The 130,714-nt window shown below is 39.3% G+C and overlaps 2 protein-coding genes across 2 annotated transcripts; one reads left to right on the forward strand and one right to left on the reverse strand.

The window, feature by feature from the left end:
- Positions 1 to 2,714: 2,714 nt before the first annotated feature.
- NEK7 (NIMA related kinase 7) lies at positions 2,715 to 67,269 on the forward strand. The gene is made up of 10 exons (XM_032217583.1): positions 2,715 to 3,069; positions 10,316 to 10,401; positions 15,942 to 16,082; positions 30,704 to 30,766; positions 33,298 to 33,408; positions 45,032 to 45,140; positions 47,561 to 47,668; positions 51,771 to 51,865; positions 57,626 to 57,739; positions 65,799 to 67,269. Exons 2-10 carry the CDS (start codon positions 10,345 to 10,347, stop codon positions 65,907 to 65,909), a joined length of 909 nt encoding a protein of 302 aa, XP_032073474.1. The 5' UTR covers positions 2,715 to 3,069; positions 10,316 to 10,344; the 3' UTR covers positions 65,910 to 67,269.
- Positions 67,270 to 108,436: 41,167 nt separating this feature from the next.
- LOC116508889 (arylacetamide deacetylase-like 4) lies at positions 108,437 to 114,503 on the reverse strand. The gene is made up of 3 exons (XM_032217689.1): positions 114,494 to 114,503; positions 112,758 to 112,821; positions 108,437 to 109,211 (listed from the first exon to the last, which is right to left on the reverse strand). Exons 1-3 carry the CDS (start codon positions 114,501 to 114,503, stop codon positions 108,437 to 108,439), a joined length of 849 nt encoding a protein of 282 aa, XP_032073580.1.
- Positions 114,504 to 130,714: the final 16,211 nt, after the last annotated feature.

The following is a 130,714-nucleotide window of genomic DNA, read 5'->3' on the forward strand; positions in this document are numbered from 1 at the left end:
AAGTTTGACACCCCTGGAATAGAATAAAAACTTTATTGTTACTTTAAATGTACACCAATCAGCATACATTAAAATTAAATTTTGTTGCATTCAGCTGTCAAAAGATGACCATTGTGCACATACCCACACACACATACATGACACAGAGAAACATCTAGTTTGAATGTATAATATACCTGGTGGGGGGAAAAAAGAATCCTGCAAGTTTACAAGACAAATGGCGTAAGGACCAAAGCTGTTACAGAATGTAGAAATCCTGCTATACGCACTTGAGGGGAGGGGAGCAATGGAAACAGACCATAAAGTAGCTGTGTGGGGTTTCTAGCAATGCTTTGAGCTCTAAGCACATGGCACTGATAAGCAGTATCCTGAATAACAAGGCGTGAGCTTCCCATATCAAGAGCCGAGGTGGCGCAGTGGTTAGAGTGCAGTACTGCAGGCCACTTCAGCTGACTGTTATCTGCAGTTCGGCTGTTCAAATCTCACCGGCTCAAGGTTGACTCAGCCTTCCATCCTTCCGAGGTGGGTGAAATGAGGACTGTGGGGGCGATATGCTGACTCTGTAAACCGCTTAGAGAGGGCTGAAAGCCCTATGAAGCGGTATATAAGTCTAATAAATAAGTAAATAATCTTCTCAGCTGTCCTTTCCACTCTCTTTGTTCCAACAATGAGATTTTCAGCAAGGAAGCAGCCATCTTTCTGGGTGGTTCTCGACTTACAACAGTTCATTTAGTGACTATTCAAAGTTATGACACTGAAAAAGGTGACATGACCGTTTTTTACAGTTATGACTGTTGCCGCATTCCCACAGTGGTTGTTTCAACAATCCCCACGTGTGATCAAAATCCAGACCCTTGGCAACTGACTCATATTTATGACCGTTGCAGTGCCCCAGAGTCATGTGACCCCCCCTTTGGCAATTTCTTCTCACAAGCAAAGTCAATGGGGAAGCCAGATTCACTTAGTGACCCTGCTACTAATTTAACTGCAGTGATTCACTTAACAACTGTGGCAGGAAAAGTCATAAAATGGGGGCAAAATTCACTTAACAAATGACTCACTTAGCAGCAGAAATTTTGGACTCAGTTGTGGTTTAAGTCAAGGACTATCCATAAAATTTTAGTAAGGGGTTTGGGGAACTCTGCAGATTTCATTGAGAAACGTCTCAGAAACTCTTATAATGGGTTGTGACATCTAACGGAAAATGGAATTCAGGACCTAGAGAGCCTCAGATCTCTCATTTGAGAGGGGAGGGAAAAATGGATCTGGGATTTTTATTGGCTTATAGAAGTAAAATTCAACAGGCCATAAAATGTGCACATCAGGCAGGAACTTCTTTGGATCCTCTATGACAGCCCCCCTTTTTCCCCAGACCTGAATCATATGGTTTGGGTCCATTAAAACCTTCTTTCCAAGCAACTTCCATGAATCCAGTGTCTTTTTCCCCACTTGGAACTGAACCCAGAAGGGCATTTCTTCCAACACATGCTACACAAATAAGAGAAAGCATATTAATTTGACATATACGGTAGTTGGAAGGATATGGGTATCAATGGCTGCAGAATTGACAACATCCTTTGGTAAATCCCACTGCAGGAAAGATGATGCTTCAAGAAAGTATTCAAGAAAGTAAGACAGGAAGGACAACTCTATCCTGAGATGGCTCTTCAGTTAAGAACTGGCTTTCTTAGTAATCCAGTTACACTTTAAGCAATCACTATGTACAAGTACGTTAAGGACAGTTGTGGCATCTTCCTGTCCCTTACACATTATATTAAGAAAGCGGATAACATTTCTGAAGCAAAACAAATCAAGATGCAAAATTTACAGAGAACCAGTCATAAGGAAGTAGTTGTCACCATGCTTAGAAATCCTTTAAACCATTTTACCAGGCTGTAGATAAGGATTTTTGTTAGAACGTAACTTATGCAAGGATACTTGATAACATAACAGGGGCGTCGACGAGCAAAATGAAGTGTAAACAATACACAAAGGATATGTTTGCAAAGGGCTGGGGCAGAGGTGGGTTCCTACCAGTTCGCCCCTATTCGGTAGAACCGGTTCGTCAAATCTACCGAACCGGTTAGAAGAGGTCCCACCAGTGGACCCGGAAAGCAGGCCACACCTACGGAAGAGCTTCCAAAGATTTTTTGAAACCCACCACTGCCCCCCCCCCCACACAGACAGACAGACTGACACAGAGAGAGAAAGAAAGGAAGAAATAAAGAAAGAAAAAAGAAAGAAAAAGAGTGAGAGATGAAAGAAAAAAAGAAAAAAGGGACAGAGAGACAAAAGGAAGGAAGGAAGGAAGGAGAGAGAGAGAGAGAGAGAGAGAGAGAGAGAACACATGGGCGGCAAGCCACTCCCACCAGGTCACATGGCCATCAAGCCACTCCCACAAAGGAGGCCACACCCACAGAGTAGGTTCCAAAAAAATTTGAACCCCCCCCCCCTGGGCTGGGGGCTTAGCCTGTGTGTGTCCCTTGCTATCAATCGGTTCTAAAGGTGGGACTCAATGGTGGAGGGTCCGGGTTTCACTGGAGACCTTCCCCATTTCCCTCTGCATGCGATCAAACCCTGGAAGGGTCACGTTGGGTCATCCAGGCCAAGTCCCCGCTCGGGGGGAGCTTCCAAAGCAGCTAACAGCGAAAGCTCCGCCGCCTGCCCGGAGGAGGAGAAGCCTTGGCCAGAAACTCCGAGTTGCGTAACGCCTCCGACCCATCCCAGGCTCCGAAAAGGGAACCGACGCCGCCCCTTAAGAGGAAGAGGGGAAGGAGAGCGCACGGCCGGGCGGCTGCGATCCCTCGCGGAGCCAAAACCCAAAGTCCGGCTCTTCCCACCAAGAACTTCGCGGGTCCCGAAGCGCTTCTGGTGCCGCCGCAGCTGGCAAGGCGGAGAACTTCCAGCACCCCCCTCCCTCCCCTCCCCCGCTGCCCCTCCCCACACGCCCCTCCGGCCGGCCCAGCCGCGAGTGCCGGGCACCCCGCGACGCCTGCGCTCTGGCCGAGCCTCCGCGACTCCTCCCTCCGCCACTCGGCCCCGCTGGCGCCCTTGGCCGCTCCCCGGGCGGTAGGTGGTCGTTCTCCCCGCTTGCCCCGCTCTCCCGGCTCCCGTGGGGAGGGGGCGGCGGGAAGGCTCCGCGGGCTCCTTCCCCTTCTGGCTGGCAAGGGGGGCAAGGCAAGCGGCTCTCCCGGGCTCTCTCCGCGCTCCCTTCCTCCTTGCACTCGGAAAGGACTTCCTGCCTTCCGAGCGCAGCCGCTGGGACGGGAGTTTGAGCAGCGAGGAAGATGCCGCCGCGCTGGGGTTGGGGTTGGAGTTGGGGTTGGCAAGAGAACCAGGAGGGGCAGCCGGTTAATAGGGATTGCTCTTAAGTAGGAAGCAGCTGGTAACTAAAGTGGTGAGGACAGCAGTGGTGAGGACAGCAGGCGAAGGGGGATCCTCCCCAGGTTGGCTGTCTTGCTGGAAGCGGAGTCTCTTCGTGGGAACCCGTCCCAGCCCGAACTTGGTTCTTGCTCGCCATCCCGGTTTTAAGGCACAGCGTAGGCCTTCGTCTTATGCAGACCGGTTTCGTTATTGAACGCAGCCGGTTAATAGGAATTGCTCTTAACTAGGAAGCAGCTGGTAACGAAAGTGGTGAGGACAGTAGTGGTGAGGACAGCAGGCGGAGGGGGATCCTCCCCGGGTTGCCTGTCTTGCTGGAAGCGGAGTCTCTTCTTCCTGGGAACGCGTCCCAGCCCGAACTTGGTTCTTGCTCGCCATCCTGGTTTTAAGGCACAGCGTAGGCCTTCGTCTTATGCAGACCGGTTTCGTTATTGAACGCAGCCTTGTGAGGCTGAGGCTAGCAGAGAGATGGGTCGTCCCCCCCCCCCCGATGGGTAGGATGCCAGATTTTGCAAGCCTCGATTCGTTTACCCAGGAACGACCCCCGCTGAAGGGTAGGGGGATTTCATTCCTTAGCTCCACGCAGTTTTGGAAGCGTTGCACTGATCAAAAAGGCACTTTGTATCTTGTGGAGAATTGCTAACAAATCCAAAATAGGTTGTGTTTTGTCAAAAATAGGGTGTGGGGGAGACAGAAGAAGAGGAGAAAACTTCCCTTGGTTGGGGGGGGGATTCTGGGAGTTGAAGTCCACAGGACTTAAAGTCGCCAAGGTTGAGAAACACCGCTTTATTCATTTTGGATTGAGATATTATCTCTTCGTAAATGGCTGGAGGAAAGTACACTAGCATTGCTTGAAATTGCTTCTGTTTGGAGCAAGTAAGCAAAGAAACTTGTTTGCCAAAGCCAATTATTTTCCTGACTTCTGGCTCATTAACCCTGTAGAGTTTATCCAATCTCTGCCTTTCTCTTGTCTGAGCTAATTGAATTATTAGTTTAAACAAATGTTTGGGAGATGAATTACTATCCCAACAAGTCATGACAGATACAAGTCTTGTTGGAAGAAACAAATAATGGATGACATGGTTCACTGTAGTAGACTTCCCACCCCCTCCCCCCCAGGCCATGCTATGCTTGGTTGAAACCTGGAAAGATGTCAAACAGAGAATTTTAGAGGTTGTTTTACAAAAAAATAAATCATTTTTTACCTCTGTTACAATGTTTACAGAGTCCCATTTTACCACCCCCCCCCCCAGTATCTGTATCATTTATTGGTTTTATCTCACTTATATTGTCACATTCGGATGCTCTTAACTGGGTGGGGCTGATAGAAAGATACAATAGTGTACTCCCTATGAAGAGCATTGGTATCTCTGCTCAGACTTTGAAACTGAGACAGTAGTACACCTGCTTCTGAAATGCCATATCTATCATTTTTGGAGGGCAGAGTTAATCTCCCCTCTAATTACAACTATCCAGGCTGCTCTCCTTATGACAGTTGTACTTAGTAGAATTGGGAAATCTCTAGAATGAATGCTGATCATTACGTCCATTAGAAATTTCTGGACCTGATTGGTATCGCTTGTGCAGGCATGAATAGTTTTTCCTTTTTAAAGTTGGATGAATTATAATGTTTTTTTAACTTACGCTTGGTGTGTAATCACATATTTTAATAAAAGTTTCTCTGCCTCTAAAAGTTCATATTAATAATGGAATTCTTTTAGCAATAGCACTTAGACTTATATACCGCTTCACAATGCTTTACAGCCCTCTCTTAAGCGGTTTACAGAGTCGGCCTATATTCATATTTTAATCTAATAATAAAACAATCTATTCAGCAACATCAATAAATTACCAAAAAGCCCACGAGCATTTAATAATATTATTGAATATCAATAGAAGACAAGGATCCTAATTTTAGGCTGATTTCAGAGCTAGGAAGCCATCCGCTTCTGGTACCCATCCTGTATCTTTCAGAGGGAAAATACATAGCAATAGCAGTTAGACTTATATACCGCTTCATAGGGCTTTCAGCCCTCTCTAAGCGGTTTACAGAGAGTCAGCATATTGCCCCCAACAATCTGGGTCCTCATTTTACCCACCTTGGAAGGATGGAAGGCTGAGTCAACCTTGAGCCTGGTGGGATTTGAACTGCCAAATTGCAGGCAGTCAGCAGAAATAGTCTACAGTACTGCACTCTTAACCATTGCACCACCTTGGCTCATTGCGGCTCACCAGGGTGTTGACGGTGGCTGTTAGATTGTAGGACATTCTCAAATGTGTTCTAAGAGTTGCTTTTAGCACATCAAGTTCAAACAAGACACACACACCCCTTCCAGGACACACATTGGTCTAAATCAGTGAAAATGAATGTTTTTTTTTTAAAGCACTTCTATTGAACATAATGCAAGGAAGATGGATAGGGTCTTCAAAGAAAATGTTATGGCTCATAAAGAGTTCATATTTCCATCTTCTCTCCATCTCTCTCTCTCTCTCTCTCTCTCTCTCTCTCTCTCTCTCTCTCTCACACACACACACACACACACACACACACACACACACACACACACCCCACTTAAGTGTGGAGGTTGTTTTTAAGATGTGCACAGCTAGTATCAGTTACTAGCTGTGCACATCTTAAGATTAAAAGAAGAGATTAAAAGCAGAAGGAAATAACTACTGTGGAACGGTTTTCTGGTAACGTTTCAAGCACAGTGCAAAGGCTTAGGGACCATTGTGTTGAGAACCAGCTAGTTTTAAGATTTAAAAGATGAAAATAGAGATGTTGGTGAAAACATGTCTAGGAAAGATTATTGTACTGTAGTTTAACTTACATTATTTATAACACCTTAAAAAGAAGCTTTCAGTCTTAAAAGTGCAGCTATGTCAGTGATTCTGCTGTGTGATATGGTTCTGTTGGATAAGCTTGTTCAGTGTTTCTGCATTCAATATATTTGGATTTCTGGCTTGGCTTTAACAAGGAATTGTAGAAATGTGTTTCTGTTGTTACCATTCTTTGCAACATGTTTTTATATCTTATATCCTCCATAGTGTTTTACCTTTAAAGTTACTTCAGATCTTCATGATCCGAGGTAATATTGAGAAAAAAAAATCATAGCTAGTAAAATGTACTCATTTTTTTCCCCATTTTACTCAATGCTGACATTCAATCTTAGGTTCTTCTTGAACAAATGGATAATAAGGAATTATCTTTATGGTTTTTAAAATGTGCCTTTTAAAAATTGTCATTCCATGCTGCTACTGGCAGAACGTTCTTATTGTTTGAACAGAACTCTTAAATCCTTCTCCAAAAGCTTCAGATGCCCATTTGGTAACAAGACTGGCAGGATAAAAACATTGTCACTGCCTTTTTTCTTATTTGGGAAAAATATTTCCTATTACTGCTTCCAGTGGGAAGAAATATATTTGGACCAACTGTCAAGCTGATCTAAATGTTTTAATGCCTTTGGGGATTCTGGAAGTAGGAGAAACTGAAGAAATCCTGCTCCTCTGGGAACACGTCCACACGATTTAAATCTGGGCAAATCTGTATATATACTTAACCTTTTATTATTTTAGAGTCACATGTCTCAGGAAAAAATTGCATCCAAATCTACAAGCCTATGTACACTTACTTAGAAATACATCATTGGCAGTACTAACTCGGCTTTTTGGGATTTACAGATTACACTGGATTTACCTTAGAAAGTTTGTTAAGCAGAATTACATGTCTGTTTACTTTTGAGAGCATCTCATTTATTTATGAATGAGAATGAATAGACTTGAACTCTTATTTCTAGTATGTTTACAGGGCTTCTCGAACAATAAAAATGTTCTCGGGAACTTTTTCTGTCATTAATCTACATTCAGTATCCCATAATGACAGAGTAAAAACAGAATTTTAGAAACGTCTGTAAATTTATTAAAAAGAAAAACAAAAGGAAAAAATCACATTGGCATAAGTATTCAGACCCTTTTCAATAACACTTGAAATCTGGCTCAGGTGCTTCCCATTGTTCTCTTGATAGTTGCTGACAGGTGTCTACACCTTGAGTCCACCTGTGGTACATTAAATTGATTGAACATGATTTGGAAAGAGACACACCTCTCCATAGAAGGCCTTACAAGGCCTAAGAGCCGAGGTGGCGCAGTGGGTATCTATCTATCTATCTATCTATCTATCTATCTATCTATCTATCTATCTATCTATCTATCTATCTATCTATCTATCTATCTATCTATCTACCTATTGTGTCTATTATATCCAGCCATCCATCTATCTATCTATCTATCTATCTATCTATCTATCTATCTATCTATCTATCTATCTATCTATCTATCTATCTATCTATATTAAAAAGAGCCGAGGTGGCGCAGTGGTTAGGGTGCAGTACTGCAGGCCACTTCAGCTGACTGTTATCTGCAGTTCAGCGGTTCAAATCTCACCGGCTCAAGGTTGACTCAGCCTTCCATCCTTCCGAGGTGGGTGAAATGAGGACCCGGATTGTTGTTGGGGGCGATATGCTGACTCTGTAAACTGCTTAGAGAGGGCTGAAAGCCCTATGAAGCGGTATATAAGTCTAACTGCTATTGCTATTGCTATTTATATCTATATCTCTATCTCTACCTATATCTATCTATCTCTCTCTATCTCTATATATCTCTATACCTATACCTATCTCTCCCTCTATCTATCGATCTATCTATCTATCTATCTATCTATCTATCTATCTATCTATCTATCTATCTATCTATCTATCTACCTACCTACCTACCTACCTACCTACCTACCTACCTACCTACCTACCTACCTACCTACCTATCTATCTATCTCTCTCTCTCTCTCTCTATCTATCTCTCTCTATATATATCTCTCTATATATATCTCTATATCTATATTAAAAAGAGCCGAGGTGGCGCAGTGCTTAGGGTGCAGTACTGCAGGCCACTTCAGCTGACTGTTATCTGCAGTTCAGCGGTTCTAATCTCACCGGCTCAAGGTTGACTCAGCCTTCCATCCTTCCGAGGTGGGTGAAATGAGGACCCGGACTGTGGGGGCGATATGCTGACTCTGTAAACCGCTTAGAGAGGGCTGAAAGGCCTATGAAGCGGTATATAAGTCTAACTGCTATTGCTATTACAGCTGACAATGCATTGCATACTGTAGCAGAGCAAAAGCCATGAGGTTAAAGGAACTGCCTGCAGAGCTCAGAGCAGGATTACTCCAAGGCACAGATATGGGGAAGGCTACAATAAAATTTCTGCTGCCCTGAGAGCACAGTGCCCTCCATAATTCTCAAATGGAAGAAATTGGGCAAAACCAGGACTCTTCTGCAAGCGGTTACCCACTCAAACTGAGCAATAGGGGAAGAAGGGCTTTAGTAAGGGAGGTGCGCAAGAACCTGATAGTGACTCTGACTGAGTTCCAGACTTCCTGTGTGGAGGTAGGACAGAATTCCAGAAGGACAACCATCATTGTAGACTTCCATTGATCTGGGCTTCATGACAGAGTGGCTAGGCCAGTGTTTCTCAACCTTGGCAACTTGAAGATGTCCGGACTTCAACTCCCAGAATTCCCCAGCCAGCGAATTCTGGCTGGGGAATTCTGGGAGTTGAAGTCCAGACATCTTCAAGATGCCAAGGTTGAGAAACACTGGGCTAGACAGAAGCCTTTCCTCGGTGCAAAACACATGAAAGCCTGCTTGGAGTTTGCAAAAAAAGCACCTGAAGGACTCTCAGACTGTGAGGAACAAGATTCTCTGGCCTGATGTAATCAAGATTGAACTGTTTGGCCTCAATTTTAAACATTATGTCTGGAGGAAACCAGGCACTGCTCCACACCCGCCCAATATCATCCTAACAAGGATGCGTGGTGGCAGCATCATGCTGTGGAGGTATTTTTCAGCAACAGAGACTGGGAGACTGGTCAGGGTTGAGGGAAAGCTGAATGGAGCAAAGTGCCTATCCTCATTGGAAACCTGTTCTTTAGTGCTCAGAACCTCACACTGGGCCGAAGATCCACTTTCCAACATTACAAAGATCCTAAGCACTCAACCAAGACAATAGCAATAGCAGTTAGACTTATATACCGCTTCAAAGGGCTTTCAGCCCTCTCTAAGCTGTTTACAGAGTCAGCCTCTGGCCCCCAACCATCTGGATCCTCATTTCACCCACCTCGGAAGGATGGAAGGCTGAGTCAGCCTTGAGCCAGTGAGATTAGAACCGCTGAACTGCAGATAACAGTCAGCTGAAGTGGCCTGCAGTGCTGCACTCTACCTACTGCGCCACCTCGGCTCTTAACACAGGAGTGGCTTAGGAACAACTCTGTGAATGTCCTAGAGTGGCTCAGCCAGAGAAGAATGGCGGAAAATCTCCCAATCCTGATGTGCAAAGCTTGTTGCATCATACCCCAAAAGACTCAAGGCTATAATTGTTGCTTCAACAAAGTACTGAAGGAAGGGTCTGAATACTTATGCCAAGTATTGCATAACAAAGTTGACAAAAGTGAGGGGGGGTCCGAATGCATTCTGAATGCACTGTATTTATGTTAAAATAATGTATATATAGCACAGTGTTGGTTTAAGCATTGTAATGAATGCCTTGGATCCTGCAGATGTCTCTGTAGTTCCAAAAAGATTATATGGATGACATTGTAAGCCACCAACTTTCATCTGTAGAACTTGAAATGAAAAGAAAAGGGCACAGATATTTAAACAGAAGTTTGGGCTAAAGGCTACATGCAAAATATCACTTGGTGTTTCTTTGGCTGACTGAACTTGCTCTTCCTGTATGTAAACACATCGACGTCACTATTTTTTCTGTGGTTTCTTCTTTTATCAGTACTAAGATTGTAATCCTTTGCTCATGTTAACCCTGTAAAGTGTCTCATAAAAATGCAAGTCAACATCTGCTTTCATTGCATTCTGTTTTAATACAGGTTATTCAAAAGGATTGCGATTTGAAATAATGGATGAACAATCACAGGGTCTGCCATGTCCTCCTGGGTCTCAGTTTCAACCACAGGTAAGATGATCTAGAAAATCTAGTACAAGCAGATAGTTAGGAGTGCATTAATATTAAAAGAACAGTTATTGTATACACTAAAAGGTGTTTTGAATACCAATGCTATTATCTATTACAGCAGTGTTTCTCAACCTTGGTGACTTTAAGTCTTGTGGACTTCAACTCCCAGAATTCCCCAGCCAGCTATGCTGGCTGGGGGATTCTGGGAGTTGAAGTCCACAGGACTTAAAGTCACCGAGGTTGAGAAACACTGTATTACAGAATCGGATTCTGATTCCCCTTTCTGGACTCAGTGGAAACATGAATGGGGGAACATGCACAGGGTTGAAATGGGGTAATGGAGAACAAAAACAATTAATAATAATAAAAGGAAAGAAAAGAGAACTGCAAAATTGAAGCCTTATATCAAAATTGTAATTCATCCAATACAAAGATCTCTAAAACTGATCACAGTAAAAATATAGCTTTTGATATACATAAATCTCCTGAAATCACCTTAACAGAAATTACACAAATTTTACACTTTCAAGAAATATTTCCTTGCCTTAAAAATAAATCTCTGATGCTATATTCTTAATTTTTTGTTTTGGGTGAAAACTTAAGTGTGTAATTGCAATTAATTTCTTTGGATGTAGTGACTTTAGTCTATACTGCAACTCCAGCAAAAATATACATAATGTGAGATCTGAGGCTCATGAGGTGGGAATTGATGGTTTTCAGGCAAGAGAGGAGCATTCTGTAAATATATCACAGTTGTCCAAGGCCATTAATGGAGGTGACAAACACATTGTTGTTGTGGGCTGCGCAGATTTCTAAGATGGGTGGCCACACAAATCTTTTAAATTAACGTTAAGTTTATTTGGAAGGACAGTAGGAAAAAGTCAGTTGAGAAAATACACAAGTCCCTAATACCTTTATATTACAATGGGCTTTCTATGTGTTGGTGAGAATTCATTCTTGTCTGCAGTGAAGATTCTCATCTAGCTGAGCATTGTGAGTGTTCTACCAAATTAAACTGAGAAATTGTGGTAAGATTACACAGCTGGAGATTGATGATTGTCAGATCAATCTGTAAAGCTAACTGTTTATCCCTGGAAGAACCAGGTTATGGAGAAAAGGGATCTTTGCCACAATGGTGTTTCCAAGGAAAAACCTTAAAAAAGCCTTAAATCACAATTTATATAACCCAATTTTATTATTTGTCTATCCTCTCTACTTCAGATTTTTTTTAAAGGAAAAAATCCTTCAACATATTCCCATAGCTGAACCTATTGTCTATTGCCTATCTACTAAAAGTGGACAGGAATAGATTTTGTTATGTGTATTTTTTCCAAAAATATTTTGGTTTCTAGTGATATGTTCCCATGTTAGTATTCAGCCAGGCCCCAGAATTGCTTCAAATCTTTGGGATTATTGTTGTGTTTTGAGAAGAATAGAAATGTGCAAATGGGTTGAAGTTACTCAACATAATGTAAAAAAAAAATATATTTTTACCTTCAGGTTCTGCTTGCAAGTGAGTATTTCTGCACGCACCCCACCCTTTCTATCTCTCATATTGAAAGTGACATAGAAATTTTGTTTTTCAACAATGTAAGCTTCAAGAATATATCTTCTGTTTTGAACAGGACAATTTTTTAAAGTGCTTCATGACTGGTGAAGATAAATGCAATGGTAGAAAAAAAACTAGCTTAATATCCGGTTGCAATCGTAATCTCTGGAGGGGGAGAGGGTGATTAAACATCTGCAAGGGATGATGTGGCCTTGTGGCTTTTGCTGCAGAGCAGAACGTTAAATCATAAATTTGAAGACTGTCCTTGCTCTCTGATCTGTGACAGGTTTTGCGTCAGACCGATGTTGGTACCTTAGCTGACTGAAAAAAAGACCTGTATCGTGGTTGAATAATACCAGAGATAAAAAAAAATAAAGACTCTGTAATATAAAGAATCAGAGCAGCAAAAATAGTGTAATGAGGAGAAAGGCAGCGTGCAAGGTGATTTTTAGATAATGTGCCAATATAGCTGGTATCCCTTCAGCGTTTTTTCATAGTCCCAAGGGAAACTCTTTTCTATTGTCCTGGAAGAGAATATTGTACTGTGTTAGGTCCACAGAATTTTAACTCAGTACAAAATAGTGCGGCTATAAATACTTGAAAGTAATAGTTAACAAAGCAAAGTGGCCTCTTGGATTTTGGAAATCATTAGCAAGAATGTGCTGCTTTTTTGCAAGCATCATTTTCAAGGATTCATAAAAGTGTTTGGCCCTGCTATTATTGGAAGAATGGACCTCCATTGTAGCAGAGTGCAACCATTTAATTAAAATGTTGAAACCTGGTCTATAGCTGCAGTGTTTTAGTAAGGGGGCTGTTGACAGGCACCAAATTCAACAAAGTAGTAGGATTTGGACTGAAAACACATTTTACACAGTGGTTATGTTTCCCTCCCTATAAGCATAGTGTGAAAATATGTGCTGCTTGTTATGCGGTGGGTGCTTGTTTGATTACACTTCGGATGGCATTTTGCAAATGTTTGTCTCTTTTGTGGACTTCGTATGTGGACTTTATTCTGACAAAGGAAAGGAGGGAAGAATTGACGTCAAAAGAGGCACGGAGAATGAGAGTCTGTTCTTGTAACTCTCATCTCACAAACTATGGATTTATTCTGAACACAGGAATGAGTTAAAATGGGTCATTTTAGTTCAGTGTATAAATTTATGTTTTATTTGGAAAACAAATATATCAAAATCCCCTTATTATTAGATATTATAGAGGATACTGCCATTTAGGAAAAAAAATACGCCTGGTTGCAATGCAGTCTGATGATTGCTAGATAATATGTTCTCTGACCATCTGATGGCCCTATTATTATCCACGAGTTTATTCCTTTTCCAAATTCCTTTATGTCTGGGAGGGAGTCCCGCTGTATAGTTGGGAGATGTGCAGCTATGTTGCCTCTCATGTCAGGTCTCTGTGTCTGAATTGTATGACAGGACAAGGGAGCAGATGAGACAAGCTGTCAGTCAGCCCCGCTGCCCTTTGAAGGGAGACCACTGGGGCTGGGTGGGCAGAGAAGATGCTGCAAATGGGCTGTGAAGTTTACATACAGTGCCCACCGTTAAACAGATTACCTCTAATGAAGTGTCTAATGCTCAGGCTATCTCAGCCTAATTCTCAGTGGCAGTTCATCTCTCAACTGCCAAAAAAACCTACCACCCTCTGGCCCTCTCGCGCCACTCTGGCCGCCAAACACAGAGAGGTGCCCGCTCTTAATAAAGCCAGACAGTGTGTGATCTGACATGCAAATGTAGGTCATTGCATATGTAAATGTGTGATTACAAACCTGCATGCCAAAACACATTAGGGAGACTTTGCTCTCAGCATGCGGCTGTCACACTGCCTGAGCAGTTCATGCTAATGTTTGTCAAGTTGCTGTGCAGGCGGAGGACGCAATTCGCTATTCCAATTTTGAAATATACGCCGGTTAAACAGCCACAGAAACGCTCCAAACTTAATGAAGCTGCGTCCCGTTTCTCTGTCGCCTGAGCATCTGAGCAATGAGAGAGAGAGCTTCCCAACTCTGAATGGTTTTCTCTAACTGCTGAGGCTCCACTCATTAAACCTGCAGAGGCACTTGAAATATATATATATATATTTTCCTGAATTAGGACACTGCTATCCCTATCAAAGCAGCTCCATGTTTGGCCTCTGCCTCATCTGAATGTTTTTGATTGTGGGGCTGAGTAACCGATGAGTCAAAAGTCTAAGTTGAAAGAGGGTGTATGGTGGGTCAAGGTGGTATACAAATGGGTTTGTATTTTGGGGGGTATTGTCTATAAAAGCGAGGGCTGTGTTTATTATTCAATGTTATATGCCCCGGTTATGCACAGTATACATGTGATTGTATGGAATGAAATGGAAATGGAAATAAACGTATTTTCAAACGAAAAAAAAAAGTCTAAGTTGATTTTTAGTAGCCATTGAGATTTTAAAGTGAGTATTTTTGTTCCCAAATCATTTTGAATTGGTACATTTTGTGTGTGTGTTTGTGTGTGTGGGGAAGGAATCAATATGAACTCTAGAAATGAGAAAGTTGTTGTTCTCCTCCTCCAGATCTTTGTTGTTGTTCTTCTTTCAATTTGGCCTACTGTATTTAATGGAGAAATCTGTAAAACTTAAATGTGCAAACATTATACATTATAACAGGAGAGAGTACAGTCTGGACTATTACCTTACTGATTGTCCTGCCTTGTAGATATAAAAGGTCGGCTGTGTATTAATCAAGTGTGTATCTGTTTAAATAGTAAATTGCAAAATAACATCAAGAATGGAAATGGAGGAAAACTGTAGATTCTAATATTGTGCTTATGTTCTTGATTTTGTTTAAAGCAGAAAGGACTACTACATTGATCTATTCTGTAATGTTTTCACACAGGTTTTGATTTTGGTTCAGTACATAATCCTTCCATATATTTATATCAGTAATGAGTTAAAATTTTACTTTTTCTCTCGAGTAATGAAAGACTATGCTGAGTTTTATGTCTTCTTCGTATTTTCTTATTCATTGGCTGTAGCCCAAAGGAAACTTGTCCTCTGAATGTAACACCTATATGAATATTAAACTGACCAATAGTCGACCATAAAAGACATATATGTGTTACTCTCAATTTGCACATGTGTGTTCGTGTATGTATGTATGTATGTATGTGTAAATATCCTCAGATATTTAGGAGTTCAGTTTTCACTAACATGGTAAATAGCAAAGAATGGTAATTGAAAAGATAAAAGAAGCCCCTTTACCTTCCGTGTTGTCCTTAATGTGTAGCAAGATATATTTTCATCAAATCATATAGTTGGAAAGGACTTCAGAGGCATCTAATGAAACCCCTTGCTTACTGCAGGAACCACTAGTTTTAAAAACATAATGGCGTAGCTTTCATTTAAAGACCCCCCAATTAATGAGAACTTACTACTTCATATGGCACCTTATTGTATTGGCTAACATTTTTACCCAAAGGGCTGAAAAAGACTGACTTGAGGTTATCCAGTGAACTCCATGATTGATTTGGAACTTGCGCTCCCTTTCCCCGATTCCCTGTTCAGAACCTTAATCCTGGACTTCGAAGACAAAAGCTAGTTTCTTAAATTGAACCGGGAAATCTGTTGTAACTATCAAACCTTCCCTTGTTAACACAGACGTCTTTGTCAGTTTTAAGAATATAGCAGATATTGTAGATCTTTAAGTGGAAAATTACTGACACTTAGAATTCATTTTTAAAATCAGATATATTATCTCAAGTTTGTATAATATTCCCATTTCTCAAGTGAGCATTTCAAACAAACACTGCTTGGTGTTTTTCAAGCACCCACTTCAGTATAGCTGCCAATAAAGAGTATTTCCTTGTTCCTGCCACTGCATGCAACTTTATTTTTTCATGAATATCTCCTTTCACATTTATTTTTCTGGAGTTAATATTCAGAACAGCTGGCTCCACTGGAGATAAAAGAAAGTTTACTTAATCGTTTGTTTTTGTTTCTTGGACTGCAGAAAGCCTTACGACCTGACATGGGCTACAATACTTTAGCCAATTTTCGGATAGAAAAGAAGATTGGCCGTGGACAGTTCAGTGAAGTCTACAGAGCTACATGCTTGTTGGATGGTGTGCCAGTAGCTTTAAAAAAAGTGCAGGTAAGCATCTTTAGGAAGTGAAAAACACCTGTGTCAATTCTGATATAGTTGCTTTCATGTATAAATTTAATTATTCTTTCCAAACGTTATCACTTAGACTCTGTTCTGACTGAGGAACTTCAAATGCTTCATAACAGTAAAATAAATAAATACATTTTAGGTTGCTGAAACAGTGGTGTGATAGAATCATAAAATGATACCAGCAAAGGCCTTCCATTTTTAAGAAGCAGTTAGGTTCCCAGCATTAAATATGTCCCCATCTAACACTCATCACATTTCATAATGGAAGTAACTAAAATCGCACTGAACTATGGAACTTTTCCAGGCTCATCCTGCCACAAAATAAATAGATACAGCTGCTTTAAAAGCCATGTCTGGGCTCCTGCTTGTTCAAAGCAAGAATCTGAAGCGTTAGAGATGCCTAGAAATTATATCTCAGCTCAACATTATGTACAACCGTTGTGAGACGTTCTACCTGCAATGAGAACATTTTATTACTCCTCTGTTCATTGTGGGGCTGGAGCTGCCTAGAAAACTTGCTTTAATTCTCACTAACATTGCTTAGAAAATGAGATCTAATTAATGCTGGTAGCTGATAATGACTGGCAATGAATAGTATTACTAGCTATTGCTGTGAAATGAATAGAAAAAAGGCATAAGAGTTCTAGAATCTTCTTACCCTAAAGCCAGGCTATGGACTCAAATAAGTTTCAGTTTCAGTTTAATAAAATTTGTATGCCGCCCACTCCCATTGGGACTCTGGGCGGCTCACAAGCAAGATAAAAAGCATTTAAAAAAATTTAAGAGAAGATACAAGAAATTGTACCCTTCCACACTGTTGTCTGAGTTTCTGCTGATAACCATGGTGTTTTGTGGTGCTAAGGCATTGGCGTCAATAAAACTTTTTCCAACATATTTACAGTTGCAGGTTAAAGTGAATGAGGCAAGATTTGTAGAGAATCAAGTCTAAGATTGTTAGAACAGGTTCTTCCACTACCAAATAGGTAGATAAAGGTGTCCGGAATTAAACCTTTTCTCCTAGATAAGAATACTTGGAAATGTAGGTTAAGAGGGAGAACAAAAGCACAATGATTCCCAGTCCCTTTTCCAACTTTTAGGTTGCTTTTTCCACCCTTTCTACTTAATATTTACAAAGTATTGTCAGTGTTTCCTTTCTTTGTACTAATTTTTTTCTAAGCCCCCTGTGCTGTCATGTGGTATATCACATGAGGTGGTGCAGTGGTTAGAGTGCAGCACTGCAGGCTACTTCAGCTGTTCAAATCTCACCGGCTCAAGGTCGACTCAGCCTTCCATCCTTCCGAGGTGGGTGAAATGAGGACTCAGATTGTTGTTGGGGGCGATATGCTGACTCTGTAAACCGCTTAGAGAGGGCTCAAAGCCCTATGAAGCGGTATATAAGTCTAACTGCTATTGCTATGACAGATCATGATAGAATTTGGACAGGATGGTTATATAGCTTAATCTCACTGTTTTTCTAGGCCAGTTTATTTCACAAAGGCTATTCACTTCTTAAATGGAATTGTTAGCCCAATGTTCATCAGGAAGTCTGAAGATCAATAGTGTTCTTAAAGCTTAATTCTTAATCATTTGGGGGTAGGTCATATTTCAAAGTCTCTTTCTCCCCTCCCTTCCTTTTTTAAAGTTGCCTGACCAAGTTAAATAAACCCTTTTACTGAGTTGTAACAGAAAATGGCGAAGAGGAGAAAGCAGGGGTACAATAGTGTTAAATCATCCCATAAATGAGTCAAAAACAGAACTGCCAAAGTCAACTCAGTGTTGTATGTTTACTAAACTATTTTTAAGTTTAGGAGCTTAGCAGGATTGTGAATTGCCCAGTAATAACAGCAGCAGCAAAACAATTTTTTTTTTAAAAAAAGATGTGTTGCTCTCTGTCTACTGCGGCAATTTTTAGTATGCTTGGTTCTACCCCCGAACTTTGCCAGCAACTGCCTTGTAGTTTATATCCTAGGGAATTTAGTGTTTTCTTCCATTTAATTCCACGTTTTTCTCAGAAGGTGCAAACTAAGGGTTGCTTTTATCCTGGAGCAAGATTAATTATTTATTTTATGTTGTCAGAGAATTGCCTTTTGAGGATTGCATTGATCTTAAGAAAGGTAATCATAATTTCATAAAGTTAATGCCCCACCGTTTTATTTTAATGTACGGCAACTATGTTATGGTTTATGCATTTCTAGCAGTTCCAAGGGAGTTTGCTACACCATTTTACATTCCTATTAGGTTGTGCCACCTTCCTTAAAAAACCTAATTAATATTGTTTAATTTTAAGATTCTAATACTTACATTGTTAAAGATTGGATTGTAACCTGTACATTCTAACAAAAAGGCCATTGCTCTTTGAAATTAAATACCTGTAACTTTACAGGAGTATAATTGCTTCTATGTAAGGTCTTTCCAAACCATGTATCTATAGATTAATTGGTGTACATTCTATGTCTTCAATAGTTTGAGATTTAAATGAGCTCGTTGGATTAAGAGAAATAAATTCTGGATTTGAAAATCAAGTTGACTGTGCATTTTAGCCTTTTTAGAACTACGTCTAACTACAGCACAATGTGTTGCTTCTTTGTCTAACTAATCTACTGTATACCTACTATGTAAATAGCAAGGAGTTACCTTTTCATTCCCTGAAATACTGCCATGTTACTTTGCAATATGAAGCTTCTAGATATCTTCTTTGGCTATTGACCTCATATGCTCACTCTCACTTTTCTTTTCATAGAGAGGTTGCCATTTAACTTCTCTTATGCTCTTCCCTCAGTGCATTAAGACTGTTTGGAGGTCTATGCAGAGGTTTATGCAGATGCTAAAATCTGGAAATATCTACCTAACGTTATTATGAATATGGGTTGGTGAAATGGCTCATTTGCTTCTAACTTGGTTGATTTAATTGTTTTCATTTTAAAAAATATGAAGGTATATAATAATCAGTAGCTCAGTGTTTCTCAACCTTGGCCACTTGAAGATGTCCGGACTTCAACTCCCAGAATGCTGGCTGGGGAATTCTGGGAGTTGAAGTCCGGACATCTTCAAGTGGCCAAGGTTGAGAAACACTGCGTCTAGCAGCATTTTCTCTGGAGTTTGGCTTTTAAGAGCCTTGCACGGTAAAATATACACAAAAATTACCTCAAACAGGAAAATATCTGTATAGTTTTATTATTACATAGAATCAGGGGTGGGTTTCAGGCGGTTCGCGGTGGTCCCCGCGAACCGGTTGGTCGGCGAACCCGGAAGTAAGTAACTTCCGGGAACGCCGAAGGATCCGCCCGCCCGCCCGCGTTTCTTACCCGGTTTTGACGAGTTCTGCGCTTCCACGCATGCGCAGAACGCATACAGCGCCTGCACGATCCTCCAGGAGCAGCTGGAGCATCGCACAGGCGCTAGTACGCATGCGTGCACTGCCTGTGTGCACGAGGACGCCGCCGGCCCCGTTCCAACCAAACCGGTTGGAACGTGGTGAGAAACCCCACCCCTGCATAGAATGCAGTATTGCAGGCTAATTCTGTTGACTGCCAGCAGTGATTCTCACCAATTCAATTGACTCAGCCTTCTATCCTTCTGAGGTCGGTAAAATGAGGAACCAGGTTGCTGGGGAAAATATTCTGGCACTGTAAACTCCTTAGAGACACTTAGAGTACATGAGTAAGCCATTCCTCATGATAAATTTCCCCTTTTTTTCTTTGTTTCCTCTGGTTCATTAGCTATTTTTTTTCCATACAAACCTATACTAAAATAGTTTTCCTCTCTGAATCACTTCAGGAATGTAAAAAGAATTAACTTTCTGTTTTTCACAAATCCCCATAGTCACATTACTCAAGATTCTTATCATTAATGTTTTATGGGCCTAGGAAATGTTATTCCACACTGGAGAGATAATGAAACAAATATTCAATCATCAGATTATATTCTTACATGAAATTGTGTTGATTTTTACAAGCTCTCCGTCTTTTGCCCCCTTTATGATTTTTAGATAGTTTTAAGTTTGGCTTTTAAACTGATGCAGAAAATTATAGCAAAGGATGATACTTATTTTAAAGTTGTCAAGATTAACTTCAAAGTATTTGAAACTCCTTTTTAGCTGATGAAGAGGCAAGAAAAGTGAATGCATTTGGCTGGTCAATAGGTTGGGATAATTAGAATCTCTGGTGAAACTAGGAATGTAGTCTTACTAATAATGTTTAACGGGATCTTCTACAGTAAATCAACCAACTTCTCTTAAAATAGTAATCTGACCTTTGGAATTATCCCAAGGCAATCAATTTAATCGGTCCAAGATGCTGTGTGTTGCTTGGACAAACCTAAAAAAAAAAAATCTGCTCAAAATTCTTTTAATTTCCACATGTCCAATATGATTATTTTAGTTTTATTATTCAGTCCATTACTGCTAACACGTACCTATTTCTTACTTCTATCACATAGCTCCCTCCTTTAAACCTGATGAGTCAAAAATACTGAAAATAGCATGAGAGAGGCAACAATGGAATATGGCTTCAGTTTTTGAAAAATAACATTTTTAAAAAAATATTCTTGGTTTTTGAAAAGTAATATTCTTCTGCTTCCCAGTTTTTATGAGCATCTCTTAATGCATAAGACACAGTTTATTGGGATTAGTGCTCACTGGCTTACATTCTTCAAACAGGCTGTTCACGTTGATCAAAATCCTAATATCCCAGCAACTGAACAAATCATAAGTTCTTCATCAGAAATAGGAGTGTCCTCTCTGTGAGGCTAAACAAATTGCATTTAAGCGCATGAAAGTAATTTATCTATGTTTCACCATCACAAATAAAGCCACGGCGGCTTGGAGATTAATTGTAATTAAAAATGATTTGTGGTTTTGCCAAAAACAATACCTCTCCTTCCCCCAGCTGCTTGTAGTATAACAGTATAAGCATTCATTTGTGCTTTTAATTGCTTTTAAATAGCTTCTACCCATGCTTGGTTTGCGGCTGATTCGTATTAGGACTCCTAAAGGATGGGGAAGTTTTTCCAACTTTGTGTGAACAAACTCAGCCGCAGAAGTAAGATCTCTCAGGTTCACAAAGCTGGAATCTGGGAAGATGTTGAAGCTGCTGGAAAAGTCGGAAGTGACCTGGAAGCGATGAAGGGGGCAAGTCCAGAGGCCAGAGCGAGAGCCTAAAGTCATAATTGAAGTGACAGGCTGAATAGAGTCATTCTGCAACCTCCAGAGGAGGCTCTGGGAAACAGATCCCCAGGAGAAGTTTCAAACCTTTCCTGCACCCCAGGCTGAGGCATAAAACTCCCCTGCGTGTAGCAAAGTCGAGGTCACACCATTATTTTCTGACAATTCTGTTGTTACGAGGCAGATGAAAGTGCTGAGGAGACAAGATTTAAAGCAGTGTTTCTCAACCTTGGCGACTTTAAGTCCTGTGGACTTCAACTCCCAGAATTCCCCAGCCAGCACAGCTGGCTGGGGGATTCTGGGAGTTGAAGTCCATAGGACTTAAAGTCGCCAAGGTTGAGAAACACTGATTTAAAGCCCCACAAAGTGTTTCTTGCTCTGCTGATGAGGTTTCACTCGGGCGGTCAGTGAGTCTCAGCTTTTAATATTAAATCATTACAAATCATATGGGCCCTTCCGGGGTCCCATTAAGATACAAATAAAACATTTTAAGGAGAAGGAAATGTATATTTAGACAGGAATGTTGTTTTTTTTCATTTGTTAGTCATGGTAAGGTTTGAGAAGAGAAATGCAATACAGGTACTCCTTGACTTACAGCCGCAACTGAGCCCAAAATTTATGTTGCTACGTGAGAAATTGGTTAAGTGAGTTTTCCTTTTTCTTTTGTGTACGACTTTTATGGCCGTATTTGTTAAATGAATCACTGCAGTTGTTAAATTAGAAACACTGTGGTTAAGTGAACCTGGCTTTTCCCTTGGCTTCTCAGAAGGTCTCAGAAGGGCTTCTCAGAAGGTCACAAAAAGAGAGCACAACTGTCACATAAATGTGAACCAATGGTCATAAGTGGTCATAAGTGTGAAAAATGGCCATAGGTCACTTTTTTCAGTGCCGTTGTAACTTCAAATGCTCACTGTTGTGGCCTAGCAGGAGCCGTTGGAGCTGCCACCAGAATCCAACAGCGAGGGGCCCTATGAGTCGGCTCTGGAGGATGTGGAGGACCCTGGACAGGGTTCCGACTCCGAGCAGGGCACAGAGAGGCTGGTTGGCCACCAGGTGGCGCCTGAGCCTTGGACCAGTGGGGAGGAGACAAGGGAGAGTGAGCCGGATGTCAGCAGTGAGTTGTTCCTGGATACCCGGCACCGGAGACCTAATAGGCGTAAGGAACAATTATGCAGTTACAGGAGGTGATTGCACTCAGCTGGTGGTCATTAGGCTCCTCTCCAGACTATAAAAGGACTGCTTGTGCACATGCCCCTCTTGCAGAAGTCAACGCAGGAACTAATGTCGGAGAACATTATTGTGAGCTTGGCAGGCTGGATTGCTGCCAAGCCTTATCTGTGCTGGTTTGCTGCCAAGGACCTGTCTGTCTGTTAATTAAATGCCGTAACTTATCTTTGGCTCGGAGTGTGCTTTGGTGTGGGACGAGGGTGGTCAGAACAGGTCACTAAACAAACCGTTGTAAATCAAGGACTACTTATAATACTCAGATTGGGTCCTCTAACATTCTCCTGGGACACGTATATTTGCCTTCATTCATACAACAACACTGTTCTCAATGCAGTTGTATTTGTAGAATGATGGGTGAACGATACAGTAATAGCTTTGTCTATAGGAACAGTCTTCTATAATAGCAATAGCACTTAAGACTTATATACCGCTTCATAGTTCTTTTACAGCCCTCTCTAAATGGTTTACAGAGTCAGCTGTTGCCCCCAACAACTGGGTCCTCATTTTACCCAACCTTGGGAAGCTGGAAGACCGAGTCAACCTTGAATCACTCACGTTCAAACTGCTGGCAGTCAGCAGAATTAGCCTGCAATTCTGCATTCTAACCATTGCACCACCAAGCTTCCTACACCCCCCCCCCCAAATGATTCAAATAATCAGAGAAGGGAAACCTGTTTAGAAAGCAACTTGAGTTTAGTTCTTAAGCCCAAATCTTTCCAGTTGTTGATCCTAGGAAAGGCTGAGTACCTTTGCCTTAGTAATCAGTTGCATGAAAAATGACATTTGAATTTCATGTTTTCCACTTTTCGGTGCCGCCTAAGGACTAGAAAAAGAGAAGAGCAAGAAGAGGGGGACAAGCACCCTCTTTTTGTGCTTATTTTCTAATGACATTTTTATTTAATTTTTATTCTGCCTCGGTTTGGTCAATGAGATCACATTCAATACTTCCTTTTCCTATTTTTCTCACAACAACCCTGTGATATAGCTTGTGTTCAGAGAGAATAATTGGCTCAAATAGCAATAGCAATAGCAGTTAGACTTATATACCGCTTCATAGGGCTTTCAGCCCTCTCAAAGCGGTTTACAGAGTCAGCATATCGCCCCCCACAGTCTGGGTCCTCATTTCACCCACCTCGGAAGGATGGAAGGCTGAGTCGACCTTGAGCCGGTGAGATTTGAACCGCCAAACTGCAGATAACAGTCAGCTGAAGTGGCCTGCAGTACTGCACCCTAACCACTGCGCCACCTCGGCTCAAAATCAATCAGCTGTGCCTAGAAAAAGGACTAGAACTTCTCTCTAATAAAGAGATTCTAGTATCCTTCATATCAAATGTATGTAATCAATATATTGATAAAACCTCATCTTGACTTTGTAATTTTATAGAGTGGGGAGAGAACCAAGCGCAGAATGATAATAATACCGCCAATGATTAGGCTTGTCCATTCAGATAGCAGCAGAACCATAAAATAGTGCTCCTAACTCCCAGTACCATCACGTGGGTCTAGAATGTCATGGCCAAAATATTTGAAAAACCCTATGACAGCAAGACAAGGATGGGCATTCTCTTCCCACCCAGATTCCTTCATCCAAATCTCAAGTTGTCCATGAAAACAACCAGTGCCATTTCTATCACCCTAAACCCGTGCCTGAATCCGAGTGTCCCCTTGCAATTGTATAACTTTTATCCTCAAAAACCTTCCCACAAAGGGAAGGTTGAAGACAGGATGGTAGCTCACAAGTCAAAATGGATTTAGGCAGGTCTCTTGAACAGCAGTTGGACTAGCAAATGCCTCCTTCAAAGCTGCTGAAACTGTCTCCTCCCTCAAAGTCATGTTGCCTATCACCTGGCTTCAGCTACCTGTGTCTATATTTATCATCTTAACAGGAGTTTAATCTACCTGTGGCAAAGCCCACTCACAAAGAGGCCTGTCCGTCTCCTCAAATTCAAAGTCTCCCCCTCCCCCACAAACACTGGAAGATGCCTCTGTCACCTTATCAAGTTCTATCTACCTGGCTTTTTACTATTTTTTCCCATGAAGTAGTCAAGTTACACAAATCAGGTCTTTCCACCCAACATTTCCTTAAGGGTTTAACAAGAATGGATTGATGAATAATTTCACAAAGAAGAGATTAAACTCAGACAGAACGGATAGATGATTCTATAACCACCCCTCTAATGAGATCAAGCAGTTGGAAGGAAAAGGTGTTGTATGTATGGGGGATACACAATAGCAGCAACCCTAACCCTAATCAGTCCCCGATTCAATCTCGGAAGTATGGCCTCAACGTTCAACAACTTGCAGAATAGTAGTCCCCCTCCCAACTCTTGGACTCACAGCTTGCAATTTCTACTCCTGTCTTAGGGTCGTGATTTTTAAGCAACCAACCCCCAAGGTCATGACTTTTGAAAGTACCACTTAAAACCTAGCCCAGCAGAGCTCACTGAATACTGCTGCCTCATTAGCTTGCCAGATTTTGGTGAACACACCGAGGCTGCCCTCTTGTGTTCAACTTCATTGCAGATGAAACTAGACTTACTACAAAGAGGCTGGGCGATCAGAAGCATCGATATAAGCCTAGAGCACTCAGTATTTTGGATATCTGATTCAAAACAAACCAAGACAGTGTAGGTGACCTGAAGTATAGAACGATGCCAACTTTCTAACCTCTCCTACCTGGGACTGGCTCATCCCTATCTTCTACTATACTCTTCCTTTCCCATTGTTTCCATCATCCTCAATCCCTGTCTCCCTAGCCTCCTTCATAATCCAACAGTGCCAGATACAACACCCAACTAGGGTTCAGCTGCAACTAAAAAACCCCAAATCTGACTACCTCACCTGCTACCACTAACCTTCCCAAATCCATCCTTTATCTCTTCCCTCATTGAGCTGACTCTCAGCCATTTAGGTGGGTGGGGTGTGAGGGCCCCCCTGTCTATTCTTACCCTCCAATTTGCTGACTCTCATCCCAAGAGCAAGCAAGGCTGTCTCTGCTCTTTTTGGCTTCCCTCTTCATTTAGTATCACTGCCTCTGTTGCTTATCCCAATAGATTATAGGCACTAAAAGCCAAGGTGTTTATGCAGGAACTATTCCAGTTGATAGGAACCTTAGTACGCCTAGTACATAAATAGCAAATTTGTATGCAGCAGAGCACATGTCTTGCTGTGGAAAGAGAGTTGCATGCATGGAAGCAATTCACAGACTTTTCCAGTTAGAGGGTCCTTAGCACCTCCCTTTCCCACCACTATGGAAAACTCGGATAATCAAAGAATTATTGTAAGATAAACATTAAAAGGGGCCCATTTTTTTTCTGCCTAACATTTATGTACAATCATTAGAACAAAAGAATTGTAGTGGGCTAATAAGAACCCAATTTCCCCTCAGTCTGGATGGAAGCATCATTTAGTAATGATAATTCAGATACCGATAGGATCTAATATTCATGCTATCTAAATGGGGGAAAATCACTGAAAAAATTCACTCTTTTTAAACTAAACCTAAATTTGATTAATTCAAGCTCGAAAGATCTATCAAAAGTACTAAACCTTGGACAACCTGGTTTTTATGTCTCCCTATAAGGAATGGGATGATGTCTTATTTTGGAAAAATATCCAAGGTACCGAATCGAAACACACAAACATACTTTGCAAAATCTTTCTATGTCCATTGTTTTCTATACTCTTATTTCAACTGTACATTGTTCTCCATTCTTTATTTTATTATTATACTCTATAATTCTGTGCTATATATACAATTTCTATTATACTGTTACTATTAACCAGTATATAACAGTGTTTTAACTTTTGCAAACCCTGGTTTGTCTTAATTTCCCTAATGTCTTCTGTTTTTCTTTTTTACTGATGGGCAGTAGATGAAGCAGTGGCTCCTTCCCAATGTTGGGTTTGGCTTGGCTACACCTCTTTATCTTCCTCTAGACCAGTGTTTCTCAACCTTGGCAACTTGAAGATGTCTGGACTTCAACTCCCAGAATTCCCCAGCCAGCGAATGCGGGCTGGGGAATTCTGGGAGTTGAAGTCCAGACATCTTCAAGTTGCCAAGGTTGAGAAACACTGCTCTAAACCTTTCAGTCGCCTGTATGTGAGTTGGGCGGCCATATAGATAAGAAATAAATAAAATAAACTCCTTTTACCTGCTTTCTCTGAGTGTCGGTGCAACATCTCCTCCAACATCTGCTTCAAGGCTGTAGCTTTTATAAGCCATTCTGACATGCTGAGGAGAAGGTTCAGATAAGAGGGATGGGTAGCACAGATGCCTGCAGTTTTCGTAGCATCATATGGGGATTTATTGTGGGCATTCTGCAAGATGCTTTTTGCCTTTTTAGTAATTTACCTTTTATGAACTGATGGTGCATCACTATCGCTTTCAAGTTGGGAAGATGAAATTAAGATTGTTGTACTTTGCAAAGAAAAGTTCCTTTTTCAGGGTATCCCCCCCATACTCTATTTGTAAAATCCATGTTGTATAATTTATACAACATAAGATTTAGATGTTAAACCAAATAAAATAATTTGTTCAGTTTATATTGCATCACGGTTTTGAAAGGGAGAAAGTTTCTGGAGTAAATGCAAGACCCCTTAGAAATCATATATGTATTAATAGATGATAATCAAATATTCATTGATCTCCTGTTTTACTTTAATGCTTGATATAATTAAGCACTAACCCGTTAAACATTATTTAATATTGCAAAGCAGATTACTGTTTCTTTCTAACTTTTTTTCACTCTTCGGACATTATGATTATGAATTGAGTTCTTGGGTGTCCTTCCTTTAAAAGGATGTCCTGTGCCTAATTGATTTTTTATTTTAGGTAAAGCGATTATGTGATCCATTATGTTATGGATACTAGTTCAAAATGAATTAGGATTTGCCACTTCTGTTTTCCTAACCAAAAGAAGAATGAGAGTGACTGTTCAAGAATATGGGCTGGAAGAGAGTAGTTTTATATATCATCAGTGGCATTTTCCTACCAGAAGCTACTGAGAGTTCTCAGGAACTTCAGACCTTTTATTACTTAGTTGGGGTTGTTCAGAAGTTGCCTCACGGAGAAAATAAAATTTCAACTTCAGAAAGCTGTTGGAAGCTTCTCTTAGATCCTTCCACCCATTCAGTATTCATTGACTTTATTTGAACAAATCTAACTTCCCATGTTTTTTAAAGAGTTGGATCAAGAAGCTAGAGAGAAAATTTGAAAAAGCGAGGATCAGATGCGAAATGCTCAGTAGAGGTTTCTTCTTGGCAAACGATAGTGATGTGTGCCCATTAGGTCTTGTCAGAGGCAGTCAGAACTTTGAAATCTGGGCATATGTGCCCAATCTTGGAATTTTGGTGCCGAAGTGTTGTAAGGCAAAATATTTTGCATTCTTTTGTAGTCTAAAGCCTACAGTAACTACAGGTCCTGTATGTGCTCCCTTGTAAACCTGGAATTTACATCTATACTTCTACGTTTTTCATCTACATTAACCTCCTTTACAGTATGCATTAAAAAAAACAACACCCTGAATATACACCCTCTTTCCATTTGTCAAGTTTTCATCTTCACATTCCATTTGGCTGACATATCCTACTATTGTACTGCAATATTACTCAGTCTCCTTTCTGAGTCATAACTTCCAAATTAGAGGTTTCTACCATAATAGACTTTGTAATGTATGAAGGTGATAAATAAAATTCATTTTTTTTAAACAATTAGAATGGCTTATATGTATTTATAATACTTTCTGTTAGATGCACCAAGTTATTCAAGGGAAAAATAAGTAGGACAGTTGAATATTGAAGTGATGGCTAACCTTTTTCTCATTGTGTCCCAAAAGTGGGGGGAGCGCAGAGGAGTTATGCGAGTGTCCCACACCCATAATGCTATGAGCGCAGCCCCTGAGCGCATGTGCACGTGACCCCCACCCCCGGCTTTTGGCACACGATGGACCCAATTTTCACCCTCCCCAGACTCCAAAGGCTTTCTAGGAGCCCGAGGAGGGCGAAAACAGACTCCAACGTCCCCCTGGAGGCCCTCTGGAGCGCAAAAAAATGGGCCTATGGGCAAACTGGAAGTCACCACTAGGGAGGAATGTGTGATTGAATATTATCTGGATCCCTAGAAGGGAGAGGAGGGTCTACTCCAGAGGAAGAAGAGGGAATTCTTTGGATAGGTTTGTGTGACAGAAAGAGGGTGAAGATAACCAGTTCCAAGAATATGCTTCCTGGAGATAATAGTCTGCTTTCCTTTGGCAAGAATCTATTTGTAGGTGTGGAACAATAAACAAATCTTCTTGGAAGTGTTTCTCTGTGTCTTTCTTGATTGTTGATGGAACCTGACAAGAATCTTTGGCAATGAAAAATTACGATGTAAGGAGAACACTAAATGTGTCAGTGCTATTTTTAAAAAGAACTTAAGGATCCTTAAATGTTATGAGCATTTTTATAATTTATTCATACACTAAAATAGTAAAATGAATTAGATGGTCCTGTGCAGAAACTAATTATGAAGACGCTTGGATTTCTAGGCTCTTCATTAAAGCAATAGGGAGAGGAAAGGAAATATTTGGATTTTTTAAATAAAAGCTACAGGGTGTTTTTTGTTTGTTCTATCAAATTAAAAAAATATATGAATATTTCCTCATTTTTAAAAGTACCATATCAGGTCATTAAGATGAGAAGGAAGTTGGTCTATATTTGGAATTTTCACACTAAATCAAATTAACAAGTGAAAGGTTAGAAAGGTTCTTCTTAATATTGTACAGTTATATTTTCCGAAAGAAGTAAAAAATAGTAGAATCAGAAATGAAAATTGATTATGAAGTGCTTCATGTGGTAAAATGAGTATTTTAAGCTTTGGTTTAACCCACCTCTGTCAATTAGTGCTCCCTATATTTCTTAAAAACATGTTTGTTTTAATGTGGTGTTGTTTACTGATGTTTTAATGTTACAATTTTTGTCTGCTTGCTTTTCCTAAAGTAGGAAAAAATGAAACAATATCATTTTTAAATAAATTCATTTATAACAAAAAATTAAAAATACTCAAAGTAAATTCAGACAGGTTTATAATTATTATCTTAGGAAAGAGTGATTTTTAATGTTTAAAGTGAACATGCTTTTTATGAACAAACCAATGTAGTTAATAAATGAAGTTACAATAATGCTGAAAACGAGTTGCATATTTTGCATTTCCTCCCACATTTCTAGGTTTTTTACATTTATATTAAAACAATACATTTCTAATCATTACCATAAAAGTTAGTTTTAGACCAGGAATGGGTAAATTACCCTCAGAGCTGCATAATATCATAATTGGCAGCATAATTTCTGTGATTTTGGATAAAAACACATAAAAAAGCAGTATTAGCACTGGGTGCTCTTAATGTAGTTTAAACACAAACCCAAGAAGTAGAAAAAATATGACTCCATACAGATGTACGAGAATTGAATTTTTCCAAGTGTTTAGTCTCTCTTGTTTTGCCCAAAGTCGGTAGATGCCACCGCTGCCTTTGACCCTTATTTACAGGGGGCTTGGAGTCAATCTTAAAAGAATTCCTTACATGAAATAAGATCATTGAAAACCAGCTGCAGAATGATGTCACTATTTTATAACCCCAAATGCTTTTACAACACGAATGTCACATTTCATACTTCGTTGCCTGACAGTGTTTCTGAAATGTCAGGCAACTGAGATACGCTCATTTTCCCAATTAAAATTCAAGGCACTTCCCTTAATGATTTTGGAAAGTTTACACTGGCGGTATATAGAGCTTCTTGCGACAGAACGCAATGTGAGCTTCTGAACATCCCTCATGAATGGGAAGAGATGATAGAGCCCTGACGCCAGGATTTTCCTCCTAAGAACGTGTGTTTTTTGCTGCATCACTGTGGTTGAATGATCCATTCATTCAGAAATGCTGGGCAGAATAATTCACCCCTCCTGCTGGGAAGGAGGCAGAGCTGGAACAGCAATTCATGCTGAGGTGCTGCAGAGATTTCTGCTGTCTCACGAATTTGTATCTTGGGCTTTCATGGGGCTTTAATTTAATTTATGTAATGTATATCTCATGGCTCACTACTTGAGAATTTGTTCTTATTGGAACGGGTTGCTCTTATCTTGCATGTTTTCAGTTTAAGAGAAAGCATTGAACGCATTATTTCTTGTAAATGTATTATCACTTAGTAATTTTTTCCCCTTTATTTTCTTTAAAAGATATTTGATTTAATGGATGCAAAGGCACGTGCGGACTGTATTAAGGAAATTGATCTTCTTAAGGTAATTTTTCTTTTCTTTTCTGGAATGAATATACTCCGGCATTACAATTTTGATAATAAGGATGTAGGTAATTTTGTGCATGTTATCACATATGAGTAGCAAGCTATCTTAGCTTAGAGCTTCACTGAATAGTCAGTTTGAATTACAATTTAATGTCAGATTCACATTCATCTGTGGAATTTGGCGCAGACTAAATCTGGCCTTTTCATTCTCCTTTTCTGGGGAAAGGAGAATGAATCATGGAAAAGCACCAAAGAGCTTCCAGCTACTTTAAACTGTGACTAAACAGGTCTTTCCTACCCATCTTACAGTACACCTGATATACTTGATGAAGTGAGTCATAGTTTAAAGACTTCATTCAATAATAAATTGATCCAACCTTTAATTCAAAGATCTTATATGAATTTTTGTTGTTTTTCTCTATAGACTAATTTGGCTCTCCATCTAGAAATTAATTTAAATATGTACATTTTATAAATTAAGGGGGTCTCAACTCCACATAGATTATAAGCTATATTTTAAGTTAAAATATAACTTAAGTTTTATTTTAAGTTACCTATAATTTTAAATAGGATCAGTTGTTCACCCATGGGTTATAGAGTTCTTTTTTTTTTTTAACATGCTACCTTTCTCTACCGCCTTCCTTTACTTTGAAATGTATTTGTTATATGGATAGTGATAAAGGCATAAAGTCATTTTCCAAGGAATGTAAACATATTCACAGAAAGGAAAATACATAGCAGAGAATATTTGTATATATTGTATTGCTCTTGAATCAATTACTCTATTTTTTGTTGTCAAACCTTGTAAAGTAATAGGTTCCCATTTTGCTTTATTTTTAAAATGTTTCTAAAATCTGCCTAATAGCAGATAGTGTTTGCCATATTTCGCTTGTTTTAAAAATCTTTATTATAACATATGATTTTAAATATTAGGTATGTAACCTATGTTTTAGTTATTATATTTGCAACTTTTATTCACGCAGATATTTATTTACAGACCATGCAAGTTATGGCACACTTCCCCCAGGCTACACATGGTTCATTGAAATTTTGGTGGCTAGGTCACTTCCCCATGGTCACATGATCACATTTTGGATGCTCAGCAATTGACCATATTCATGACTATTTGCAGCGTTTGAGGGTCATGTGTTCACAATTCACAATCCCCCTCCTTTTTTTGGCCCAAAACTGGCATTTACTTTAATTTTTAACAAAAAAATTACCAATTTTCAGACAATGGATATGTTTAACAACCCACCACAAAAAAGATTGTAAAATTGGGTATAGTTCTGTGGTAACTGACTTAACAATCAGCATGACTTATATCCATAATTCTGGGATCAATTGCAGTCATGAGTCTGTCTGTACAAGTGTATATTAACCTGTTCATAATTTTACCTTTTCAAAAGTTTATTCTGCAGCGTGCTTGAGATGATGCATCAAACCTTTGCATTGGAAAAGCGAACATCTTTAGGTTTTAAATTATTTTATGTATTGTTTTACTTACAATGCTAACATTGAAAACAACAGCATTTGCTAGAATTCGTATTGGAATTGGCCATTTTTTTTAAAAAAAAATGCTAACATTCGGCATTGGCAAAGGGTAGATCATTGTATAGAGCAGGTTTCAGCATAGAGAAACCTATTTCCTAATTGTCGCTAAAAAGTTATTTGTATTCTATTGTGACTACATGAATACAGTCCCTGCGGGTTTCTTAAAGGCTTTCAAAAGTGCTTTGCCATTTGCCTTCTTCCTAGATCTGAGAGAAAATGAATGGGCCAAACTCATGAAGGGGCTTCGTGCCTAAAGCAGGACTAAAAGTCCTGGTTTCCAGCCCAGTACCTTTAACCACTATGCTAAGCTGGCTCTATAAATAAAACCTAACATTTAATTGTATTATTTTTTTTAAACAAAATGCAGTTTATATATTATAATAAACATTATACATATAATTACCAGTTAGCAATAGCAGTTAGACTTATATACCGCTTCATAGGGCTTTCAGCCCTCTCTAAGCGGTTTACAGAGTCAGCATATCGCCCCCAACAACAATCCGGGTCCTCATTTCACCCACCTCGGAAGGATGGAAGGCTGAATCAACCTTGAGCCGGTGAGATTTGAACAGCTGAACTGCAGAACTGCAGTCAGCTGAAGTAGCCTGCAGTGCTGCATTTAACCACTGCGCCACCTCGGCTCTCTTAATTAAAATTTAAACAGAAAATATGTTTAATTTTATAATAAAAGAGGAGAAGATCCTGAAAACTTGAGTTTGGTTTACTTTGGCTCCCTTAACAAGGATTGCACTGACTTGTAAGTTGGGGTTCTTCAAGTGTTTTGTTCTTTTTAAATCTGGTGAGTATGGAAAGAATGAATATGAGAGTAATGTTTTAATTATAAAATAGGAAAAGTTCTTTTCCGACTAAGGGAGATTTAAATGGCAGAGCATATATGTTATCATTTTTACTACTGGCTTATTGTATTTGTGAATAGTAGACTTTCTGTAGACTGAAATCTATTTGTCTTCTTAGCAACTGAACCACCCCAATGTTATCAAATATTATGCATCATTTATTGAAGATAATGAACTAAACATTGTGCTGGAATTAGCCGATGCTGGAGACCTTTCTAGGATGATAAAGGTATGAGTTTTTCTTGTTAGGAGGAGTTACACATAGTGATAAGGAGTAAATTTCATTCAGTCTAAAAAATAAAAATAATAGCTAATGTTGTATTCCATATAACAGGTATATGTACATCTTATCTAGTGAATTTAGACTTTTAGAATATAACCAACTGCCAAACATTATATCTTAATGTCAAATAAATTATGCAAGAAAATATAAATAAAAGAAAAACATAAATTATTCCCCAAATCGGACACATGAATAGTATAATTGGATTCCTGTTCCCTTCAGTTTTTACCCAGAATTCAATTATAAAAGCTAATTAGAACATGAACATGTGATAAATAAGAATGGGTCCACCAGATATATTTGTATTTGGGAAGAGTTGTGTCCTAGGAATAACACATGTTGCCTCCCAAAAGACGTGTCGATACTTTCCAGCAGTCAATCTCCAGTTTATTATTTGGAAGGTGTTGCTTACAAAAATTCTATAAGATTCTCTTCCTATTGTTTGGAAGTGGGGAAAAGATGAATTGGGAATCAGTATGGCAATTGATGAAAGGTTTTTAAAGCTATTTTTGGATTCTCTAAAGCAGAACTGGAATCGATACTTAGGCAAGCAGCCCATCATGACCTCTTCTTTCTCCACCTTTCTTATCCCCTCAATGTCCCTGGAGATTCTTAGTCATCCAGGCCATGGTTGCACCATAGAGGCATCTGGACGTTTCGCTTCTCATCCAAGAAGAATGGACGAGTCTTCAAAGAAATCAGAACTGAAGAAGCTTTTGGATGAGAAGTGAAACGGCATCAAAGAAAAACCAGAAAGCCAAGATTGCCTCTTGCTTTTTAAAAAAATAAAGTCTAAAATTCATTTTTCCAATTTGTATATTTAAGTAAATAACTATAAGAAGAGTGTATATATTATATATTTCACAGCTATACAATTTCTTTATTTCATTTCATCCTAATGTTTCTTCTACCTCAATAGCATTGATCTTCAGAGTACATTAGTGAACAATTAAATACAGTGTCTCATGTTTCTTGAAGTCCAATTTTATTTCGCTACTATACTTTGGAAATAGAAATTTATTTTGTATGTTCTTGGAAGAGAATACAATACATTTATTTATTTTTACTCTGAATAATGTTTCTTGCCAAAATGATAGTTTTAAGTTAAGCTAATTAATAATAGGATGCATAGATGGATAATGCTTTGGTAAATTAACCAAACTGAATGCATTTGCTTAAGTTATACTGTATGTTTTTCTCCTTTAAATGTGCTATGCATATTAATATAATCTGTCTACTTGTTTTTAATTTTGGCCTTTTTATTTGGCAGAAACAAGATATTAAATAGTTGCCTTGCTTTTAATTACTTTGCTTTAATATATATTCTTTTATTTGGATTCCGGTCATATAGTTAATAGTTTCCTTTGTAAAATGATAAACTAAAAATAATTTTATATAGTTTTACAGAATTACATATTACAGGAATTTTCCATAATATTCCACAATAGAGATGTTAGACTTCCTTTCCAATTTTTAGACAGAATCAGAATTGGAATGCTGATTTACTTTTAGTACGGTTACCTCTTAGATAGTTCTTCAGTGAAGAGAGTTTTGAATGTAATTATGTCCTTGTGTAAATCACAAGTTTGAATCTATGGTTAGTAAATTTACCAGTTAATGTTACAGTACTCAATTCTAATAATCCCCCTCCCCCCATGCTATTTTAATTCAGGTTTTATTCATGGTCAGATTTGACTCCCATCACCTCCCCCCAATTCTGTTCCATGGTATTTTCAGTTGCCTCGTAACATACACATCATGTTTTATGTAGTGAATTCAGATTTCCATTTGAAGTTAATGACAGCTTATCTGGCTATGTTTAAATATGCATAAGGTGTCATGGTATAGTAACATTTCCCTAGTTCTTGTGCTATGAATTTATGTTAGAAATATAAGAGGGAGGGAGGGAGGGAGGGAAGTGCAGTAAATGCATTTCCAGCTATTTTTAGTTGACAATTTGAGGAGAAAGGATATATAACACAATGGGAAAACAAGAATGCCTCTAAATGTACGTTGCTTATTATGTGAATAGAGAGAATCAATAATTAAACTCAAGATGCAGTAATTAAACTCAAGGTATTAATGGGCTTCTGTCCCTACTTTCATTAGATTCTTTTGGTGTATATTTAGCATGGAATTGTTGCTATCCATAGCACTGCACATTCTTTGAAAACAGTTGGAGGCCCTGCTGACTGCAGGCATCACACCTCTTGGCTATTCATTAAAGAGTCCAATCTCTGTTAGGCTGCTGGGAGGATCTGGAAAAAAAAAAAAGGTACTGTTTTAAGACTTGCCTGAACCGTAATGAGTGGATTTCGTAAATCAGTGGCATCCTTTTTCAAGCTTTCATTTTTTTTAAAATGATCAGCTGGAAAGTGCTATGCTTCCTTAGGATCAGAAAGTCCCTTTAAAAATAGACATAGGAACAAAGTGCTTTAAAAACATGGTAATAAATATTTATTATGTAATGCATTATGTCTATTTTACTAACATCAATAAGCTTATATAATTTGCACTATAGTTTCCAAGAAAGTCTTCTAATTTATAACTGTATGGCTTTAAAAAATATATGAAACTTTGCACTTGGCTACCTAAGGGAGAATAAGCAAACAGAATATTTTTTTTTTTGGGGGGGGAATCCATTAAGCAAACAAAACTCAGAAACAGTCTATATTAGAGGAAAAGGAGAAAAAGTGTAGAAATCAGGATATTCAGGTATGTCTTTCTATTGGTTTTTAAATATTCACAGCCCTCATATACCAAGCATCTTATCTTAATGAGCAAAACAGAATATGCTTGTGACTGTGTGCTATTATTATGCTGTTGAATAGGGATATGAAAAATGTACAAAAGAGATGCCTTGCAAGGCGCATTATATGAATGAAGCATTTTTTTTGAAGTATTAAAACAAAGCATATGGCTGTTTTGGCTGTTGTACCCTGGTTTTCTTTGTATGTGTACGCGCATGCATAATACCAGGAAAAATGTTGGTGGCACACACCAGTATACAAATACAGCATTCAGACAAAAGCTTTTGTGAAAGGGATGGAGTAATAACTTAAGATATATTTTTTTCTGGTGCATCTCTGGATTTTTATGTTTGTCACTTAATTAACCAGTACAATATAGTAACACAGGGTATCAATGGTGCAAAGGATTTGGATCTAGTCTCATGTTCTAGTTATAAAATATTAATGAAATGTGGACTTACTATGGCAGCTCTCCTTCTTAAGAGCATAATGGCCTAAAAAGATGAATCCAGTGGGGGGATTCAGCCAATTCGCACCTATTCGGGAGAATAGGTTGTTAGCTTTCTAAGCAGTTTGGAGAACCGGTGGTTGGAAGAAATCTTCTTTTGTTTTTTCCCACTTTACGGGGCTAATCCTGTAAGGAAGGCAGGAAGGAAACATTCTGGTGTTGTTTCTAGCCTCATCTTTATTGCCCTTCTTACAGAAACTACCTCTCCGGTTAACCCTCATTGCATTGTAATAGCTAAGTCAAAGCGCCTATCGACATGAGTGATGTTGAATTGGCCACGCCCACCCAGTCACATGACCACCTAGCCATGCCTACCCAACTGGTCATTAGGGCAGAGAACGGTTGTTAAATTATTTGAATTCCACCACTCGATGAATCCCTGATGGATCCTGAGTATGAGAAAACTTGACTTTCCCAACAGAGTTTTGATTTAATTATGGAATTCAGAAATGACACGGAGTAATATATAGGATCAGTTTGATGCAATTACTGTCACTAAATAGAATTCATTTGGCTTTTTTACGTAGCAAGAGGTTTGGGTGTGTGGTGATGTAATATAAAGTACTACCATTTGTTCAGCAACATTTGCCTTTACAATGACACTGGAAAAAGTGACTTATGACCGGTCCTTGCCTTATGACCATTGCAACATTCCTCCCAGTTACATGATCAAAATTTGGGTGCTTGGCAACTGCCATGCATTTACAACTGTTGCAGTATCCTGGGGTCATGTGATCACTATTTGTGGTCTTCCATCCAGTTTTTGATAAGCAAAGTTAATGGGGAAAACTGAATTCGCTTAATGACCGCATGTTTTACTTAACAATTTTAGTGATTTGCTTAACCACCATGGCAAAAAGGTGGCAACATCGGACTTGACCTATTGAACAACAGAAATTCTGTTGTTCTGCCGAGGTGGCGCAATGGTTAAATGCAGCTCTGCAGGCTACTTCAGCTGACTGCAATTCTGCAGTTCGGCTGTTCAAATCTCACCGGCTCAAGGTTGACTCAGCCTTCCATCCTTCCGAGGTGGGTGAAATGAGGACCCAAACTGTGGGGGCAATAATGCTGACTCTGTAAACCGCTTAGAGAGGGCTGAAAGCCATATGAAGCGGTATATAAGTCTAACTGCTATTGCTACTGCTATAAATTCTGTCCCCAGTTGTGGTCATAAGCCGAGGAATACCTTTAGTAAGATAATACTCAGAATACAGATGTGTGAAAACTCCAGCCAAGTGTGGGGAAACATAGCTTAAGAGCTTAGCTCACTTCTGTGTCAATACAAAGAAGAAATATTTTTCCAGTCCTATTGCATTGGCACATCACAGTCCAGTAAACTGTCTTGAGTGCTTAAGGGGTTCCTTTAATTTGATCCCACGGGTTATTTTAGAGAACCTCAAATGCCCACCGTGAATATTTGCAAAGCACATTCAGAGTAGAATTACTCATACCCATCACAATAATAGGATAAAAAAAGGTAATTCTTTTCTTTCTTTACAGTGAAGTCTAGGTAAACTTTAATCCTTGAAAAGCCTGAGTAGATTTGAGGCTGTAAGACAGTGTTTCTCAACCTTGGCAACTAGAAGATGTCTGGACTTCAACTCCCAGAATTCCCCAGCCAGCGGATGCTGGCTGGGGAATTCTGGGAGTTGAAGTCCAGACATTTTCAAGTTGCCAAGGTTGAGGAACACTGCTGTAAGAGAAACCAGAAAGAGTAGGCATATATTTGAATTACCGTTTTGTGTAAATCCATCTTGATATCTGAATGATCTTACTGATGTGAGAGTTTGAAAAATGCTGCTGCTATAGCTATATTGAGGCTCCACTGTCAAACTAAACCCAGCTCCCTTTCCTTCCTCTTCTAATACATATTGCTTTTGGCAGCATTTCCAGATAATTGTATACAAAAAGAAGAAGAAGAAAAAAAAACCTTATTAGAATCTGTAACCTTACTGCACAAATAAAATAATTTATTTAATACAATACAATAGCAGAATTGGAAGGGGCCTTGGAGGTCTTCTAGTCCAACTCCCTGCCTAGGCAGGAAACCCTATACCGTTTCAGACAAATGGTATCCAACATCTTCTTAAAGACTTCCAGTGTTGGGGCATTCACAACTTCTGGAGGCAACTTCTGTTCCACTGGTTAATTGTTCTCACTGTCAGGAAATTTCTCCTCAGTTCTAAGCTGCTTCTCTCCTTGATTAGCTTCCACCCTTTGCTTCTTGTCCTGCCCTCAGGTGCCTTGGAAAATAGTTTGACTCCCTCTTCAAACTATTCAAACAATTCAACTTGGAAAGCAGCTTTATCTGGCACCAAACTAAAGTAAGGCATATTTCACTTTGAAGTGATTGCCATAAATCTTAGAGTTTGGAAACACCTGGAGGAGAATTTCTAAAGGCAGCCTCCACACCTGACCTGCTTGATATTTCATTGGAGATTCTTCCAGTACACGGGAAATTTATAAAGGGAGTTTCTGGACAGGTGAAGGTTGTACCTGTTGTATTTTGTACCTTGCATACCAATTTCTGATGCACTAAGAAGAAATTGCATCATCATCTGGTTTTAATGCCTTAAAGACAGTGTAGAGAAAAATGTTTCAGTTTGGTGGTAAGTTATGACAGATATCACAATAGCTCAAAATACACCACTAGATCTTCTGGGAATCTGGCAAAATAGGAGGAAGACAGAGGGGCTGAAAGTGGGAATTTGTCTCAAATATGTAACCCCTTCCCTATTTGTGGCACCATATGTGGCTTCCTCTGCCTACCCTGATTCCTGCTCTTCCAACTCTCAATCCCTGCCTCAATGTTGTCTACTAGGGTTACAGAAGGAAACGACATTCCTTTCAATTCCTATACAGGTAGTCCTTGACTTAGCGCAGTTCATTTCATCATCATTCAAAATTACAACATTGAACAAAGTGATTATGACCGGGTTTTTTTACACTTATGACCATTGTACGTGGTCACGTGAAAGAAATTCAGATGCTTGTCAACTGACTCATATTTATGATCGTTGCAGTGTCCCTGAGGTCATGTATGACCTTTGTCACCTTCTGAGAAGCAAAGTCAATGGGGAACCCAGATTCACTTAACAACCACGTCACTAACTTAACAACTGCAGTCTTTTACCTAACAACTATGGCAAGAAAGGTCGTAAAATGGGGGAAAAGAAATCACGTGTAACAACTGTCTTGCTTAGCAACATAAATTTTGAGCTCAATTGTGGGTGCAAGCTGAAAACTACTGTAAACTCACACATCCTTAACTTTGCATTCTCCTCTGCATCTGGAAGCAATTCCACAATTCTCCTCAAATCACAATTCATACAAGCCCCACACCCCTCCAGATTCACTCTCCCATCTTCTTTTTAAAATAATATTTCTTGTACTGCATGAAGTAGCTATAAAACTAGATCACAAGACCTCAAGATGGTGATTTTCCTAAGGAAGATAAAAAATAACTCCTTGAATTGTTTACTTGTGTATTTGTTGGCATTTTTGATGTAAATTAACTGGGTTTTCTTGAGTTGGAACTCAACAACCTGTGTAGGGAAGACAAGGGGGTCATAATGAGAGAAGTACTGATTCATGAGCCCCTCCTTTTTTGTGTATTCTTTGAAACACTGTGCAAATGCCACCAAAATGGGTGCAATTGGCAATCGCAGCACTGCTGTCGTCATTCTGAACAAAACAGGAAGATTGTTGTATTAAGAGCAGGCAAACAGGTTGGCAAATATTCCTTTTAGCACAGTGTTTCTCAACCTTGGTCACTTGAAGATGTCCGGACTTCAACTCCCAGAATTCCCCAGCCAGCATTCGCTGGCTGGGGAATTCTGGGAGTTGAAGTCCGGACATCTTCAAGTGGCCAAGGTTGAGAAACACTGTTTTAGCATGTAAGTTAAGAACTGGCATTCAAGTAAACAGAAATGGTGTATTGTCAGATGTGCCCACAAATCTCTTTGAAAGAAGGGCTATTTAAAACAAAACAAAACCCCAAAAGCTGGCCTAATAAAGACACAAAAATCAAACAAACAATAATTAGAGATGTTTATTTGTTTTTATTGGATGCAGTCGATTTTATCTTTAAAACAAACGAAGATGGTTAGTTTGTTGTAAATGGCATAGCCATTTAAATTTTGCATTGCCGCAGTCAGTGAAGCCAATTTTTTGTTGTTGTCTCTGCTGAGTCAGTTTTGAATTCCTCTTAGCTGTGTTGCTAGTAACCACTCAGGTACAAAGATGGAAGGATGAATAGTTTGAAGTATGAACAAGAATAATTGGAACTGCAAACTCGGTTGCTGAGCAACACAGGTGTAAAGCGAGAAAGAACACTGTGACAATTTATGACGTCACTTCCGGCAGTTCCTATCATTAAGCAAATTTCATGTAGTCATTAAGCAAAATGTACTTAAAATGCAAGTCGTATGTGGCTTTATGAATAGTCGTGTGAAATTGCAAGTCATAGTCATGTGAGTATGAATTGCAATTTCCTGCCATCTTCCCCACTGATTTTGCCTATCAGAAGCTGACAGTGAATGTTGCAAATGGTAATCACATGACATGGGGATACTGTGACTTCATAAATGTATACTGGTTGCCAAGCTCCCAAATTGTGACCAGGTAACTGGGGGGGACGGGGGACAGGCACAACTTCTAGGACTGGCTATAAATCTCTTAGTTCAGCACCATCATCACTTCAAACATTTACTGAACAAATGATAGCTAAGTGAGAGCTATCTACAAATGCTACGTTTGTGTGTACTAATGTCAGTGGTGGGTTTCAAATTTTTTTCGAACCTACTCTGTGGGTGTGGCCTCTGTGGGAGTGGCTTGCCGGCCATGTGACCTGGTGGGAGTGGCTTGCCGCCCATGTGTTTTCTTTCTCTCTCTCTCTCTCTCTCTCTCTCTCTCTCTCTCTTTCCTTCCTTCCTTTTGTCTCTCTGTCCTGTTTTCCTTTTTTTCTTTCATCTCTCACTTTTTCTTTTTTCTTTTTTTCTTTCTTCCTTCCTTTCTTCCTTTCTTTCTCTTTCTCGCTCTGTGTGAGTTTGTCTGTGAGTGTGTGTCTGTCAGTGGTGGATTTCCAAATTTTTTGGAACCTCTTCTGTAGGTGTGGCCTGCTTTCTGGTGGAACCTCTTCTAACCAGTTCGGTAGATTTGACGAATCGGTTCTACCGAACTGGTGCGAACTGGTAGGAACCCACCTCTGACTAACGTCCAAGTTAGTTTGTGTCACTAAGCTGCCCAAATTCTAGCCTCTCATTCAGGTTAGGAAACGAACCCTTCCTCTTCATCATGCTTTCAAGGCAGATGCAATTGCCTCCTTCGGCTTAAATTTAAGTTTGTCTCCTGATCCAACAGCTCTTCTTTGCAGGTTAAAGAAGTAGCCGTGAACTTAAATATTTCCCATTCAGGTCAGGCAAATAAAGATTTAGAAGTTTGGTTAACAAATTTATATTTGATGTTGTGTGTTCTAGGTGACTAAATTTACCACAATGGGGATTTACCATAGACAATTTTGAGTGGCTGTGATAGTGATTGTGTTCCATGTATCTCAACACAAACACAAAGCAGAATACAAATGCAGAAGTGCATATTATACTATTAAAGGTGTAAGCAAGGGATGGGGTATCCAGATAGGTAAGCATTTTGTAAGGGGTTGTTATTTTTAGGGATGTTTGTTTAGATGTACATGTTAAAATCTTCAGGGATAATTTTAAAAACAAAGAAGTATGCTTTATATTCGTATTCTGGAAGCTGTGTATTCACTTGTATATAAAAAGAATTCTGGTCTCTGTCTTCTTGTCAACATCAAACAATTCTCTGATATGCAAATTTCAGCTATAGGGACAACAGTTCACAGGATTTGTTTGGATTCAATCCAGGTCTCGGCAATGGCTCCATTCAGGGAACTGGCATTTAATTGCCTCATTTGAGCTTTTGAAATTGTGAAAGGAAATGATATTAAAATAAATATAAAATACTTTTAAATATTTATGCTGCTGCTTGTCTTAAGGAAAGTGCAGCCATAATATCACTCTCTTGCTCTCTCAAATGGCAATAGAGGGTAAAAAAACAAGTTACAGGATTAAACCTTCCGCCTTCCTGTTTTCTATTGCATGAAACTTTCTCCCTACTATTCTTTCTTTTTCCCACTAATGTTGCATCTGCCACAAGCCAGGCTAACGAGATTCCCTTCAATAGCTAATTTTAATCAAACCATCAGTGATACCTGTATTTAGATCCGGATTATGATCAAAGCCTGGTGTATTTAATTGGTTAAGAAAAAAAATTGATGGCCCTGAGTGAAAATTCCTTGGGGGTGTATTTTTTAAGATTTTATTTTATTTTTTGCTTTGTTATTTTTATAAATAAAGTGGCAAACATACACAATACTCCTTTCTCCTACTTTCCTTAGGTAATTTGAGTGAGAGAGAATGACTGGCTCAAACTCACCCAGCTGGCTTTCCTACCTAAGGCGGGATCTGAACTCACAGTATCCTGGTTTCTAGTCTTGTGCCCCAACCACTAAACCAAACTGAGAATTGAAGCAAGCGAGGGCAAAATGCCATCCTTAGATGGCTTCTTTATCATGCTCTGGTCTGTACCAAGTGCAGGGAAAGGGAAACTACAATGAATCAAAACAATTCAAGGTTGTTTATTGCTCTGATAGTAAATATTGAAGTCATAGAAAGCAGAGTAAAATGACTTAAATCGGGGGTGTCGAACTTTCGGCCCGTGGCAACTCACATGCTGGCTCCGCCCCCGCCCAGTTTAGTGAAGGGGGGAAAGTCCCAATATGTCACGTGATGACGCTAGGATGGCGCAAGATTGACACCCCTGGTTTAAATGATGGATTGAGAGTAATGAAAAGGCCCATGCCTTTTCATCCAGCAGTTCCAAGCCATCCAGTATCCTCATGATTCTTACAGATTCCTACAAATGTTTTTGGAATAAATCACTCAATACTGGAATAATCTTTGCTAAAATGCTGTTACTGAAGATCCTTAGTAAAGCTAAGTTATGATCAGACAGTCTCAACTCCCATCCTTCCACTTTCAGATTTTTCTCTGTTGGCACTTTCATAATGTAAAATTTGAGGAAAATATTTTTCAGATACTGTTCTGTGTCCTTCTGAATTGCAAAACCTCTTTAGTTTCAGTTTCAGATGGTCTTCCCAAATAGTCCAACTTCAGCTTAACTTTTTTGAGTTAAGTTGATGTTTCACCATTTAGTGTCTCTCATTCACTTCCTTAACAGCCCTCAAGAACTGGCTAGCCCGTCAGGCCTGGGGATAAGTTTACTTTCGCCCCTCCCGAATGCTGAGTGAATGTTGAGTTTTACTGTTTAATTTACTTTTGCTCACATTTCTTTTTGTATTGTCCTACACTCCCTTTCCTTTTTGATTGTAAGCCGCCCTGAGTCCCCTCAGGGAAAAGGGCGGCCTATAAATGTCCAATAAAACAAAACAAAACAAAACATATTTGTACATATGTATACATATCCTGTACATATATAAATGGACATACATGTGGCCAAAGTAGGTGCACTTTCAATATTATCTAATAAGAATCATTTTGGTATTTGTATATGGACAGACTCAACTGCATTTTTCTTTCAGTCTAAACTCTTTCTCCAGGGATGTTGAGAGCAAAATACTGGAGCAAACCCATGTATATTTCTTGGAGGAAGGGCAATATATATTTTAAATATATATAAAACAAAAAAGAATTGGGACAATAACGTCTAGACTTAAATCACAGTGTAGATTAAATCATGATTTATGATGCTATGTATTTTCAACCAATGATTATTAAGATTAACTGCAATTTAAGTTTCAGAAACAATGTTAAATTATGACTAGTTAAACAATTGACACTGCAACTTATTTTTTACATGATGTTGTTCTGAAGAATGCAGGAGAAGACCATGTGAGCCTACGTGATTCATATTATTCTACGCCATGATCTGATATCTAATTATATTCATTAGAATTGGGGATAAGATAGGCATAACCAAATTAGGGCTTATCACCTGTGAAAGTCAGGGTTCAGTTTAAGTTACCCATAAGTTCCCAGTCTCATCTTGACCTGTCAGACTTGTCCAAGCTGTTTTCTTGAATATTCGTTCTTTTCATCCAGAGCACATCCCTGAGGAACCATCTCTATCTTTGTATAAACATGGTCCTCCTTCCTCAGTTGTGCTTAATGCTTTCTCGATTGAAAAGCTGAAGGCTTGTTCATTTTAATAATCCTCTGCATCATTACTGAATGTCAAATCTAGATTTCATTGTTATTTTATTATTTCAAAGCATTTCAAGAAGCAGAAGAGACTCATCCCGGAAAGGACAGTTTGGAAATACTTTGTTCAGCTGTGCAGTGCCTTGGAACATATGCATTCCCGGCGTGTCATGCATCGAGGTAATAAATTGCATTTCATCCCAACTACGGAATGTTGTACAAATGTAGAGGCTGCAGTATATATTACATGAGCTACAAAGACAAGTGAGGGCCCCTTCCAGTTGTCCTTATTTGTTAAAATAGACAACTAAAAGGCATTTTTATGTATGCAATTGTTTAAAAAACCATTAACATATTTTCTATTCTCTAGTTATATTTTGTTTATTTTTTAATGAGATTTATCGGCTGCCCCAATCAGTTACAAACATGTATGTCTATGTGTATATAGTATCATTTAATTTAAAATAAGTAATCTACATTCATATGCACGCTGTTTTGTGAATGGTAGATTCTTATTTTTATGTATCTTGAAGATTTGTACCCTGCCTCTTGATTACATGAGGCGGCCTATACAAAACAGGTAATACTTCCAAAACTGAAACATTTCGGTCATTTCTGTGCAAATGCCTACAAATTCCAAAACTATCTGTGGCTAGTGGATGGAGGCCAGATTATATCTCTTAAACCAACAGCCGGCATTTAGATCAAACGTTTCTTTTTTGCAGGAAGAAGGGAAGCATACTTCCTGTAATTGCTCCATCACTGGTCACAGATGCCGCAAAGATTGCCTTTTCCTTCTCATTGGTGGCCTGGATGGCGGCAGAACATTCATTATTGTTATTTATCTTATTATTTCCTATGGATTGCTATTGTATAAAAATTCATCTAAATCAGCATGGCTGTGAGCAGTTTTATCCGTTGGTAGTCAAGAGAATCAAGTCATAATAACTTATTAACATATCTGGAAAGTGTGATATAATCAAATGATTGAATAAGTAAGATTTCCTCTTCATCCTAGAATAGGGCTTCAAATGGACTCTAGTTTATTTTGTAGAATTTGTTTGAAAATTTTCACCATTTTTAAATTTTAAGTTCTTTCTGTTTCTTGGATAACTAGAAGGATATGAAGTCCAGCAATGAAATAAGAGTGTCTTGTAATGAATATGTATTAAATATGCATATTTCACCCTTTGCCATTAAGGTTTATTTATAAAATTGTATACACATAACAGAAAATAATTTCTGACAACACTGTGAGGTGGATCCAGAGTAGGTTAGTTAAATGCATTTGCCTCTGACATTCATAAGACGACCTCATTATGATTTAAGATTGTATAGAAACTAAATTAAACCAACTTAGTCTAAATCCTGTTTGATAACTAAGGTAGCTTTCAGACAGGTGACTCAAGAGAAGACTTCCATATTTGGACATAAACTACTGTTCAGAACATGACAGAAAGGTCAAAGGTAATTTGGACAGTTAAATAATAGAGAAGACCACACAGTTTCATAATCCGGTCTCAAAATGAGTTAAGCTGTTATATCAGCCCTTGCATAAACTTTTTATTTGAACATTTAGAAGCATAGCTTTCATTAATAATTAAATATTTGTCCAAATAGCAATAGCAGTTAGACTTATATACTGCTTCATAGGGCTTTCAGCCCTCTCTAAGCGGTTTACAGAGTCAGCATATCGCCCCCACAGTCTGGGTCCTCATTTTACCCACCTCGGAAGGATGGAAGGCTGAGTCAACCTTGAGCCAGTGAGATTTGAACAGCCGAACTGCAGATAGCAGTCAGCTGAAGTGGCCTGCAGTACTGCACCCTAACCACTGCGCCACCTCGGCTCTCTATTTCCAAATAAATTTGGAAATGTCCCAAAACATTCAGGAAATGAATTATGTTACTAGGTGTATTATCATGACTATTCTCATAATAATTATGAAGCTGATACGTGGTTAGTAAAGTCATTGTTGCCACCCATAGAGCATCATTTTTTTCACTATCTATAAAACTAAACAGAACTATTGAATTCAACTATTTCTTTACAGAAGCAAGTCGTCTTGAATTCATAGCATTTATTCCCTACAAAGTGGATAAAGAATTTCAGCCTAAAATTAGTGCAGGGATAAACACATTTATTTTAATTAGTAACTTGCACGTTAAATTCAACTGTACTTAAAGTTTAAATATTACTTGTCACAGATATAATTTAAATATATAAATGCTCATACTTTTTAGATGCTTTTATCCCATCTTTATGGTTTTTATAAATAACCCAAGGCAATGAACATATCCTTCCTCCTCCTATTTTTTCCACAACAACAGTCCTGTGTAATGGTCTGGGTTGAGAGAGAGTGACTGGTTCAAATTTACCCACCTGACTTTTTATGCCTAAAGTGGGACTAGAATTTACACTCCTGGTTTCTAGCTTGGTGTCTTGACCACCAGATGAAACAAATAATTTAAAATATTTTTGTTGTATTTTTTTAAAAGGAAACAAGCATTGATCAAACAATAATACTTCATATAATATTTAATAATGGGCTTCTTTTCTATTAAAGGTATAGCATAATACAGTACTTTACTTTTTCTTATAGACATCAAGCCAGCAAACGTATTCATTACTGCTACAGGAGTAGTAAAACTTGGAGATCTTGGATTGGGAAGATTTTTCAGCTCTAAAACCACAGCTGCACATTCTCTAGGTGAGAAAAAATTTATTTGTGTAATTAAAAGTGGAAGTTAATATTATACATCTAGAGTACTGTATAGGCAGCAAACTTTTAATTTGATGTATTTTAAAGTAAAAGAATTTCAGCTGTCTGTTGATATAGATTAAAGTATGTTTAATTGTTAAATAAATTTCATTTCTATGGATTGAAAAATGCTCATTCAAAATTAAGCTGCTTTTGTTATGTCTGATTTTGATGACACTAGTTGAATGGGATTTTAATAGATTACTTTACAAAAAAAAATATAGTTTTTGAAGTGTGTCAGTCTTTGTTTTTGGTTTGAATGCTTGATTAATGCAGCCTATGGTAGAAACTTATTATTTCTATAAGAAATGTATTTATTGGTGCAGTGAGATTCAGAGCAAGAGAATACCTTCTTTTGTCAAGATTTCCTGCTATTACCTTATATACAGGTAATCCCTGAGTTATGACAGTTCACTTAACAACTGTTTGAAGTTGCGACATAATCCCCCCAAGTACTTACGGCACAGTCCCGAGTTACAAATGTCACAGCACCACAGCAGTCATCCTTACAAGCAGCCAGAGGCAAAATTCACCCTGCCTATTCTCCCCCACCAGGTGGGGAACCGACTCACTTAACTTGCGAGCTGTCTCCCCTCCAGGCTCTCTGACGGGGTTTCTCTGCCTGTTTCTGGTGCTCCAAAAGTGGAGCATTGAGAGCAGAGGGAAAGCAGGAGGAGCGTCTCTGACTCGCTGGAGCACTAGGCAGCTTCGGTGAGTCTCCTCCGAAGGCTTCCAGTCTCAGAGCAAAAAAGTCTTTGGGTGCTGGCGGAAGGCTTTGGGGCAGTGAAATCGCGTTGCTTCAAGCCTCCCGTTGGCATGCAAACACGTTTCACACAGAGGCTGGAAGCATCCCGGATGTCCTGATCTCACAGGACTTCAGGCACCCATTCTCGGCAAAAGCGGATGGGTGCCTGAAGTCGCATAAGATCATGGCTCCTAGAAGCTTCCAAGCGAAAAATGTTTGAGCGCTGGTAGGATACTTTGAGGCTGCTCCATTTCGCCTCCTTAAAGCGCCCCATCGGCATGCAAATGAAGCTTCCAGTCTTCGGGCAAAAAGTGAGCGCCGATGGAGCGCTTTGAGTTAAACTCTGCAAAATCTTCTTTGTGTATTATCAATATCTTCACTCCTTTAATGTAATAATACGTTTTGGAGAATGATTGGCTAAAAGGTATTTGATAAAATGCGACCCTTTAAACCTCATTATTAGGCTGAGTTTTTTTCTCAGCCCTTCTCTTAAACTGAAATCAGAATTACTTATTTTTTCTTATGAAATATGCATGATTTAGAGTATAATCAGAACACAACAGCGTAGTTGGACAATTCATCAGTAGAGATGTGTTAGGTTTCAAAATGCTGAATCCTAAATTCCAGCAGATTGTTTAAATTTCTGAGCTCCTTTGTTGGAGAATTTTTGCCGCAGCATCAAAAATATGAAAGGATTTGAAATAGCCAGGAGGCCAATACCTCTTTGATCTGCTGAATGTGGCAGGTTCTTTAGTGAATCAGTTTTAAGTCAGAGCCCTGATTTTAGCATTGATGAACATAAGCATGATGACCCCTGTTTGAGTACCTCTATGTATCAGACCTTGCTCAGGAGAAAAAAGATATTGTCTGCTTAGTTAGAATTTTGTACTATGTTGGTGAACCAGAAAAGACATGCAGACACACCTGATTTACACAAACAGTGTTAGGGATAAGTATACGTATCCTGCCCACCAATCAGTATTCCCGCGAAGAGAGGGTTCTCCTTTCTGAGCACCTGACATGTTGTCACTCTGCCCACAGCTTGAAGTTGGCTTGATGGTTAATTCATCTTCCTTAGATGAATCTGTTCTGCCTGCGCTACCTGAGCCTGACCATTGAAGTCCAGTTGAGGGCCACACTCTTACCTTGTCCTCCAAATCTTTGGCAGCCACCTCCCCTCCATCTAGAGTTGCAAATACTAGCAAGCGTGGACAAATCACAAACAATCCTTGCCCTTCCTGAGTGATTCAGGCATAATTTCTACTTCACAACATTTGAGTGATATCCACCGGGACACTAGGAGTCTCAGTCAAGGAATCAGGCTAGGTTTTCAGTCACAAAACATTTCAGGAACTGCTCCCTATGTGCCTTATCCATCTCTCTGTGGTCCCTTCTTCTAAAAATGCATGTCCCTTCATTAACCACCAGCAGCCATTGATTCACCCGGATCAAGCAGAGCGTATTGGACCTGAGACTGCTCTGAGACTAGTCTTACTACACAGATAATATTAAATTGGATTTTTTTCTGGATAGCAGCTTCCTGTCCAGGCATAATGGAATTACTTTAGTTGCAACTTCTTGCCTACCTGAAATCCACATAAATAACCATTAGGTAAATGCAAAAGTTTATATTTATAGTATCATGCTTCACAGAGTGCTGCTTATGTTGAAAGTGCAGATAATAAGTTTTTAATGCAAATAATAGACTAATTGATTTGGTGTGTTTTCAATTTATATTTTTGTATTTTGTTTTTAAAATGCATTTAAATTAAAGGTTCTTCTATGTTGGTGTGGTTGGCTTATTGATCCTTCAACTGTATTTGATGAGGTATTGTATAATTAAGAGGGTATTTAAGAATGCAGAGGCAAAAATGTTGACTTCATTTGTTTGGTTTTGGTGAGGCAAGTTTTTTTTTCTTAATTTGTGTTTTTACTTTGTGTGAGGTTGTTGCTTTTCAAAAAGGTCCTAAAACTGCAATTTGTATTGTTTGCTATGAGGATTTGCTATAAGGTTGTGACATGAAAAGCAAGGTAAAAAAGTTTATTCTAAAGTCACCATTGTTTTTTACAACTACAATATTCAACATATGTCAAGTTACTGTACATTCCAAGCAGAAGTGGGTTCTTACTGGTTCGGCCCAGTTTGGCCGAATCGGTAGTGGTGTCCTGGCCTGGATCGCAGAACCGGCAGTGACCCAGGCTGGCCACGCCCTTGAACTGGTTCCCCGGTCACCACCATCACCATCTTTTTTTGGAGTTCCGCGCATACGCAGAACAATTTCCATTGAATTGTGCATTTGCATGCAGTGTGCATCCGAAGCGCACCCACAAGCGAACTGGTAGTAACGCCAGCTCGAACCCACTCCTGATCTCAACAGGTTCAAGGCTGACTTAGCCTTCCATCGTTCCTAGGTCAGTAAAATGAGGACCCAGATTATTGAGGGCAGTATGTTGACTCTGTAAACTGCTTGGAGAGTGCTGTAAAGACTGTGAAGTGGTATATAAATGCTATTACTATACAGATATATACAACATTATTTCTGAAACTGCGATAATGAATGAATATGCCAAGAGGTATTATAAAATAAGAGACCTTATTCAGGTTGCTATTCCATATGAAATATCTCTTAGAATAGGATAACATATGCCTTACTAAATTTTTCTGATCTTTTTTATGTTTTTCCCATTTCTGTTTCTATTAACTACAGTTAATTATTGTTTTAGATAAATTTTTTGATATACACATATACACAAACCCTCACTATTAGGAAAAAGTCTTTACAATTTTTTTGCCTTAATAACATGAGGATGCTATTTCCTTTTAAAAGATGTATTGATTATCTTTAAACAACATTGTTGGATTGGATGTTGGCTATACTTTTAAGACAGGATATAGACATACCAAAATCATATCTAATGAGTTTCATTCAGTGAAGGTAATAAAAATAAATGGGAAACCTTTTAGTTATAAAACCAATATATATTTTTATTTCATAAATGCTGCATAAATTCATATAGATTTCTATCAATTTATGATTGAAACTTTAGTTATAATATTAAATTATTGAATTGCTAAAATTTTGGTTTATTGATAATTATGGGGGACTGCTACTTTTTAAATAGGTTATCATGAAATTAATTTCATAAAGCAAAGCTTAAATTATTTGGAATAATTTTTCACTTACTGAAGTTTACTCTTTTGTGTTTAAATATTGAATAGTAATTCTTCAAGACAAACGTTGGAATATACATTGCTTGAAGTTGATTTATTTATTTTTGTTAATTATGTATTTATATTTTTTGTAGTGGGAACACCTTATTACATGTCTCCAGAAAGAATCCATGAAAATGGATATAACTTCAAATCAGATATCTGGTCTCTAGGATGTCTGTTATATGAGGTAATACTGACAAATTTTAATGAGCATAGTTTGTTGATACGTTTTGTTGATCAAAGTGTTTTTCTACTTGTGTTATGATTCTGTTGAATATTAATTCCATAAATTAGTACTAGCTGAAAGCAAAGAATTCTGGCATTTTACAGGTAATATGTGGTGAAATTTGCACATTTGCTTTAGCTCAAAATATAAAGAGAATGTAATACAAATGTTTGTAAAATTTGGGGCATATATTTCTCAAAATAATCTCTTTCAGGGTCTTCATCTTTCAGTATCAAGGTTAACAATATCAAGGTGGCAATTTGAAATTGAAAACATTATCTTCACATGAAATGGACCTATTAAGGGCATATGCCAGTCAACACTTGTAGTATCAGCTATTATTCCTTTAATTATTAAACTTTTGTTTTCTGAATCTTAAACATTATCTTTAAACTTTGCTAAATCAGATTATCACTTAGGAAACTAATATTCTCTCCTTTTTATATGGTATATCAGAGGCTGTCTATTTGTATATAACTGATTAAACACAAGACCATTAATTAACTTTAATACGGAGGTAAAGGATCTATGGAAAAATAATATCAGGAAAATATATTCCTTCATTTGGTTTGTTTATACTAGTCGTAATTCTAGCTTGTAAAATGTTAATTATAATGAGATCAGCAAGATAACTAAATTTGACCAAAACCTTCTGGATGTTTATTAACAAGCTCTAAAAAAATTATCCATTGGGCTTGCAGTCTTTCACTCTCTACAATGCTCTCTACAAAACTTTCTGTCGTACTGATGCAAGGTGGAAATGGCAAACCACTTTCATTGAAGTTCTGCAGAATTCACCAAGGCTCTCTATCAAGGGAAAAATACCCTACAATATTAGGATTTTCTGAGTACTATAACAAGGTTTTCTTAAAACAAAACAAAACAAAACAATTCAGTGCTAAAATAATTTTCTCCCAGACTCATGTATACAGACAGCACTATTTAATCTAGATTAGTGCTATATATAATTGCTTACTTCAACTACCACTTGATGACTAAATTATAAAAGAAATAAACATTTAATGAGAGCATTCTTTTGGAGATTTATTAGTAATTATATCTTAAACTGGGATTTTTTTAAAAAACTTTTTCTGATGCTGCTATTTGTATAATTGTGCTATTTGTGAAATTAATAACTAGGATCTGTATTTACATTATTCCTTTCTTTTTCACAATTGCCATGTTACCTAATTTTTTGACAGATAATTGTCGTTATATAGTATGATTATGTTTTAAAGAATTAAATTTTTCTATCTTCCTTAAAATTTAGCAAACAAATTAAGGATTGGGACACACTAATGGCATATTGTACAGCAAAATAATAAAGAAATGTTATGTTACACTATAAGTGGCCATAATTTTATTTCACTCCCTCAGTTTTCACTCACTCAAAATCCATTCAGCAATTGTTTCTGTAAAAAACAGGAATTTGTGGACCATTAGTTTTGTAATAAAAATAATTGTAGGGCAGTTTACAGAACAGAGGATTTTATTCAATATAGTTCCAATAATAGGATTGAAATGCATGAATTTTGTAACTTAATTATGGTACAAATTTAATATTTAAATTTATTCTTGACTTGCTCAATATATTCAACATAAAATGCATTTAAGGATTTCTTATATTAGTTCCATTGGTTTATATAATTTTTTTAATCAGCAATAAGAAAAATGTTTGAATGTGCATGAGATTTTCCTATATTATATAGCTTCCCAGTAAATAATTCTTCAGCTAACATTTTATGTGAATGCTAATATTAATAGCTGACAGTTTGGTTGGGCTTTAGCTGAATCTGAAATTAAGTGTGCTTTCTATTCACTGCTGTTCTGTGGGATATCATTTCCTCAACCTGCTGCCTTCCAGATGTGCTCAGTATGCAACACCCAGAGTTGCTGCTTGGGAATTCTAGAAGTTGAAGCTACAACATATCTGGAAGCCGCCAGGCTGGAGAAGGCTGGTTTTACAGTTTGTTAAAAATTGCCCTCTTTCCTTAACTGTTTACCTTTGTTGTTGTTGTTGAAGGTTAATTTTACAGTCAGAAAATTAGACTTTTAAATATTCTGGGAATGCTTAAATAAAAACAATTTAAAATACTCTAATCACCCTGTGTTAATTGATATGCAACAAGGTAGACTTTACTAATTAAAATCAACATGCCATGCTTCCACTACATGGACCTTTACATGAAAAAGTAGATATTACACATTTCCTTTATTGTTCAGCACAGTAATTGCATCCTTACAGGGTCGTAGGGTGGTGGCTTACAGATCCCCCCCCTCAAAAGAAGAGAATGAGCGAGCGAGGTGGTGGGGGAGAGCATTGCCACCAGCCCTGAAGACAGACAGGGGGGCTTTCGTCCCACAGACACCCCCAGAATACTAATCAGGGAAGTCAGACCCTGGAGGTCAGGGAGCAAGTCAATCATTCTGGCGATCGTCTCAGTGTGGAGGATCAAATTAGCCTGAAAAATTCAGCTGCTGGGAGGAGAGGGCGAGCAGCTGTCAGGGGCAGAAGCAAGATGCACTAATGAACCAGATGAATAGTGCAAAAGCTTGAAAATAAAAACAGGACAGTTGACATTTTTCATCTGTCAAAGCAGGAGATGCATGAAAATATAGTAGTCCTGTTTTAACTCCTTAGGGGACATTCAGCTTTCTCTCTCCCCCCCTCCCTTCATTCTCTCTCTCTCTTTTAACGCATTGAAACAGAGCTACTTTTTAATGAATGTGTTTTGTACCATGCTGAGCATCTCTGTGTTTATTTTGCAATTGTGCATGCATGCTGATTGGGTGGTGAATCTTTGTGATTTTGTATTTAAATTGCACTGAAATGAAAATACACGGCACGAATTAGGTGGTTTCAAGATTTAATATTGTGGTAGTAATACAATTGGAAAAAAAAATGTTTTCCTTGGTAGCCTCAAACCTTTAGTTTTCAACAGTTAATGATGTCCAGTTAATGCATGCAATTTTGATCTTCTTGTTAATAATTCAATTAGTTCTTTTTTCTTTGTTTTTTTTTCCTTTATTCCTGCATGCGCCACTATCAAAATGAGAACCCCCTTTTTTGGCCATGAAGGAGTTAACGCTCTGTCTCAAAGACCACAAGACAGATGAGAGCCATTTTCAGCTTCTCCTGTCCCTGCTGAAGCTCACTGCCAGCATGGACTAGCGTGTTTCACACACGCATTGCCTGTCTGGGGAATGTACACATTGTCCTTCCAAAATCAAACTTATTAGCACATATAGAAAAGGGTGACTGACTTTGGGGCAGCCCTGCACTCTGAGCAATGCGCATGCTGCTGTGGTTCAGAGATTTAGAGGCTTTCAGAGGCAACGTGAACATTTCTGTACAAGCCTCTTGAAGCTTAACAATATGTTGCACTTTTTGTTTGCTTTTGAAAAGACAAGCAATAACATTTAAAATAAGCAGTGGAGACACTAATGATGATAGTTCCAACATTTTAAAAATAATTATACCAAAATACATGGAGTTTGGGGGTAAAATGAGCTGCTCCAATGGATTAAATAGTTTGTAAGAAAAATACTAGAAATATAATTTAAACAAACCTTACAGTGCATATGTTTAATTTCAGAGGGATGTAAAACAAACTCTTTCTTTGCAGGGGCATTCCTTGTATTCTGTGGGCAGCAAAGTGCTTTCTAAATAGAAAATTTCCTTCTGCCTTAAAGTTAGATGTTATCTTTTCCCAATAACATAAAAAAAAACATGGTAAGGTGTCCAAAAAGAGGACTTAATAGATAATTTATTTATCAGATTCAAGGTACTTTCAGCTTCTTCTTGCTACTTGCAGAAAATTAAGTCTTAAATTAATGAATGACTACATACATTTTTAATATATCTGAGTACATATTAGTTTATGGCTTTTACTGCCTTACCAGTTAAAAGGTGATCAAGACTATAGATAAAAAATAGTCAAACAGAAGCAAGTTGAGCATGTAGAAATATTTATATTTATCCCCACTTTCATTTTAAATAATATCATTTTCATTCATTTTATTGTTTATTATTGGTTATATCTTGGATTATATTTATTCATAGTTCCCATAACTTTTAAAGAAGGACGTTCAAATGAAATTTAGAACAAATACAAGCACAATGCAGAAAACATCTTTTGGTTTTGAACATAATTCTATCTCCCGATTGAAAATTTATAATGTAGAATAATCATAGTTTTCTGGCTACAAGGGGTGTCACAGGGAGCATAAAATTTATCAGAAAAAAACAAAATCGGAGCCTTTGGGAGCTGGGTGAATTCTACTAAAGCTCCTCTGATTCCCAATTAAAACTTCATGGTATAGGTGTTTGTAAATGGCTTTTGGTTTTTATATAGAGAAAATATTATATTAATCAAAATTTAGGAATAGTGATCTGGATACATAATACATTTTATTTAATTTATGCAACAGGAATGTTAGCTGAGGAATGTTCTATAATGATATAGAAACGATCTAATCCAATATGCTGAAGGTCAGATGTGAGAACTAAGGGACTCAAACCAATAGTGTAGAGAGAAAATAAGTATTTGCCTCCAATTAAAACTAGGATTTAAAAAAAAATAACCCCCAAACTTCTGTATTTGAGTCTTCTCTGCCACATCAGTTAAAACACTGGTTCTCAACCTGTGGGTCGCGACCCGTTTGGGGGTCGAACAACCTTTTCACAGGGGTCGCCTAAGACCATCGGAACTCTTAAATCTTTAGACACTAAAGCATGCTGTGTCGCACTCTCTCACGCGCGCGCACACACGTGCATGCACACACCCACAAATACACACGGAAGCGCACATGCAGGAAAAGTAGGAGAAGAAACGCAAATGTAGAAAAAATAGGGAGTCTCTTTGTGGTGGTGATGGGGAGAAATCTCAGTTGCACTTCTGGCCCTTTTAAAAAGTTTGTGTAAATTGGAATGAGGTCAGATTTGGAGCTTCTCATTGCACACGGTTATTGGGTTCCAAGCCAATCAGAGCCGAGGGGCGTGGTTTTGGCATGACAGAGCATTGGATACAGCCTATGATTGGCTTAGAAAAGAGCTGAGGAAGGATAAAGCCGCGCGAGGTGGAATTGAGCGCTGCTCTAAGCTGCAGCAAGAGAAAGTGTGTGTAATGGGGTGGGGGAAGAAGCCAAGTCTATAGTCCTGGTTTGTACTTGTCTCTTTCCTTTTGGGGGGGGCTGTGCATCTACAGGCGAGCAAGATGGGACTCTATACATCGACTGCACCAGCCACTGTTTCTCCTGTTGGGAAGACACCAGGTTATTAATGCTACCCAGTTGCACAAGCGGGGCTTTTTACTCCCAGCTAACTCCCTGGCAACCGCTGAACAATCATAGAAAAAAACTCTTGATCCCTCTAATTACGAGTTCTTTGGATGAAGATATATTTTTAATTATTATTACTGGTTTTGCTTGGCGACGTGGGCATTTTCACTTTTTAGTGGGTTATAATTACATACTGTTTTTGTGATTTAATCACTACGCTTTAATTATGTTCAATTTATAACAATAAAAATACATCCTGCATATCAGATATTTACATTACGATTCATAACAGTAGCAAAATTACATTATTGAGTAGCAGCGAAAATAATTTTGTGGTTGGGGGTCATCACAACTTGAGGAACTGTATTAAAGGCTCGCGGCATTAGGAAGGCTGAGAACCGCTGAGTTAAAACTATATCTTTTTTTTATTACTCCACACAGATGGCTGCATTGCAAAGCCCCTTCTATGGTGATAAAATGAACCTGTATTCTTTATGTAAAAAGATAGAACAATGTGATTATCCACCCCTTCCATCAGACCACTACTCAGAAGAAGTAAGTAACTTCCTTTTTGGTGGGCTGTTAGAACTTGCTTTACTTTTTAAAAGCATCCTATTTCTCCTGGGATCTGGTATGTGGTTTTCCACAGCTCAGTTGTTCTTACACGGCTCTCATTAATTTTAGTGCGAGAGGACTTGGTTTCTTCCTGGAAGCCGAACTTTCTTTTAAAAAACATTGTCTGCTGCTTAAATATGGCTGCAAATGTGAGCCTTAAACGGGCCATGCTTTGAAAGACCCTTGTAATGTTCTACATAGTCCTTTTTACATCTTCTACTTGTGCTTTCTTTATAGTTGCAACTCTTTGCAAGGCATTAAAATTCAAGCTATAAGGGGGAAATCGCTTAAACTGAGCGCAGTTAACCCTGAAATCCTCTTTGCTTAGATTGGTTATACCACAGTGAACAACATGAATTTCTGATTTTCAGCGATATAGAATATCATCTGAATGCTATATCCCGCGGTGTTCTTATTTACCCTTTTGAAAACGTTGTGAAAGAATGAAACTCTTCCCTCCGTTTACTGTGATCTAAGGGCCTACATGGAGGTGATGAAAAAGTAGTTATGCTCAGGAGTAATGACTAGAACTGTGCATAGTGTTTGAGAGGGGTGCGTTATGAGCACCATTAAGCGCATTGTTGCAAGCAAAAATGCCTTGAAGCATTAAAGCAACTGTGTCACCTGAAAAGCTCAGCATGGCTGTTTCAAAAACTTACCGTGGTTGCCTCAGTGGGACAATGAACAAAGCAATATGGCTGTGCACGCAGAGGCATGGGAAGACAATTGAAGATACTGACTGTTTTGAAATACCCTGGCTGTTTAAAGGCTCTGCAAACCAACCTTTTGAAATGCCTTGTGTAACCCTAATAACAATTTTGCAATATGTGTGTTCTGTACTGTGTGCGCGCTTTTTGTAACCCACGAAAAGCACACAGACGAAAAAAACCTTGGAGACATTTTTATATCACAAAATGTATTCCAAATGCCAGGTGAATTTCCAATATGATATACTTCTTCATGGACTTATGTATACAGGAACCACCATAAGCCCGTTTACTATTCTGTTTTTTTTTGTGGGGGGGGGGCGGGTGTGCATTCAGAGATGTACATAGAAGTATCACAACATGCTGCAACGAAATGGGCACCAATGTATACTTTCCATTCTTTCTCAAGCAATTTTGGTTGTTTGGCCAAAGGTGGCACTGAATGGAAATGCTTTCAGTTTCTGTGATAATTAATGCAATACATATTTGTATATCCATACGTAACTGCAGAGGAGAGGAAAATATGCTTACATTATTTACAGATACTGTAATATGCTTATCCATCAGGATGCAGTGCCCTGGCTAGGAACAGTTATGCCCCCAAAGGCATAGGATAAAAACTTAAAGATACTTTACACCCAGCAAAGAAAACTTAATATTTCTGCTAAGAATGGATATGTCTATAGTAACTAATACGAAGATGACTTGTCTTTGTGTGACTCCTTTACCATGTATGGATGTATTTTTAAAAAAAATTTAGGACACCTAAAGTAGCAGGAAAGATAAATTACACTGTGTAGAAAAGCATATAAAATCCTCATATTTTGTAAACAGTAAAAATTCTGGGGAATAATATAATTCCAAACTCCCAAATCTTATTACTTTTAAAGATTTTATTTACTAATTAAAACTGTGGTTCATGTAGTATGGGTCTCGTTAAAAAAAACCATTGTATAATATTTTGCACTTTCATTACATGGAGAATTTGACTATGACATTTTCTGCGCCTGCTTTTAAAGATGACTAGGAAGATGGTGAAGTGGATCGGATGGTCTTTGCTGGCGTCTGCGGCATTGACTTAATGTAGCTTTTCCAATTAACTGTTTTTTTTTTCTCCCAGTGGCCATTTTTAATTATGACAATTGTGCAGACTATAAATATGGCAATTTCACCTAGGCAATTTCAGAACCGGAGGCCTAGAAATACAGTAGGGTGTGAACAATAATGCAGAATGATAGCAAGAATGTCAGGGCCCGTCCTTTGTTGTGTCATTCATGCTGTCTTCCCTTTTCCATGAAGCGCATGAATATTTCACGTAGCTGCACCCTCATCCTCTATTCTTCTTGACTAATTTTCAGACTGTCTGAATTTGCATTTCACATGGTAGCTGATTAGGAGATGCCGCGTGCAGCAGTGAAGCCTCAGCAGGCGGTTGCCATGGTGACCTTCGGCAGGATTTTAATGATGATACCACTAGCGGTTCGTTGAAGTCGGCCTGCCTGGAGGGCTACTTCACCGCGGCTAAGTGTGAAGTTGGATATATAGATTCCCAGCCAAGGGGCAGATATCAAAGCCCAGGCCTGATGGGAGCCTTGGTATTCAGAGATGGAAATAATAATAACAACAATTATTATTATTATGTAGATAGGAGAGGGGGGGGTTTAAAAATAACATGCTATACTACCCCCTCATTCAAAAACAAGGACTTTATTTTTGCAGCCTTTGTTTTAAAAACCTTTTTCTATACAATAACATTTGAAAGAAGGAAAGCCCGATCTATTACAGATATGGAAATAATTTCCTGACAAAGTGGAAGATTCAGTAATAGAAGATGTACTGTTACTGTGAATAAGTTCATTGTTCCAAAATTGTACTTAGAACAAAACTGGGTGTTTTTTTTTTAAAGAGTATGGTTATGATCCCAGTTAACTGTACATTTTAATGTCCTATGTTTTGCACAGACTCTGTGCTACAGAAGAAGACAAAAGCTGTAATGTATGAAGCACAGCCTCCGAAAGACTTCTAAAAAAATGTAGGCTAAGCTTTCCTGTAGATTGAAAGGTTGAACCCAGTTGAACAGAAGAATTAAGGGATCACAGAACAAAGAAATATACACAAAGATGTCTTTTTGCATTAACCTCTGCTTATTTTTTGACACAAGGCTTTTAGATAAAGGCAATAATTTTTAAATCAAAATTTATTTGAGTGTACCTCCATTTTTGATGGGTAGTTACAGTGCAGATTTATTCCGTTTGACAGTTTTCAGCATTTGAACCACTGTATAAGTTCGTTCCCAGCATTTAAATCAATTTAAACTTCCTAATTGAGGATCTACTGGATACAACTCCATTTTTGTTTCTTAGTCTCATGTAACACTCCTCATTTCACATGCCAAGACAATATGATGTGATAATGTTACTTCTTTCCTTATCCGAAATCCATTCTGTGAAAAGTTCCATCGCTTCCTTAGACCAGTGGTTCCCAAACTTGGCAACTTTAAGACTTGTGGACTTCAACTCCCAGAATTCTCCAGCCAGCAGAGCTCTGCTGGCTGGAGAATTCTGGGAGTTGAAGTCCACAAGTCTTAAAGTTGCCAAGTTTGGGAACCACTGCATTAGACCCTTAGGCTGACAACTGCATTTAATTTCCATTTTTCTTTTAATGTCTGAACCGTTAGAGTGCTTCTAATTGATGAAAAGGGAAGTCTCAGTATTCTGAAACTACCTAATTACTGTATTGGTTTCAAAGACTGCAATGTTGTTTTTCATTTTTTTGCTGTTAAAAATATTGGATTGGAGGAGGAAGGAAGGAAATTGACAAACCAATGTTTTACAAATGTGTGTCCTGGGCAGTAATTTTATATATTCAATTTCTCTCTCTCTAATTCTAGTAAACTCACTAACTCTATCTAAGGCTGGCTTTGACTGCAAATGAATAGATACCATCTTAAAACTAGTATAGGGATATGTGCTAGATTTCAAGGTCAGCTCATTAATGAGAATTTGACTAGCAGAAAAATCTGACAGCCTTGTCTTTTGGAACCTTTTACATTAATGATGATATAGAAATAAAAAGATAATAGTAAGTATTTTTCCTTTATGCTTCTTAGGCTGTTACCACAAAGGCTCCTTATTCTGGTCTTCTTGTAGCATGTGTTTGCAACCTAGGTTATCTCCGTCCTTTTTCTGGGCATGCAGAAGTTAAAGCATGAATTCTAACTGCCCATTATTTTTTACTTTCTATCCATGTATATAGGTCATAGGTTAGACTTGGGATTAATTAAATATCCAACAAGTTGGGGACAGATCAAGTTGTAGAGATGTGTGTGGTCTTGAGATAGGGGGATCCTTTTGGGAAATGGCCCGCAAGATACATCTTCAGGGAGAGGAAGGGAAGTTCATAGACAGGAAACATTTCTGTTTCTTTCAACTGTATTTACATTTATTTCACCTTCTTGCAAATGTGTAGTTGCCCATAAATGAAAAATCTTGGTCTGTGTTTTCATTGTTCAAGATTTCCCTCAATTAATAGCAATAGCAGATTTTTATCTACCGCTTCATAGGGCTTTCAGCCCTCTCTAAGCGGTTTACAGAGTCAGCATATTGCCCCCAACAACAATCTGGGTCCTCATTTTACCCACCTCGGAAGGATGGAAGGCTGAGTCAACCTTGAGCCGGTGAGATTTGAACAGCCGAACTGCAGAACTGCAGTCAGCTGAAGTAGCCTGCAGTGCTGCATTTAACCACTGCGCCACCTTGGCTCCTACATTAAGATCCATTGGTCAAGAATTATGGTATTATGATAGGTGAATAATTTGCTTTCTCTCTACAAAAATATCAATAAAATAAAATCTGGAGCATTGCTTTTTTGTGATATCATTTCCAACTCCAAAATGTCTGAACATATCTCAGTCAAAACTACATATATTTTTATACCTCTTCCAGTTTTAAGTGGAATTAAGTACTATCAATTTTATTTTCAATCCCTTTTATTTTTAGTTCCTTTTTTAGTATATAGTGTCCCCCTTCAGCCTTGGCTGAATGAACGAGAGTGTTCAATTTTCAAAACAAAATATTATACGCTATGAAATATGAGTCAAATTGGAATATACTTAATGTGAATCTATATAAATATATAAAATAAGTTTCTCCAAGATATTTAATGCTTACTACAATTCCATCTTTTTATTAACTAAAATATTTAGATAATGAATCTTGTAATATTATGCAACTAAAGTATTAATAGTTAAATTAAAATAGTTAAGAGCTGAGGTGGCGCAGTGGTTAGGGTGCAGTACTGCAGGCCACTACAGCTGACTGCTATCTGCAGTTCAGTGGTTCATATCTCACCTGCGCCACCTCGGCTCTTAAGGTTAAGGGAAATAAGTAGCCACCCTGACTTCTCTAACTCAGCTCAATGCAAATTACCGTTTTTGAAGTCAGCCAGATACAAATGATGCCATTAGCTCCATGTTAATAGAAGTAGCTTCTTGGCGGTGTAGGTTTGTTCATCGTGCTACTGGACAAGTACTTTCCAGGACTTGTAACTGCCCAGTCCTTGTTACTTGCTACTGTAAACAAGTCACAGTCTTTCAATATGTCTTCTTATCAAGGCCATAGTGAGTTCAAAGAGTGCAGTGCAAATGCTCATATTCTGACAAGGTTTTCAGAGATATTACTTAGAAAGATTTAAATCAAATCTACTGGCACTTCTTCCCAATCACGGCTATTAAAATACCTGATAATCTGCCTCATTCTAATCCAATTTTAAAGAAACCGATCAGCCTTTTATTTTCAAATCCAGGATCAAAATTCAGAACAGAAACAAAATTGGATTATATCATTTCTCTTCTCTCCCTTCTGTTCCAGTTAATCAGCACAGATAATATTTTGATCAGAATACAGTATTAAGAATATGTGTCTGCATACAGGTTCCTTCCCTTCAATTTTAGCTGAAAGCTTGACTACAGTACAGGAGATATGACATATAGAGTACAAGCATCTTCATTAGTGAAGATTTAATAACATTTACTTTAATTATACATTTTCTCTCTTGCATGCATTCACATTCTTCTTAGATGTGGCTGCTTGAGGAGGTCCACAGAATATATCCTGTTTCTTTGAACAAAGTCCTATGGAAATGCAGAAAGCATAACTGGATTTCTGGAGCTAGCTGAACTAATTAAGGGACTCGCATTATTCTGTAACAGCCTAAGCAATACGTTGCTCCCTTTGCTTGCTTGACTTTGAGAAGTAAATGAAAAGCAGACATTTATGTTAGACTTTCAGAACTATATCCTATCTTTGCAGTGCTTGAAGAGTTACTGCTAAGAACTTTGTGGACCCGTTTAATAGGAATGGTGTTGTGCTATGCATATTTGTTCTCAATGCACTGGCCACAGTTGTTCATGCCCTTTGTCGCTTTTCATGCTTGGGACTACTGTAATTTAATCTACATAGGGTTGTAATCGAAAGCCACTCAAAAGCTGCAGCTGCACAGTGCAGCTGTCTTTGTGTTAACGGGTTAAAAGCCTTTAACTCTGCATAATATCTTGATGCTGGAAATACATTGGTTGCAATTTGTTTTCCAGGTACAAGTCAAAGGAATTGGGCAGCATTTGAAACGATGACATTGGTTATTGTTTGTAAACTGTACAAGTCTTGGATCCTAGGTAAATGAGCTGCAGTGGTGCAGTGGTTAGAATGCAGTACTGCAGTGTACTACTTCTGCATCACTGGCTGCCAGCAGGTTGGCAGTTCGGGTCTCACCATCCTCAAGGTTGACGCAGCCTTCCATCCTTTTGAGGTATAAACTGGCTGGGCTGGGATGCTGATAGAGCCGAGGTGGCGCAGTGGTTAAATGCAGCACTGCAGGCTACTTCAGCTGACTGCAGTTCTGCAGTTCGGCTGTTCAAATCTCACCGGCTCAAGGTTGACTCAGCCTTCCATCCTTCCGAGGTGGGTGAAATGAGGACCTGGATTGTTGTTGGGGGCAATATGCTGACTCTGTAAACCGCTTAGAGAGGGCTGAAAGCCCTATGAAGCGGTATATAAGTCGAACTGCTATTGCTATTGCTATTTTCCCTCTGAAAGATACAGGGTGCGTACCAGAAGCGGATGGCTTCCTAGCTCCGAAATCAGCCTTATGTCTTCTATCGATATTCAATAATATTATTAAATGCTCCTGGGCTATTTGGTAATTTATTGATGTTGCTGAATAGATTGTTTTATTATTAGATTAGAATATGAGTATTTTACTAACGTCATTATATTGTACCCTCCTATGGTCTAGGACAGTGTTTCTCAACCTTGGCAACTTGAAGATGTCCGGACTTCAACTCCTAGAATTCCCCAGCCAGCGAATTCTGGGAGTTGAAGTCCGGACATCTTCAAGTTGCCAAGGTTGAGAAACACTGGTCTAGGATTACAGCAGCCTGTAGATCCTAGCAGATGAACAATTGGAAGAATGAATGCTCCTAATTCTACATAAATTGTTTTAACAGTGCTCTCTCTTAAAGTTATTTTTAATTTACCGAATATGTTTTCTAATTACAAATTGCATATTTTCATTGCTGCTTTATTATACTGAAAACAGAAAAGGTGGGAATTTATTTGTGGAAATATTTTGTACTAATTTTGCATATCTAAAATAAAACTTAAGAGTAGATATTATCATCACATATTAGACCAAAGAGCTAACAGTGTTGTGTTGATTTCTGTGGTTTGGGGTAAATAGATTTGTAACCTAAAGACTCATGGTGTTCATCTAAATCATATGTGTTATGCTTTTTGCTTAGCAAGTCTCAGAAACCATGACAATTTTTCCATTCCATGTAGCCATTCCTCAGTGCTCTGCAGTGTCATTGAAAAGAGAACTCAGTTTATGTTTCCATGATAGTTTTGAGCAATTTTAGGATTAGTGAAGAATCCATCATGGAAACATCGTTAAGCACCTGCTATTCATTACGGCCCTTGTACGAATCTTGTACTCAGATATTTAATACTATTAAATACAGGCTGGAGTCCTGCAGAACTATTGTTGATACTACTGTGACTATGTAGAGAATTCTATAAAAGAAAATGCAGTGATTAAAACAATACTGTTTTATAAGGAAGCATATTTTTAAAAATTATTCCCTTCTTTTTCTTTTTTCTTTTGCTTTTCCAGAATTTATAACTTGCATTGAACTTGTAGTAGAAAGGGATTCTCATAATTTTGCCTGCAGGAGTATTTTTTCTTTTCTTTTTAATTCTTTGTTCTTTATATGCTCTTTTTTTCTTTTTTTTCCCTAGCTCCGGCAATTAGTTAACATCTGCATCAACCCAGATCCAGAGAAACGACCAGATGTAACCTATGTTTATGATGTAGCAAAACGCATGCACGCCCGCACAGCTACCAGCTAAGAGATTTGCCCCACAGGAGGAACACAAACAAGTTGTGAACATTTAAGCACTGATATGCTTTCTGCCCAATTTTTTTTAAATTGTCTATTGCTTTAAATTTACTCATGTGTCAAAGTTATATTAACACCTTTGTTACATAATTTATAAGTAAAGGCTACCTTGTATTTTTTAAATTTTAAGTATAAGATTTTAAACATAGGTAAATTGTTGTTACAACTTAGAGTAATTGCACTTCAATCATATAATATACAATTATTGAATAAAGGGGAAACATTTTTATATAGTTTTAACTTTTGTCTACCATGTCTGAGTTGCAAGTTTTCTTAGGAAGATAACTGTTTAATTCCTATAAGCAAAGTGGATATGATGAATATGATGAAAGCATAACTACTGAATTTATTATCCATTAGTAAATTTATTGCTGGTTTTCTTTCTACCCCTCTCCCAGGATTTTTAAAAAAATATTTTTTAAAAAATAATGTATAGTTTTGCTTGTCAAAAAATGTCTATTTATTTGACATTGAGCTTTAAGGCAGTTTTTGAATGTGAAAATGTGGCTTTTTCAACTGGGTTGGGTTTTTTTTTGGGGGGGGGGCATATTTTTCCATACTGGGAAACAAAGAAGAAGAAATCTGGTCAAATTGTTTGTTATCTAGTCTTATACTATATTATAACCCCAATCCCTAATTTTGATTTCAAGAACTGAGAGAATTTGTACAATGTCTAGGAGTTAGAATTAATTAGAAGGGATTATCAGGGTAGAAGGGATGTTGAGGATTATCTGGTCCAGTTCCCTGCTTCATTTGTACCACAGGTTGTCTCTGCTATCACACTTAATGGCTTAAATCAGGGGTGTCAAACTGGCAGCCCAGAGGCTGGATGTGTCATGCACAGGCCACACCCACCCTGGCTCCTCAAAGGCAAAAAAGGTTGTGATGTGTCACATGACACAATTGAGTTTGACACCCGTAGCTTAAATAGAAAGCAACATTTAACCACTCCAAAATCAGCTTGTTCCATTGGCTTAAGGTTCAAGCTTGTAGCTATAGTGTAATCATTCTCCAAATCTGTGGCTACTAAGGGTAAGCTCCAGTTATAAATTAGTTTTCATGTCAGTATTATATTGCTAAACACATAAAAATTAGTGGACTAGTAGAGTAATTAACTTTGGGCTGGATGGTTATGTGTGTTTAATTGCATTGGCAGAGATGACTCCAAGAACCTAAGAGATTGTGGTTTAAAAGAAAATTGCTTTGAAGAACAGTATTTTCTACAACATGTACCCATTGGATCTTGGATGAACCAAGGACACGTCCGGAGCTGTGCAATGTAGTTTCTTCATAGCAACATCCAGCCACTGCTGAAATAATATAAAGCTGTCCTCATTACTATGACTTTGGCACTTTGATGCTTGGATGACAATAGAAAATATTGCAGAAGTTACAGAAGTAGCTATGTGTAGGAAAATAGTCCCAAGATATTTGAAATATGAGGGACACTTAAAATAAATGACTGTCATTTGGAAATTCCTTCAAATTGTTTACATAGAGTAATGTCTCCGTATGCTGCGATTCATAATATGTTTCCCCGAAAATAAGACAGGGTCTTATTTTCTTTTGAACCCCGAAATAAGCACTTGGGGAGGTCTTATTATTTTTGAAGTGCAGGAGGTGGTGAGCATGATCACCTCATGGAGGCTGCTGTGTTGCAATATTTTCGGGAAGGGCTTATTTTCAGGGGGGGTTATTTTAGTGCATGTGCTCAAAAGTCCAATTGGGCTTATTATCCGGGGAGGTCTTAGTTCGGGGAAACAGCGTAATGCTGAATGGAGGCCATTGTGTATGTTTATGTAATTAACCTACATATGAGTAGAGCCTACTAATTATGGTTAAATTATGACTGTCTTAACTACAGTCATAGGGGTACAGTCAGAGGTAACCCACTGCTGGGCAGGGTTTGATATGAATTATCTATTACAGTGAAGGTATCTGCTTTGAAAATCCTTTATTTAAAAGACAATAATGGCTGGAATTTAAAAAAAAATGTTTTAAATTGGTGAAGTTTTTATTAGCCTTTAGAATGACCTGAAATGAAATAGATCAATAAAGCAATAAATATTATGCTATCATGAAAGAATATTAATTTATAACTGCAAGAAATTATGTAGATAAAGGTCTGATTGTTTAACATGTTGAAGTTCGTAAACAAGGCTTCCCTAAGACAGTCTCCCCCAGTTGTTATACTGCAGATCTCAAAATCTGCAGCTAACACATTGCAGACATTTTGAAATTAAAGGAATATATAAAGTTGAAATCCATAATATCCTAAGAAAGTTAATGAAAAAAAGGAAACTTTTCAATCCTTCTTTGTGAATATTAATCTTAACAGATTAGTACCAATTTATCATTTATTTCAGTCACATACATGACTATAAAATTATGTGTCATTTCATGATTACAGCCAGCCCTGGTCTGTCCCTCTTTGCAATGAACTAGGTAAAACATAAAACACATGCCCAGCTGTCTCTTAAATGTGTAGCAGCACTGTCCATTTCCTGTTGTTCTGTTCCAGCTAGATAACTGATTTTTAAGAAACAGGATTTTTTTGTACAAGATTAGTGGGAATAATGAGGTCTAATGGCCACTAATTGGACAGGTATGAAACACATGCCTTTTGTTGCATCAGCTTCTGTTAATGTGATTTTAAATTCTATGTCCAGTAATATTTGGCGTATATTTAAAACTTTAGTACAACATCTATTCATAGAACCCATGAGGGAGAAACTTGAAATTTTTGCCTTTTCCCTTAGCACATGTTTGACTTCGTAGGAAAATTCATAGATAATGAAAAATGCTAATGCCTGTAAAATTCTTTCCTCTTTTTTTTGCTAGGGATAAAACTAAGATAATATTTGTTAAAACATTGAATAAAATAATATCCTAGTCCCTTGTTCCCACCACAACATTCATGCTTTCCTATGCAATAATACTTCCGAGTTCTGTATTTTTCTTTTCTCCACTGAAGAGAAGTAGCTGCAGCATTTAAAATACCATAATCTTCATGTGGCCTTCTGGCATGCATATTTGAAAAAGAGATTTACTGAATTCACTCCAAGTATGTATCACTATGTGCGTATGTATGTGTGCATGACTATCTTACACAAAATACTTTGGGCAGTTGTTTCTATCAATAAATGTTGGGAATAATGATGACATTAATTCCAATGTAAACCAAAGACATATTTGTAAAACTATCTGATATTGATAAAAATATGTGGACTAAGTATGTAAATTAATTTCATAAGTGTTGTGACTCAGCAGACGTCTTCTGTGAGTCTTTTCAGGATGCGAGATTAACTATGCAGCTGGGGCTCGTTAGGGGCATATTCTGGGGATAAAAGGATGGATGGTGCCACACCCTAGTTGCAGGAGTCAACGTTCCTTGGTTCTTTCAACGTTGATTGATCATCGGTCGTGGTTTATGTAAGATACACTTGGAGAAGTGCTTTATTTCCTGTAACCCTGATTCAAGGCTACACTTGGAGAAGTGCATTGCTTGTAAGAGTTTTTGTTTGGTATTTTGTTATCTAGTCAGAGACTTTATTTATGTTATTTTTTGGGCTCGCAGCCAGTCGGAGCCGAGAACTGATAAAGAGAGTTCCTTTTAAGTTGCTTGCCTGTCGTCTGTTATCGAGCGGAGAAGGGGGGACAGAACACATAAGTATGAAAAAGTTACATATACTGATATACTGTATCTGCTGTTAGCATCAGACATAGTGGATTTTAAGCTTTGTTAAAAAGAACAAGCTTGCTCAAATCTCACTACATACCAGCAAAACCAAGACCAGGATAATCCTTAAATTATCCTTACATCATGATCAGGATAATTCTTTCCCCTCCCCAGTACTATCCCTTTCTCAAGAATCAGGTCACTGTGTGTTGACACAGACATCTCATTCATGCATTGCAATAAATAGTGAAGTTCCTTCCAGAACATTGATATTCAGAACTGAGTTCTCCAAATGTGGGACTACAACTCCCATTGTCCATAGTTAGCATACTTACCGTATTTTTCAGAGTATAAGACGAACCTTTTTTTCCTCAAAAAAGGCTGAAAATCTGGTTGCATCTTATACATCAAATACAGCATTTTTTGCCTCATGAACCCCCGCCCCTTCATCATAGCCTTCTGGAGGCTTTCAGAGAGCTCCCGGGGGCTGGGGAGGACAGAAATGAACAAAAAATGGGGCGTTTTTTGCCCCCCAGCCCGCAAGCAGCGCTCTATAAGTCTCCATAAGGTTATGCATGCAATTTGTTTGACAAAAAACAGGCCCGTATTTGCGAAAAATGGGCTGTTTTTGCTCTTTTTTGCCCCACCCCGAGCACTCTACAACCCCCCCCTATTCATGCCTTGGGAGGTTTGCAGAGTGAAAAAACTCCCCCCCCCCGCTTTCGGAAAGCTCTTTAGTTAGAGTGATTGATGAGAATGACATTGCTCAAGCGCTGTGCCAGCAGAAACAAAGTCTTAGGAGCTGCAGGTTGTCAGCGATTTCCTTCTCCAGCACATGGAATATAAAATACATTTCTTAATATCTTGATTTGACTAGCAGGGTGTGTGTTGGGTGTGCATGTATGCCAACCACCTGTTTGATCTCACCCAAATAATGGAAAGTGGTAATGTGCATAAGAGTCCAAAAAAAACCCCTCAGGTTCCTGACAGTATAAGGTAGGAGGATGGCAGCTGAGCAATTTCTGCCTCTGAACATTCATTTTAGGCAGATCGAGTGCTAGTTCAAGGCTAACAGGGCTCTCTATCAAGACCCAGGAAAACAACTGACTGAAGTTCTGTTCATCATTGCGTTACTGCATCTGGATTGCATATATCTGGAAATTACCAGGTGGCAGCGAAGAGTGTGTTTCTGCATTGTTCAGCTATTGTCTGTGGATTTTTACAGCGGAAATCAGGTAATCCAACTCTGTCCACACTAAACTGTTTTACATACTTAGCAATTGCTAGGTAACAAATGCCTTAATTTTTCTTCTGCACTATAAGAAAATACATATATTTTTAGATTCCATGTATGGGTACTGTTAATACGTTTGCTGTATTTATTTTAACCAAGCTGTTTGCTTCTTGGAAATAAAACTATTCTATATACTAAACAAAACTGAACGTAATATGCATAGTTTTATATTCAGTAATATTGTAATATTTCTGGCTTTATGAATATTTGTGTTGTGTTTGATTTCTAAATATACTCTTGCACAATGATCGTACTCAGTGTTCAGAATTTTATGTTGTACAATATCTTATATAAAGAATACATACATAAAATAAATGGTAAAATAAACTCACCTAAATTTATTTTCTGTTGAATCTGCCCCTTCCTTCCAACATTCTAGGATCTAGAAGGCGTTCAGTGAATAGGTCCTTGGTTGCAAATTTCAGTGGATTTGGCTAAGAAAAATGTAGGTATTGATTTAAAAAAATTAACTCCCCGTGGCCTTATCAGCAAAACTTCAGAAGAATAGCGCGGCTCCAGAAAGGACTTTCCTAACAATTTGCCAAACTCCACATATTGCTCCAATACAATAACTCTCATCTTTATTTTTAAGTGAAGGTTGCTGTATCACACTAGTATTTTTTAAAATGGGTATAGTTCTACATGCACTTTTTTCTAGAATCCTATTTAACTTTGCATGTGATGGTGTTTAATTATTTCTCCCCAATAACTTTGTATAAAATATTTGCTAGCTAAGGGTATGTTTTTTAAACCCAAATAATTTTAATTTACTGTTGGGTCAGAGGGAAGAGTTGAGTCCTTTGCTTCTCTCTTTTGGGTTATCCTGATCTCGCTTACTATTCGCTTACAACTTTTTTTTTACTGGAAAAGGCACGTAGGGCAAAATAATTTAGAATCTTCTAGTTTATGAGCGGCTGGGAAGCTAATTAGGTAAATTATAAAAAAGACATTCAAATGAGGTCAAGTTAAGTTTAGAGTTATGTAACAAGAACCAGTAAGACCAGAGCAAAAATATAAGGCTGGTAGTAATTAAAAGTTTTAAGTAGGGACATTTTTACACAGAACAGATTATTTCCAGATTATGTTTTGGATTTACATTTTATAATTAATTCCTTTGTTTTAGTTTGGAAACCTTCTTTAATGGGCCTTCCAAAGCCCAGTCAGGCCTTATGGAGAGGTTTCATCACATCTATTAAGAAACAGAAACATCATACTAGTTTCTAATATATAGCTCATTTACATTCATTTCCCAACTCTTCACCATTTGTAAATAAACATACCATTTGGCTTTCGTGTGTGTGTGTGTGTGTGTGTGTGTGTGTGTGTGTGTGTTATGTGTATTCAAAGAGGCACTCTGGGAGGGCTACAATATTACTTTAATCAGTGAGAATTCCATCAAATAGTTTTTAAAAAGTAAGCAGCAATAGAGATATAAAAAAAAATATTTTATATTTTTAACACGTAATATGAGCAATGGTTAAAGCACAGTATTGCAGGCAAACTGCCCACAGTGTGGAGTTCGATCTTGACAGGCTCGAGGTTGACTCAGCCTTCCGTCCTTCCGAGGTGGGTAAAATGAGGACCCAGATTGTTGGGGTATCCCCTGTATTCAGAAATACCTTGCAGTGCTAATTAAACTTGCTGTCTTTTAATTATCACTATTTCTACAGAATAAACAAAAGTTCTAGAAAACAACTGTCACTCATAAACACACATACACACACAGACACACACAGAGACAGTCTGCCACCTTCCAACTTCTACAACAAAATAAGACTTCAACTGAGTGTAAATGAGCTGTATTATATGAGTCATAAAATCAACAGATTATAAAATTACTGCCTATGGAAAGCAAAATAAGCAGCTATATCAACTCTTGTCTTGCATTTTAGTTTGATGTCCTTCACATGACCTGAGAGTTTCTCCCTGCTGCAGGTTTGATGCCCGATTGTCTTATGCACATCATGCGATTTTTTCATAAATCTCCTTGCTAGGGTGAAAAAAAATGAAGCAATTATTTGGATTCAACGGTTGTTTCTATTGGAATTGGTGTTAACTTACAGCTGTTAACAGACTTATGACCCAGTCTAAGCTTCATTAAGTAGAGTCCTGCTGATAGAGGCTATTGATCCCATAGCTAGCACAGGTGTACTATGCTATAATATGTTTTTCTTCCACTATGCTTTATTTTCCTCTCGGGGTAACCAATCGGAGGAATTGACCTGCTTGCCCAGAATGCGGAGAAACTAATGTGCAGTTTGATTTCAATTGTCAGTCTGATTGCTAGCCTTGTAAATCAAATCTCAATTCTACAAGGATTGCCACTTCTGCAGTTCTTTGTTACATGTAACTAATAGGAAAGGCGGCCTAATTAGCAACTGCAGTATCGCTAACACTAAATATGTCAAACATTCATCTGCAAATATCCTGTCTCTGCCCCGTCTACTGTAGGGATAAGAAATGCTCCATGTGATTTCCAAAACATTGTGATTTAGAATGACCGTGAAAAATACAGATTACAGATTAACAGAGTTGGGAGGGACCTTATAGGTCATCTAGTCCTACCCCCTGCCCAGGCAGGAGACCCTACATCATTTCTGACAAATGGCAGTTCAATCTCTTCTTGAAAGCCTTCAGTGATGAAGCTCCCACAACATCCGAAGGCAACTTCTGTTCCATGGGTTGATTGTTCTCACTGTCAGGAAATTCCTCCTTATTTCTAGGTTGAATCTCTCCTTGGTCAGTTCCCATTCATTATTCCTTGTCTGGCCTTCAGGTGCCTTGGAAAATGCATGGTTTTTCAATTAAATTTTTCTCAAAATTAAATCATTTAAAAAAAAAACATATTCCAAAACAAGCATTTATTGTGATGCGTGTCTGATTCCGTAGAGCAGGAAGGACCTAAATGAAATATATTTCTATACAGAAGTCTGTTCTAGTAATGCCAGTAAAACACAACACCAAGAATGGGAAAGTACACTTAAGCTGCATCATCAAGGTTTTGCTTTTCAGTTCCTTGAAGCCTATTGAGACAAAAAGACATGTGGAGATGAGGCTAATAAAGCCCCATATACTGTATATCCACCTGCTTTTCACATTCGAGATCTATATAGTGGTCTGCTAATGGCTTTGAGAGGGACTCAGCTATTTTCTTACGTGGCCTCTCCTTTATAAATGCACCGAAGCCCTTCTAACATAGGTGGAGGCAAAATGTTGCATGTGGAATATCTCTTCTGAGCGTAACTCCCTTTTAGGTACACATTAAAAAACAGTGGGCTGAACTGAAAATGTGGGAAAGGACCTGGACATGCCTATAAGGTTTTCTAGCTTCAAAATGATTGGAAAAGGAGTTTTAGATCATAAGCATCTCTGTGTTATTCACTATCAGATTTCTGTACGAGCAGCTTCCTTAAAGCAACAGTATGTTTTCAGGCAGAAATAAAGAAACTGCTTTAATTAGTAGAAGTGCTGAAGCACTTTTTCCACATTATGTTTGAAGCAAGAACAGCTTCGGTATCTATAATGATCATAGTACGTGCCCATAACCTTTGACTTGTGGCAGGAGACTAATGGGGAAAGGTTCCTCAATGTAATGAATCTGGCTTATGGAATTGCATTCCCCAATGCCATCTGTTTAATGCATATTGTGTAGTTTTCAAATTCAGTTACTGTGTGGCACGAGTGAAGAGGGATTGGTCTGAAAGACAGCAAGATTCCTTACAATTATCCAAGAATTCTACATACAGATTTATTTCAAACTCACATCCTAAAATCAAATTAGACAATTCATTTCCAGTACTTCTGCATATTTCTGAGTATGCAATGTGTATACTCATATGTTTACTTGTAATACTGTATACAGTTCTTTCAGTAGAACATTAGACTTTGTGAGGGGGCAGTACAATTGCACTTTTCAGAAATCACAATTATTCCCTTTTTATATTCAGTATAAATTCATACATTGGCAAAGTCAAAATACAGTCTTTGGTTCTCAACATTTAATCTATTAAAGAGTCCTTGGAGATGCATTTAAAATTATGTCTATGATAGGATGACTATTGTTAGGTAAGCTCCCCGTTGGGAGAGCGAGTACGTTCAGCGAAGCATTGTGAGAGTTGTGTTGGAGAACACACAAACCAGCATACAGAGACACTGCAGTTTAAATAGGCTTTTACTTTCGTGAAAATAGAGGTATCAGAGTCCATCAAACAGTCCAAGTCATACACGGACAATGCAGTCAGTCATCAATGTCTTTCAGTTAAGGGATAATCCAAATAACATAGTCCAGTATCGTATAATCAGTTCAGAACTCAAAGTTTGCTAGCAGTTGCAAAACTTACAATAGCTCACGGCACTCAGATCAGATCAGCCCAGCATCTAATGAAACAGAGAGAGAGCTAACAGTCATTCTGGCTCCCTCTTATGGCTGATTGAGGGAAAACAGCAACCAATCACATTTTACAGTATGATTTAAAGAAACAGATACAGCATTGTTACATGATTTATATATTGCCAACCCAACTGTTAGATTATATTCCTAACATTCTCCCCTTTGGAAAACATCTTGGCATTATTTTTACTCTGTAACAGGACATTTTTTTTTAAAAAAAAACTCTCTTCATTGTGTCCTATTCTAAAACATTTCCAAGTAACTGTTAAATAGAGTGGCACAATACATCTACAAATATATCCTAGAGGTAGGATTTAAATTGCCTGGGACATTGTGCACAGTTTATATGCCAGCTCAAATACTTCATATTATTTGAAGTTATGCCGAATAGTGGTGAGTTTCAATCCAACATCATAATTTTTGGCATACATCTCATGTGGTTCTTTGATTCTGAAAGCAACTACTTGGTAGCATCCAGTTCTGTCTTCAGTCCCAGGTCTCAAGGTCTTCAAGTGGAGCCTAATATTGTTCTTCAATTCTTATCATGATTTATTCTACCTACTTCATATACTTATTAATCAAGCTAAACAACAATTTAATAGGGATGACTTACCTATTGATGTACATTTTAAAGGACTGGACTAGATGACTGACGGGCAAGACAATATCCCCCTCTCGTTATTGGATGTGTTCTTTGGGAATGGTGCCCTCCTTCTTCACCCTTGAGATATAGGAATGTCTGAATGAAAGCTACCATATGTGTGAATGCAGAACCATCTTCAATAATTTTCTTCTTTATTCCCCATAAAAATAGGATGTCAGAAGGGGAAAAAATGTTTCAAATGTCTGTACCCAATGAATTTTTTTCAGATCATTCTTACAGACACAAGAGTCTTGCCAAGTGGATTTTTGCTATTTCGGTAACAGCTGCCTCCATGGTTTTCTTGAGAATTCTCCAGTCAGTTGATCAACTGGCCTTATTATTACAGATGGAAATAGCCTTTTCTGCTTTAGGGACTTATGTGATTCTCATTTTAATTTCCTTTAATTTCAAAAGCCTTTCGCAAGAGATCAGTTCAGATCGCTGGTTAACATGATACCTTGTAGCATGGAGCTTTACTTGGGTGTGTCTGAAGGAGAGAGGGGTGCGGGGGGGGGGGAAGAAGGCATAGGTCGTATAGTACTTAGGCTGCAAAATCAGTACATCCATTAAATGGCAGCAAAGCAATGCAGACAATTCAGATATTTTTTTGTAGGCCTAAGAAAATGTCAATAAGAAAGAGGAAGGAAGGAAAGGCGGTAGAAAGAAAAAAGAAAAGAAAAGAAAGAAAGAAAGAAAGAAAGAAAGAAAGAAAGAAAGAAAGAAGGAGGGAGGGAGGGAAGCAAAACTAGTATTAGAGAAATCAATACTTTGTCAATATAATACTTTCTTAATTATTTAAAAACAATCATCCAATAAATGGATGCATGTGTGGAAATTTAAAATATCACAATAATTCTTAGGATTATATTTTAATTCCCCAGTTTAGGGTTTTGAATGCAGGATGTCAATAAATTTACAGTAATAAAAAGTGGAACTATATTTTGGCACTGGACTCTCCACATGTGAGGATGGTGACAGCTACCCCTCTAAAAATTCGCTCAGTTTTCATCTTTTTTCTGATTCTGCCCAACCTACTCCTTGTTTAAGGCTTAACCATCTTCTGATTAGTTGTGATGGGGCCAGGCCTTCAACAGTAAATAGGCTACCCTTTCCTGGTGTAAACTTCTGAAATCATTCAAACAATCCATGTTTTCAAGTTGATGAAATAGTATTTGTCCAGCCACAAGTATCAGCTGCCATACAGGTCCTTCTGAGGAATATATTTACTTGCAACTGACTTACATTGATTTTATTCCAATTATAAGTGTGTAGATCTCCTTAACAAACTCCAAGAATGCTAATCTCATCGTAAATCTTTCTGACAGATCCTTATTCACATTTACAGTCTACAGCTACAAAAAATTCCCTGCCTTGATTTTCATCTCTAAATATCATATTTTTTCACTCCATAAGACACACTTTCCCCCCTCCCAAAGTGGGTGGAAATGACGGTGCGTCTTATGGAACGAATATAGTGAAAGCAGTTGGCCTGCAGTGACAGGGTCCTTTTACAGTGCTGAACCCCGTCTCCTCTTTCTCTTTCCCGCAGTGCAGGAGCCAATAGGCGGAGCTGGCACCTATCCATGGTCCTCTCAGGCTCCGCCTCCTGCCCCCACTATCCTGCTGCTCCGTATTTAGCACCCCATATTCACAGTGAGATGGCCCTCTTGTTGCGTCCTCTTGACACAGCCGTCATCCTCGTCGCCAAGTTTTAAGTATGAGGAGGCACTGAGGTAAATTAACTGGAACTTTATTAACAATAGTAAAGGGAACAGCAAGTTCAGAACACGCGCGCTGGACAACGCCGCCTGACAGCTATTTATACGGATAGCTGTCAGGCGGGCGTCCAATGGGGAGACCGCAATTCTCCCGCCGGCCGGCAGCCGCGCCAGGACCAATCAGCTTCCTGCAAGGCATGGCTTGGCTGCCGGCTGCGTCAAGAGAACGCAACTCCTCTATTTACATATTGTTTTCCCTTCTTTTCCTCCTCGAAACCTAGGTGCGTCTTATGATCAGGTGCATCTTATTGAGCGGAAAATACGGTACTCTATCTCCAAGATGTATTTATTCTTTGATTTCCACTACATTGTACCTAGAGGTCTGAAGTTGCTCTGTTAAAATTTGACATTGTATCTTTTAAACGTTCATCTCATGTTTAACCTGGTTGTTGTTACACAATGTTATTATGCTGAGACATAAACCTTGCTTTCAAAAAACAAAATAAATGACTCAAAGCAAAACACTCTCTCCAGAATCAAGAGCCACATGCTAACATTTCTACTTTGATATTAGTACAGTCACTTTGGGCCTATCACTCCCTGTATGAAAGTTGGTTCAACTCCATATTATTATGTTTACCACCTTGAACCGATCCATACAGATTCTTCCATCCCCTACGATTGGCTGTTACAAATTCAACCATTTATTTGGCCTTAAAGGCCCATTTGCCTCTAATTATATCTATCCTAAATAATTATGTCAGTTGCAAATTGTTCGCCCTCTGTTTCCACATCATTAATGAGTATATTGAGCAACACCATCTGTTCAGATTGTTCTTTTCCTAATTATAACTTTAAGCAAAGGATTAAGAAATCCCTTGTACAGGCAATCCTAGTAAAGATTCCCCTAGTAAACATTTAGTTCTTGCAGCAGTCAGCTAAGGGTTTGTTTAAGTGCCTGGACCAGATTGGAGTGAAGTTTTATTTTACAGGTTTGTTTGTCTTTACTGTCAGTAGCAGTAAAACTAAATGGTTTACAGAGCTAATTTAGACATTAGTAGTCCTGAGTTCCACATCCAGTTTTAAGACGTGAACATTATTTGCGTAAGTACATTATGAGCGACCAAAAACCCAACTTTGATATAATGACTCTGCTTCCTTAAACCATGAAATGTAACAGCTATCATCTCTGGTTTGCAAAAATCTGTGCAATGCCTAGATCCGTGATGGAGAATCTATGGCATGCATGCCCGAAGTGGCACACAGAGCCATGTTGCCCAGCACATGCAGCATTGCCCAGTCCTCTTCTGGGTTTCGTGCATGCAGCAGCGCTGGAAACTAGAAGAACTTGTCTTCCATTTTCCAGCACGTGCATGCGTGCCGGTCAGCTAATCGTTGTGTGCGCATGAGTGCCAGTAACCGGAAGATTAACTGGGTGGTGTGCATGCACGCACTGGAAACCAGAAGTTCATTTTCCAGCGTGTGCATGCCCCCTGGGCAGCTTCTCTTCTGGGTTTGTGGCCCTGAGGACACGTGTAGAGTGCTCAGGCTGCCATAGGCACCCCCAAAATGAATGACATCAAGCTGGCCATGCCCATCCCTGCCCCCCCAAGGATGAACACAACCATGATGCGGCCCTCAATGAAATCAAGTTTGACATCCATGGTCTAAGGCTTCCATCACAGAATAACATAAGACTGAAAAAAAAAACAAGAAAAACAAAGATGGAAAATGATGGAAAACCTTGAAAAGATTACCCTATTATTCAACATCCATCATTTTGAATTTAGCCTAAGGCAGGTGTGTCAAACTGGCAGCTCGCGGGCCGGGTGCATCAAATGCAGGCCAAATCCCCCCCAGTTCAGCGACATTGTGAAATGTCATGTGACAGCAACATGACACGGTGAGTTTGATACCTGTGGCCTAAGACAGTGTTTCTCAACCTTGGCCACTTGAAGATGTCTGGACTTCAACTCCCAGAATTCCCCAGCCAGCATTCGCTGGCTGGGGAATTCTGGGAGTTGAAGTCCAGGCATCTTCAAGTGGCCAAGGTTGAGAAACACTGGCCTAAGAGGCCAAAGAAACAAATGTCACTTGTAGCTTGGACCAAAAATCACAGGAGATGTAAGAGATGTCTTTAATTCTGCAAGGTGGTTTTTTTTGTGCTTTCCCATTTACAGCTAATACGACTCTGGTCTTTAATTGCTCAGGATGTGCAGAAAACATCAGTAACCAATAAAGAATAGGGGATAGTGAAGACTTGCTCAATGTTTACATGGCAATTCTTTTTGTCATGAGCCCATTGGATCCTTCCTCACCACCTTCAGACTCTGTAGAACAGTAGTTCTCAACCGGTGGGTCGGGACCCCTTTGGGGGTCGAATGACCCTTTCACAGGGGTCGCCTAAGACCATCGGAAAACACATATTTCCGATGGTCTTAGGAACCGAGACACCAATTTGATGGTTGGGGGTCACCACAACATGAAGAACTGTATTAAAGGGTCGCGGTATTGGGAAGGTTGAGAACCACTGCTGTAGAGGATATTTCATGGGTTACGACATTCTCCATCGCAGTCACTTTGTGAAAGTTTCAAGACGTATTCTTAAAATTCCAAATGTCCCTCCTGGCCCTTGTACTAATATAAATTCAGGTGCCATGTGCAAATTAGAACGTTGTGTATGACTCACAGCTCTTCTCCATACTGTAGAGAATTCTGAAATAATTCCTGCATCCCTGATCAATATTTCCCACCTTTATTTTGCAGAAGGTAAAGCTGTAGAACAGGTTAACAGGTTCAAGTAACTATTCCAACATCTGGAATAGATGTAGCCTTCCTGTTTGAATAGCTGCTTTTCCTTCTTCTGCACATCTCTCCCAAACCCATTCTATTCCCAAATCAATGCTATCAGTCCCATATTGATAGAAGCATACATACACCCCTCTGTTCTTTCTCAATTTGTATAAAGGGGACTCTGTTTTATATTTATTTATTTATTATTTAATTTGTGTGCTGCCTGATTCCCAATGACTCTGGGCAGCTAGGCAGGGAATCCGTCAATTATCCAAAATGTGCTAATGAAGGAAACATCCCAAATATCACTGGGGGGAGAACCACTCTCTTGTCCAACATTTAGTGATGGATTTCAAGAATTTGGAATGAAGGCTCAAGTAACTAGTTTGGACACATTTAGACATTATCAGACAAACTGGTCCTGATCATTGTTATTATAGTTCTGCTGTTTTCTTCTGACATTCTTTCTATCTCTTACCGTGGTTTGGCTCTAAAATCTTTTGAGCAATGAGAGATCGCTTCCATCTAAGTCTTGCTAATCACCTGTGACAAGATTTTAAGAAGATATTATTATATTGCATTCATCAGAAACTTTTCTGCAGAAGCAAATTTGTCAATCCAGAAAGTCAACCAGCTTAGAAAACTGCATGTGATAGCGGCCAGTTTCTGCATCAGGGAAGTATTAGAGCTCCCCCCCTCCTCTTTTCCCCTCCCTTCCCCCTCTTGAAATTGATTGCATTAGATATTTCTGGCCAACACGTATGCTCCATTTTTCATCTGTATCCCAGAAGGATTATTTTAGAGATTCACCTTAGATTCCACACAGAATAAGTCTTTGATACCGTAATAGCTTTCAAAAAAGGGGAAAGTATAGTAAAAGGGGAAAAAGTACTCTTTTGATGTCTGGAGCTGTGTGGAAATCTTTCTTTTGATTAAGAAACACTTACACAGATGAAAAAACTCCTATCAATGGATAACAAGAGAGGAAAATGATTGTCAGCAGAGCTTTGCTTGACAAGATTGGCAGAAGAGAGACCAGAGATGCTTGTGTCTGTGTTGCCTCCATCGGCTTCTGCATGGCAATGTTCTGGACCTGTTTCTATTATATTGATGAGGATAGTGATGATGATGATGATGATGATGATGATGATGATGATGATGATGATGATGATGATGATGATGCTGCTGCATTTAATTCTTCCCAATGGAAGCAATATTGCCAAAATTTTACAATCTGAACTACAACTATTGGCAGTTCTTTCCTGTTGAAGCTAACAAGGGCTTTGATGGGGTGATTTCCATGTGGACCAAGATCCCAATGCTAACCTCTTTTCCACTGCCAGATTTATTTATTTTTGGGGGGGAGGGGGAAAATGAACCAAAAAGAACATTACTCAAAGCAAAGAGGGATTGAGGAAGTAAAACAGTGGGTGGACCATACTCCTTTCATTTGTTCCTATAGTAATATAATATTATACAACACCTAGAAGCAAACAAAGTAATAACCAAAAGCCAACATGAGTTTGTCAAAAACAGATCATGCCAGACTAATCTTATTGCATTCTTTGGCAAAGTGACAAAATTAGTGGTCCAGAGGAATATTGTCAATATAATTTACTTGGACTTCAGTAAGGGATTTGATATAGTAGACCATAACCTACTACTGGTTAATGTAGAAAAATGTGGGTTAGACAGCACCACCACCAGATGGATTCGTAACTGGTTGACCAACCACACTCAATGTGTAGTCCTCAATGGAACTGCATCTACATGGAGGGAAGTAGGCATTGGAATACCCCAAGGCTCTGTTTTAGGCCCAGAACTCTTCAACATCTTCATCAATTATTTGGATGAGGGAATAAATGGGGAACTCATCAAATTTGCAGATGACACCAAGCTGGCAGGAATAGCCAACACTCCAGAAGTTTAAGGTACAGAAGGATCTTGACAAACGTGAACATTGGGCACTATCTAATAAAATGAAATTCAATGGTGAAAAGAGTCAGGTTCTACATTTAGGCAAGAAAAATGAAATGCACAGGTACAGTGTAGGTGGCAACTTGCTCAATAGTGGTAACTGTGAGAGGGATCTTGGAGTCCTAGTGGACAATCACTTAAATAGGAGCCAGCCGTGGGCAGCAGCTGCCAAAAAAGCCAACCTACCTAAACAGAGGGATAGAATCAAGATCACGTGAAGGGTTAATACCACTTTATAATGCCTTGGGAAGGCCACACTTGGAATACTGCATTCAGTTTTGGTCGCCACGTTGTGGAAAAGATGTGGAGACTCTAGAAAGAGTTCAGAGAAGAGCAACAAAGATGATTAGGGGACTGGAGACTAAAACATATGAAGAACAGTTGCAGGAACTGGGTATGTCTAGTTGAATGAAAAGAAGCACCAGGGGAGACATGATAGCAGTGTTCCAATATCTCAGGGGTTGCCACAAAGAAGAGGGAGTCAAGCTATTCTCCAAGGCACCTGAGGGTAGAACAAGAAGCAATGGGTGGAAACTAATCAAGGAGAGAAGCAACTTAGAACTGAGGAGAAATTTCCTGACAGTTAGAACAATTAATCAGTGGAACAACTTGCCTCCAGAGGTTGTGAATGCTCCAACACTGGAAGTTTTTAAGAGATGTTGGATAGCCATTTGTCTGAAATGGTATAGGGTTTCCTGCCTAGGCAGGGGGTTGGATTAGAAGACCTCCAAGGTCCCTTCCAACTTTGTTATTCTATAATATCATGTGAAAGCTCAGGATAGTACTTTTCACCTTTTCCTGTGGTGATACACAAGTATGTGCATGTATGTGTACATACATGGAAAAACCATTTGAAAGCCCTCATAGTCTGAGCTCGTGAAGCCTAGAGTGGGCTTCTTCATCTTATTCTCCAGGAAGAAGGAAGAGGAATAGAAGGGTTGGAGAAAGCCACCAGAGGTTTTTCTCTGGCAGTTGATACACCGGTTTATGCCAGATATTCCAATCTTACACCAACTGCACAAAGGCAAGACTCGGCCCTCGTCTTGTCTTTCCTGGGTGCCTTAAATAGATTGCCCATGGTTTGATTTTGATTTAATAGTTGTTTCTACTCTTCTACTCTCATTGGAAGTAGGGGATGTCCCTGCATTTCCTTTTAAAGTGGAATAAAGCTCTGGGGAGTGAGTAGGAGGAAGACTGGCTAATGTTTCCATAAGTGTGGTCTGATTGGGGTTTGCCTCAAGCACATTTTTCTTTGACACATGCAACTTGCAGAACTGGGGGGTGGTGTGAAGGACTTTTAAAATGTGCATCTTTTTGAGTGACATGCTAGCAAAGATGCATTCACTTACTTTCTTTTTCTTGATGAGCAACTTTTTGGGGACAACTTTTCTTTTCCCCCCTCTACTCTGGAATTCTAGCAGATGTTGTGAGTTACATGATTTTGCCAATGGTATTATAGTGCTGTAATGATATGCCAAATGTTTGTTCAATTGAATAGGAAGGAAGATTTGTAAGAAAGTAAAAAAAGCTTGCTTGCTTGCTTGCTTGCTTGCTTGCTTGCTTGCTTGCTTGCTTGCTTGCTTGCTTCCTTCCTTCCTTCCTTCCTTCCTTCCTTCCTTCCTTCCTTCCTTCCTTCCTTCAATTTCTATAGCCGCCCATCTCAGTAAATGACTGGGCAGTTTACAATTCAGAATACATATTACACTTATAAATTAAAAAACATTTTAAAACAATAAAAACAATAGAACCAGTAGGAAATATTAAAGCATCCAATTCAAGATACACAAGATATTTGATCCATTAGCAATATGGCCAGAAAATGGGGCCCTTGGTGCATTCAGTGCCACAGGTTCAGGAGCATGTCCAGGATTTAGCCTTATAAAAGGCTAACGTAAAAATAAAATAAGTGATAAATAAATAAAGTATTAGGGGACAGCAGATCAAAAAGTACCAATCACGAAGAAGTGCAAATAATAGATACGTATTCTCTTTTCTTTTCCCAACCAATTTAATTGCCTTATTTTAATATAGAAGATCGACAACAACAGCATAGCCCATCCTCATAGTTCCCATAATAATGCTAATCATTAGTACTGTTTGTTCTCTGCTCCGACAAGCTCTGGTTAGGATGGAAAGAGTATTTAGTCCATGGCATAACATATCCAAATTATCTGATTGCAATGAATTTGAGTGTGTTGATATATTTAATACTCTGGCCGTTTGCAATTAGGCAATTAAAACGTTCTATTATTCAGACATTTGCAGCCAAGGAATATTGGAGGCTTTGCTCTATATTATTTTCTCGGTGGGGTCTTTTAAGAGTGGATATAAAACGATGGGAGAAGAAGCGGGTGGGGAGGAAATATTTTCTTCTCTTCAAATGTCTCCTATATTGATAATCAGTCGACCGAATTCCTGAGGGCCAAATCAGAAAAAAAAGAGAGAGCAGTAAACTCTATTTGGGTTCATAGGGGGTTGGTGCTAATAAAAGCTGAAGCAAGAGAACGAAAGTTCCCTTGGAAGCTTGCTGAATAAAAATTAGAGGGTTTTTTTATGTTAAGTTATGCAGGGATTTTTTGGGAGAAGAATAATTGATAGCAAAGTAAAAATAACGATGACAGCACCCGGCCCATTAGTAGTTAATGCTTTTTGCTCCCCTTTCTCATTATTGCACCCTGACACCAACGTCCCTGCGTTATTTCTGGTTCTTCTGTGAGCATCCTAGAAGTCTTTTTGTTCCATTTTTCTACCCCTGCGCTGACGCAGCTCTCCTCCATTCCCCTTCCCTCTTTCCCTCTGTTGTTTAAGCATGCTGTAAACTTATTCATTCCCCGAAGGCGAGAACAGCTATCTGAGCAACACTTTGTCAGCATAATACATTTACAGAATGCATATTTATGAACCTTTGAGCCTTTATTGTTCCAAAGGGCAAATAAAAAACATGAAAAGTAGCAATATAGCATTTCAAAGGTCCCTCAAGGAAAGTAGCTGGAAATAAATCCATTTTTTGGGGGGTGGGGAAGGGGTTGGATTGTTTAAAAAAGACCTGTGAATTAAAACATGCAAAATACTCATTTCCCCCTCCTTCTTAGAAGTCATAAATCCAAATATTAAAGAAGCTTTAATGTTGTTAATGATTCTAAATTCTGAGGAATGTTAGGCTTGAGCCGTAATGAGAGAATAAAGAATCCCTTTCATTAGGATTCTTATTCATCCTCCTTGGGCAGCTGGACCTGAGGGAAGAGGGAAGATATTTTCCCCTCATGGAAGAGGACACTTCATTTTAATGGTTTCTGGTTTAGCCTTGGGAGGTGTGGAAGTGGTGAGGAGGAGGAAATGTTCACCTCTTTTTTCTTTGTTGAGGTTTGGGGTGATTTATCCATTATCGGCTTAATTTGCCAGAAAGAGGGCAATGATTATGCCATGACAAATAGCTATTTTGGCGTCAGATTTTACCTGTAGACATCCTTACTGCCACCAAACTTGGTTGGAACGATATACAGTATGTGACTCACAGATGATGCTCAGGAGATCCGATGTTCTCCATTGTTTCTGCACAGAAAACATTTTTTTGCCTCACTGGATAAGAAGTATTATGCCTTTTCTTTAAAAATAATAATCCCAAAATGAATATTAAGGATAAAGCCAATTAAAACAGGTTGTCTTATGCTATGGTTGAAATAGGAATGCTTGAAATACTAAATCGTATTTAAACTGATTGGACTGCAATGTAAAATGACTGGAAGGCAACGGTTAGATTATACCCTAAGCAAAATCAAGGAGATTTTGGCTTCAAATCTCAATTCACCAATATTCATGAGTGACGTTTTTGTTTAGGAAAGGATTATTGTGAAGATTGTGACAAAAAAAATGGGAGAGGAGCTGTTTGTGTGCTGTTCTTGAAACACAAATATAACACAGGCAGTTCTCCACTTATGACCACCACAATTGGCCCCCAAAATTTCTGTTGCTAAGTGAAACATTTGTTCAGTGAATTTTGCCCCATTTTACAACCTTTCAAGCGACAGACGTTACGTGAGTCACTGCAGTTGTTAAATTAGTATCCCACTTGTGAAGTGAAAGTGGCTTCCCCATTGATTTTGCGGAGAGGATCGCAAAAAGGGATCCTGGGACCAAAGCAAAGGTAAGATACGAACCAGTTGCCAAACATCTGGATTTTTGTCACATGACCAGGGATGCTGCAAAGGTTTAAATTGTGAAAAATGGTCATCAGTCACTTTTTCCGCTGCCGTTGTAACTTTGAACGCTCCCTAAATGTACTGTTGTAAGTAGTGGAGAAATCTGTAAGTGGTAATAATTTAAAAGCAAAACAGGACCCCCCATTCCATGCTCCTCCTGGCATACCAGTGTTGAAATTGGGTTCCTGAGACTGAGTTGGGGCAGGGTGAACTGAGCTGTGTGTGTTTTAAGGTATTTAGTAGGTGTTTATCCTGCTAGAGAAACTTCTGTCTAAAAACCTGGAGATTTGAAGCCAAGACAGAGGCTGGGCTGCTGCAAGTTCACACGGGTTTGGGTGACCCTCTAGCTAAGGATCTACCCAGTTTGCCGAACCCGCAAATCCCACCCCTCACTGGCCCCTCCCACCCTAGGAGCCGAGGTGGTGCAGTGGTTAAATGCAGCACTGCAGGCTACTTCAGCTGACTGCAGTTCAGCAGTTCGGCTGTTCAAATCCCACCAGGCTCAAGGTTGACTCAGCCTTCCATCCTTCCGAGGTGGGTAAAATGAGGACCCGGATTGTTGTTGGGGGCGATATGCTGACTATGTAAACCGCTTAGAGAGGGCTGAAAGCCCTATGAAGCGGTATATAAGTCTAACTATTGCTATTGCTATTGCACCCCTCCCACCCTGCCCCGCCGCTCCCAGGAGCCTCCACGCGGCCCGTTTTAAATGCCAGGCAAGCGCAGGGCCGGCATGATTGTCGGAAAATTTCTCCTTGTTCAGTTTCCATCCATTCTTCCTTGTCTGGCCTTCAGGTGCTTTGGAAAATAGCTTGACCCCCTTCCTCCTCTCTGTGGCAGCCCCTCAAACATTGGAACATTGCTATCATGTCTCCCTATGAACTACAGTAATAATGTCTCGAAACCAAGAGAGTGAAGTAGAATTCCTGTTTACAAAATAAAATCCATGCAATATAAATGATTTGATAGTGACTACCGATCAAAGTACACGAATACCACCAAATTTTGGGATAAAGAGGAGCTCCCTTTCTTCCCCAAATTGGAACCCCGGGAAACATTGCGGCTGCCTCTGGCTTGACCGGCCCAGGAGCCGTTTCCTCCCCGTGCAGGATTTCCCCCAGTCTTATTAATGCTTCAATGTGGCATTGAGCCTCATTCATTATTCATAATAATCCAGTCAGAGGGCACCCCGAGACCAGATAAATTCTCACCTAGATGACAACGGCTGACAGGGCCGAGGGTTTTATGGCCCTTTCCCTGCCACAGCAAGGTGCTGTGGGCAAAGGTCCAGAATGATCCTCCACTAATGACCGACGTGATATATGAGCAGCTGCTGATTTCTTGACACCGACTCCGCTCAGCCGAGCACCCAGCCTGGTCTCTCAGCAAGGAACCGGGAGAGAGTTTGACGGGCGACGCACCTTCTCTCTGTAAGAGGGAGCGAATGAGTTAATTCCAGGCTGGATAATTAAAATCCCAGGAAAGGGAAGGGAAGAGAGAAGGCTGCGTGGAGAGGGATCTGTAAATCCTGGCCACCCTGATGGCAAACAAACATGTGATGCTCACCTCCAAAAATCAACTTTCTTTTTTTAATCACCTAGAGCGGTGCATAATTATGACCCCAGAAGCCCCGTTGACGGCTTGATAAAAATAAGTCTACAGAAACTGAACCATATTTAGAATGTCTTTTTAAATGCTACGGTAAATAAACAAAAGGACATGTTTTTCTGCATAATCGCCTTGATCTTTGTTTCCCACAAAGAAAGTGTGTGTCTGTGTGTGTGTGTGTGTCTGTGTGTGTCCCATATGTTTTGTTTCTAACAGATATATAAGCCGAAACCTAGAGAAAACAAAAAGACAAAAAATATTGAGAGAAGAAAGTTGGTGTTTTTAAATTGTTGTAGGGATATTGGAGTCTACTAACTTAATTTATTTACTCAATGTATATAGTCACTCAACTCACATATGTGATGCTGGGTGGCTCAGAGAACACACACACACACACAGCCAAAATGTTAACAAAAGATGTTAAAACATTAACACAATAAAAACTAGTAAAACCATTAAAATCCTAGAATGTGTGGGAGAATCACAATCCATTTTATCAGGAGAACAGTGGTTCATGTGGTTAGGATGCTGGCCTGACAATCAGCAGGCTCAAGATCAGCTTGCTACCCCAGGATGGGGTGAGCACCCACCACTTGCTTCAGCTCCTGCTGATTCGGGAGTTTGAAAATGGGCAACCATGAGTACATAGATGAGTACCACTTTGGTGGGCAGCTTAATGAGGACATGAAAAGTGTGGTCATTCCCAGAGTGGTCATTCCCAGAGCAATGGTGGTGTCACTGGCTAATCCATTCAACCCAGAAGCACTTCGGCACCCCTGACACAGTTGCTGTAGTAGCAGAATCCATTGCACTACAGCCATTTTGCCAGCTCCATATCACCAATACCAGCAAGGACAGGATAGTGGGGAAGGGAAGGATTTATATTCCTTGCAGACAGCTGTTAATCTGCATCCTTTTAGAGGGTCATTGAAGCACTTGGAGGTTTATCTGTGTCTTCAGGGTCACCTTTGCTGACAGAAGCAGGACAAAGATGCAACTTCTCTCCCAAAACTGAGAAAATAACATTTCAATCATCTGCAAATGCTTTTTTTAAAAAATAAAATCCAATGTGTGTATATAACTAAAAAGCTCCTTTTTAGTACTATTGATTAGGCCAGCTAAGCTGCACAGATGTATCTTCAAAGAAAAGTTGCAGCCTTTTTTAAAGTCATGCTTGTTTTTCTGATGTTGTGTTTCCCATTTTTGTTCTTTTTCACTCAGAATATTGAAGTTGTTGTACCGACATAGTTGTATCAACCCTTTATGGGACTGGCCTCTTAATCTCTAATTCTTTCTTTCTATATACCCATACAAAGGCAGGCAAACTGATCAGAGCCATGTTTACTGAGAAGCTGGTCTTCCTGAATTCAGAGGAAATGGGCTTGATTAAGCTAATTAAGCTAATTCACAAGATGTCTCCAACGATTTTTGGGGGTTGTCATAGAAAATTTGGATCCCATCAAGGAGCTAAGAATGGATTTGCGAAATGAAATGAAATGGGTGACTTAAAGCTATTGACTTGTTCAGTCTGTAAATGGGGGTTTGGACTCAGTGACTGAATTTTTCAAGCTGAACATATGTACTAATCATTGTAGAAAGTTAGCACCCATCCCCTCTCCTAGAAGAATGAAATATTTTGAGAAATATTAAAAAGACAAAATATTATCTTTCCTTGGGTGAGAAATGGAGAAACATGGTCTTGGAAAGCAGCCCCTCACCTTTCTTAATAGATATTTTGTACCCATTAAGAAAGACTGGGCCAGCCCATCTACAAAACAAAAGATTTTCAGCTCCTGGATGAAGGGATTAAGACGTGACCCTTCAGGCCATAATAGGATTAACCCACTAAGACACAGAGCTCCCTACATTGCACGATCTCCTAAGGCAGAGGTCTCCTAACTTGGTAACTTTAAGACTTGTGGATTTCAACTCCTATAATTCCTTGGCCACCATGGCTGGCTGGGGAATTCTGGGAGTTGAAGTCCACAAGACTTAAAGTTGCTGAGTTTGGAGACTCTTGTCCTAAGGACATTGTATCATCCCCAGCAAACTTCAACCAAACGTAGCTCAGACAAACTCTTAAGATTTGCACATGGCCCCATGGGAGTCTGACAACAGTCAACAGAATACATGTCCTTGCACAGGAACAGGAGGTTCAAGTGCGAAGCCAAGAAAAGGTATAAATACCCCCCACTCTCAATACCCCCCACTCTGGGTCAGCTGCCCAGAACCCAGGTGGTTCTGCTTCATCATTAAACCATCTTTCCAATCAGCCTCCTTGTTTCCAGTGTCTTTCTCTTGGCTTGGAACATAACCAGACAGATATTTCTTACAACAATATTGAATGAAAATTCCATTCAGTAACTGAATGAATGGAAATACGATTAACTGGGTATTATGGAAAGCCAAGAAGGAAATAAATGTTCAGCACTGATAATGCCCCCTTTCAGTAACTTCTTGCAGTTTCTTAGATATGCCCATGAAGTCTAGCAACTTACCTGGCAACGCTAAATGAAGCCAGCTCACATAATTGTCTCAAGCTGCAGTAAATACATTGTTTCTCTGCATACCTCTCAAAAACCCTTCTTGGAGTGATAAGTTTCACACCTTGGCACAATTAAATTATTATATGATTAGGTGGAGCCTCTCCAGAAGAAAAAAATATGATTGACCACCAGTATATCAGGTTTTGACCAACTTTCCTCACGGCTATTCAGAAAATTGGATTAGATTCTTGCAAGACATTCATCTTATTTCTTGTTACCTTTGCCACAATGGGAAGAAAGTTTTGAGTCAAGTTTCAAGTCCTTTTCTTATTTGTCCTGCAATTGGCCTTAAAAATAGAGATCTCACAAAAATAGGACAATTTGTTAAGTGTTGTGTGATGTGTAGGAATTATTTTTGCAATATGATGAAGGAAAGGCACCATTTGTCAAGGTTCCAAGTAATACACCTATTTCTTTGCTTGCTCTTGCTGATCATAATATCCCTTAAGAATTGCTGTAACCGTTGGAAATGGATCTGGAGAATACTTTGTACAACGGATATAATGATGGTGTTTTTCTCCTTTCTTTCTCTGCTTCGTTTTGTTCTATCACTTCTCCCTATCTAGGTTCAGGTTGGATATTGCCTCTGTAACCTCAAGATAACAAGTTGTTTTTAAAGTTATCTTTAACAACAAGGCACTACAACCCATTCTTGGTTTGCTTCTCCTCATCAGTGTGCTCTTAGTCACACCGTAAAGCGTCCCCAGTCTTTGCTTTAAACTAAGAGTTTGCAGACTCTAATCTCAGACTCTAAAATCAGTTTCTCAAACTTGGTAGCTTAAAGATACGTCCAGAACAGAGGTGGGTTCCTACCAGTTTGCACCTATTCGGTAGAACTGGTTCGTCAAATCTACGATTTGAAGAGGTTCCACCAGTGAACCCGGAAAGCAGGCCACACCTACAGAAGAGGTTCCAAAGTTTTTTGAAACCCACCACTGGTCCAGAACACCTCTTCAACTTCCAGAATAACCTCTCCTCCTTGCATGTTGGCTGGGGGATTTAGGAGTTGAAGTCCACAAAACTTCGAGGTACCAAAGCTGAGTGTGATGACTACTCGGGACAATTCCCCAGATACCTCTCCAGATGTCAGCTTGGAGGAGGATGAACCCGTTCCAGGCATGGGCAAGGAGTTGGTCAATGGCTCCAAGCAGCCATCGGAGAGGGATTTGGATGAAACACAGCTGCAGCAGCCCTGGGGCTTCAGGTGAAGAAAGCATGCAGCTACAGGTGTCCAGTGATAAGGAAGAGGAACTGCCGTCTACACCTGGTCCAAGAACAGGTAGGGCAGAAAAAGGGCAGGAGCAGCTAAGGTCAGCCTGATTATTCATGAGGAAGCAGCCTCGCTCCTCTTAATGGGCTGCACCAGAAGCTGGCAGTTTAACACAGAGACTGATGGAAATGATGCTAGGAACAGCATGTTGGTTTCCTTGCTGTGTGTTCTTCGGATTGTGTTTCTTCAGCTTTCCTTTGCTTTGCCATTGCTTTGGGGATTTGCTTTTGACTAGAGGGTTGTCTTGCCTTTGCCTTGAGGACTAGTGCTAGGCTTCATTCAAGTAGCCTGTGGAACTCATTGGGGTTGATGCTGCCACAGAGAATCACTGGGGAATACCAATTCAGGCTTGGGAGCTTTAATAAAGACTACTTACACCTGTTGTGTGTGCATGAGAGGGACAGCACACTGAGAAACACTATTCTAAACCAACAAATACAAATGGAGAAAGAAATCCTCATAAATAACAGCTGGAAATACTTGCCCTTAGTTCCTGAGTCTTGGTGGGCTATGCCAGTGGTTCCCAAACTTTGCTACTTTAAGACTTGTGGACTTCAACTCCCAGAATTCTCCAGCCAGCAGAGCAGAGCAGAGCACAAGTCTTAAAGTTGCCAAGTTTGGGAACCACTGGGCTATGCTGATTTATTAAGCAACTATTAAAGTGGGTTTGCAGTCAGCTATGCATTGACGTCACAAGCATGATTCAGGATGTGCTCTTCAAAGGAACCCGGTTTACTGAAAGGTTTAGCACTGATGCTGGTTGGTAGAGAAATAGAGAGAGAGAAATACAGTAGATAGGGAGAGAGAGAGAAGTTAGGTAGGTAGGTAGGTAGGTAGGTAGATAAAGAGAGAGAGGGAGGGAGAAATAGAGAGATAGAGAAATGCAGTAGGTAGGGAGGGAGAGTGAGTGAGTGTGTAGGTAGGTAGGTAGAGGGATAGGGAGAGAGAAATAGAGATAGAGAGAAATACAGTAGATAGGTAGGTGTTTCTGCTGGCACAGCACTTGATCTATGTAGTTCTCACCAATTAGTTAAAGAGCTTTCCAAAAGGGGAAAAAAGTTTTTGCACTTTGCAAACCTCTCCAAAATGGCTGGCAAAAACGGGCCTGTCTCTTTTTTTTCCAAAAAAGGTATGAATAGCCTTGGGGGAGCTTGCAGAATGCTCCTAGGGGGTGGGGCAAAATGAGCAAAAAAGGCCGTTTTTCTGTGAAAACGGGCCCGTTTTTTGTCAAAAAAAAAAAAGCATGCATAGCCTTATGGAGGCTTGTAGAGTGCTGCTGGGGGCTGTGGGGGGGGGAAGCAGCCCGTTTTATGCTCATTTCTGCCCTTCCCAGCCACCAGGAGCTCTCTGAAAGCCTTCATAACAGTATGCACGGCAATTTGGGTGGAGGGGCAAGGATTTGGGAGGCAAAAAATGTTGTATTCGGTGTATAAGATGCACCCAGATTTTCAGCCTCTTTTCTGAGGAAAAAAGGTGCATCTTATACTCTGAAAAATACAGTATGTATGTATGTCTGTATGTATGTATGTATCAGAGGTGGGTTCCTACTGGTTCAGACTAGTAGGTAGTAACTCAGCCAGGCATGTGGCCGAACTGGTTTTATGGCGCCACCATCTTTTTTTCTTCTTCCATCATTTTTTTACTTCTGCACATACATGCATAGCAAAGCTCCCCCCACCCCGAAGTGCATCCCTGAGCGAACAGGCAGTATTGTTTGTTTGTTTGTTTGTTTGTTTGTTCGTTCGTTCATTCATTCATTCATTCATTCATTCATTCATTCATTCATTCATTCATTCATTCATTCATTGTGACTCATCTCCCCTACAAGGTGATTCTGGGTGGCTGGGGCAAAAACTTAAGATGCTGAATGTAGTAACATGATAAAAAAAATTTGCTTGTTAAGAAGCCACAGAATTCTTTGTTACTTGTTCTGTGTCACTCTAGCACTGATCATTCTCTAGAACTTCCATATGTGTGATGCTTCTATCTGATCCGACATAATATTTGCTGTAGACAATGATAAATATTAGACACAAATATTGACTATTACTTGCCAATTATGAAACTTTCAGTTAGTTGGGAAAAATACAAATGCATTATTGAACTGTCATCACAACAGGATTTAGTGCTCGATAACAGGCACCTGACAGTATTAGTACATCACTGATGTGTGATATAAAATATAAGCATATTAGTAATTGACACAGAGAGTTAACAACTTTTCATGTTGGATGAGTGCCAAACTCTAAAAGCAAGGACAATGGATCGGAAGCTCCTTGAATTTCAAGATAAAATGTTCCATTCAAGATTGAGTATCCAAATGTGGGATGTCAATTACTTGTAAAAATTTCAGTTGCCCAGGTACCATCTCAAAGGATTTCAATTCTTAGGCCTCTGGTTTTATTTTGTTCCTGTGAGGGTTGGCTGACTGATTATTTCATATCTGACACCTGAGAAGTGCTAACCTTGGGTGAACCATGTACAGGTGAAAGGCAGGGTTGTGTGCCGGAGAATTAGGTGAAAAAACATTCACACAAGGATTCTCACAACCTCTCCCCAAGCCAAAACATCGGCTACTGGGTGTTTCGCTTTCAATTGCAAACATTCCAGCTCCCCTCCTGCCCATAAACTCTCACATTGTATTTGGAACACACATTTCAATACATTTCCCCAATGTTTTGTTTCTTTTTTCCAAATTTGGAGAGACGGACCACTCATCATGTCCCCCTTTTATAGCTATTCAGCCAGTAGTAACAAGCTCCCAAAGTCATTTGCAATACACAATTGGTGACAACAAAGAAGGTTGTGTTGCAGTGAACTGAAAATGACCTGCAAATCTAACCAGTGGCCATGTGGCAGGGATCACAAAACTTGTGGTTTCTGTTAATCATTTGAGCCTGAAACCTTGGTCTTTATGTCCCAGCAGCTTTTGCTGTAGCCGTTGTCTCTTCTTGGAAGGTAGAGAAAATGAAAAATTAGAAATTGGGAGCAAATTGTTAGGCTTGGTAAGTTTCAGGAGATTCTTGCCTCATATTCTAAGGCAGTGTTTCTCAACCTTGGCATTCGCTGGCTGGGGAATTCTGGGAGTTGAAGTCCAGACATCTTCAAGTTGCCAAGGTGGAGAAACACTGTTCTAAGGCATTGTAAATTTGGGTGTCAAACTCGTGATGTCACATCATCAGGTGACGTATCACAACTCTCCCCCCTTGGCTAAACTGGGGGGTGAGCGTGGCCAGCACATGGGCCACGAGTTTAACACCCCTGATGTAGTGCCTAACTAGAAAAAACTATAGGAAAAGGGAAATTACTGTTGAAATTTTACAGGACCACTGCTTCATGGATAAATAAGACTCAACAGATCTTAAAATCCTGGGATGTTCTTGTTTGTCAACTCCCATGCACCTGAAAAACACTTCCTTATACACTCAATTAAAGCAAATGTTGTTTGTTAACCACATCTCCAGGCAACTGTTGGAACACGCTAAGGTTTGTGTACAATAAGGTGCGCAGAGCAGCCATGAAGGTATTGGAAAATATATTCAAATACTGTGATGTGTCTATTCCTACTAAAATCAGAATTGCATAAGCAACAGCGTTCCCTGTGATACCCTGGAAGTGAAATTTGGTCTTTTCTTGTTTGAAAAAACTCCTGAAGATGTAAAAATGGCCGTCCACCAAAAGGCTAATGGATCATCAGACAAATCAACCAGGAGTTTTCACTTGAGGCACAGATCACCAGGCTCAAGTTATCCAGCTGTGGGCAGGATTATGTGAAGATTCATATCTCAAGAAAATGCTCTGATATTGGGAAACATGGAGGGAAAGAGAAGAGGTGAATGAACTCAGTTACTCTGGCAATGAGTGCAACTTTGGGAGGCTTGAAAGAACAGGTTAAGGCTCGATTATCATGGAGAGAATCTGTGTAGTCACTATGAGATGAAAATGATGTGATGGCACATAATTTTTAAAAAAGAAGTAAGTTAGCTTTATTAATCAGCTCCTGCCAGTGTATATCCTGGCCTATTTAACAACAAAACAACATCAGCTTTTTCCTTGTTCCTCCTTCTCCTTCTTCCCACACTATTCATCCACTCAACCTGTTGGAGTTTCATGCTGTAGCTACCACGTTTGGGCTGTAAAGTCCAGAGATTGAGGGAACAATGTGAATAGACAGTAATTCATCAGCTGGAAACTGTACCCGATGACCATTGCTGGACTCATATTCTGGCTACAGTATAATGCTGTCTGCAAAGCAAGACTGAAATGCTCTATTGGGTACAGAGGAAATGCAGCTGAAAAGCAAAGACTCCATCTTGGTGAGGATTTTGCCAGTCATATCTGTGCATTTTAGTGCACATTTAAGTTTTAATAAGGAAGCCAAGCCCTCATCCCCATTCTCTCTGTTTTCATTCATACACATCTATACAAAGATATCCATCTTCCTTCAGCAGTAGGTCCTTTTGCCAGAACCCAGTAAGACTCTCTAGGAGAACTTAAAAAAAAACAAGCTTGCTAGATTTTGGCCATCCTCTTTCTCCTTTTTTTCCTGCCTGCAACCAGCTGTGCTAATCAGCTCTTAAGCTTTTCTACTGCTGCATTATGCTCCTGCCTCTCCTCACTTGACTCTGCATGAGGGATTGAGCAGTTTTGCTCCCTTGAGAAAGGAGGGGGGGAATAGAAGGCGCTCTTCAAATGTTTCCAGTCTGAGGCGGCAGAAGCATTGCGGAAAAACAAGCTCTGGAATGATGATCACTTGAAGTACTTTGCAGAATGGCTGGGTGCTGGTGTGGCTGAGTTGTTGGAAGAGCAAAATGAAGACTCTATAGAGCTAAGCCTTGCCTAAAGTAGGGGAAAATTACGTAATTAGATAGACATTAGGGATCTTGAAGGCTTATATTTTTGAATCCCACAGTCATTGAACGAGGTCTTGGTGCTTTTGGCAGTGTGGGCAGCTGGAAAATGAAGTCAGCATCCCCATAAAGCTCGTCTGCGGAAGGAAGCATGAAGTGCTCCAAAATCTCCTGGTAGACGGCTGCGTTGACCCTGGCCTTAATGAAGCACAGTGGTCCAAAGTCCTGTAGCTCCTTGGTCCAAAGTCCTCTTTTCTGATGAGAGCAACTTTTGCATCTCATTTGGAGACCAAGGACCCAGAGTATGGAGTATGGAGGAAGAATGGAGAGGCCAATCAAGCACAGTAATCCCACAGTCATTTAGTGCTTTTGGCAAGAGTTGCTCTCATCAGAAAAGAGGACTTCTTTGGACCACTGAACAACAGGACTTTGGACCACTGTGCTTCATTAAAACCAGGGTCAACGCAGCCGTCTACCAGGAGATTTGGGAGCACTTCATGCTTCCTTCCGCCGACGAGCTTTATGGGGATGCTGACTTCATTTTCCAGCTGCCCACACTGCCAAAAGCACCAAAACCTGGTTCAATGACCGTGGGATTACTGTGCTTGATTGGCCAGCCTGACCTGAACTCCATAGAGAATCTATGGGGCATTGCCAAGAGAAAGATGAGAGACATGAGACCGAACAATGCAGAAGAGCTGAAGGCCGCTATTGAAGCATTGCCACAGGCTGATAGCTTCCATGCTATACGCCGCATTGAGGCAGGAATTGCTGCAAAAGGGGCCCAAACCAAGTACTGAGTACATATGCATGCTTATACTTTTCAGAGGTCCCATATTGTTCTATGTACAATCCTTGTTTTATTGATTGCATGTAATACTCTAATTTTCTGAGATTGTGGATTTGGGGTTTTCATGAGCTGTAAGCCATAATCATCACAATTATGACAAATCACGGCTTGAACTATCTTGCTTTGCATGTAATGAGTCTTATCTCATATATTAGTTTCACCTTTTAAGTTGCATTACTGAAATAAATGAATTTTTGCATGATATTCTAATTTTTCGAGCTTCACCTGTATTTAAGTGAACATTATTAGGTCTTGCCCAAATTCACCAAGATATAGGGAATGAGGAATGAAAAGAGGAAGCTAAAAAAAAATCACATTTAGATAGTCAAAGGCCAAAGTGTGGCACGTCAAATTGCTAAGAGGCTAAGAAAAAAACACTACTTTCAGCCTAATTAGAATTCGAGTGAACGCCATGCAGATGCTTCAAGTATTTAAGCAGAGCTAATCCGATGTACTCCATCTTTAGTTCTCTCCTACCTCAACCCCCAGACTTCGACTAGGATGTTTTGTGTTTTGCTGTGTATTTTCCGGTCTTGCCAGAGGCCTTGGGAAACCCAAGATAATGAAAATCTCTATTCAATGCTGCCTGCTGGGCATTTAACAAGGGCTCTTGTAAAAGGGCCTGGTACAAGTGCGTACATGAATGGGGAGTGCAGGGGCCAATGCGGCATCACAGGCTGCCAAGTAGCCAACTGAAAGTAGCCTGTGACAAACAAGAAGAAGAAGACAATGACTTCTAGCGCCCGAAGGCATCGCTTCAAAAGGTGTCAACACCAATTAAATTGTAAAGGCGCTGTCAGCTTCTGAAAACTTACCCCGACAGGGACAAGACAGAACAGAATCAAAGCATGGTTTTGTGTATCTCACAGTACAGAAATGTTTTGTGATCCAGATGAGATCTGCTAAAAACCGGAGCTGCCTTTCAGTGTCGAGGAGGAAACTTAGGCTAAAATCATGAAAACAAAAAAAACAAAAAGGCAGATTTTTCTAAATGAAAACTTGGTCGAACTTTTCCTCACAATTGGAAACTTAATTGTACACTGGTCAATAGCCACATGCAGATGCTAACTTACCTAGGCTAAATAGTATTTTACTCAGGAAAATACTGACCAGTATTTAAAGCAATCAGCATTCTTGTTACGTTTTTTTTAAAGAACAAAACTTTTCAAGCAGCCACAAAATTCCTCTGGGATAGTCTTTAATGAATGAATGCCACTGTTCTCCACCTGTTGAACGCTTACTCTTGCTGATATTTTCTTAGGCATAAAAAGAACTATTTTCCTTTGCTTCATCGTAACTTCAGTTACAGGTTTTATTTGAGGGCTCCTTCCAGTTTCCTTGCCAATTACAGATCTCTTGTCCTCCGTTAATATATCTTCTGCTCTGCCAAAGCTCTGCACTCTTTGTAAACTCTGAATATGATGGATAGCCATCTTGTTTCATGCTAAGGTTGGCAGACTCCTGAGTTACCTTTTTCCTATGTGCCTGCAAAGAAAATTCATTTATTTATTTAGTTTTAGGTCCTGCCCAACTCTTAAACACCTCTGGACCATTCTTATTAACAAAGCAAAATAATCTTCTCTGAAAACTATTTTATGTAGACAGCCACATTATACGCCTCCCATTCCCTTTCTGGATTTTGCAGAATAAGCTCCAGAATGAGAACTGAAAATCGATCACCTAAACGTGTAACCTAAGTTGATTATTTTTGGTTTTTATTGAGTCAGGTTGGTTTCAATTTGATTTCAACTATTGTTACCAATAGTTTTATTTCATTTATGGTATAAGAGAAAATTAATGCATCAGATGAGTTTTATATGCTTTGGAAATTCATCCAATAGGAATAAAAAAAAACCTTATAACCATTTGTGGATCCCAAATATAGCATGGGAAGTAAATTTTGGATTTTTAATCTTACTTCAGATTACACTCTAAATCACATTATCAGGTTCTGAAATGGCCTGAATCAAAAGAGATTTCCCCCCATATTTTTTTCTGAAGCCTAACATGTAAACAATTCAAGTTTAAATAAATTCAGTTCCAGACATTTAATGCATATAGTATATTGCAACAATTTTTCATAACCTGGTTTTCTTTAGATGTTTGGGATTGTAATTTCCTCAATTTTAATAATTGGCCTGTTATATGAAGAGTGGAGTATAACAGAACAGAACAGAATACTTCATTTGGTCAAGTGTGCAGAAGCTCTCAGCAGACATGCATAACAACAGAGTAATACTCATCATAATAATGATACCAATAAGAGGGGATAGTAGACAAGATGAGGATATTATTGTTATTGTTGTTATTATATAAATAACAATAAAACTCACTTCACTGAGTTTCATGCTTAATGAATGAAATAAATAATAATAATAATAATAATACAGCCATACCAAATGGGTAAATATACTTAAAACATAAGACATGTGGGAATTAGATTTTCAGCGGAGGGATGGCACGAAGGAAAAAACTGCCTTCATGTCTAGTTGTTTTGTCATGCAATGTCCTATAGCAGCATCAGTTTATGACCAGAATGTGAGGAGTCTGTAGATATTTCCTCAGCCCCCTTTCTCACCCATGCAGCATACAGGTCCTCTATGGAAGGCAGACTCTTGAAGTCGTTTTTTTCTGCAGTCCTAATTACTGGTATCTGTTGAACTCTGTACCTGTTTGGTTGCTGTAGAAAACCAGATAGTTATCAAACTACAAATGACATACTCAATAATTTCTCTGTAGAACTGTATCAACAGTTCCTGGAGCAATCTGAACTTTCTGAGTTGATGCAGGAAAAGCATTCTTTGTTGTGCCTTTTTAATGATTGTTCTAATGTTATGAGTCCGTTTCAAATCCTGGGAGATTATAGAACCCAAAAATCTGAAGGACCTGTTGCTGTTACTGTGCTGTCTAACAAGAGTTGGAATAGGAGGGCTCCTCCTAAAACAGTGTTTCTCAACCTTGGCTGCTTGAAGATGTCCGGACTTCAACTCCCAGAATTCCCCAGCCAGCGAATGCGAATGCTGGCTGGGGAATTCTGGGAGTTGAAGTCCGGACATCTTCAAGCGGCCAAGGTTGAGAAACACAGTCCTAAAATCTACTCTGTATGAATTGATAAACCAATGCAATCAAATAATTTCAATTGAAGAAAAGTATTTTGAAAATATTTGAAGAGCAACATTTTCTCAGAAACATTTACAAAACACCTCCAAGAGAGATCAGCGTTATAAAACTTCAAAAAAAGAGCCAATAATTCTACTTTTCTCCAAATTTACATTTTTGGAGAATCTCAATTACTTAATCAAAGCTGTAGTTCTTACTCTGTTTAGAAACTTAGTATGATTATTAAGGCATATCATAATATGCATTATTAATATATGCTTTCATCATGGCATCAGAAGTTTTACTCTTTCAGAAAGATTTGTTCCATACGGTATGTACCTTTTATTCCATTTAATAGATCTTTTTAAACAGCTGCATTTAAAAGTACTTTCCCTCCCTGTTAGAACTGAGATAATATAACAAAAATTAAATCCTTCTTTTCATTTATCCACAAATGGAGATCTTCTAGAATATACTTACTCCTTCCCATCCCTAACAATCTCATCCTGATCAACAGAAAGCATGCTATTTAATCCTGTGTTTAATATCACATTCAGTTTCTCCCTAGATGTCTAAAGAAAATGAATTTGAGATATAAACCAAACTTGTGAGCTAATGTGTGAAATGAAATAGAACTTGTGAAGTAAAGCTCATGAAGTAAACCAAACTTGTGAAGGAGCATAGCTTTTTGGAATGAAGTAGCATAGAGTCCTGAGGGGTTGAAGAGTTCAAGTGTGAACGTCTGCAGGAGAAGGCTACTCACACTAATGCTTGCATACTATGGAGTTGGTACTTTGATTTAGGCCCTATGTGGAAGCCTGGGCCTTAACAAGCAAGTCTGCTTTAATTAAAGTTAAAATAAGAGGATGGAGAAGGCAGAATGGAAGTTTCTTTATAGAATCTAGATGGATTTGAGAGTGAGGGGATCTCTGTAAAGTTTGACAAAGGTATCATATCATATAAAGCAAAACCATAGTAATTACTGATATAGACATATTGGACATCTAAAGGTGGCAACACATGATTCAGAATGTTCCAGCTAGCCTGAGAAGGACCAATCAGGAATCAGGGATATTGGCTGGAAATAGAGTTGCGTTACCACCAGTTCGACCCGGATCGGGTAGTAGTGGAGGTGGGAGACTCCGCCCACCTGCCCGGACGCTTCTGCGCATCACACGCACACGGGAGCGCACCTGAACTGGGAGTAAAAAAATTAGCAACCCACCTCTGGTTGGAAAGCAGCCTGGACTGAGGATGTGAAAGATCTGGATGTTTTGAACCAGATTTTCACAGGGTCTCTGGTAACTGCTTGATGGCTTGCTGTGCTCATTTGCATTTTTGTGTTATTCAACAAGACACTTAATTGAGCTGATTATTCAATTAAGCATCTGCAATTTGTTAAACATCTTATTTTTATATAAATATTTTTTAAATTCTATGTAACAGTTATACTGTCGTATCTTAAACATTGTAGCTGCTAATTTATAGTGAAAATGGAGTAAAGTATAATTTCTCTTTGTTCTGATGTTTCCTTGGTCATGAAAGCATTTAGGGAAATTAAAGGTGGGAGAACTTATTGATAGCCTTTTTGGAGAAGTTAGTCTTAAGTTAACATTTGAAAGCAAATCTTCACAGTTTTCTCCCCCCCCCTAAAAAAAAACTAGTCATCATAAAAAGCTGGTTTGAGGTAAAAACTGTGATTTGATTCATAATGAATGGATTTGGGTCTCAAACATCTGGAATTTGGGATGTCCATACTTGGGGTGGAGGAACATTTTATAAAGATACAAAAAAGTGGTTTCTAAAGTTCTATAGAACAATTATAAGTGCAAATATAAATTACCTTTTACACTATGGTTACAACACAACCCTCTTCCTTCCTACAGTCTTATCTTGCCTAAACATCAAAACCATGGATCGTAAGTTCATTTTTTATTTTGTTTTTCACATTAAGTCCATAAGGGATTTCATAAAAAAAATATTGAAAATGCTCAAATAAGTCAATTTAGTCATCTCAACAATTTCCACCATCTTCACCAATTATTACTTGATTTGGGCAGTATTCAATTTCTCCATCCTTGGTCATAACAAACATTTTGCTGCAGTTGTCATATGCATCAACAAAGTTATCACATTCCATGACTTTTTCCTTATCTTGCTCTGTTCTCTGGGCCACTGTGGGCAGTATCTGTGATTGAATCCAGACAAGAAATTGTTTCTTCTGTGCTAATTCACTCTTGATACCTGTGCATTTACGTACTGGATCTGCAAACTGGAGCCAAGCTGCATTGATTCCCTCTTCAGAGATTTATATATAGATGTGACCTGTTTGTGAACAGTCGCAGCTGCAACACTAGGAGTAATGGTCTAAATGGGATTGTTAGCGCTTCTATTACTTGGCAGTCCAGCAATCGCTGACTATCAAGGGGCATTTCCAGGCAGAATCTGTCTTTTTAGGAATAATACGGTCCAACTTTGGCTGATCAAGAAGAACTTTAATGGATTTAATTTCTTTCATCCAGCGATAATGAAAGAATACTCATTACTGACTTGGTGTAATGGAATGTGTGAATGGCCTTGGGGAATAAAGGGAAAAGATGCTTCCTATGAAACAATCAGTCCAAAGAGGCAGGAGCCCCCGGTGGCATCATGATCAAAGGAAGAAAATTAGGAAGAACCTGCCTTAATGAGTCCAGCAGTTAAAAGTGACGGTGGGAAGTTTCTACTTTTAGACTTGCGAGATTCTGTTAATGTGCCCTTATAATAAAGCAGAATCAGTTCATCTAGTGGTGTTTCATGTCTGGTTTACTTCGAAGGACCAACATTTACTGTACATGACAAGAAGTAGAAGAGTTTCTAGTGGTTCATCTAGTGCAATGTTTCTCAACCTTGGCAACTTGAAGATGTCTGGACTGCAACTCCCAGAATTCCCCAGCCAGCGAACGCTGGCTGGGGGATTCTGGGAGTTGAGGTCCAGACATCTTCAAGGTGCCAAGGTTGAGAAACACTGATCTAGTGGCATGATGGCAAACCTATGGCACGCGTGAAGCCATGTCGTCCAGCAGATGTGGCCTTGCCTGTTTGTCTTCTGAGTTTTGATCAGCTGTCCTTCATGTGTGTGGCAGTGCCAAAAACCACGGTGGGCATGCACGCCAGCCAGCTGCTTGTTGGGTGCATATGCGTGCCAGTATCAGCTTTTCTTGAGCGCGATCCCTTCGCTTGTGGCAGTGCTGAAAAATGGCCTGTGCATATGCACTGGTCAGCTGATCATTGGGCACACGTGTGTGCTAGAACCTGGAAGTTTGGCTTGTCTGGAGCACGTGTGCGATGTTTCCACGCAACCTTTTCGGCACCGAGTGCCAAAAAGGTTCTCTATCATTGATCTAGTGGTGCCAAGCAGGGCAGTAAAGGAAAACCTGCTGGACCCCATAGAGCAGATATTGAGATGTCCTTTGGTTTACATCCAGGTCTATTTTTGGCACATGAAATTCACTGCAAATCGATGCTGCTAAAGCTCAGATCCATCAGGGAATCCTCTACAACCGTTGATTGTATTCAAACCTGCCAAAAACGACGAGGTCAAAGCATCACAATACACATTTTTTGCAAGCACAGCAACCAGCTTTGTTGCCTTCTTGCATTTTCTCAGATTTGACTCTCTCTAATTTCTACTCCAAGTATTATGACAGAATAGTGGTTACATCATTTATCTACTCCCAGAATGTTAATTGGCAGAAATTATTATTTTTCCTTCCCAGACTTGCCCACTTTTTGCTGCTCTTTTTTTAAAAATTGTCCTTTGGTGCTCTTTCATCGTTTTTGTTACCATTTGCGATATAAAATTTTCATCCTGACTTCACAATAGGCTTACTAGCCTTTGTAAAGATTACCAGGACCCTCCTGGGTAATTGGGGCTTGGAGGTTCAGGGCTGTGCAGTAGAATCTGCTGTGTATCTGGTGGATTAAATCATTCAGTTTTATTTTCAGTAGGCAACCAAGAGCGGATTTACCCAATTATCTAGGACTAGTTTGATCCTGTCTGATCCAAGAAAATTGCCACAGTGTTGAGACTGGAACTATGTTCATGCCCTTCCTGACTGATAAAGGCTGCCTGGGAATTGACATGTGGATGAATCCTATTGATGGCTAATTTATTCTTGAGGGAAGGGGTCTCCCAAGCACCATTTAATATGAAACAGGTTCATCTTTGCTGGAGCCCACTATTCTGGGTAGCTTTTGGCTACTCCCCTTTTTATGTTGAGAAAGTGATGGCACTGCCACAGCCACTGCAAAGGATTGTGGATGTAACAGGTTATCTCAACCCCTTTTAGTCAGGTTTCAGGTCTTGATATGGGACAAAAATACCATTTCTATTGCACTTTTGAATGAGCGAGATGAGGGTGATTTATCCATCTTGACTCTTCTTGATCTCTCATCAGCCTTTGATACCATAAATCATGGTATCCTTCTTGGTGAGCTCTGAGAGTTGCGGGCGAGGAGAAATGGTTTGTGCTGATTCGCCTCCTTCTTCCAAGATTGGTGCCAATAGGCTTTGATAGGGAGCAACAAAATCAATCCGTGCCCCCTGATTTGTGGGGTCTGGCAGGGCTCTGTGTTCCCTCTAACTTTTTAAAAGATCTACATGAACTTGTTGAATAAGGATGAGGTATCAACAGTAGGCACGTGATAGTAGGCCTATGAAGCGGTATATAAGTCTACTGCTATTGTTATTGTTATTGATACCCAACCATACACCTCCATACTGGGTGAATGAAGTGATGCTGTGGGCGTTTTTTCCCAGTGGTGAGATAGAGTGACTGTGGATGGTGGCTTTTTTGTATCTGGGGGCTTACCATCTTTGGTCTTGCTTGGCGTTGCGTTGCTCTTTCTCGTGGACTCAGGACTCCTGCTCAAGAAACAGGTGACAGGTCTACTTTGTGTTGTGCACCAACTGCACCCTTTCCTGGACTGGAAAGCCCTTCCAGCAATTGCTCGTACCTTGGCCAACTCTTGTATGGACTATTGCAATGCACACTACCTAACCTTTGGAAAATACCCAGAACCACAGCATATGAGAATGTGGCATCCCAAGCAATCTTGGGCACCATTGGGGCAGTTGATGTAGCACCTCTGCTGGGTGAATTATATTGGGTGGCCCTTTGTCTCTGGGTCCAATTCAAGATGTTGGTTCAAGGACCTTTAAAGCCCTTGATGGCAAAGTCTGGGGTTAAGTGAGGAATTGCCCCATTCCCATTGTATAGGCTCATCTCATTCAATCAGGCAGGAAGAAGTACAAGTTATGGACCTTGTTGGCCAACGTATTCAGTCAGGCAGGGTCTAGAAGAAAAACCTCCTCTGTTGCTTTCCCTGCCCTATCAACATCTTGCCCCCAGATGTGAGAGTGACCCCCCCACTCTCCTTGCCTTCCAGAAAAGCTTTAAGATCTGCTCTGTCAACTAGCATGGAGATCCAGTAGTCGGGCACAACCCTGCAGGTGGTTGGTGGCTGGAGGACACTCTCTGCCTTTTAAACTTTGATTATCTTTGTAAGTAACTTTGTGGTTTTTTACTTGCAAACCTCTCAAGTCACTTAGATGAATCAAGTGTATACATTTGATCAATAAATAAATTTTGTTGCTTTATGTTTATAAACAGCAATGTATCTGTAACAAAAAAAAACCACCAATAATAAAGCCAGGGAAGTTATTTGTGAATGAGGTATCCAGTTCAGCAGCCGCAGATAAAATAGCAATAGCAGTAGCAGTTAGACTTCTATACCGCTTCATAGGCCTTTCAGCCCTCTCTAAGCGGTTTACAGAGTCAGCATATCGCCCCCAACAATCCGGGTCCTCATTTTACCCACCTCGGAAGGATGGAAGGCTGAGTCAACCCTGAGCCGGTGAGATTTGAACAGCCGAGCTGCAGAACTAGCAGTCAGCTGAAGTGGCCTGCAGTACTGCACCCTACCCACTGCGCCACCTCGGCTCAAATGGCTGTGGAAGGAGGCAATCAGGGAGTCAATCAAAGTACCCGAGTTTGTGTAAAAAGGCAGTAAAATGCAGCAGGCAATGTGGTCAGCACAAGCCTTCACAAAAGGTTCTTCTTTTTTCCTTTCCTTTTCTTTTTTTCTCCTCTCCTTCGCTCCCGCCTCCTTTATCCTTCTTTCCCCTTTCCTTTCCTTTCGTGTTATAATATCTTTTATTAAAGTTGAAAGATACAAATGTAAAAGATTAATATAAGCTAAAAAGGGGAAGAAGAAGTGCAGAGGACAAAAGGAAAAACATAAATAATAAAGCAAAAAGAAAAGTGATATGTAAAGAAATGAAGTTGCCTTGTTTGATCAAGGTTAAAATCTGTTGCTTCTTTCGGGCAACATTGGATTTTTTTGTCACTAAGATCTGAATGATGAGGCTTTAAACAAGAGTTTAAACAAGAGTTGAGATATGGGAAGGAGAGATATTCTATTTGAAGAGAAAGTAATGTTAGAAGTAAAGGAGTATAGAGTGGGTTTATTGGATTGATATACAACATATGTTATTATTTCTGGTATCTTTTATGGACTTTTGCTGACTAGCAAAATGAGGCTCAATGATGAGGCTTTAAGAATTTGTTTATGCGAGATATGGAAAGAAGAAATCTTTTGCAGTATTATCAGAGAAGGTGATAAGTTATGGAAGTTGTACTTGTCATGATGAAGTTGGAGAGGTGCTTTCATAGTGAGCTTCTGTTGGGTTAACAGAATTATTATCTGTTGCTGTTATCTATACTCACAATTGGAAATACTTTTCTGATGGAAATCCTGCATTCAGCTGAGTTTTAATGTCTTATCAACATAGACACATCTGAAGACTGTGATGCTGAACACATTTACTAGGAGATAAATCCCATTGAACCCTGTTAGTATTTTCATCAGCGTATATATTTATAGGATTGTATTGTTAACATTTAATGACCTGCTGTGGACAAATTTGCAATGGTCAAGTAGTTTAAATGCAGGTTCTGGAGATGCTACGTGTTTCAGCTGCTTCTTCTTTTTATTTATTTTATTTATTTCTGTAGGCTATTTTGAGTATACTCGAGCAACAGAAGACACCTCGAAATAACAATAGCAATTTGAAGACAATGACTGACATCCTTGCTGCTGTCAGTGGTGTAGTATTGGATCAACATTTCCCTCAGCATGATAAATAATCTATGAAGGGAGAGAGAAATACCAAACCACTCCAAACCAAAATAACCAGGCCAATTCTTGCTGTAGGAAATAAGGCAGTGGTTCCCAAACTTGGCAACTTTAAGACTTGTGGACTTCAACTCCCAGAATTCTCCAGCCAGCAGAGCTCTGGGAGTTGAAGTCCACAAGTCTTAAAGTTGCCAAGTTTGGGAACCACTGAAATAAGGCAATGACACTTCTTTGGATTCAATGCACAGGAAATGTATTTTATAAAGGATTTTACAGCGAATCGTGAAGTTGTCATAGAAATGAAAGATTTAAGGAATATGTTTTAATTATTCCTTATGTAAGTACAAATGGGTGACTTCGCGAGACTTTCCTGCCCCCATTTTCAGAGCCCCTTAATAAAGGAAACCATGTTTTCAACTGCTGGTTTTGTAAATGTAAATTCAAAAACTCTACTGTTGATAAATGTTATAAATCCATGGAATCCCTCTTGTAGATGATTCCAAGTCACAGGGACCCCATTGTCCTCTAGTCGCTTTTTGTAGAGAAATCCTTCGTCCCGAAGTAGGTCATATTCACAGGTCAAAAGGTATGTCTCAGGAAATTGCTTTATAATGTCATCCTCTCTGATAATTAGTGACCGCATTGTCAGTTCTTTCATATTAGTTGCTTCATACAGTTCTTTTGAAAATGGGCATGGGATTGGGGGATTATAACCTCGGGCTTTAAACTCGCTGGGGAGAAGATCTGCACTAATCAATTTCTTGAATTTCTGCCTCAGGTCCTCAGGAACATGGCCATTCCTTCCCAGTTTTTCTTTGTCTACACCTTTCTGGTTAAGAAATTTTAAAGGAATGCTTAAATACCGCTTTCTGGTAAGAAGAGGACCATGTTGGTTTTGAAAATGGGATGGTAGCATGTAGTCTATTCTCTGCAGGAAAGGATATATCAAGATCTGTGCTCGGATCTTTGGCTGGTTCCCCATTTTTACAAATTCTTGACAAAGGGCAGCAACCAGGGCTCCACCACTGCTATCTCCAGCAAGAAGAATGTGATTTGGATTGACTCCATAGTCTTTGGCGTGTTTCATAAAATGCAGGGTTGTAGCTATGGCATCTGTTAACTGGGCAGGATATTGGTGCTCAGGACCTAAACGATAACTGCAAGAACAATAAGACTTCGTTGAAATTTTCTCGGAAGGAATTAGCTTTTCTGAGAGAGTCCCTGAAGACAACACATTGCTGGGTTCCAATAAAAGGATGCACTGTATCAACTATTTAACTTTAGTATATTTTTACTATTCTCACAAGGAGTTGGCTGTTGAATATCTTGCACTTTTATGCTTTTATGATAGGAACAGCAATCCCCTTCTCTTTGGATGTATTTCTCTGCTACTTCTCCCAGTGCATAGTTGCTCTTCCACTTCTTTGTTCCAGAACAAAAGAAGGACCAGAAGGGCTACAGAGCCACACACAGAAAACAAGGAGGAAGTATTAGTCTCCTTATTGACTACAATAAGTCCTCACTCCTTATTATGGCAATTTCATTTCAAAATGAAACATCACGTAGCTGTGCCAACTCCTACCACAGTGGGATCTGCTGTGGTTTGTTTATTTATCTGTTTATAAAGTTTATTGGTTTCCCATCTTATCATCGTGTAACTCTGGGCAGTTTATAGTGACATAAAAGCTAAAACATTAAAACATTAAAAACGAACATTAGAGAAGAAAGGAGGGAAGGAAGGAGGGAAGGAAGGAGAGAAGGAGAGAAGAAAGGAGGGAAGGAAGGAGGGAATGTAGAAGAGAAGGAAGGGGGGAAGGAAGGAGGAAAGGAAGGGGGAAAGGAAGGAGAGAAGGAGAAAAGAAAGGAGGGAAGGAAGGAGGGAAGGAGAGAAGGCGGGAAGGGGAAGGAGGGAGAGAAGGAAGGGGAGTAGGAGAGAAGAAACGAGGGAAAGAAAGAGGGAGGGAGAGAAGAAGAAGTAGGACCGTTGTAAGATAAGATGGATCTATGGGATGTTAAGAAAGCAATCTTCAAGTATATTGTCAACAGTAGGGAAAAATTGTTATAAATACATATTATTAATAACAGTTATGAGATCATATAATTGTGAACGCATATATGAAATTGATTAAAAATAATAATAATAATAATAAAAACGAACATGAAAACCAAAGACACAGAGGGAGGGCACAGGGGACTGTGGGCCCAGGTGGGGACTGTTATTCCCAATCAACCACCTCCATTGCACTCTTCTCCCACTGGGGCCCCAAGCCGACTGGCACGGCCACGTCTTTAGGCCCTTACACAAAAAATAGGTGGATCGGGGCCCACCTCACCTCAGGGGCCAAGATGTTCCAGAGGGCAGAAGCAACAGCAGAGAAAGCTCTCCTCCTGGGCCCCGTCAGCCAGAACAATTGGGCTGACGAGACCCACAGAACGACGCCTCTGCTGGCATGAGTGGTATGGGCCAATCCCAGGGTTATGAGATCTGGACCCAGGCCAAGGCTGCTAAGTAAATCACACACGGTCGAGCGAGCTTCTTCACTGCTTTTGTTTGTCATAAGCTGGCTGTGAAAGTAGCAAATGGGGATCACGTAACTGCCTGAATGTTTGGAGAAATTTGGAGCCTTGTCATAACTTTGAATGCTTGCGAAACAAATGCTCTGTAAGCAACGGTGGGTTTCTATTATTTTCACTACCAGTTTGCTCACGCAAAATGCTTCTGCGCATGTGGGCAGAGCCTCCCACTGCCACCACTACCAGTTTGCCCATTATGGTCCGAACCAGCATCAACCCACCTCTGTCTGTCAGTGAGGACTCCCTGAATGCATTATGATATTATCAGGTCAAAATGAGCAGGAAAACCAAAGAGAAAAGACTGTCGCGATGACAGAGTGTTTACAGTTGTTTGAAATCAGTTTCTGTTGCTAAATACAGGTAGTCCTTGATTTACAACAGTTCATTTATTGACGGTTCAAAGTTACCATGGCCCTGAAAAAAGTAACTTATGACTGCTTTTAGTTTAGTTTAGTTTAATAAAATTTGTATGCCGCCCACTCCCATTGGGACTCTGCGCAGTTCACAAGCAAGATAAAGGCATTAAAAAATTAAGAAGAGATACAATTGTTAAAATTAATACAACATCCATTCAGTCTAAGTGGGGCTGGATATTAATCAACAGCCCCAGGCCTGCCAGAACAGCCAGGTCTTAGTGGCTTTACGGAAGGCCGGGAGAGTGGGAAGGGTCCGGATCTCTACGAGTAGATCGTTCCACAGGGCCAGTGCAGCTACAGACAAGGCCCTCCCTCGGGGGGCCACCAGCTGGCATTGTCCGGCCGACGGCACCCGGAGGAGGCCAAATCTGTGCGATCTTGTTGGTCGTTGGGAGGTAAGTGGCAGGAGGTAGCCAGGTAGCCAGGTCCTAAACCATGAAGGGCTTTAAAAGTAACGACTAGCACCTTGAAGTGAGTCCAGAGACCAATAGGGAGCCAGTGCAGCTCGCAGAGGATGGGTGTAACATGGGTGTATCTAGGCACACCCATTATCGCTCGCGCGGTTGCATTCTGGACTAGCTGTAGTCTTCGGACACTCTTCAGGGGCAGCCCCACGTAGAGCGCATTTTCACACTGACTACCACTGCAGTCTCCCCATGGTCACGTGATCAAAATCCAACTGACTCCTATTTATGGGGGTCGCAGTGTCTTAAGGTCACGTGATTCCCCTTTGCAACCTTCTAGCAAGCAAAGTCAATGGGTAAACCAGATTCCCTTAACAGCCGTGTCACTAACTTGCCAAAAGGCAAGAGAAGTCACCAAATGTTGCAAAACTCACTTAACAAATGTTTCACTTAGCAACAGGAACGTTGGGCTTAATTGTGGTCGTAAGTTGAGACTCCCTATACATCCTTAATTTCTTCTCAAGGGTTATGTATCTCTGCCACCAGGAGGCAGAAGAAAGGAAATTCCCGATTTCCTAAACTAATTTAGGCCGTTCTTTCAAAACAGATCTGGGAGTTCTGAGATAAAATAAATTTGGATTTGTGAACCTGATTTACACAAGACAAAAGGGATGAAATCACAGGGCAGTTTTTGGCAAAGTTGCACAATGTGCAGTATTTTCTCTGCAGATCCTTAAAGTACTTTTGCATAATTTACTTTGCTTTTCTTTTGACGGAGAAAGTCCAAAGAAGGGAACTGATCCTCCTTTTTCTGACTCGGGAAAGAGGAGAAATTAGCCATTTCCCTCTCCTCTTCCTCTTTACTTTTATGATTGGAGGAGTGGGAAAGAAAGGAATGATGCCTCCAGGACAGAAAGTCTTCCCTGGGAATTTTTGGAGAATAACAAAACTGTGTCCTGTGCCAATCCAAATGTTCCTTTGATATGCTCCAATTTTATTACTTTGCTTTTCCTGATTTTGAAACACCTTTGATGGGAGCAAAATGTCACTAATGGTTGTGTGATAGCTGTGGGGAGAGAGACTGAATGTCTCTTTGAGGCTGCAAATATATTTTCTGGGTGCCTGGGAAAATCTTTCAGGGAGACAGAATTGCAGCCAAACTTATTAATTATTATCTTTATCATTTTTACCCCTTTCGCCCCATCAAGCAGTGGCCAAGCCTAACAACTGTAAATACAAAATAGCATGCAAAAATATTGAAAGATACATAAAAATAAAGTGGGCAAAGTATACAAATGAAATCACTTACTCTACAAATACTACCACTGAATCACTTTCTCGAGAAAGATAGCAGCATAGTCCATTATAAATATCTATGGGGAAAAAAATAAGTATTAATGTTCAGGCACTTCCACATTGCAAACATGTTATTGATATTGTTTTGACTTATAGCCAAAGAATTCCTTTCAATCACAGTGACCCTATCCTCAGGTCTAAAGAGGAGTTAGAATCAGAAGGAGGTATTTGCCATTGGTTTACATATTTGCAATTGCAAGAAAGATTTAATAGCAATAGCTCTGAGACTTACATACCACTTCACAGCCCTCTCTAAGTGGTTTACAGAGTCAGCCTATTGCCCTCAATAATCTAAGCTTTCATTTTACCCACTTTGGAAGGATGGAAGGCTGAGTCCACTTTGAGCCTGCCAAATTGCTGGCAGCCGGTGATCAGCAGAAATAGCCTGCAATACTGCACTCTAACCACTGCGCCACTGCTTATTATCTAAACTAGATAAAAAGAGTTTGATTTTGCGAAAAATGAATTGGATATCATACTGTGTGGCATTGATGAACATCCTATTGCTAAAGTTTATAAATTGTTATTGAATTTGAATTTGGAGAAGGAGGATGTAAAGCATTGTATGATTCAGTGGGCAAAGAATTTTGTATATAGTATAGTGCTTGAACTACGGGAGAATATGTGGACAAAAGACTAAAATTTACATTGAAATATAATGCAAAAGAAAATTTTTATAAGATGGAGTGTCATTGGTATCTAACAGCAGATAAGTTGTCAAGTATATATAAAGGAATTTCAAAAGCGTGTTGGAAATGTAAATGTAAAGAAGGAACTTTCTATCATTTATGGTCATGATAAAGCAAATAAATATTGCAGTAAGATTCACATCATAATATAGAAGATTCTTAAAATGAATATAAAGATAAAACCAGAGACTTTTCTTTTAGAACTTTAATTTTTTTTTTTTGAACTTTGATGTTGTATATGTCGATGGCAGCAAGATTACTTTATGGACAAAAATGGAAGGAAGCTGTGATTTCCACAATGGAGAAATGGCTGCAAAAGTTAGAGTTAGAAGAGGTGGCTAAATGGACAGCTTTGATTAAAGAAAAGAACACAATTAATTTTGTTTCTACATGGAAACTGCTTTTGGACTTTGTGCTTGAGGTGGCAAAATGATATTTTGATTTTGGGTTTTGTTGATTAATAGGTTTGATGTTATAGAAGTTGCTAGCTAGTATATATATTATTATATAGAAGTAAAAGGTTGAGATTTCATGTTATTTCATTATTCTACTGCACTAAAATGAGTCAATGCTTTCCCCCACTTTCCTGCCCTCTATCCTACATTTTTCTCTATTTCCACCTTTCTCCCCTATTTTAGCTTTATTTTCATTTTTCCTTACATCTTTGTATGAATAAAATGTTGAAATTAGATATTGTTTTGTTTTCATAAAGCAAACATTTTACTCTGTTCTTTTCTCCCTTTTTCTTCTTTTTAAAGCCTAATGGTGGGTAAAGTTTGGTGGACAATCAGTTTGAAATTAATGAGCAATAATGCCCACTATTATGAATTCAGGCAGCCTTGATTATGCAGCACGAGGGTTTTTTTATGCATGACCTTTTCTTATTTTGGGGATCTAGTTCAGAAGATACTGAAGAAAGGCCTTCATATAGCCCACATTGCATGAAAGGGTTTAAAAATAGTCAACCTCAACCTTGGGAATAACTGAGAATATATCTTACTTGTATCCATTTTGATGTTTTTTTCTTTGCAAATGTTTCTTTTGCTTGTACTCAGAATACAATGCTCTTTCCTATGGCTGTACTGACATATTATTGGTTGCGTTAATTCTTGTGATGTAACTGGACAGATGACTATTTCTAACCCAATCAAGTTCTTTCCTTGTGCCATAGAAGTAAATGTAATGGATTTCTCGAGATTCCCCTTTTTCATGGATTGCTTTTCAACTTGGTTGCTTATTGAAAAAGATAAGCCACGGTAGAACCGAGGGCCAGATTTGGCATCATTACCAAACTAGGCAGGGCTAAATGAATCAAAAGTTGGAATTAAGATTGACGGGGCAGATATGAACAACCTCAGATATGCAGATGATTCCACTCATCAAAGAGCCTCTTGATGTGGGTGAAGGAGGAGAGGCCAAAAGTTGGCTTGAAGCTCAATATTAAGAAAACTGAGATCATGGCAACCGGCCCTCTCAATTCCTGGAAAGTAGATGGGGAAGAAATGGAAGTAGTGACTGATTTTATTTTCCTGGGCTCCAAGATCACGACAGATGGGGACTGCAGCCATGAAATCAAAAGACACTTGCTCCTGGGGAAGAAAGTTATGGCAAATCTAGACAGCATACTAAAAAGCAGAGACATCACCCTGCCAACAAAAGTGTGTCTAGTCAAGGCTGTGGATTTCCCAGTTACAATGTATGGCTGTGAAGGTTGGACCATAAGGAAGGCTGAGGGCCAAAGAATTGAGGCCTTTGAACTATGGTGCTGGAGAAGAAGACTCCTTCATTGAGTCCCTTGGACTGCAAAACTATCAAACTGGTCAGTCCTAGAGGAGATCAACCCTGACTGCTCTTTAGAAAGCCAGATCCTGAAGAAGAAAGGGACGACAGAGAATGAGGTGGCTGGATGGAGTCACTGAAGCCGTAGGTGTGAGCTTAAATGGACTCCAGAGGATGGTGGAAAGCAGGAAGGCCTGGAGGAATGTTGTCCATGGAGTCGCGATGGGTTGGACATGACTTCGCAACTAACAACAACAATCAGATTAGGTACCATTGGAAATTGGAACAGCAACATCATATAGATAGAAGAGAGCATTTGTATCTCAGGATTATACTGTGAGGTACTTGGTGTTCTCTGAGTTTAGTGGTTTTCTTGCAAATGTTTCATTACCAAGCTAGATAATATCTCTTTTATTGATGCAATGTTGCTGTCCCAATTTCTAATGTCCCAATTTCTTCTCTGCATTGCCTTTTCTGTTTTGAACAGGGCGCTTCACTGAAAGGATACTTGGGCAAGAGTATTTTGGGTGTTAAATTAAAAAAAGGCAATGCAAGAACTACTTAATACATTTTTGATTGCAAGCCATATCAAAAATACACATACAAATGGATACTTTAATTATACTCTAAAAACTGTTCCTTTTGGAAGCAGGTTGATGCAAACCTATGCAAAATTGTGCATTAAATCTTTGCATTAGGAAGAAGCCATTAGCCAGGGAAATTATTTTCTTCCTTTCTATGATAGTGTTTGAAGCATCAATGAGTCAACAAGACACATGCATTTCTAAGCTCTAAAGAAAGAAGCTAGTTCTAGTCCTACCTGGGTTAGGATCTACCTGTCTGAGATGGTACCTGACTGATTAAGAATCTAATAGGCAGCTTCTGATCTTGAGCAATCCCAAGCAATGAAGATCTTCTGGAAGAGATTTTGGCTTGTGAAAGACAACTTTCGAAACAGATGGAAAAGGATCTTTTGCTGGGCATTAACTTTAGATTGGCATGGCTGTGTGTTTCTATAATTGTTCCTCAGCTGAGACTTTGTGTGTACATTCCAATTTCAGTTAAGCTTTTCTACTCATCTTATTCGGACACCCAGCAGAAATGGAGGCAGCGTGATGGTTTAAGTGCATAGCCAGGCACTCTGGGAAAGCCATCATTTGTCCTTCTTCCTCCCTCGCCCTTTCCACAATACTGACTGATCGCAGATATGTTTCACCCATGAAGATTTTAAAAAGAAAAGTTAATATTATACGGAATATCTTACTTTTGCCTCCAAACATGTAACATCCTCCATGTAGGAAGACCAGCCCTTTTCGTAGGCCAGGATTTGTTCTTTTGGGCTGGTAAATCGTTACTGGTACATTCTCAAATGTTGTATCTGTAAGGTAGATGTTTGGATCCTTTCCTGCTGGCGTTAAACTCAATACAAATCTTACAAACTTCATTTGACCACAGAGGCCCAGTTTCTCGCAAATGTTCCCCTGTTTTACATTAAGAAAAGATTGGTAGATTAGAAGTTATGAATTAAAAATAATTACAACAAATTCTAAAATAAATGATAATCTTAATTAATGAAAATTATTGATTTGTTGCACAACTTTGATGAGCATAAAGTGCTAGTGGTAATTATACTCAAACTGATTCAACGAAAGGTTTTTTTTCCCCTTCTCAGCAGCAATATTTACAATAATTAAACCTTTTCTATCAACAGCTTCAGAACATAAGAGAACATTAAAAAAAAAAAAACCTTCATAAGTTTCAGAATTTTCCAAACTCTGGGCGGACTGGTGTTGGGTGAACAAATCTGAGATAAAACAGACTCATTGCTCTGCATGGATGTGCCACAGGGGATGAACCATTTTTTTTTTAATGCCATCAAACTGGTTTGGCAAGTTTCATCTGAGTTTGGCTCACTCCATTTCTTTCCTGGAGCAGCCTCTCATATCATTCCTCAACTCACATTAAACGCATTAACCAATTATTCTCCATGAGAGCTTTCTATTCTTCTGGAACTTCATTTTTGGTGCTTGTCTTGATGAGAGATCTTAAAGCTCCAATAACTTTGCCTTTTGAACTGAACAGATGGATAGTTTCTAACCAAAACAGATTCAGAGAGACAGGATAAAAGTATTCCTCTAGAAAGAGATTTATTGATCATGTATAATGACCCCAGATCATATAGAAGGAAGAAGGGAAGGAAGGAAAAAAGGAAGGAAGGATCTTCTTACCAAATTAAATGTCCAGATCACCAACAGATGAAGCAGCCAGATTTTGAGAGGCTCTTTGTCACCCAGATGAAGATCTATTTTCCTGGTTGTAAAATAAGGAATCAAAAAATATTTCAGGAACCAGCTCTGAAGAAGTGAAAAACCAGTGGACAACAGCATGTTCAGTGATTTATGGAGGTCTGAACTAAATTACAGCCACTGCTCCTGTGGCAAGAGCTACTTGAGAAGGATTGTAGCAATGACCATTGCTTAAGCCAGCTTTCACCTAAAGCCAATGAAGAACAAGCAAGATTTTGGAATGGAAGCATTTATAGAGACAGGAGGTGGAATATATACATCAGATGATCATCCTTTATTAATGAGTAGGAGCATCATCACAACTAGGAGAGAATTGCAATAGAACAAGCTAAAAGAATCACTGAGCTGGTAGGTTTCAAATTTTTTTGGCACCTACTCTGTGGGTGTAGCTTCCTTTGTGGGACTGGCTTGCTGGCCATGTGACCTGATGGGTGTGGCTTGCCGGCCATGTGTTCTCCCTCCCTCCCTCTCTCTCCTTCCTTTTGTCTCTCTGTCCCTTTTTTCTTTTTTTCTTTAATTTCTCTCTCACATTCTTTTTCTTTCTTTTTTCTTTATTTATTTCTTCCTTTCTTTCTCTTTCTCTCTCTCTCTCTGTGTCAGTCTGTCTGTCTGTCTGTCTCTCTATCTCTCTCTCTCTCTCTCTGTGTATGTGTGTGTGTGTTTGTGTGGCAGTGGTGGGTTTCAAAAAATTTTGGAAGCTCTTCTGTAGGTGTGGCCTGCTTTCCGGGTCCACTGGTGGAACCTCTTCTAACCGGTTCGGTAGATTTGACGAACCGGTTCTACCGAATAGGTGCGCACTGGTAGGAACCCACCTCTGCCCTGGTCTCTGTGGTCATGTGGCCAGCATGACTAAATGCCGAAGGCGCACGTAACACTGTTACTTTCCCATCAAAGATGGTCCCTATTTTTCTACTTGCATTTTTACGTGCTTTTGAGCTGCTAGGTTGGCAGAAGCTGGGACAAGTACTGGGAGCTCACTCCGTTATGTGGTGCTAGGGATTTGAACCCCTGAACTGCTGACTTTCTGATTTTAGCCACTTAGCCACTGAGCCATTTTAATAGATCTTTATTAATTATCGTATCTTCCTTGGGGTTCACTTTTTGGGGAATCTGACCCACAACAGTCATAGCCAACAATAGTCATTCACAAGAAAATATGCAGGCATGCAACTGCATTAAAGGATATGTGATAGGAAGTATTTTTATATATGGATATTCCTTGTTTAGCAACTACAATTGGGATCAGCAACTAGATTGTTAAGCAAAGGAGACCTGAAAAAAGTAATAAATGCAAGGATTGGTCACAAAGTTACTTTTTTAAAAAAAATCACCATTGTTATTGTTAAACAATAAATATTTTGTGATGGATAGTATTCACATATTTTCTTATCAATTTATTCTAAATTTTATTGTACCTATTCTAGATTTTGCATTTTTATTGCTAGGTGCAATAATAGAGAATTTTTGGAGGGAATGATTAAAAATATAATAAATAATGTAAAGTGAATGAATACTTTTTAATGTAAATATAGATAAAATCTGTTCATCTATTGGTGCACTAATGAGGATTCCCCCCCCCCTCCCAATGCATGTAGTATTTCCAGAAGAAGATCTTTCGGGGAAGAAAATATTTAATATTCTCTGTTTCCTACTGTTCAGGTAATTATCAACCTACCCTTCTCAGCTGCTACTGTTTACTTTTTCAATGTATGTATGTTAAATTCATAATAAACAAAGGGGCATATATAACCTTATCCCCTTTGCCTCTGAATGCAAATCTGTCACTGTCATTGAATTAAATATGAAAGGAAAGTACATCGCCTCCATTTACTTGCAAGTGGTGCTAATTTTTGTGATGGTACATAACTTTATTTGGTATTTTGTCAACATCTACTTTTATTATTATTGTTTACTGGCCTTTCTTGATGTCATCTTGCAACATGTACGTACCTGCTCAGAAAATGGCATGTGTTCTGCATAAATAGCACTAAGTATATATTATACACAATAAAGCCATAAATATTACAGATACTTTTTAAAAAAATATCAGAGCTAGTATAATTCGCCCCTTCCAGGATTCAGCTGGACTCAGTGCCCATTGTGTTCATGGATCTCCTTTTTTTTAAATCCCTCAATCGGTGTTCTGTGGTTGTTATGGAAACATATCTCTGGCATAATGTATGTCTTTCTTCTGTGAGGTCTTTTTCCTTGGCACACTTCTTTCTTCTTGTGTGAGGATTTGGACCTCATTTTGCCATACCTCTCAGTTAGAGAGCACCTTCTGCTGTTAGTTGTAACCACGTCTGCTAGCAAATAGATGGTTACGGGCACTTAAAAATATGTAAATCTGACAAACAACTCCAACTTGCCAGCAAAGCAGCTGATGAAACTTACCCTACCATTCATTCCCCCCTGCCTTATTTCTAATGTAATCTTGGGTGCTGGGGTACACAATCTTACAATTGTTGCTACATCTCTTTATCCAGGCCATGGAAACAAAGGGATCCCAAGCAGATTAGTTTGTATATTTTTATTTCTATGCTGACATTAATAAGGCTACATTCCGTCCCCTTTGAGCCGAGGTGGCGCAGTGGTTAAATGCAGCACTGCAGGCGACTTCAGCTGACTGCAGTTCTGCAGTTCGGCTGTTCAAATCTCACCGGCTCAAGGTTGACTCAGCCTTCCATCCTTCCGAGGTGGATAAAATGAGGACCCGGATTGTTGTTGGGGGCGATATGCTGACTCTGTAAACCGCTTAGAGAGGGCTGAAAGCCCTATGAAGCGGGATATAAGTCTAACTGCTATTGCTATTTGCAGGTGAGTGGAAGTAGAATAATGGAATAGCTGGAGATCGACCAATCAGTGATGGTTGTGCTCCTCTATTTCTATTTCTATTTATTAAATTTATAGGCCGCCCAATCCCGAAGGACTCCAGGTGGCTTACAGAAATAAAATTTTCTGTAAAGGTTAAAAAGACAAACAGAAGAGAGCAGATTAAAAGAAACACATCATGCACACAGTTTAAGCGGGGCTGGACCTCAGTCAAGAGGTCAACAGCCCCAGGCCTGCCGGAAAAGCCAGGTTTTGATAGCTTTTCAGAAGGCCATGAGAGTGGGTAGGGCCCGGATCTCTGGGGGGCAGCTCATTCCATAGGGCCGGAGCAGCAACAGAGAAGGCCCTACTCCTCTGCACTTTTTCTAGTTTCAACATCTTTTTTAGAGTGTGGTGACCAAAACTGGATGCAGGACTCTAGGTGTGGTTAAACAAGATTTTACAATGTAGTCTGTTCATTTGAGCCCTATGATGTACAGTAATCAGGGAAGAGACCAGGTTAACAAGTCGATATGGAGTTCAGCATGTATATTATGGTTGGGTACATATTTCATAAGTAAGAAAAACAATGCTAGATATATGCAGTGGAATTTGCAGGACATTCTGAGGAATGGGCAGAATGGGGATTTTCCTTTTATCTCAAAGCTCTGTGCATTAGAGCTTTTATTCAGCATGCTATTTATAATTACTTTTTTTTAAAAAAAGGTGGCTCCAACTATCCGTTCAGATTGGGATTTCATTCCGGATCTGAGTGGAAGATTGGTTAGACAATCTTCATCGGAGTTGAGCAAGATTATCCGGGAATATGGTGTGAGAACCATGTGGTAGATAAACCACAATTTTTGGTGGGGGCTTAATCATGAATGGAAAGGAGTCCCTCATTTACTGGCACTCAGTGGAGGAAAAATAATAAAGGACATGGTACTCTTTAGTGCTGGATGGATAAGAATTTTTCTTTGTATGTTTGTTTTCACTCCTGCGCCTTCTGGCCTTAACAGCATTAGCTGTGTTTTTAAAAATAGTTGAACATAGTGTTTGTAATACTATGGATTTAATTTGTAAGTCCCCTGATGATGAAGAATTAAACACCTTCACCACAATTTCCCAGACTCTTAAGTCTAAATATATTGGCTGTTCAACCTTCTATCAAGGACTTCTGCATGATTCTGTGGCAGTCAGAGGTCCAAAAAAAAGGAGATTTTAAACTTTTTTTTAAAGTGCAGTTTTCAGCTGCGAAGTAATTGCTTGTTTCTGCTCCGGTCACAGCAACCCAAACCAGATGCAACAATTAATTTATACAGGGCAATCATACATGGGGGATGACTTGAACATTTCTAATTGTACTGTGCATATGCACTTACCAAGTTTCCAAACAGTATTGATCTCTGCATACCAGGTTGCTATCCAGTGGTGGGTTTCCAATTTTTTTACTACTGGTTCGGGCGCGTTCCTGTGTGACGCTTCTGTGCATACACAAAAGTCCAGGCGGGTGTGCAGAGCCTTCGGCCTCTGCTACTACTGGTTCTCCCGATCCGGACTGAACTGGAAGCAACCCACCTCTGTTGCTATCTAACCTCACAACTTGGCCACTAATAAAATTATTCAGTTAGTTTTTTTAAATGAAAAGAGTGTTAAGTGTTTTCCCCTCCACACGCTCCCAATATATGGCAGTGCTTTTAGTTAATCAACTCCCTCTTAAGAGAATCCTGAAAACCAATTTTCAGTTTCCTCCCGACCCCTCACTGCCTGCTGTGTCTCACAGTTGGTAACAATTGGGACTCTGGGTGATGACCACCAACACCCCTGGTCTTCCTAAAATCAGAATAGCAATAAAACACTTTTTAAAAATGCATTTCACAGTTTATTCTTTGTGAGAATTGCTTCATTCGCCATGAGCTTGCTTCTCCCGGGGAAAGTAGATCAAGGGCAGTTTACCCAAAAGATTTTTCTCTGTTGGCATAAAAATGGTCTCATAATAGGAGAAGTCCAGCCTGTTCTGTGAACTCTACCAAGAGTGAAAATAGAGTCCTAATAAGGATGCCTGGCCTCTGACCTCTTCCTGAATAAAAGCACAAATACACTATATTTATTCCTGTTCCAAATCATCTCACTGCAAGAATCTGATGACATGTTATACACATCACTTTCTTTAAGACACCTGGTAAGATTTTACTTGTTTCCTTAGGGCATCAAATGGCAGCATATCACAGAATTATGGAGTAGTTGAGTCCGGTGGAGCCTGACATATATGAAGAAAAAAAAAATCTTACGTTCTTTTCACATGAAAAGCTAAGCTTTACCCAAAACTGCCCAGTAAAAACCGTGACCCGTCAAAACTGCGGTCCACTAAAGTGCCCCCGATTAAAGCGCGTACCTGACGTCATCAGCAGCGCGACAAATAAAATTAAAAATAAATTAAATTAAAATTAAAATTAAATTAAAGCCAGCCAATTCACGAAAAGGTAAGGGTTAGGTTTAGGGTTAGGTTAAGCGTTAGGGTTAGGTTTAGGGTTAGGTTAAGGGTTAGGTTTAGGGTTAGGTTTAGGGTTAGGTTAAGGGTTAGGCTTAGGGTTAGGTTTAGGGTTAGGTTTGGGGGGGGTTAGGTTTAGATTTACGCGTTATTTTTAAGTTTCCTGCTCACAGTGTGCTGTTTTCGTCACGCTGTGATGACATCACGTACGCGCTTTCGTCGAGCGTGCTTTATTCTATCGCGGTTTTGTGGTGGAACTGTAAAAATGTATGTGTTTTGCCCATCTGCTGTATGAAATTGGTAAATGTGGGAAGCAGTTTACAAGGGACCCTCCCTAAAGTTCTGGAGCAAAAGGAGGAGGGGAATAATTTCAAGAGTATTGCAAGAGTAACTAAAGACTAATTACATTTGTTAATGTAACCTTATATAGGCAATAGGCATTATTAAAAGATGATCCATGCTGGTTGCAAATTCTGAGAGTTGAAATCCAGGTATCTTCCAGTAGCCAAGTTTGGGAAACACTGTCCCAGTGGGGTCTGAGAACCATTTCATCCATATTGTGTAACCAAACTTCTGATTTCACTACAGGTTCACCATGAGAAGTTAGTAGGTCATGTTGCTTCCTGTAGGGTTGGCTTACAGTTCAAACAATAGAGAAGCAAAGCTGGTTTCACGGAGCTCTATTGTGTTGGAATCCTGCTGGAACCAGTCAGGAAGCAGTAAGCTCTTTAGGATTCAGAAGCAACCAACGCAAACGAGAATGAAATGTCAAAATGGTGTTATTGAGTAAATATTAAGAGTTAATAGGGAAAGAAAAATCTATCAATCCTTCTGCCTCTTTAGCACATTAGGAAACCCAGGAATGGCAGCAGATGGACCCTCTGGATCCAATAATTGTACAGTACCTTCCAACAATTTGGGTCTATGTTGAGCCGAGGTGGTGCAGTGGTTAGGGTGCAGTACTGAAGGCCACTACAGCTGACTGTTATCTGCAGTTCAGTGGTTCTAATCTCACCGGCTCAAGGTTGACTCAGCCTTCCATCCTTCCGAGGTAGGTGAAATGAGGACCCGGATTGTTGTTGGGGGCGATATGCTGACTCTGTAAACCGCTTAGAGAGGGCTGAAAGCCCTATGAAGCGGTATATAAGTCTAACTGCTATTGCTATTGCTATTGCTATTGAGCAAATGTCCCTAGATTGACCCTCATCTCATGCTGGAGCCCATTTTCAGGGAATTCTCTCTGCCGGAGAAGTTTAACAGAGAGAAGATCCCTGAAGATGGGCTCCTGCATGAGTCTGAAAGCTCGGAAGACCAAAAACCTCTGGTCCTGGAGACTGACCCAGATTGGATCCTGCAGCATTATCCTGGGACATGTATATTTGCCTTAATCCGTGAAACCATCTTCTCATTCTTCCTGCCTTCCTGCATCCAGGAAGGATGCCAGTATATTTTTAATGATTACCTGGACAAAATCAAGTTTTCTTGGCAAAAATTTCAACAAGATTTATTACTGCTGCCTTCTTTGTAAGAATGAGAATGAGTGACTACCTTAAAGCCACATACAGCTTAGCTGTATGCCTAAGGCAGGAGTAGAATTCACCATTTTTAGCTTGATGCCTTAACCGTTCCACCAAAACTGACTCTGAGGACACCAGAACAGCTGTGATAATTTTAGGTATACCCATAGGTACGACTGAAGCAGTGGACTCAGCTAGCCAAACTGACAAAAACATAAATATTCAGATCACTCTCTATTTTGATGGAGTGATGGGAAACCTCTGAGAGCCAGAAGTGAATCATTTCTCCACTGAACAGACATATATTAAACGGGGCATGGAGTTTTGAATATAACAGATCAGTAGAGAGTGCTAAAAGATTTGGGAAGTATCCTTTGCTTTAAGTCAATAATTAAGCACACTTTAAGACACTTCCCCCCACCCCAAGAAAATTCTAAGTATCTTTTAATGAAATTGTGTTGCAATTTTATCCCATGATTCTACAAAATAGTTAGCAATAGCAGTTAGACTTATATACCGCTTCATAGGGCTTTCAGCCCTCTCTAAGCGGTTTACAGAGTCAGCATATTGCCCCCAACAACAATCCGGGTCCTCATTTCACCCACCTCGGAAGGATGGAAGGCTGAGTCAACCCTGAGCCGGTGAGATTTGAACCGCTGAACTGCTGAACTGCAGTCAGCTGAAGTAGCCTGCAGTGCTGCATTTAACCACTGCGCCACCTCGGTTAACCGTTTCGAAAGAAAGTGCTCTGGAATTGCAGCAAAAATTAATTGGGGCTGAAAAGACTACCTACGTAGTCATAATTTAAACCTTTCACACTTTCATACTTTAAGTTTCACTGGTCCTTCTTAAGATTACAAAACGACATCATTATGTTTTCTCTTCAAGAAGGAGAAAAATATGCATGACCAAGAAGGACGTGCATATTTTAACTAGCAATCTGTTATATTTATTGTTGCATTATGTTTAAAAAGCCCACCTATAATTTTGGTGGTTTGATTCGCCACCTTGACCACATCTGACATCCACCTGTGGGCTGCATGGCTGTAAATCCCACATTTAGATCAACAGTCCAGGTGCTCATTGTGCACAATAAGAAAACCTGCAAGTCCTTTCCTTGACACCAACTAGTTGCTAGGCAGCATGAGAGCAGAGATCCTAAAAAGCCAGAAGCTTCAATCACTTCTGCTTATATATTTTTAGGACACGGGGAATATTAACCTTCAAGATTATGCTTTTAAAAAGAAAACCTCCAATAATAGTATCACAACAGTATCACATCAACACAGAAACAAGTGAAAAAGATAATATTAATTTTGAAATGCACTGTATACTATTCATTCCCAAGCCGTATTAAGTTATTTGGACTTTTTTCTTTAGAGTTTTTTTTTAGAAAAATATTTTAATATAAATTAATCTCTATATTATCTGACTTGGCCTTTGATTGCTATTTTGATTAGGGCTCCTATTTGACAGCAGCAAAATAAAGAGAAATAAAGAAAGCTTTTTGTTGCCATCTAGTAGGTTGCATTTTTTGCAGCTCTGTGCTGTAGCCTATATATTGTGTAAGCTATTTTGTGTAAGCGGCTGCCTGAAGGGCTCATGGAGTGCGACTGAAAGGTGGAAGGGGAGCAGTACGCTCCCTCCTATATTTGGGCAGACCACGTGGTTTGGCAGAAGAAAAATCACTTAATCTCTCCCCTGGTTTAGCTGATAAAGGGAGGAGAACTTGTGGCTTAGAGGTTAATACAACTGCCTAATATGTAAGCAGCCCAAATTGGAATCCCCAGTAAGGGTGTGGCTAGCTGATGAGAGCTATTTCAATAGCTTGAAATAGATCTATACTAGTCTCCCTTCATTTCTTTATCAGCAAAAAGGTAAATACATCTATATTTATTGCACAAATGCAATATATATATATATATATATATATATATATATATATATATATATATATATATGTGTGTGTGTGTGTGTGTGTGTGTGTGTGTGTGTGTGTGTGTGTGTGTGTAATATCATACCAGGTGCTTTGGCAAAACATATATAATATAGGGTTATCGAAGAGCTGCTGATTCTGCCTGCTGGTAAGTGACTCAGTGTTTTTTTTAATGCTTATAATGTTTTTTAAAGAATATTTTATTTATTGTTTATAGAATTTTTAAAAATCGTTTTATTTAAAAGTATTGAGTATAGAATTTTTTTTAAATGTTTATTTTAATTTATTGTTGATAGAATCTTTTTTTAAAATTGTCTTAGACTATTTAAAAAATATATCAACAATAATTATAATTATTGTAATGATTATATCAACAATATCTTTGTGCAGGCCATTCGTTGGAGCAAGATGGTCAGTGGGTGACTTCAACACACAAAAGGACAGTCATCTTCCTTTTCTATTATTTTGTGTGCTGGTTTCATCCTAATGCAGTGCATGCAATTAAAGTCTTCCTCTCTGTGTCTCTCTGTGCAGGCCATTCATTGGAGCAAGTGTGATCAGTGATGTAGAAGACCAGCAAGGACAGTCATCTTCCTTCTGTAAGTAGCTGTCTTTATTGTTTTTTGTGCTGGTTTCATCCTAATGCAGTGCATGCAATGGAAGAGTTCATTTCTGTGCCTCTTCTTTTTGCAGGCCATTCATTGGAGTCAGTGATACTGAAGACTGGCAAGATCAGTCATCTTCCTTCTGTAAGTATCTCTTTTATTGTTTTGTTTACTTATTTTAATCTTATTTAAGTAGTAAGTAAACAAAATAATAATTTTCCTTTTTTTATATCTTTTTGTAGATCATCCATTGGGGCAAAAAATTCAGTGACAATCATCTTGGACACTCCCACCCAGTCACATGGCAAGCAAGCCACTCCCACAAAGTAGGCCACACCTACAGAAGAGGTTCTAAAAATTTGTGAAACCCACCACTGACCAGTAAATACCACCCCTGACTGGGCCTGCCCCATCTATTTTCTGCTTCCTGAGTTCCAGCTGATCGGGAGGAAATGGGGATTTTGCAGTATCCTTCCCCTGTCACACCCACCAAGCCACGGCTACAGAATCAGTAGTAAAGAATTTTGAATCCCACCACTGATCGTAATTATCTTTATGTGACATCACAAATATCCTAAAAATGCAAAGGTATGCAAGCAACTTTAAACGTCAGTGTTGTGATAAATGACACAAAAACGCTGAGGAGTAGAGAAAAATCTGCAAAGTAAATAATGGGAAAATTACCCAAAGAACAGATGGACAAAAAGGAAGCTGCACAACTGAAGTGTGCCTGGAGAAGTGTGAGGCTTACATCTTTTAAAACGGCACAGTCTGAAGGTGGGCGGGCTCATCTTGCATGTTGCTTGGCATGCAGGCAAGAAACGTGCCTTCCTTTAGCACCCAACAGCCGTGCACGATGCATTTACTTGGGTTTTGTTGTCTGAAAGGAGGGAAGCCAAGGGGCAGCCAAGAAGAAAGACACACAAAGAGGAATTGTCACCCTGATTGAAGATTAAGCGTTTGCACGCCCAGATCTGAGAAAGCTACCCATGGAAGTGAAGGGAGTGATGACAGTGGGGTTTGATGGGGTGGGTAAGCAACTTCCCGTTGGTTTCAACAGTACCTTGCTATTGATTCAGGGGGGAAAAAATCTGCTTAATTAGAAGAATAGTTACTTAGGACTTGCTGATAAGCAAGCTCCTCTTCTTTAAAATGGTATTTTTCTTTCTCCATATCAGCAAATACAGGCAGCTTATGCTTTTTAAACATCTTTTTAGTACAGCTGTATTATCCAGAGATATAGTTTAAGATACAAAGCTTCAAACTATTTTTTTTTTTTGCAGTATTACTTCTGAAGGGATGCAGAAAGTCTGCTTTAAGGCTCAAAACTTACCAAAGGGTTCGTGAGTACTCAGCAGTTTCCCCCTCACCATTCTCCCACCGAAAGAAAACATAATGTTATGAAAACATTTTGAGAGATAGAGAAGACTACGTAGTTCTTGTGGTGGAACTATTTCATTCAGTTTAGGAAGAGTAGATATTGTTACAGCTCTTCTTTGTAGGACAATTGTTCCTGGTGGCCAATGTCAAACCTCAGATGGCCTGGTTTGGTAAAAAGACTTAGGACTGTGCTGTCCACTTCGCTCGGGGAATATTTTATCTTCTACTCAATGGTCTGACTCCAACGTGAATAAATGTCAAAGCCTTAGGCAGATATCCATTTGCACTAGTCCTTAACATCTGACGGGGAGGAAATATCCCACTGAGTGTGCTGCCCAAAAGGATTTCATGGTTGATTTGGACCCATCCTTTAGGCCTGACCTCAAGATAAGATCCAGAGCTTTCTTAATGCAACATAGCTATGGGCTCCTATTATAGTGTTGGCCAAAGGATGTCAGAGAATGAAAACAGGCATAATTGTACAAGAATAAGAATAGACTTGAATAGGATAGGATAGAACGGAATAGAACAGTCTATATTATTTGGCCAAGTGTGACTAGATCCACAAGGAATTTTTCTCTGCTGCAGAAGCTCTCAGTGTCCATGCAAGGCAACAGAGTAATAATAATAGTAATCATATCAGTAAGGGAAAGTAGTAAGGAAGATAACAAGAACAACAACAACAAAAATAATAAAAAGAGCCAAAGAGCTTCTGCTGAAGGAGGTGAACAAGGGAAACATCTTGAAAACAGAGAGATTGAAAGCAGAATATTAGCTTGCAATTAATTCTCCTTGTGTCACCTCTTTTAAGCAACCTAAAGAACTCTCACCGCAGTTGCTAGATTGTTTTAGCATTCATAAGGGTGTTCTGAAATATTCTTCCTACTTTCTAGGTGTAAGATTTGCATCTTGAAATAAGCCACAATCATACTGCATTTCTGTGGCAATAAGACCCAATGGGAAAGGTCTGGGTGACTTTAACATCTACAGATAAAACTTCTAATCCCAGAAGGTTGATTAGTGCATGTTTACACAACCGACTCAATGTAGAAATACTGATATCTGAGAAACGTTTTCTCACCTAACCTGTTTCTAACATGGTAGGTTTTATTTCTAATATAAGAGGGTGTTTGTTTACATATACTTTCCATGTATGAATGCATGAATAAGCTTACATTTACATATACATTATACAGCTGAGGTGGCGCAGTGGTTAAATGCAGCACTGCAGGCTACTTCAGCTGACTGCAGTTCTGCAGTTCGGCTGTTCAAATCTCACCGGCTCAAGGTTGACTCAGCCTTCCATCCTTCCGAGGTGGGTAAAATGAGGACCCAGATTGTGGGGGCAATATGCTGACTCTGTAAACTGCTTAGAGAGGGCTGAAAGCCCTATGAAGCGGTATATAAGTCTAACTGCTACTGCTACTACTACATTTATGCTAGCGGTTCTCCGCAGCCAAGACATAGGTTTATTACTTCATTGGAGGGTCTCCTTCTTGTTTCAGGTTCTTCTTTTCTTGGATGCTCTTGGATAGATCAGAAAAGACCCACACTAATTTTCTTGATTTCCAGAGCAGAGGCATTGAACGAAAGAGACAAAAGGAACCTTAAAAACCAAGACTGTGATACCATAACGTCACAATTGTCTGCTTTCATAAATACCATTCATTTGCTGCTAGTGGTGAGCTGGCTTGTCAAGTCTATGTAAAAGCTCATCTTGGTCGAAAATGCTCCTTTTGAGAAATAGAATAGAATGAGATGGAAGGGACCTTGGAGGTCTTCTAGTCCAGTCCCCTGCTCAACCAGGAAAATCTATACCATTTTAGATAAGAGACCGTCTAGACCAGTGTTTCTCAACCTTGGTGACTTTAAGTCCTGTGGACTTCAACTCCCAGAATCCCCCAGCCAGCACAGCTGAGCTCACATTCTGGGAGTTGAAGTCCACAGGACTTAAAGTCACCAAGGTTGAGAAACACTGGTCTAGACTTTTCTTAAAAACAATGGAGCATCTGCGATTTCTGCAGGCAAGCTATTCGACTGGTTAATTGTCCTCTCTGTTAGGAAGTTTCTCCTTAATTCCATGTTGCTTCTCTCTTTGATTAGTTTCCAACCATTGTTTCTTGTCCTGCCCTCTGCTGCTTGGAGAACAATTTGTCCCCCTCTTCTTTGTGGCAGCCCCTCAAAACTTGGACTGCTGCTATCTTGTCATCGCTAATTCTTCTTTTCTTTAGACTAGCCGAACCCAGATCCTGCAACCGTTCTCTATATGTTTCCAACTCCAGGCCTTCGTTGCTCTTCTTTGAGCTTTTTCCAAAGTCTCAACGTCTTTTTTTGCAGTATTCCAGGTGTTTTATAACAGGAAGGGTTTTATAAAGCGGCAGTAATACTTCACACGA

This window comes from Thamnophis elegans, chromosome 5 (assembly GCF_009769535.1).
Source record: "Thamnophis elegans isolate rThaEle1 chromosome 5, rThaEle1.pri, whole genome shotgun sequence".
Lineage (NCBI taxonomy): Eukaryota > Metazoa > Chordata > Lepidosauria > Squamata > Colubridae > Thamnophis > Thamnophis elegans.

What these genes read in the sequence shown, in the direction of transcription:
- NEK7 (XM_032217583.1), top strand. Translation starts at nt 10,345, where the DNA reads ATGGATGAACAATCACAGGGTCTGCCATGTCCTCCTGGGTCTCAGTTT. An exon ending in AGGAAATTGATCTTCTTAAG is followed by an intron (nt 30,767 to 33,297) that starts GTAATTTTTCTT and finishes TTGTCTTCTTAG; the next exon opens with CAACTGAACCACCCCAATGT. An exon ending in CACAGCTGCACATTCTCTAG is followed by an intron (nt 47,669 to 51,770) that starts GTGAGAAAAAAT and finishes TATTTTTTGTAG; the next exon opens with TGGGAACACCTTATTACATG.
- LOC116508889 (XM_032217689.1), bottom strand. An exon ending in TCAGTGGTAGTATTTGTAGA is followed by an intron (nt 109,212 to 112,757) that starts GTAAGTGATTTC and finishes TTGTTCTTGCAG; the next exon opens with TTATCGTTTAGGTCCTGAGC.